Raw genomic sequence first — 144179 nt, forward strand, 5'->3', positions numbered from 1 at the left:
ACCTTGGGGATGGAGAGGGTGAGGACCCTAATCAGATAGACACCATGTTCAGACACAGAGGGTAAGGGATTCTGGATAAGCCAACCTAGCAGGATTGTTACTAAAATTGGGTGATGTGAAGGCGGACACAAAAGTCCAAAGGACAGGGTGCAGTTGGGAAGAGGGCTCCGAGAACCCTAAGTAGAATTTAGTCAAAGAGAGACACTCTGCCACCCTGGCCCTCTGGATCTGGGAGAGGAACAGTAATCTTCCTTTGCTGTTTCCTTCAAACAAGGCTGCACTTCTGAGACCAGGCCTTTCCTTAGGGGCTCTTGAACCATCTGAGACCGATTCTATCTTCTGCTGAGACCCTGACAGACACAAGCCTTGAGTCCGGTCCAGAGCTGTGTGCATCACCAAGTCCTTGCAGTACCCAACACAATTTACAGTTTTGTGTCTGATGTTACCCTTCAACAGAAATCTCCCAAAGATCTCCTAACAACAGACAGATCCCTCCTTCAAATTGGAGCCTGTGAAGGGTAGACAGACATTCCCCCTGATCTACAATGTGCTTGCAAACCTCTCAAATGAGTGGCTTGTGAATGGGAAGAATGTATCACTGTCAGTTCTGCTATAGACACAAGTCTGTCCCTCACATCAGAGAACCCCAGCTGTAGAGAACAAAGTCAGACAAAATCAGACCATGAAGACAGCTGGAAATGTGGTTCCCAGCCAGAGCGAAGGTTGTGTGCATTCTTCCTCTGATGCATGTTGATTGCCTTCAAAGACGGCTCCTCTGTTCCACACAGCGGTGCCCACACTTCCATTCTGAGCCTCTTTTTGTCGCTGAGAACAATGCAAGCACCTGATCTCACTACCAGGAGTGACCAATCTTTTCTTGCTGAAAGGGCCCAACAGGAGACTCAGGTTAGGTATATCAGAATTGGAGAAAATGTGAATTTAGATGCTTGCTGGTTTTCTCACACCCAAAAAGTAAAATAACATCTTTCTTCTATTAATCTCTTTTTTTATTGATTCCAGAGACCAACAGCAGTAGAACCAGAGTAAATACTTTGACTGTAGTTGTTTAAGAGCCACCTAATGGGGGTGCCTGAAGCCTGTATTTCATAGTCTGATGGCCTGGTGCTGAACCTTGAAGTATACATTCTGAAGAGGAGCTGACCAGGATCCAGTATATTTTCTTGTCTGTGTGGTCATCCCAACGTCCCTTCCATCCCCGTCACTCATGTTCCCTGGGTGGCCTGTCTTGTTTTGCTGTACTTTCTGTAACTCAAAGTCAGGCATCTCCTTCTCCTGGTGACAGCTGCAGTGGTTGCCGAACGAGACAGCACTCAGCCCCCAGCCTCCTGCAATACTGAGTGAGAACTGAGCCTGGAGAATTTATGCTGAGCATCTGAAAGACAAATCACCTTGCAAATAAAAACACGTAGAGCTGTACTGAGGTTACTTCATGTTCTAGGAGTCAAATATGCAAGGCTGAACGATGCATCTGCTAAAGGAAAAAACTGTTTGTTCAAAGGAAGGCTTAAGTGAATAAAAGCCTCATGTTCTCAAGTCTAAGCACCCTGCTGGCTGGATACTATCTATCTATCCATGTGCTGGAGTTTACCCTGCATTCATGTGTATATAATGTGTGTTCATACAGTCAGGAGATGAAAGCATACCAGCTAATGTTGACCATCCTCAAGGATAAGGTGATAGATCAGGGCTCAGCAAACCATGGTCCATGAACCAAATCCATCCCACCTCCTGTTTTTGATTTGATTTGATTTGATTTTTTTGTTTGTTTGTTTTGTTTCATTTTGTTTTGTGGTACATGGGCCTCTCACTGTTGTGGCCTCTCCCGTTGCGGAGCACAGGCTCTGGATGCGCAGGCTTAGCGGCCATGGCTCACAGGTCCAGCCGCTCCGTGGCATGTGGGATCTTCTCGGACCGGGGCACAAACCCGTGTCCCCTACATTAGCAGGCGGACTCTCAACCACTGTGCCACCAGGGAAGCCCTGATTTGATTTTTAAATATTTGGGGGGGGGGCTTGTATTATTAACCTATTTATTTACTTACTTACTTACTTATGGCCTCACCACGTGGCATGCAGGATCCTAGTTTCCCAACCAGGGATTGAGCCTGCATCCCCGCAGTGGAGGCAGAGAACCCTAACCACTGGACCAACTTGAAGTCCCCACCTCCTGTTTTTGTAAATAAAGTTTTATTGGAACACAGCTACTCGCCTGTGTTTATATATTGTCTATGCTGCTTACCCACTACAGCAGTGGTATCAAGTGGTTGTAACAGTCATATCTGAGCTTCAAGGAAGAAGGGGGTGTGCAATGGGGCCCAAGACTCTGCAGAGTTTCTAGGGCAGCTAGGGACATAGGAGGAGCAGCCAGGTGGTCCCACACAATGTTTAAGGGGGTGACCATCTCCATGCTAACTTCACAGACCATTAACAGAAAACACAATTAAGTTGGCAGGACATCCAAGTGCCATGAACATTTTAGAGCAAAGGGATTGCAGCACTGAGTAAAAGCTGTCGTTCTGAACATGACCACAGTGGTGTAGAAGGAGATTGGTGAGAAAGGACCTCAGCTTGGTGGGTAGATTTGATTACTTTCTCACACGTTATGTGCAAAATTCCTGTGAAACAGATTTCTCTAATATATGGTGAAGATATTGCTATACAAATGAGTTCCAGCTCCACTGATACCAGATGAATCCTTCCCAAAGACAACAACCAGAAGATCTGAGAAAATATTGTTGAAATGTATTTAAAGATGCCAGAAAACTAATACAGCAATAAAAATTTTACCGAACCAAGGTTTGAGAGAAAAATCAAACAGTGAGCATGGCATTTGGGACCATATTACCCTAGATGCTTTTCTTCAAGCTGAAATGAGCTGCAGAACTTGTAGAGATGGGCAGAGCCTTTGACAGATGCCCAGGGTAGGGACAGGAGCTAGAATTCAGGACATCCCCGGCATGGAGGGCAGCTCTGCTAAATACCTCAGCACTGAGTCGGGATGTCAAAGGAGGTAAACCTAGGAATAAGGGTGAACCAGAAGTAGATGGAACCTTGGAAACAAACTGCAGTCAAGCTCTGAACTATGCTCATCCCTGAGAGAGACAAGGTAATCTCAGCTTTCTAACTCCCCTGGTCTAGTTACCTTCCAGAAGTGGACAAACTCCCAGTGTAGGAAAAGAGGTCATTCAGCACCTCAAATTATCACTATGACTTTTCAAATACAACGCCTGCACCCAGTGAAAAATTACCATTTATAGGGAGTCAAGAAAACATTATTTAAAACAAAGAGAAACAGTCGACTCATAAAGGATTCAGACACAGGCTTTAAAATGTCTTAATATGTTTAAGGAAATAAAGGGTAGACAGAGAATTTTTGTAAAGAGCTGGAAAATATTTTGGTACAGAATTTTATAGAGAACCGGAAACTGTTTTTAAAAACCAACTGGGCATTCTAGAGCTGAAAAGCTACAATGACACCATGTTAATGTATTTAACACAAATTATAAAAAGCTGAAGATGAAATTAGTAAACTGAAAGGTAAGTCAGAAAGAATTGTCCAGACAATGTAATAAAAAAATAGAAAGAACATAAGAGATACAGGGATGTGGTGAAATAGTCTAAACTACCTATAATTGAAGTCCCAGAAACACAAGAAAAATATAAAGAGGCAGAAGAAATAATGTCAATATGGTAACTTTACCATGGTAATAATGGTAACTTTCCAAAACTAATGAAATACACAAAGCAATATATTCAGTAAGCTTTACAAATCCCAAACAGGATAAATGCAAAAACACTACACCTAGACCCAACATAGAAAAAATATTAAAAACAAAAGAGAAGGCAGGCAGAGAAAAAAGACACATTACTTTCAAAGTGTTATCATAAGCGTTAAAGCTGACTGTTTGCTAGAAGTGATGGAATCCTGGAGAAAATAAAATCATATCTTCAAATAACAAAAACAAGAATTTAAATTCACGTTAATCCTAGAAAAATGTGTCTCAAAAATGAAAGTGAAATGAAAACATCTTGAGACCAAAAAGGAGAGAATTTTCAACATGAGAACCACACTAATGGAAATGCTAAGGGCAGTTCTTCAAGTAGAAGACAAAAGACTCCAGATGAAAACTGAAAGAAGAAACAAGAGTGCAAACTTAAACGTGAATAAATCTGGGCAGAATCATCTGTACAAAATAATAATAATGTAGAATTCAAATCAAGGGCAATAGTAACACATGTGGTAGGAGGACGCTAGTAGAGTGAAGGCATCCTAAATTTCCTGGATTGGATGGAAATAAGTAAAAGGATTGATTTCTATTAGACTTTGTAAATCAAGGCTGCCTGTGGCATTCCCAAGGGTAATCACCGGTTTAAAAAGAGTACTCTCCTATGAAGCTAATATGGGTGGGGAATGTAATTGATTAATAAAAACTTAACTAGTCCAATAAAAAGGGCAATCTTGGGACTTTCCTGGTGGTCCAGTGGTTAAGAATCCAGCTTCCAATGCAGGGAATGCGGGTTGGATCCCTGGTTGGGGAACTAAAATCCCACATGCCGAGGGGCAACTAATGAGTGCTGCAATGAAAGATCCCGCATGCCACAGCTAAAACCAAACACAGCCAAATAAATAAATAAATATTTGTAAAAAGGAAAATAAGAAAGGCAATCTTAAGAAGAAAAACAAGAAAGAAAATCTTCTCTTCCAGACGTCAAGACTTACTATAAAGTTATAATTAAGACACACGGGTAGTGACAGAAGGTTAAACAAAATGTTTAAAAAATGGAATAACATCTTTGGAAAACCGTTTTGCATTGGCAGATAATAGAGTCACTTGTTGCATAACAAAGTGGCACTGAGAGCAAGGGAGACACGATGGGCTTTTCAATAAATGAGCCCATTGGATCAGCCATATGGAAAAGGTGAATTTTAATCCCTACTTCTCACAATACAATAAAATTAATTCCAGGTTGTTATAGATACACCTGTGAAATACAAAACAATAAAGATTCTGGAAAATAACATCAAAGAATATCTTCCTGACTGAGAAGTAGGAGAAGATAAAAATGAAAAGAGTGATAAAATGACATATGTTAAACTTAAGTGTATTCATCAAAGAGACATGACTAAGGAAGTAATATTATTGTATGAGCTTATTAGTGTATTATATTAGTTATGTTATTTACATCCTATCTAACTGCTGAAGACCTTACATCCAGCACCCCTAGAGAATAACAAGAAAAAGACAGACAATCCTATGGGGAAAAAAAAACAAAAAAAAAAAACAGGCAAGAGATTTAAACAGGCAATTTCACAAAAGAACATATCTAAATGGTTCATAAACACATGAAAATGCATCTGATATTATTAGTCATTTACAGAAATACATATTAAGACTACAATGGAACACCATGACACACCCTCCAAACTAGATGTGTCATGGATTGACAGTAACAAACAACCATGTTGCTTGGAAATGTTTGGCATCTTTTGAACAAATGCCTGCCCTACGTCTCAACCATCGTACTCTTTGGTTTGTACCCAAAGACATGTATGAGAATACTTGTGGCAGCCTTGTTCATAATAGTCCCAAACTGGAAGCAACTCTAATATCCATCAATAGCGAATGTATAAATAAATGTTAGAATACTAATACTGATGAAACATCACAAAGCAACAAAAATGAACAAACTACAGCCACATACGACAACACGGCTGAATCTCACAAATATAAGTTGAATGAAAAACAAACAATAACAAAATAATTATACTATTGTGTATGATCCCACGCAGATAAACTCAAAGCCAGGCAAAACTGATCTAAGCTGTTAAAGTCACATGGTGGTTAGTTGTGACTGGGAGGCAGCATGAATGGCACTTTTGTGTGCCTGGTGATGTCCTATGTCTTGACCTAGACATTAGTACACAGGGGTATTCAACTGGTAACAATTTGTTGGTTGTACATTTATGATTTGTACCTTTTATGGACATGTGCTATATTTTATTTAAAAAGAGAAAATGTGTGCTTTCAAATGTCAAACTTGAAAGCACAAGAACTTTAAAATTTGTTAGCTGACGTTGGAAATAAGTTCCTTGGGAGCCTCTAACTTACCCTTTTGACCAGATTTTGATATGTAATTCAAAATAGTTTCTGTTTACAGTACCAGTATTTGGTACTCTAAAAGACACAAAAGTTTATGGAATAAATAAATAAATGGAACTTTGAACATTTAACAACAAAAAAAAAGAATATAGCTATTCTTTGGGAGTAGAGGGCAGATCCACTCTGAAAAAACAAGTCCTTTATTAAATCATCCCCTAAGGACTGATACGGAGCAGGACCTTATGGGGCTCTTGGTCACAAAAGTCTTTCTGTGTCCCGCCATTTCTCGATTATAGGAAATGGTCTTCCTTTAGCCTCCTTGACCTTCCCTGAGGCATGGACATATATTCACTACCAAATGTAAGGTAGATAGCTAGTGGGAAGCAGCGCATAGCACAGGGAGATCAGCTCAGTGCTTTGTGACCACCTGGAGGGGTGGAATAGGGAGGGTGGGAGGGAGGGAGACGCAAGAGGCAAGAGATATGGGAACATATGTATATGTATAACTGATTCACTTTGTTATAAAGCAGAAACTAACACACCATTGTAAAGCAATTATACCCCAATAAAGATGTTATAAACAAACAAACAAACAAACAAACAGTTGCTAATCAGAGAAAGGAGGGGATGCAGAGACAAGGGAGGAACAGTCAAAAGAAACAATAATGTAGCCTTGGGGCAGGGTCCTGGTTCCCCCTCAAGGGATACACACAACAATATCTTTGAGCTGTTCTGCAAGTACTGAAACCTTACCAGGTGGGAGAAGTTAACTGTCTGCTGCCCACAAGCATGGAGACCCCAAACCGGTTGGAACCAGAAGGTTGATGATTCTGACTCCCAATTGCCTCACCACCAACCAATCAGAAAAATGTCCATGAACTGATCACGCTCTGTTTGAACCATGACTATAAAACTCCTCACTACCCCCTCCAGGTCAGGACACACAGTCTTGGGAGCATTAGCCCACTGTGCCCCCCTTTGCCTGGCAAATCAACAAAGCTATTCTTTTCTGCTTAACCCAGAACTCTGTCTCTGAGATTTAATTCAGTGTCAAGGTACAGAGGTCAGATTCGGCTTCAGAACCTTGTAGATTGCAGAGCAGGTGTGTCTTTTGGCCCAGAGACCAGAGCCTGGTAAGAGGATCCCAGGTCCCTCATAAAGTTGGACTCTTTCTCTTGACCTCTGCCACAGAAAGGTCATCTTGAACTATGATATGGATATATGTGAGACAAAAGTACATGGAATTTGAAATCAAAACACCTACAGTTTAGACTCAATGCAGCCATTAAACTAGGTCATTTTTGTGGCATTTTAGCAAAGAAGATCTAGAAGATAAAATATAGATTATCTTATTATTCTGTAAAGTAAGCATGAAACATTACAATTCCATGGCCTTTTTCATATAGATTTTAAATAAAATGTAGATGATTGTATAGTCATAACTCCCACTGGGGTTGGGAGTGAATGAACCACAGAAAACAAAGATCTGGTAAAGAATCAGGTGGGTCAAACTCTCCCTGGGAAGTTGCCTCAGACTAGGCATTTCTGAGATCTTGAGTGATTGAGGGGTCTTCAGAGAGAAAGCATAAGGAATCCCAGTACATCTTGTAGCTCCAGGCTTCTCAGAACAAGTATGTAAAGCTGGTTCTGCTGGTATCTTCTGGAGAGTCAGTACCTTGAGCTTGTGGTCTCTCTGTGGTCTGTCAGGAGAAGCTCTGTCCAGTTCAGGTAACATTAAAATCATCATCAGCAATGACTCCTACAACAGTCCACATCCTCACCATTAACTCTGAGAGAGCCCATCTAATCTTGGATGGCATAAAATACTATGATATTCCTGGCAAAGGCTGGTATATTAAGCCCTTTTCATCTGCTCGCACCCTCCTCTAAACATTTTTGTCTTCAATCTCAACCTCTACACCTCACAGGGTCATGTGATGGATGACACCCTGACTTCAATATCACACATGTGAGGATAGGTTCATGGGAAGACCCTTCTGAGAATCCATAGCATAGCTTTTCCAAAAGAATTACCCCAAACAAGAGAAGTAAGACTCCATTAAGGAGAGTTTCCAAGTTGACCAAATCAGACTAATAATAGGAACTACATCCCAGGGCTTTAGGCTTAAGTTAGATTAAATTAGAGGTAGGTGATTGAAATAGAGTGTCCTCTATAAATGATAGGTATCACCACTATTATCATTGTCCTCATCACCATCAACACCATCATCACCACCATCATCGTTATTGTCATCATCATCATCACCATCATCATCCCCATTATAGTCATCACCACCACCAACACCATCATCATCAATCCCACCATCATCATCACTATCATTGTCACTGCTGTCATCACCATCAACACCATCACCATCATCAACATCATTCTGGAGCTAGTAGACTGCTTCTGTCTTCTTTTTATCCCACCTCCCACACTCCTGAATGCTCCACTCCAGACCTGTGGATCTAAATGTACCTAACTGTGCCCATCACAAAGGCACTGGTAAAATGGTGTGTTCTCTCCCCCTGACCATATGAAAATGGCAGGGATACATGTCAACATCCAACTGAGCACTGCGTGAGCCAGATACACCACAGACAAGCCAGGATGCATGTCTGTGAGTTCAGTGGACACAGAGCAGGAGGACTCCAGTCCCAGGAGATGGTGTGACCAGATGGCTGAAAATAAAGATATTAAGAAACTGACTGCCTGTGATCTTGAAAGTGCAATGACTCGTGGCCTCAGGGAGCATTTTTGAGATGCTTTTGCCTTGCTGTTTTGAGTGAAGCTCATTGTGATGCTTGCCTGTTCCACTTATTTACAGTGAGATGAAACCCAGGTGACTTATTTGGCAGCAGGGAATGCTGCTGTTTTTAATCAAAGCAAAAAAAAGACAATCTCTTTATTGAAAAGATGTAACCTCAAGGCCTTTTACAGATGGCAGATGTGTGTACCTTAAACTTACATTCCTTTGAAAAAATAACTCTCTTGAAAAGCAATCTATATGTTCTTAATTTCACAATAAAACACTTTAATAGGTTGGTCTTTCTGAATCAGGAAAAATAAATAAAAAGCATAAGTCCACTGTGACTCAGAAACCATCACACAACATAAGCCCCTGGAAGGTGGCGATGCTGGAGTAGTACTGAGTTCAAGACCACCGAGTCTTAGGCTGCTAAGAGGCAAATTTGATTTTATAACATAAACATGAGAAGTCAAGACAATGAATAAAATGTAAGGACACAAAATGTTGCATAGAATAGCAGAGCCCAATGTGTCTGAGGAGGCTGTAAGTGTAGATTTACTTAATGTCTGAAAAGACTTCACACTCACGATTAAAGGAGAAGTTGCATGCCACCTGGCACTATCTTCCACACAGCAACAATGGAGAGTTGAAACAACTGGATAATGATGCTTAAAAAACAATCAGAAACACATCAACCTCTATGCTTGCCCAGGGAGAAACCTGAGAAGGCAAATATCCAGGGAATAACTCCTTCCCAGGCTAGAGCAGACAGGAGCAGCACGATTTTTCATACCAAGCAGTGGAGAGAGATGACTTATATGGTGATGTTGCTAAGGAAAAACATTTGAGTTCTTAAATTATTTGGGTCTCATGACTTTATAGAAGACAATGTATAGAAAACATACATTACCTCTGGATTTCTAATATGATTTTTTCAGCCAACTAGATGAGGGAAAAAAATCATCTTTCCAAGTTACTCTTTATTTTTTTAAAAACTGGTTTGTATGAGGGCAGACATAACTTTGCCCTCTCTTTAGTTGTTCTACTATTCTCAAATGACTTGTACCATAAAACCCATTAATAGCGTAAGGAAGTCTTCATTATAAAAATAATGAGTCAGTCAAGTGAGATGAACACAGCTGAGGGGCATTAGAGCTTGGGACCTGAGATTGAGAAGAAAAGTATTTACAAGGTCTGGACTGGCTAGGAAATTGTCTCCCCAAGACTCGAGTCTACCTTGAATCTCTTAATGTGACTTTATATGAAAAAAAGGGCCTCTGCAGATGTAATTAGTTAAGATGAAGTCATTGTGGATTAGGCTGGGTTCTGACCCAATGACTGTTGTCCCAATAAAAAGAAAATAGAGACACACCCGGACGAAGGCCATGTGACGACAGGGCCAGAGACTGGAGTGATCTGTCTGCAAGCCAAGGACTGCCATGGACCCATGGCAACCGCCACAAGAGGAAGAGGCAAAGAAGTGTCCTTCCCTGGAGTCTTCAGAGGGAGGGAGGGAGGCCCTGCTGACACCTTGATCTCAGACTTCCGGCTCCCACAGCTGTGAGGGAATAAATCTCTGTTGTTCTAAACCATCCAGTTTGTGGTGCTTTGTTGCAGCAGTCCTGGGAATCGAAGACCAGGTCCCTTAGTCTGGAGAATGGAGCCCACAGACCCAGAACCTTGCCAGGAATCCATAAATGCTGAGCATTTTAAACCAAGCAGGACCCTGTGGGGCTCCTGGGCACAAAAGTCTTTCTGTGTCCTCCCATTTCTTGATTACAGGAAATAAGCTTCATCCAGCCTCCATGACCTTCCTTGAGTTCCAAAGGGCAGGTCCAAACAATTGCTAATTAGAGAAGGGAGGGGATTCTGGGACAAGGGAGGAACAATCAAAAGAAACAATAGTACAGACTTGGGGTCCCAAGGCTGTGTGCTGGAGTTCAGGGGTCGGAATTGGCATCACACTCAAGTGTCCTCTGAAATTGTGAAGGGCAGAAATTCCTGAAGTAGATTAAACAGTGCTGGCCTCAGTTTACCCCACTAACTGACAGACACCGTTTCCTTCCGTGAGTTCTGTTCATCCTTTGAGTGGGATGTATTCATTTTAGTCTTGATCAGGCTTAGAGAAAACTCTCTTTTATCATCTAACCTGCATTTCAAAGGCCTGGGATGTCTTTCAATAGATAGTCAAAGGTTTTTAGCTGAGAATGTGGAATTTCTGCCTGGCGTTTCAGGTTGCCCCGGCCATCCCTCCCCTTCGCTGCATCCCCTCCCTCTCCTGGCCCTTCCTGCTCTGCCTGAGCTGCACCAAGGCTCCTCCCACTGTACGTAAGTCTTCCCTGTTCTGCGCCCCGCCCATTCTATCTTGTACGTGTCTCCTTTGCCTCTTCAGAGCGTGGTGTGCCAGTTCCCTAGGGCTGCAGTAACAGTGTCACAAACTCGGTGGCTTAATGAACAGAATTCTCTTCTCTCACAGCTCTGGAGGCCAGAAGTATGAAACCAAAGAGTCAGCAGGTCCCCAGAGGCTCCAGGGAAGAATGCGATTCCTCCCCCTAGCTTCTGGTGTTGCCGACCCGTGCCTGGCATTCCTTGGCATGCAGCTGCATCCTGGTGACCTCTTCCTGTCACCACATGGAGTCCTCCAGTGTGCCTCTCTGTCCCTGCCTCTCTCTCCTCATCAGGCAATGCATTAGGGCCGATCCTGTACCTAGTTCTGGACCTCGCTCTCTCTTTCACAGGTTCTGGGTCCCTGGCCTCCTCTCTTTCTGGTCCATCATTTATCTCTGCGTCTCCACCAGAGGGATCTCTCCAGACAGAGATCTACTCACTGCCTTCCTGCTCGGCCTCCACTGACTCAACAGACACGGCAGAAAGCCCGAGCCTCTGAACCTGGTTTGTACAGTTCTCCCAAACCTGGGCCCTTCCTGCTGGCCCTCTCCCCTGTCTTGCTCGACACCCAAAATTTATGTCAGCAAAGCAGGACAGCTTGGAGACCATGGCCCAGAGTGGCATGCTTCATTTGGGACATTTGCTTTTCTTTTTTTCTTCCCTTTGCGCTGGGGGTAGGACACTAGCATTCTTTTCTGCTTTCTTTCCTTGTTAATTGTCACCAGTCAAGACCAAGTTCAAGGCCAATCTGCAGGAAGGCCTCTCTCCCCTCCACCCCACCCCAAACCAGGCTGGCAGGGCAGCTGCCTCTGGGCCTCCAGAACCCAGCACACCCTGCACAGTCAGCTCTAAATATTTGCCCTTCTGTCTGTCTCCTCCCCTCATCTGTGGGCTCCTTGTCTTTCCTGGGAGGGCAAAAGACTCACAAGACACTGCATAGTTAGTTAGATATGAAAGTCTGCAGTTCAGAATATTGGTCGTGGCTGGAGATATAAATTGGGAACCAAGAGTGAATGTATATTTACCACCAATAGACACAAGTTTAGCTAGAGAGGGAAGAAGTCGAGGATAGAACCTGAGGCATACCAAGTCTTAGGGATCAGAAGAAAAAGTAAGTTCTGCAAAGTCCACTTCTTGGATTCAGGAGGAGAGCCAGCTGTGTGTTCCAGAAGCTGAGTGAAGGCAGCCTTGCGGAAGGAGGCTGTGGTCAGCTGGGAGCACCTGCAGCATGAGGGCCAGGTAAGAGGGATGCCCAGAATTAACCCCTGCATGTAGCCCTGGGGTCGTCACCTGTGACCTTGACCAGAGACCACTGGAGAGGTGGGGACAAAAGCCTGATTGAGTCATTTGAAGAGAAAACACTGGGGCAGCTCCTGGAGGGACCAGTGGACTAAAAGGAAGGTCGTTTCTTAACTGTTGGAAAGAATAGCACATTCACTTGCTGGTGGAAGGACCCAGCTGGGGAGACATTGATCATGAAGGAGAAAGGGGCTGAGACGAGATTGGATTTAGGGCATACGTTCATGCCGAACACAGGAGGGAGACAGAGACATGGGCACAGCTGGCAGAAGGCAGTTGAAGAGACAGCTGGAGCTTGGAGCAGTTCTTTTCTGATCATCCCTGTTTTCTCCATGAAACTAAAGAAACAAAGACATCAGTTAATGTCGAGGATGGAGGAAGAGGTGGTGTGTATTCAAGAGACAGGAGAAGGTATAAGTGGTGATCAGGGAGCATAGTATGAAGGCCAGGCAGCTTTCAGAGCCACTAGAGGTCAGTGCTCATGGGTTTAAGGGTAGAAGCGTTTGGGCAATTGTGTTTTTGTCCAAACTCAATCTTCTGCCCAGGTGAAGGGGGACTACGGTGTCACCAAGCGCATAAGATGCAGAAATAAAGGAGCAAGGCAGCTACTGTGTTAGTGACACCACCCTGTGAAGTGTAACTCCTTCTTTAAGAAAAGGAATTGAGTAACTTGCCCAAGATCACTGAGCTAGTGAGGCGGTGATTTGGGATTGAAATCCAGGTCTAGCTAACTTGAAAAACATTGATCTTTCCACCACCATATTCACTCAGTACTTAATACAGAATTTAACATTATACATACCTATGTCTTCTCTGAGTTTTCTGTGCCATTATGCCATTAATGCCACTTTGAATTGCACTGTTTTTATTATTCAGCATTAGTTCTTTGTTTTTCCAAGTGTTTTAAATTTAATTAAGGTATGTCCTAAACACAGGAAAATCAGAATTCAGACATGTATGGTTTGATGAATATCACAAAGTGATAATTACCAATGAGTTTCTTATATCTGTGAATTGACATCTTCCATTGTGTTTGGAAAATTCTCAGCCATTATCTCTTTCAGGATTGCCCCTGGTTCATTCTTGTTTTCTCACCAATTCTAGAAATGTCACTCAGTCTCTTCTTTCTTTGCCATGTTTTTCATCATTTATTCTTTCTATGATTCAATCTAGATGTTTTCTTTCAACTGTTCCTTAGTTCTTTGGTGAAATTCCTAACTTGGCTTTTAATTATTGAACGTATTAATCACAGTTATTTTAAAGTCCGTGTCTGATCATTCCAATATCTGCATCTTCTGTGGTTTGGTTCCTAGTTTTTTCTATTTGTCTTTGGTCTGTCCTTATTTGTTTTCACCCCTGTTGTTTTAATCTGCATTTAGAACTTTAGGCATGAGAAATTAGAGCTCCTGTGAGGCACTGGTTTGTGCTATCATTCTTCAGGGAAGGCTTATTCTCCCTTGAGACAGGCAGTGGGGGGGCGAGGGGGCTCTAGGCTTCATTCTTTGTGAGACTTCATCTATTTCTGTTTCACCCTTATTCTTAAGTGTGACCCTGCAGGATTCCCAGCTGAAGGCCTTCTCCTTTGTGTTGGGCTCTGAGATCCAATTTTTGCTGAAAGCTCTGCAGATACTCAGACTTTTAGCCGGTACACGGGCCTTGAGGGGAAAGTGACACCTCCCTCAGGGTTTCTTCAGTGCCTCTCCTTCCATCCGGCATCCTGGACCTCAAATTCTTGCTATCTCAGGAGCTCTGCAATGTCTATAAACAGATGGGCATTTTCTCATACAATGTGTTCAGTTTTTCCTGTTACTCTTGGTGGAAAATTTGGTCTGCATTATCTCATCTTCCAATACTAGAAATGCAAGTCTCTTCTTAACTGTTTAAAGCATTTCACATGGGTTCTTTTATATCCTCCATAGCCCATCAGCAGGGCAGATGCCTAGAAAGACACCTTTCACCGGGCAGTACCCACAGATATGAAGTCAAATGGTGCAGGGCATGCATTACATTCTTTAAAGTCATCTCCTCAACAAAGTTTTCTTTTTTTTTTTTTCTTTTCCTGCCTCCTTTGGTTTCAGGAAGGGCCTAAAGAGTTAATTTTTATGAAACTGGGAAATCTGTCTCAGGATTCATCATACTGTGTTCTTAGATATTGTCCACCTCTCATTAAAGCATCCCAGGTTATTTACTTATAAGTTTCAAGTAGTGGTTGGGGCAGAATAAGGTAATTGGAACATGTACAACCTAACCTTAAACTTAATAATGTGTTCTCAGAAAAACAAACAAACAAACAAACAAAACCTTTAAGAAAGCCAGATGACAGAGCAGGGAAATGTAATCAAGCGACTCAGTCTTCAGTGGAAAGAAATGGGAGATTTATTATGCATTTCCTCTTGAGATCCAGCCTGGAGAGTGAGGGTCAGTGATGCGTTTGAATGGAGGAGGTGCTCAGGGTTGACCAGTGCACAGCCCCATGCCTGGTCACTCTTAGGACCCCATCAAGCAGCTTGCTAGGGAGGGCAAAGAGGTGAAGGAGTGGGGTGGGGAGCCACCTCTGTAGGAATGAGCAGAGGTGTGCTCACGGACATGGAAAAGCTGCAAGCCCTGTGCCCAGTGAGTACTTCTGCTCACTCAGAAACCACACTCCCTAACACAAATTTATCTCAGGTGCCAAATTTAATCTGTCAGCACTGTGTTGAGAAAGATCCTGATGCTGAATCCAGGTCAATGACAAAGGGTCCTACTACAATGAATGGTACCAACCTGAGGCTTGGGGTGGGGAGAGCAGCAGTGCTGGTGTTGTGTATTTGCCACTTCTCTCATTGAAGTATGTGTACAATGACAATTATCCTATACGTTCATTATTTATTCACTTGTTCTTAAACAACCTCATGATGTAGGTAAGACAGGTATCATAAATCCCATTTTTCAGGTAAGAAAACAGCACTTTAGAATGTAACAAGATTTGACCACATAATCCACAGCTTCCTACTGAGCTTCTGTTCCTATTCAATTTTCCCATAGCTGCTAGGAAGACAGTCAGCACCCGGTGACCAGGGCATCAGGTAAAAACGTGGACGATGCAGTAATATTCATAGCGTTGCTCTCAGAGAACACAATAAATACTCCCTAAAGAACAGTAAACTATTCTGTCCATTCATGTTAAAAATTTTTAAAAACATAATTAAAAGATAAAAGTTATGAATGATCATGAATTTAGACTTTTTATATTGCAAATGGAATAAATAAGTATAGAACAACACGTATTTGAATTTATACACGGATTTTTTTTCAGTAAACACATTCTATAGCACTAAACAATCCGTGGTTGGTTGAACCTGCAGGTGCAGAACTGCATATGCAAAGGGCCAACTGCAAAGTTACACATGAATTTTCTATTGCACTGGGGGTCAATGCCCCTAACCCCTTCGTTGTTCAAAGGTCAACTGTAGTTGATGCCCCAAACGTATAAGGAAATACAAAAGGGGTTGAAAACTTTCACTGCTAATTTTTGTGCATACCTAAAAATAAGGCAGGAAAAGAGCCATTTAACTAAATTAAAAATATATATTTGGGCCACATGCTAAATGCATAAAACATACTAGAATATAATCTAGTATGGGTTAGATTAATGTATAAGTAACTATAATCCAAGACAGGATATGATAGTACTTGCCATTGGAGAGACACAAGAAAACAGAATGGGAGATCATTGAGTCAGGAGATTTGGATATAACCATTCAGCATGATTATTGAATGAATTAAAGTTTTATAACTATATAAAATTTACTGTCAAATTTAAGAAAGCAAAAAAGAGAGAGGGAGAGCAAGAGAGGAGTATTTCTTTCAACCTTATAGTTTGACCCTGATCCTATGTGTTCCTTTTCCTGGACTCCTCAGGTGGGTATGAACAAACCCAGTCTATAATGTACTCACATCTATTTCCTGGAAACTTTCTAGAATTGTATATAATGAGCATCTGATAATAAACCAATTTATCTCAGGACTCGTGGCATGGATTTTAATTTCTGCTTACAAATTTTCAAAGGTTAATAAAAGAGAAAATAGAGTTTCTACAAGTGAACACAGAAATCAAGAATTTGTTGTAATTCCTGCCACCTTTAAATAGAAATGTTTTTATACTATCCAACATGACTACCCCTCTTATTACTTAGCTCTCCTGGAAACAAGATCCGAAAGCCCCTCTGCATCAAGTGTTTTGGCTTCTCTGGAGGCTGAACAAGTCTGCTGTAGGCAGAGGGAGGGTCTTTAGTTGCATTATCAATTTCTAAAGTCTCTGACCATGGACACTCTTAGCAGTGACATCTCCTCCATCCACTTATGCCTTGGTGCTTAGGTCCTTGTGGGCAAAAGAAGAAAGGTCACCACTTCTTTGACACTCCTCCAGTTAAGGGGCTGAGTCTGTGTCCCCTCCCCTTAAGTGAGAGCAGGCTTGTGATTGCTTCAGTCAAGCAGAATGGTGGAAGTGACCCTGTGTCTTCTGAAGCAAGGTCATAAAATCTGTGCTGCCTCCACGTGGTCTCCTGAACCCAGCCCCATGCAGTGAGAAGCCCAAGCTGGTGGGGAGAGGCCACGTGTGGGTGCCCCACTCAACAGTCCCAGGTGAGCCTGGCCTTCAAGCCATCCCAGCCCAGGCAACAGATGTCTGAGTGAGGAAGCATACAGATTGTTCCAGTCCCCAGCCTCTGGTCTGCCCAGTCATTCAAGTCTTTCCAAATGAGACCTCGGACCTCCCTCCTGTGCTCTATAGAATTTCCTGACTGACAGGATTTGTGAACATAATAAAATGATTGCTGTCTTACCCCACGAAGCTTGGGGTCATTTTTTACGCAGAACTCAACCAGAAGGCCCACAATTACATATGCCCATGTCACTCAAACTTGTCCTGAGTCCCACCTCTCAATCTATTTCTATCCTGACCTCAAATTCTCTGCCAGGCCTTATGCAAATTTTCCATCTTAACACTCACCCAGCTTTACACTAATATTCTTCTCATTGTACAATAATATTTTGTTGTATTTACTTCCATTTTTAGAACTATTTTACTATCACGGGATGTTTCCATTCTTTTCCACTTGGAGTAATTAAGGATGATGCCATCATAAATATCTTTGTATGTGATTTTATGCTTGAGTTTCAGATTAGTTTTAAAGGGTACATTTTCAGAAGTTCAATTACCAGGTTAAAGAGGACTAATGACTTTAGGCTCTGGAGGCATATTGGCAAATTTATTTTCAGAGTTGTAACAATTTAGAGTGACACCAATAATCTATGAGCGCACCTGTGCCTCTGTGCCCTCTCCAGCTAAATTAAGTTTTATAATTCAGAAAAGTACTAATTTGAAGCATAAAATTCACAGTTTTGTTTATCTCACAAATGCATGTAGAGGTGGAATGACACGGGCAGCTAGAATCATAAGCACATTAAAGCATGAGATACAAAAACAGACGGGATATGATTTAGAAGAAGAGAGAGAAAGCAAAAGGAATGATTGTCAAGTCTAAGTGGGAGAGAGAGAGAAAGACAGAACAAAAAAGAGATGGAAGAAGGTAGCAGAAGGGACCCTCAGATCATGGCAAGGCCAGATACATAAAGAGAGAGAGAACCAAAAAGAGAGATTAATTCCAGGCAGCTGCATGGGTCACTGTATTGAGTAGGGCTCTGTGGCTCCATCAAAGCTCATGGCGGGGGTGGCGGCGTGGGGGGGGAGGGGTTTCCCCGGTGGCGCAGTGGTTACGAATCCGCCTGCCAGTGCAGGGAACACGGGGTCGAGCCCTGGTCCGGGAAGATCCCACATGCCGCGGAGCAATGAAACCTGTGCGCCACAACCACTGAGCCTGTGCTCTAGAGCCCGTGAACCACAACTACTGAGCCCGTGTGCTGCAACTACTGAAGCCTGTGCACCTAGAGCCTGTGCTCTGCAACAAAAGAAGCCACCGCAGTGAGTAGCCCCCACTCGCTGCAACTAGAGAAAGCTGCACACAGCAACAAAGAACCCAAGCAGCCAAAAATAAATAAATAAAATAAGTAATTTTATTAAAAAAAAAAAAAAGCTCATGAGGGGTTGTTCTCCATGGGGTTTTCCGGACAGCTGTGTCCGAGAATCAGACCAAGGTATTGGAGAGACCCAGTCATCAAGAGAATGAGAAAAAAAATAATCTTGATCAGTGGTGTCACTATGATAGAATGAATCCCTTGTTTATCATCCCAGAGTTTCCTCAGAGAGTAGCAGGACGATAGAGCACAAGCTTTAGATAAATAGCATTAGGGGAAAAAAAAATTACAAAAAAATATTTGGAATGGGAGTGAATTTGGCCAAACAGATTCAAATACCCTTACTGTTATTTTCCGAAACAACTAACAATTCATCTTCTCTCAGGTAAATGTAGCTCCTTGAACTAAGAAATGTATAAGAATATTCAAAACATCCTTTTCAAGACTGTGCTCCTTGGGCTTCCCTGGTGGTGCAGTGGTTGAGAGTCTGCCTGCTGATGTAGGGGACACGGGTTTGTGCCCCAGTCCGGGAAGATCCCACATGCCGCAGACCAAAGAGTGTGCTCCTTGAAATCCCACTGTTTAATGGTCAGCTCACTGTGCTGTTTCTTTTTTTTTTCACAGATACCAAGGGCTTACGATAAAAACATCTGGTCTGGGTGAGCTTGTTTTTGGAAGCAGCACATTATGTAAATAAATATCTGCTTAAAAATGCTTCCCACAATTGCAACTGATATTGTCAGCTCCCCAGTTTTCCAAGAGCAATATGAGATAAACCGCAATTAAGTCTTCTAAACAAGAAGAGAATGACAGATAAAATAATCATTTTGGTTTAAGCTCTGTTCTGGGCTGGCATCAAGGACCTTTGTAATTCAGGACACTGCAGGCTACTGGACTTGCAGAAAGAAACACCTCTTCCCCCAGACCACACTCAAGTGCTTAGCATATACATTTCACATATACCAGCAAATTCATATTTTATTTTCTGCTTAGCTGGGAAATAGGCAAACTAAACACTAGCTTATAGTATCAGCGATATTTACATGTCAGGTGTGACCACTTATATTGGTACACTGGCCTACGATATGCAAAGGTGATTTCCTTGTATTATCCCATGTCATTAGCACAACAATTCTGACAAAAAGCTATTAGTATCTCCATTTTTTTCAAAAACTGGTCCTAAATAAATCCAACTGCTTGCCCACATGTGGGGAGCTCAATGCTGAGGAGAGAAATTATACAACAGCCATTTGGTGCAATTTCAAACCAATGTACTCCTCCTGTACCTGGGCCCTCAGACCCGACCCCACCTGGGCCCTCAGACCCCACCACACCTGGACCTTCAGACCTCCAACCCGTGCCTACCTCACCTCCCACCTCGGCGAGGGATTCTGTGCTGTGCCCAAGGGCTCACCAGGTGCCCACCGCCCTCACGTACTGCTCCACTACAATTATCAGCGCCACCCCATGAATTCCACCACCTGCATTTCTTGAAGTGAACCTAACACAGGCCAGTGAAGAAAAAAAGGTTCTGTAGGGTCTCAGGGGGGCCCGAGGACAAACTTCAACTCCCCTCTTGTTTACATTGACATTACAAACTGAACAGAAAGGACTCTTTCTCATGTCCAGATGCTCTTTGAAGAGATTACTGGTGACTTCTAACCTGCTTACTTTCCATGTGGTCTTCCACGCCATTTGGGAAACAAGGATTTATTTTCTGGGCCTTTGAAGAGAAAAGAAAGCAATACAGTGGCTCTTCACACAGTTGGGACAGAACCTGCAGGGGTGCTTGTGGAGCAGGGACCCCAGGCCAGCCCCACGAGGGACCAGCAGTGGGTCCCATTCTCTGCAGCTCCGCAGATCTTCACAGGTGAGGACCAGAAATGCGATTGGGCAGGGAAGGGCCGGCAGGACACAGGACAGCGCGGCAGAGCAGGTCCAATCAGAGGGTCCTCATCTGGGAGCTGGCGGCCTTTGGTGATGTTCATGGTCAGGTTCCCGAGAAGCAGACCTGAGACAAGGAACAGAGTGTGTGTGATGAGGAGGAGGTGCAGGCGGGAAATGGTGTGAATTCGAGGCTGGACCAGGAGGAAAAGCCAAGCGGGATACAGCCCCAGCCTGACCCTGGAGGGGCCGCGGGGTGTGAGTTATGCCTCAGTGCAATTCCAGCCCGGAACAAGGATGCTGCGGTCACACTCCCACACCCGGGACTGGGTCACCAGCCACTCGGGTGGGGTGGCAGGACCTAAACTCTGGGCATTTCCTGTCTGTGCACGTGGAGGATGGATCAAGGTCAGTGCCTCAAGGAAGAGCTACAGCTCCAGTGGGGAGGTGGACGCAAAGGCAGGGAGGGATCTGAGGGGGTTTGGTAAAATACTGGCATCGTCCTCCACAGGTAATAACTATCTTATTGTTTAATGCTTACCACTGTGTTCCAGCCACTGTTGTTCAGCCCTGTATGTATGTGGATTCACTTAGAAGGATCTAACACTCCTCATTGTCCTGGTTTTGCCGATGGGCAATTTGTGCACAGAGGTTGATTCAGTGGCCCGAGGCCCGATTTCTTGATGGTCATATTCCTACAGGTGGCAGAGCCCTGCCCCGGGGGCCATATTATAGGCCAGTGTCTGCACTGCCCTTGTGTAAGAGCCCATTTCCTCCTCTGTAAGATGAAATAATAACTAGCTGGTAGGGTTATGAGAAGATCCTTCTTGATTATGACACGATGGTGAATTACCCTGACGAGGAGCAGGGAGAACCAGAAAGGGAACCAGCTGACCCAGACAGCCACAGACCTGGTCAGTTCCAAGTACAGTGAGCCTCTGGCGCCCATGATCACTTTGATACTGGAGGGAATGACCACACACGTTTAACTCCACTCTCATAGGACCTCAGTACAAGGGGACCTACCCCATCCTCTTTCATGGGTCGTAACCAACTAGCTCCTATGTTGCATTTAGTCATTTTTAAAAACTGGCAGTTTTGTTTTCTCACCTAATAAGAATTCCAGAGGCAGGTGGTTGCTGGACTTGGTTCAGTGGCTCAGTGATATCAGGAACACAGTGTCTGCTATTTTCTTGGCTTTCCTTGTGGTTACAAGATGGCTGTTGCAGTTCCAGCCATCACATCTAAATTCTAGGCAGAAAGAAGGATGAGCAGAATGGGAAAGGGAAAGTGGTAAGTGCCAGCTGAGCCTTCTGCCTTTTAAAGCTTTCCCAGAAAGCCCACCCAAGGGCATCTCATTTGTCAGAATAAAATCACACGGCTGAAACCAAGTTCCCCTAAAACTGAGTTCCTCTGCCGAGTTTAAGATTAACCTCTCTATCAAAAATTTTGTTCCCTTTCTTGTCCCAAACTTGTTCCCCTCAAGATTGAGGAGTATCAAAGTAAAGGGGGAACTAAAACCACACAGAAGCCCCTGTGTACCTGTCCTTTGTAGTAAAAGGCTTTAGTCTCTCAGGTCTCCCCTGAGTCTCAAAAGGCTGGCTCAAGAGTTAATGATCAGGAAATGTGAAGGTGTAGAAACAAAGAGTAGCTTTTGGGCCAGGAGACAGGTAACAATTTAGACTATAGACCAGCCACATCACAGAGTCACTGAACTCCCAGTTCCCTGAAATATAGAGATAAGGGCCTGACACATCTTCCTAAGTTGTTTTTACAGGGAGCAGACCCACCAGACGGAAACTGCTGCTGCAAGCACAGAGACCCCAGACCGGCTGAAATCAGAAGATTGGTGATGCTCAAAACTCAACTTTGATACCAACAAATCAGAGAACTGTGCACAAGCTGACCACACACCTGGCAGCCCCCTCCCTCACACTGCCTTTAAAAACCTCTCCCTGAAAGCCATCAGGGAGTTTGGGTCTTTTGAACATGAGCTGCCCATTCTCCTTGCCTGATGCCCTACAGTAATAGCTGCACTTTCCTTCACCACAAGCCAGTGTCAGTAGACTGGCTTTACTGTGTGGGCAAGTGGACCCAAGTCCAGGTTCAGTAACATGGCCACCCCATAGTCAAAGGAGGCTAGAAAATATACTTCCTTAATTGGGTTCATTGCTGCTCCAAAATGGGAATCCTATGGGTGTATCAGTTTCCTATTGCTACTGTAGAAAAAGTTAACACAAACTTGTTGGCTCAAAACAATATCCATTCATTCTCTTTCTGTTCTGGAGGTCAGAAATCTGCCGTGTCTTAATGGGCTACAGACAAGGTGCGGGCAGGGCTGCAATCCTCCTGGAAGTCTAGGGGAGAAAGTTTCCTTGCCTTTCCCAGCTCACAGAGGCTGCTTGCATTCCTGGGTCTGTGGCTTCCTTCTATCTTGAAAGCCAGCAAGACCCAGTCAAGTCTCTTCTGAGTTTTTATCTGTCTGGTTCTCCTTCTTCTGCCTCCCTTTTCCACTGTTAAGGACCCTGAGATTACTTTGGTTCCATCTTGATCATTTAGTATCATCTCCCATCTCAAGATCAGTAAGGAATCAAAAACATTAATTTCCCTCCACCATTTAAGGTAATGTACCCACAAGTTCCGGGAATTAAGATATGGACATCCTTTTTTGGGGGGAGTAATTTTTCTGCCTACCACAGTTGGAAGGGAAGAAAAAATATATATATATCAGGTGAGGGGCTACCAGCAGCATCTACCATTTTGGTGACTATACGCAATGCTGAAGTAAAAAGTTCAAGTAAATAATGCCTTTTTACTCAGTATGACAATCTCTAGGTCTATCCATGTTGCTGCAACTGGCAATATTTTGTTCTTTTCATGGCTGAGTAATACTCCATTGTATATGTGTACCACCTCTTCCTATCCATTCATCTGTTGAGGGACATTTAGGTTGCTTCCATGTCTTGGCTATTGTGAATAGTGTTTCAAAGATAAGTCAGACAAATATATGATATCGCTTATATGTGGAATCTAAAAAAAGGGTACAAATGAACTTATCTACAAAACAGAAATAGAGTCACAGATGTAGAAAATAAACTGACAGTTACCGGGGGGAAAGGAGGGAGGGGAGGGATAAATTGGGAGATTCGGACTGATATATACACACTACTATATATAAAATAGATAACTAATAAGGACCTACTGGGCAGCACAGGGAACTCTATGCAATACTCTGTAATGACCTATATGGGAAAAGAACCTAAAAAAGAGTGGACATATGTATATGTATAACTGAACCACTTTGCTGTACACCTGAAACTAACACAACATTGCATATCAGCTGTACCCCAATAAAAATTAAAAAAAAACAAACACACACGCTTTTTCCCACTTTCAACAAGATTATAATATCCAGGAATTTAAGAAACAACCCTGAAGTATCTGATTTTTAGAGTGTAATTAGGAAACTGCGGGTCAGGAAGGTTGAGCAGCCTGTGCTAGGCTGCTGAGCAGCACAGCTGGGATTTGAAATTGGGGGTCAGGGGTCAGGGGTCAGGGGCATGTTGGAAGCAGAGCCTGGTTCTCTTTCACCAGGAAGCCACATCATGTTTGTACACAAGGTGGAGAAATTTTCTGTAAGGGACCAGATATTGAGGCTTTACGGCTGTTTGGTCTCTATCACACGACTCAAGTCTGCTGACAGCCACAGAGAATAGTAAACAAACAGCCTGGTGGCTGAGTTCCAGCAAAACAAAAGCAGCAGGTGGACCCAGTTTGGCCCAAGGGTCTAGTTCACTGAGCCCTGGTCTAGGCAACGATATCTTTGATAGTTTGTTTTATGAAACCTCCTTGAACCCTGAGTTAGTGCTGAGTCATGGCTCCTGTGGAAACATGGAGCCAGGCTCCTGCACGTCTCTGGGCACACATTTTTGTGAACCGATCAATACAGAACCTGGTTTTATGTGTGTTTCTGTTTGAAGACACTTGTTTAATGTATAGTTGAGTTATTAACATTGAACTCATGCCAGCATCTCTGTAGCTCATGATTGAGTAAAGCTCATCTAACATGTATTTTCCCCAAAAGGCACATCACAGCCTTCTTGTCCTTAGGACCCTGGGCAGCATTTCAGCATGATGCTCGAGGGCAATTTTAAACAGTAAAGTCATCAACGAGAAGCACAAGAATGAGAAAACTGTGTCACTAAATAGACTGAAAAGGACGCTAGTTTACAGGGTGAGAGCCGAGACCAGGAGGCAGAGTCCCTTGGTTCCCCCTCAGCTGGGACCGTGTGTGTCAGGAACTCAAATTTCCCACTGCTCTGGGCACATCTGCCAATGACCATAAAAGCACCAAGAGTATTGATTTGGGGTTACAGATAAATGTTAGCAAGTAGGTGAATGCACAAATATGGAATCCGCAAATACTAAGGACCAGCTGTGCATGATGTTGGTAACCAGGTTACCTTCACAATGAGAGATGTCATATTTGACATGCTTGGTGACCGTAGGACGCTGACATCACCAATGAGAACGGACCCTGGCCAGGCCCCGCCCACAGCATCACTGGTGGGAATCTACAGTTCTGCAGGTCAGAGTATTATGACGCGGTGCTCAGAGGAATAGCATGTAAGTAGCCACATTATCCACAGAACTGGGAAACTAAAAGCCCTGCCCAGGCTGGAGCAGTGACCCATGTCCCACACGATGCCTGTGAAGCCTGGTGCTAGCACAGGGCCCGAGGTGGGGGTCGGGGGAACTTCATACATGTCAACCAGACAAGTGACCAAGCTTGGGCCCCCAAGGCCTGGTGTCCTGGATAATGACCCACGGTTCTAGTGTGATGTGGCCTTGGGCAGGCTACTTAGCCTTCCTGTGCCTCGGTTTCCTGACCTAAGAGTAGCCACCTCACGGGAGCTTTGGGAGAACCGGAGTTGTCGTCTCTTCTCATCCTGTAAAATCCCAATAAGATGAGCTACGTCTGCGCTTATGGATCTCTCTATCTTATTCCATTTCACATGCAGAAACCAAACCTGGAACATCGTGCCCAGTGATGGATCCCACATAGTAGAAGACAAACTAAAGAGATGCCGTTTGCGACGATACGGACGGACCCGGAAGATATTAAGTGAAATAAGCCTGACACAGGAAAACAAACACTATATGACGTCATCGATATTGAGAACCTCATAAAGTCAAAGCCATAGAAGCAGAGAGGAGAAAGGTGGTTGCTGAGGGCTGGAGGGGAGGGGGGAATGGGGAGACATTGACCAAAGGGTACAAAGTTCCAGTCATACGATGAATAAGTCCTAGAGATCCACTGTACAGCATAACGGCTACCGTTAGTGGTACTGTATTGCATACATAGACATTTGCCAGGAGGGTAGATCTTATGTTAAGTGTTCTTATCACACACACAAAAATATTAGGAAGTAGGAGGAGGAAGAGGAAGAGGAGGAGAAAGAGAAGGGGAAGAAAAGAGGAAACTTTGGGAGGTGATGGATGTCACCTATTACACTTAGGTGGTGATGATGGTTCCATGGGTGTCTATCTCCAAATTTATCAAGTCATGTCTGTTAAATATGTACAGCTGTTTCTATGTCAATCATACCTCAACAAAGTGCTTAAAGGTACTTTATCTCAACTGTCCAAAGCACAGATAGAGTAGAGGCTCTATTCTATCTCGCGTGGTTTCAAGCTTCAGAATTCTAGCTGGTTCTGTTGGACAAGGAGATGTAATGGTTGTGTGAGGTATAAACTACAGCAAAGTCAGAAAACAGATTAGAAGAGCTGTTTCTTACAGTGGAATTTGACCCCAAAACAAAATGGCATACAACCGTGCCGCATGGTTTGGGGTGAAATTCTCTCCCAAACAGGCAAAGTCCACGTGCCAGGCTCCAAGACAGTTGCTGAGAAGCTTGACGTTTGTCAAAATGAGACGTTCAGGGTTTTCTTGAGGACCTTTCAGAAAGTCCCCACCAAGTGCAAGGGGCCAACAGCTCAGTGACAGGCAGCAGGATGAGCCGGCCAGTTCTAAACCCCGCCAGCTGGGCCTTTGTGGCTTTCTGTGCGTCAGGTGGTAATGCTGTGACCTTTCCCAAATGTGTGGAAATAGAACTTTGATTAACATATTTGTACTCCTCGTAGAGACCTTTGTATATATACAGGGCAATCTGTTTGTTGGGTGAATACTTTGTACTTATTTATTTTTAATAAATTTATTTATTTGTTTGTTTTTTATTTTTGGCCGCGTTGGGTCTTTGTTGCTGCGCTCAGGCTTTCTCTAGTTGCAGTGAGCGGGGACTACTCTTCGTTGCAGTGTGCAGGTTTCTCATTGTCGTGGCTCCTCTTGTTGCAGAACAAGGGTGCACAGGGTTCAGTAGTTGCAGCATGCTAGCTCAGTAGTTGTGGCGCATGGGCTTAGTTGCTCCGCGCGGCATGTGGGATCTTCCCGGGCCAGGGCTCGAGCCCATGTTCCCTGCGTTGGTAGGTGGATTCTTAACCACTGCACCACCAGAGAAGCACACTTTGTACTTATTTGAAGACTATTCTGGATCCATTTCTGCCATATGTTGCAAAATATTGAAAAGTATCTCCCTGGGAACAGAGGCAGGTCAGGCCTGGGTCAAGAGTGGCTGGAGTCAGTCCTTCTGGACCTGGACAGACCAGAGAAGGGGAGGACACCAGTGGCTCTTATCAGAAGGGTGCCTGCAGGGCCCCGGGGTGGAAGGGCTGGGCTCCCCTTGCTCAGATCCTGTGACGTCTACACTGGGCAAGGCTCATGCAGAGTGCACGTTCCTCATATTGCCGTGAGGCTGAGCATGAAGGTCTGGTCCCACAGAGGGTAGAGCCCAGCCTCCTGAAGTTGGTTCAGGTGAGGCGTTCACTGTGGACCAAGCTCCTGTGCACCCATCGCATCCGTAGGATGCCTTCCTCAGAGCCTCTCTCTGCCCAGGACCCTCAGCCCTGGCTTTGCCTGAGCCACGAGGCATCTCCTGAGCCTCCTGGGGACCCCAGCTGCCTGCCCAGAGGAAGCCCTGCTCCAGCACCATCAGCGCTGGCCTGAGGCTGAGCGGCTCCCTGCCCTTGTCTCTGGTACTGGTACCACTTCTTGAACCTGTTAAAATGTCAAAGGCTTGGGACCTGGCTCCCGAGCAGCTGTCCCAGGAAAGTGCAGTCCCGTTAACTTGGGGAAAAATTTGGTCAACATGACCCAGGGCACAGGAGCACACACTCCCCCTTTTTCCTTCTGCCTGGGGGCTGCTTTGCCTAGAGCCATCCTGCACAGCAGAGCAGGTTCACCTGCTGAGCACCTACCTGGCTGTGGCTCTCCCTGGCACTGCTTCCCCGCTGCTGTGGACTGAATGTGACCCCCGCCCCCCAAATTCATATGTGAGATGGTATTTAGAGATGGAGTCTTTTGGAGGTAATTAGGTTTTCATGAGGTCATGTGGGTGGGGTCCTGTGATGGGATTAGTGTCCTTAAAAAAGGAGACACCAGAACTTACTTCCTCTCTCTCTCTCTCTCTCTCTCTCTCTCTGTCTGTCTCTGTCTCTGTCTCTGTCTCTGTCACATTAGGACACAGCGAGAAGACCACCATCTTCAAACCAGGAAGGACGTGGCCCTTGCCAAATCTGCAGACACCTTGATCTCCAGAACTGTGAGAAATAAAGGTCTGTTGTTTAAGCCCACCAGTCTGCATTTGTTATGGAGCAAATGAAAATGGCAGCCCTGGTGTCTCTTGCCCCAGTACAGCACCAGCATGTAATCCTTTCCCCAGGCTCTGCTTTCTGGGGAATGCAGGGTTGGTTTCAATTATTCAGTTTTTAAGACAGAGGTTAAGAGATCTATCTCATAGGCTTGTTATGAACATGAAATCAAACATATGGAAGGTAACATGTATTGTGCATTAACTGTAGTTGGATATTGTGCTAAGACTTTCACATTCACAATCTCTCAAACAACCTATAGGGGTCATCCTATTGTCACCTGTTTCCCAGATGTGGAGAGTGAAGGATTCGAAGAGGTATGGCCAAGGTCAAATTGTGGTGAGGTCAGGGGCTGCACAGAACTTTGTACCCACAGGTCTGGCACAGGGATGGCATCTCCTTACCCACCACCTGCATGATCTGTAATCTGTCCAGGAGGACAGGCCAACATGTGGAAGGGGTTCACAGACAAGAGTTTCCCTTTCCCTCCATCTGTCTTTACAATTATTATGGAACATTGGCTGTTTTTATTTCAAGATAGTTTTGTGACATGTGGTAATCCCCAAATGTGTGTTTCTAGCTGTGGGGAGAATCATTCCTGCAACATCCCTATAATCACTTGGACCGCATTGGGAATTGAGGTTCAGAAACAACAAAATGAATGGACTGTAGAACATACACCATTAAATTATTCTGCAAGATCCTTAAAATGAGTAAGCACCCATCCTGCTATTTATTCTTGGAAGCTGGTGGTTGTTTCTGAAACTACTTATAGCATCTTGATTTGTATTATATTATCAAAAAGTTATTCAATTTTATTATATTGGGTTCTTTTTGACTTAACAATTTTACAAGCAACTTTCTTATCCCATAAAAACAGATAAATTAAAAGTTGCTGTGGGGATTGAGTCGTACTTGAGTTTGGAGCCCCTCACCTTTGTTCTCCATAAGTTTCACTCACAGCAGGAGGGCCATGCACAGTGTCCTGTCCACCAACTGCTTCCCTTTCGACCTTAGAGGACATTATTATCGCTCATAGGAAGCCAGCCATGGTGGGCTACTTGCAGATAATTTGGAACCATTATTGGAGAAATTGATACTCTACGTGGTTCCTGGGCAGTTCTTAGGCACACGGCTGGTGCACACAATCCAACTGATGCTATAGGAGAGAAGCAGGTGATGGGCCTTCAGGCCAGAGCTGAGGGGCCAAGTGCAGGGCCTGGGGGGTGGGGGGCAGTGGAGGGGGGTGGGCAGGAGGCAGCCTCTTCAGGGCAGGGCAAGAGGAAAGCTGCAAAGAGGGCGAGCTTTGGCTGTGTTGGGAAGATTGGTCCTTGTCCAAGATACTGATGGGAAGGGAATCCCTGGATGTGAAATATGGGGAACAAAGCCAGGGGGACGGAGCACATCCAGCAGCGTGCTCAGTGCAGATGAGTCGGGGTAGGAGCGGGAGGGGACGAGACTGGTGAAACAATGGGTAAGTGACGGTAGTCTTCCCCTGGACCCCCCAGACAGTCAACCACAGCGACAAGTAAAACTGACCAGGTGATTGTAGAGGCAGTGAAGTAAACACACTAATGATGAGCGAGAAAGGACCCAAGGCTCCCTGTGCCTCAACTCTAAGGTGGGGGTGTCAGGCCCCACCCGGGTCCCGTCTGTCTGTGCCTTTGATGAGGAAGGAAGAAAGGAGAAGAGGCGGAGCGGGTAGAGGGGCAGGAGCACGGGTACCTCTGTCTGGTGGTCGGCGGTCGGTGTGGGGAAGCATCAGGGTCTACGGTGGAATAACGGAAGGTCCTGGTGAGGGCAGCTCCTACTGGCTTCCTCCGCAAGCCGCCGCCTTACACTCCTGCTCTGGAGCCTGTGGCCTATCCCAGTTTGGATGCAACTGTCTTTTGAACTGTGTGCGCATTACAACCCCACACCCTCTCATACCCTGAGGATCTCAGGCTGCAGCTGGGATTCATCGTGGGATCTTAGGGTCTGTATTGCGCACCACGTACTAGATGGAGGATGCCATGGCTTTCAGAGGCAAACGTGACCACAGAAAGGACCTTCTGGGGACACAGAAGCAAAGGGCTTAATATATCCTGAGGGGCAGGGTGGGGCGGGGCTGCCCCCTGCCTGCACTGTGTGGTTGTGTGGGTGTGGTCCAGGTGGGATGGACAAAGCCCCCTGTCCCCTTACCCCCTTCATTCTGGGTTTCCCTTCACACTCAAGCAGCTACTCCCACGATAACTATGAGATGTTGACCTTCACCCACCTGCTGAGTTCATGCTATAGTACTCAACAATGCAATGGCCCTCAGCAGAAAGAGGTACATTGTGATTAAAAAGCACAAAAACACCAGGAGAAAAGATTGTGGTTTAACAATTTTGCATCTGACCACTATTTTTCATGGGGGAAATAATGAACAGGTACATCAGGATGAATTATGTGGTGAGCAGTACAACACCCCATTCCAGGGATTCTGGATTCATAAATATGAATGCCCCTGTCCACAAACATGCCAGCTGGAAGACACCCTCATCAATCACTTCACGAATGCTTCCTTCCAAATAAATGACCTTTCACATTGGGCCACCTGCTTCCTCTGACTCAGGATGCTGGGCTGGGGCGGAGGGAAATACAGCTGGTGTGTTAGTCTGGGTTCTCCGGAGACACAGAGAATAGGACATATATGTCAGGGAATGTGGCTCAGTGTTTCTGGAGGACCGTGATATGATGAATGGATGGACAGATAGACAGATAAGTGTGATTATAGTCTCTCTATACATATCTCTGGATATATAGATATATGTAGAGATATCTATATAAATTATCTATATATTTACATATATCTATATATAATCTATACTTCTAGCTATAGATATATAGAGACAGAGAGAGGAATTTATTTTAAGGAATTGTCTCACATGATTCTGGGGGCCAGAAAGTCTGAAGACCATGGATCAGGCTGGGAGTTCAGGTAAGATTTGCCACGGCAGTCTCAAGTCTGAATTCCCCAGGGCTGCAGGCTGGAATGTAAGGCAGGGTTTCTGTGTTGCCATCTTGAGGCAGAATAGCTGCTTCTTTGGGAAACTTCGGTCTAGCTTCTTCTTTGGGAAACTTCAGTCTTTGCTCTTGGGGCTTCAACTGATTGGATGAGGCCCACCCACACTATTAAGGGTAATCTCCTTTATTTAAAGTCAATTAACTGTAGATGTTAATCACATCTAGAAAGTACCTTCACAGCAAGAGGTATACCGGTGTTTGACCAAAGAAACAGCACAGCCTAGCCAAGCTGACACCTAAAGTAACAACCCCAGCTGGTGTCTATTCCCTTCTTTCTGGAACTCCATCAGGATGAATAGTCATCTTTTCCCAGAGAGCAACCATGCTGCTGGGTCAGCTACCTCACTGTCCATGGACCAGAGAGATCCGTGGTGGTAGGAGATCACAGAGGGAGGAGCATGGTTTCTTTCTTTCCCTCTAGAAATTTCCTTGTGAAGGCAACTTCAGGTTTCAGGTCTGCTCTCTCAGACAGGGGGTGGCAAAATGATCCAAATTCACACAAGGAAGATAATTTTTGAATATAATTTACACACATTGACATGCTCAGATATCAAGTAGAGTATTCCATGAGGTTCTATGAATACTACGAAGGCACAGAGCACTTTCACCAGCACACATCTGCTGCCTCACCTTCCCAGTCCCTCCCTCCCACCCAGAAACCATGGGTCTCTTGCTTATTCTAGACATTTATACCTATTGAATTATACAGTATGTGCTTTTCTGTTTGGCTTATTCCAGTCATCCTATTATTCTGAGAATTACACCTGTTACATGCTTATCAGTCATCTATTCCTTTTTAAAAAATTTTCACTGAGTACTAATTAACTGTATGAACAAGCAGAGCTTATCCATTCTGTTGATCAACCGTCCAGGTTTGACGGTTATAAAAGTCTTATAAGAGGTTTTGCATGGACATACATACACATTTATTTTGCACACACACCAGGAGTGGAATTACTAGGTCATAGAAGTAGATTTAACACTTCGAGAAACTGAAACTTCGCCAAAATGGCTGTATGTTTCACAGTCCCGCCAACATGTGCAGGGTCTGGCTGCCCCAGAGCTGTTCCAGATTTACTGTTGTCAACCTTGTGCATTTTACACATTCTAATGGAGCATGTGGTAACACCTCATTGGGTTTTTAATGTACATTTTCTTGGTGATTAATGAAGTTGAACAGTTTATCATGTGCTTATTGACCACTTATATACCTTCTTTTGTGAAGTGCCTGTGTGTCTTTGCCTCTTAAAATTGGGCTGTCTCCTTGTTATTGAATTTCAGGAGTTCTTTATATATTCTGGATACAACTACTTTGTTTTATGAACATATTCTCACAGTCTGTGACTTGCTTTCTTATTTTATTGATAATGTTTTATGATGAAGAATTTTTGTGTATTTGATGAAGTCTAATTTATCATTTTTGATTTTATGATCACACCTTTTGTCTCACAAGAAATGTTTTCTTACCTCAAGGTCACAAATATATTCTTCTATGTTTTTTGTTTTGTTTTGTTTTGTTTTAGGCTTTACATTTAGCTCTGTAATTTGTCTCAAATAGGTTTTTGTTTGGAGTGAATTAGTGACTGATGTTGTTTTTTGGTTTTGTGTTTGTTCTGTCGGACCTCACACAAGTACATTTCAGACACTGATTTACAAGGTGTTAATATTAGCAACAATAAAATCTTTCCCCAATTTGGCTATTAACACAAGTTTTGACAAGTGGCTTTAATACACCTGGGAGCATTAGGTGACCTCACAAGAGCCAACTCCTCTTCTTGCATTTTTAAGCTTCTCTGCATGGGACCCCTCTGACTTACCAACCATATTTATTTATCACTGTCAGACTCCTGCTGTCAAAAGAGCACTTCTTTTCACTCCTCCTGTGTGTAGCATAGCATGTGTGACAGTCTCCAGATGGTATTACCTCCCTTGATTTTTTTCTCTCTCTACTTTTTTAAATTATGAAATTTACTATTCACAGATACATATGTACAATTCCAAGAATACACATTCACATTGATAAGGTCTTTTAAATTTATACAAATTTGTACATTTTTGGTGCTCTTCATTGCTTCCTACAGATTTGGGGTTGAATCTGATATAATTTTTATTTAGTCTGAAGAAATTATTTTGGTATTTCTTGTAGAGAAGTTCTAATGGGGAGAAATTCTCTTAACTTTCATCTCTAAAAATGGATTTATTTTGCCTCCAATTTTTTAAATTAATCTTTTCTTTTTGGGAAAATAGTAGATTCACATGCAATGGTAAGAAATAGAGATTTCATACATCCTTTACTCAGTTTCCTCCAATGATAATATCTTACAAAACTACAGTAAAATATTATAACCAAGATATCAGCACTAATGCAATCAAGATACAGACTATTCCATCACTATTAGGATCTCTCATGTGGCTCTTTTTAGTAACTTCTCTCTCCTCTCTGCCTCCATCAGTGACCCTTGGTAACCACTATTCTGTCTCCCCAGTTTATAATTTTGCCATTTCAAGAATGAAATTATTGGATGGAACAGTTTGAGATTGCTTTATCTTTATTTTTAAGGCTATTTTGGTAAGATATGGAATTCTAGGTTGACATTTGTTTGTGTATGAGTGGGATATGTGTGTGTGTGTGTGTTAGTGTGTGTGTGTCCTTTGTATTTTTCCAGATCAGTGTTTCCTGAGCTTTTTGGATTTGTGTGTTGATGTCTTCCATCAATTTTAGACCATTCTCAGCAAATATCTAATTAAATATTTCTTCTGTTCTCTTTTTTCCTTCTTGGGCTCCAGTTACAGATATGTTGGACCATTTGATATTGTCCCATAAATTAAGACACTCTTATCTATTCTGTTTTCTGTTTTTTTGTTTGTTTGTTTGTTTGCTTTCTTATTTTTGGTTTGCTTTTTTAACCTCAATTCACCTGTCCTCAAGTTCACTCATTATTTCCTCTGCTGAGTCATTCTGTTATTAAAACCAATCAAATATTTATTTCTGATACTCTCTCATTTCTAGAATTTCTACTTGATTCATTTTTGTAGTTTCTTTGTGTCTGCTGAAATTCACCATCTCCTTATCCATACTGCACACTTTTTCTAATAGATCATTTAGCATATTTCTAGTTATTTTAAAGATCCTGTCAAATAATTCCAACATCTCGGCCACCTACAGTTCTACTTCTATTATCTGTTTTCTTTCTTCATCATGAGATGTTAGAACAATAAAGTCTAAAGTAAATAATATTTCCCTTTAGAAAAGAGTTTTTTCTTGTGTCAGGTCACTGGTTTGGAGTGACGGAGTAAATTTGTTCTATAGTTAAACTGGGTCTGAGCTTTTGGGCAAGTTTAGTTTGTTTCAGTTCACTACTAGCTACAGATATTTTGAGAGTCAGCTCAGAATTTTCCCTTCTGCAATGCTCTAGGTGTGAATGCTACCAAGACTCCCCAAATTTATTCATGTTTTCCACCAGCTTTCCACACCATGATGTATCTCTCTCTGATTTACAACTCTACTGACAGCTTTGTACATTGTTGGAGAGTTCCCTTTACTTTCTGGTCCAGCCACAGGCTTTTGGAACTTGTGAAGTCTCTGTTCTGCCTGGAATGCCTTGGAGGGATTCCTTTCAGCTTTCCTGTCCCACCTGTAGCTATTATCAGTGGAAAATCTGAAGTGTTTTGGAGAGTGGAGGATTCTCTCAGGTCTCTTGCTTATGTCCAGACCTTGGCAGCTGAAAATCCAGGATGCCTTTGGCTGACTTATCTCAGTTCTCCTCTCCTTTTGTAGCTGCATCCTCAGCTCTCTGACCGGTTTAGAAAGACGGTGACTCTGTGGCTTATACATCTTGTCTGGGTTATTGAGAACAACAGTCTCTTGTCATTTTCTACCTTCTAACCAAAGAGACATCTTCCACATCTCTTACCTTCTGTTTTCTCTCATTTCATCTCTCTGAGTTGTTTTCTGGGTAATTTTATTCAGAGCAATCTTATACCAATATCTCATCATTTGTAACTAATCTGCTTTTATCCTGTCCTTTGGCTTTGTACTTGGAATGCACATGTGTACGTATTTGTATCTTTTTGTTTTTAGAAGTTCTATTTTATTCTTCATCAAATCTGCTGCCTCGTAAATTTTCATAATCTCTTTTTCTTTTGCCATACTTTTATATTGCCCTCTTATTTCTTTAAGCATATTAAAGACAATAATTTTATGTATTCTAAACCTGATAAATAAAATATATACAAACTCCATAAATCTGACTTCAAACAGAGTTTGTGGTTTCTGGAAATTCTCACTCGTTGAGTGTTTTTTTTTTTTTTTTCTCATCTGTTTAATAATTTTGTCGGCATGAGTATGAATTCATGCTCCTTGGAACTTTATCTGTGGGGAGTCTTCAAAAATGGGGTTTAAAAAGAACTTTTCTCTAATAAGGATACACATTTGCCTTTTCCAGGTGCTTTAGTACTACTGAATTGGAAGCACTGTCAACTAATTTGGAGGGATTGAGGCCACATTCCTGCCCAAGTTCCCATGAGTACAGGCCTTTGGATAGAAATTCTCATGTAAGATTGTGTGTGTGTGTGGGGGGGGGGTTCTTCCTGTTCCTCCCATAGCTAGGATGGTGGGGGGCGGGAGGGCGGGTTTCAATTCCTACCTTCTCCTGTGGATTTTTCCTTGGCTTGACCTGAAGCTTCCTGGGTTTATGGGGTGGGATTGTCAGTGATGTGACCACATTCTTCTGGGCCCAGGCCTTGTCTCCTTTGACCTTCCTCATGGCCCATAAACCTCAATCTCATTTACCATCTGAGACTGGTTTCCTCCCACCAGGTGCCATCCAGGCTGGTGCCCCAGTGATCCCAACCCCCATGGATTTCTTCCCTGTCCTTTATGACCTTCAGGAGATTCCCTTATTTTCTGCTGGCTCAAATGGGCATTATATTTTAAATATTTGATTCAACATTTTTAGTTGTGCTATTTGTCTGCAACTCTGCAGGATTCCCTCTTTATCTGCTATTTCGGCTCTGCTCTCCTGACAATGAATGGGTCTGTCTGCAGTTTCCAGGGGCCCTCAGGAGCCATATTTTGAAAGCACACTTCAGGATTTGGATAAGTGTGGGGAGATGTGTGTCCTTATCGGATAAGGTAGTTACACGCTCATCTGGATATCCACCATGCAGACCTTCCAAAAGGGAAAGCCTGCTCCTTCCTCAAGCCACTGGCCCATTCTGACTTTAAAAATATCACGTGAAAGTGATTCTCATATTAGTCTTTATTTTGGTAACTGTAAATGTTGACATGAATGTAGATATTGCTAAGTTGAAAAGTAAATGTATCGTTACTACAAACTTACTTTTACTGTTTTAAATCTCATACAAGCCCTTATGATTTAAAAAACAGTGCTTAACACTTATTTCTAATTTTAAGTTAATTGTTTGGCAGAAATATATACTTTTAAATAATGACTAGACATTGTCTGGTGTTAATTGCTCTCGCAGACTTCTGTGAGTAAAAGGTTGAAGAAGTCTGTGCAAGCTTAATAATTTAGAAGGGAAGTGCATAATCAAAGCTGTAATTACACAGAAATGTTGTGAGATAGTCTGGGGTAAAATCTATCTGATAAAGTAGAAGTAACTGTGAAGTCTTAAAATGTGCTGTTTTCCCTTTCTGCAGAGAAGAAACCTCACATGTGGATACACACAATGGGGCAGTGAGCCAGCGGCATGGATGTTGAAAACCAAGTGGGTTCTAGGCTAAAGCCAGAGACCTGGTTTGCATCCTACCTCTGCTGCTGCCAGCTCTGTCCCGCCAGGGCCCTGGCACCATGGATCGGGTGAGATGGGTCGTGGTGAAGTCACTGCAGAGACCTCTGCGGGGACGATGCCTGTGTCCTGGGCTGGGGAGCAGGGGAGGCTGATAGTGCTCTTGCTGCCGGTCAGCTAACAGTCCTGCTCTACCGGCCAGGGTACACCAGCATCTTTCTTCTTCCAGGAGATGCCAAGATGAGGCCGGAGATACATGGGCCCCAGGCTGAGCTGCTAGAGTTTGTCCCCTGGGGACAGATAACTGCAAGATGAACATAACAGCAGGAGGATAATAGGAGGAGCTGAGCCCTGCCCAGATAAAAGATAAAGACCACATATTCCTCATTCTCGAAGTCAAGGGGACCTTCCCGACCACACATGTGCAGAAAGACTCCTTGAAAGTCAAAAGGGAAGGGGCACCACCCCATAGTAGGTGATGTCAGCCTTCCCATAGGCCTTTGTGCTGGAATCCATCTTGGCTAAGAGAGCACACGCACACAGGGGAGGACCCTGAGATAAACCACATACAGACTCAGAACCAGGCAAAGCAAGATGATTGGCCAGAGTAAACCCAGAAGAAATGTCCCATAAACGTGATTCAAACTACCACGAGGGCACGACTCTCTGAGCCCACCCGTGTGAGTCTATTCACAGGTACTCTTTTCCTCCTAATAAACACTTCACTTGTTTCACTACTTTCCATCTCTTTGTGGAAATTCATTTCTACACAGCTGACGGGCCAGGGCCTTGTCACTGGCCACTGTCCCTAGTGGCCTAGTGGCTAGGATTCAGCGCTCTCACTGCTGCGGCCTAACTTCAATCTCTGGCTGGGGAACTGAAATCCTGCTTCAAGCTGCTGCAGGCCGAGGCCACCCAAGATCAAAGAGACAACGAAGTGGCCTTAAACCAAGTCTGACCTTTCTGCCACCTTTGTCACGTCTGCTCAGTCTAACATGGTGAAACACATGATCTGGGATGCAGGAAACATGCTTCATCCCTGGACACTGGAGACCTCACAGGATGCTAGAAGCAGCCTCAGGTTCCTACAGTTCTACTTAGTGCTCCTTGCAAGCCCACATCCACAGATGCTGAGGTCACCATGCCTGCCTGAGCCTATGGAGATGGCAGTGCCTGACTTTCAAGCAGGCCCCCAGGAAGTCAGAGATATAGTATTCCTCTGTTTTAAAAAATAGTAGTTTGTCTTGACAAACTACCAAGTAAACCTTTTAAAAAGTTAATCAAATAAAATTAGTGGCACATAATTGCTTCAATCGTTAACAAAGAATATTGTGATACCCATGTATGAACTTGAACATTTAAAGCAAATTCTCACTCCCCACCCCCCCAAAAAACCACCCAGATACAACAACAACAAGAAAACAATAAAGGCAAATGCAAGCTGTCAAAATAATATCATTCCAATGGCGTCAACTAAAAAACCATCAGGATCCTACTGGAATTACTGACTGAAACAGATGTCTCCAAGGCTGAATGTCTCCTGAGCTCAGATTCTCATTATCTGCATGGGCAGTTTTAGGGGCATTGTCTGTATTTTCTATAGAAAAAAGTTTTGAGCCCCGCAAAATTTCTTGGGTGACTCATAAAAATATCATTTACGGTATACCTGGCTTGTCTCTGCTACACTGAGACAAAAGACAAGCCCCAGGGCTGCAAAAGCCAAGTGAAGTCACAAAAGGATACAGACATTCCAGACTCAGCCTCCATCTGAGAATCCACGCCAGTAATCCCGGGTGAGTCGCACTGTGGTCAGGTTAAAAGGGAAGGGTGCAATTTCTCATTGCTTTCTCAAAACTTCTGTGCTGGAGGCCCCTTCCCAGGTCCCTCAGAAGCATTGCCACCACCAGCGGATGCAGCCTTTGCCTCCGTGGAAGTTTCCTCCTTACAAGACACCAAGAGCACATTTGGGTTCCTGTGAAATCTACCTTGATGTCCTTCTGTTTCTTTTATCTCCTAAACCCGTGTTTCTGTGTCTGGGCGGAGGAGGTCCTTGGGATGGGTGGAGGGTCCTGTGCTTACGACCAAGAGCCCCCTGTCGGGAAGGTCAGGCAGCTGTCCATCCCCAGCTTGGAGGGGAGCAAGGGAACCGATAAGATCAATGTGTTTTCCATTGAAAACACTTGCATGGGATTAAAGAGAAAAAAATAAAAATCAACTTGAGGAGCCAGCACAAGGGTTTTCTTCTTTTAAGATTTCTTTCTCCCTCTCCTTGCTCTCCACTTGGTCAGATTGTGGAATTTGAGTGGAAAGGAATGCCAGGGAAGGACAAAATGCAAAGCTCAACCTGTGAATTAAAACAAATTGTTCATGGTAACATTTCCTTTTTCTAAGGTGCATTAAAAATGGGAAGCACAGCTAAAGAAAGCCAGAAAAAAAGAACGTGAACTTACACTTTCTGAAATTGTATTTACATTACTTTAGTTTTTCCAATGCCAGTATTTCTATTTAGAAATTAAAGTTATGCATTGCAAAACTGCATCAAAATCCAGAAAACTCACTTCCCCATCACTAAACAAATAGGTTTATAAACAGAAAGACACATTAAAAATATTATTCCGGATGATTGCCAAGGTGATAGGAGATGAATTTCAGTCCCTTTAAAAATACAAATAGGAAAGGTCAAGAGTGAATGCTTTTAAAGTTCTATTTTCTGCTCCACTGCTGATTTAACAGACAGATTTTCAATATGCAAATAAGGGCTGGTCCTCAGTTACAGACATTCCGAGAGGTTAGACCCTGAGTTGCCCTTTTCCTCCTTCCCTGAATGCGGCTCTCCAGTTCAACTCAGGTTCCTTGAGTCTCAGGCAGGAAGAGCAGCTATAAACTGACCTGCAGGAGGCGCTACTCACATTTCATAAAGCACTTCTTCAGCACTTTAAGGCGGGATAGGGGTTGTGTTTGGTTTTCTTGGGCTCTTCCTCGGCCGATGACACGGCTTCAGAGCAGATATCATGAGTCCGGAGAATGGCTGTCACCACAACAGAACCCAAGTCTGCTTTTCTAGATGCTTCCACACTAACAAGTCTCCGGAGGAAGCAAGCACCCTACACTGGCAGGTTCTCCTCAATATCCCCAGGGTGATGGGAAAGCAGAAACTTGAGACAAGTCCTGCCAGCCTTTGGATCATTGATGGGAGCGTCCCAAAATGATGGCAGCTCAGGATCAGAGGCCCCTCGACCTTCCTCTGCCTGCAGGGATGTGGGCTGGCAGGGGGCTCCACTTAAGCAAAAAATAACCCTGCAAGCTAAATGCCTCTTTGTGAAAACTCTATCCTCTTTCTCTGGGAACTTATTTTTTTCCCCAAAGGTGAAGCAATGGTTGGAAAACATAGGGATACAGGCCAGGAGACCTTTCTCCTGAAGAAGGACACCGACACTAACCCCCAGTCTTCCTATGAAGGATGTTTCTGGAGTCACGTGTGGGTTGCCCAAGCACTTGCAAATGAGACTGTTGTCTTCTTTTTTTTTTTTTTTTTTAACATCTTTATTGGGGTATAATTGCTTTACAATGGTGTGTTAGTTTCTGCTTTATAACAAAGTGAATCAGTTATACATATACATATGTTCCCATATCTCTTCCCTCTTGCATCTCCCTCCCTCCCACCCTCCCTATCCCACCCCTCCAGGCTGTCACAAAGCACCAAGCCAATATCCCTGTGCCATGCGGCTGCTTCCAACTAGCTATCTACCTTACTATGTTTGTTAGTGTGTATATGTCCATGACTCTCTCTCGCCCTGTCACAGCTCACCCTTCCCCCTCCCCATAACCTCAAGTCCGTTCTCTAGGAGGTCTGCGTCTTTATTCCTGCCTTACCCCTAGGTTCTTCATGACATTTTTTTTTTCTTAAATTCCATATATATGTGTTAGCATACGGTATTTGTCTTTTTCTTTCTGACTTACTTCACTCTGTATGACAGACTCTAGGTCTATCCACCTCATTACAAATAGCTCAATTTCGTTTCTTTTTATGGCTGAGTAATATTCCATTGTATATATGTGCCACATCTTCTTTATCCATTTATCCGATGATGGGCACTTAGGTTGTTTCCATCTCCTGGCTATTGTAAATAGAGCTGCAATGAACATTTTGGTACATGACTCTTTTTGAATTTCGGTTTTCTCAGGGTATATGCCCAGTAGTGGGATTGCTGGGTCATATGGTAGTTCTATTTGTAGCTTTTTAAGGAACCTCCATACTGTTCTCCATAGTGGCTGAACCAATTCACATTCCCACCAGCAGTGCAAGAGGGTTCCCTTTTCTCCACACCCTCTCCAGCATTTATTGTTTCTAGATTTTTTGATGATGGCCATTCTGACTGGTGTGAGATGATATCTCATTGTAGTTTTGATTTGCATTTCTCTAATGATTAATGATGTTGAGCATTCTTTCATGTGTTTGTTGGCAGTCTGTATATCTTCTTTGGAGAAATGTCTATTTAGGTCTTCTGCCCATTTTTGGATTGGGTTGTTTGTTTTTTTGTTATTGAGCTTCATGAGCTGCTTGTAAATTTTGGAGATTAATCCTTTGTCAGTTGCTTCATTTGCAAATATTTTCTCCCATTCTGAGGGTTGTCTTTTGGTCTTGTTTATGGTTTCCTTTGCTGTGCAAAAGCTTTGAGGTTTCATTAGGTCCCATTTGTTTATTTTTGTTTTTATTTCCATTACTCTAGGAGGTGGGTCAGAAAGGATCTTGCTGTGATTTATGTCATAGAGTGTTCTGCCTATGTTTTCCTCTAAGAGTTTGATAGTTTCTGGCCTTATATTTAGGTCTTTAATCCATTTTGAGCTTATTTTTGTGTATGGTGTTAGGGAGTGATCTAATCTCATACTTTTACATGTACCTGTCCAGTTTCCCAGCACCACTTATTGAAGAGGCTGTCCTTTCTCCACTGTACATTCCTGCCACCTTTATCAAAGATAAGGTGTCCATATGTGCATGGGTTTATCTCTGGGCTTTCTATCCTGTTCCATTGATCTATCTTTCTGTTTTTGTGCCAGTACCATACCGTCTTGATAACTGTAGCTTTGTAGTATAGTCTGAAGTCAGGGAGCCTGATTCCTCCAGTTCCTTTTTTTGTTCTCAAGATTGCTTTGGCTATTCGGGGTCTTTTGTGTTTCCATACAAATTGTGAAATTTTTTGTTCTAGTTCTGTGAAAAATGCCAGTGGTAGTTTGATAGGGATTTCATTGAATCTATAGATTGCTTTGGGTAGTAGAGTCATTTTCACAATGTTGATTCTTCCAATCCAAGAACATGGTATATCTCTCCATCTATTTGTATCATCTTTAATTTCTTTCATCAGTGTCTTATAATTTTCTGCATACAGGTCTTTTGTCTCCTTAGGTAGGTTTATTCCTAGATATTTTATTTGTTTTGTTGCAGTGGTAAATGGGAGTGTTTTCTTGATTTCCCTTTCAGATTTTTCATCATTAGTATATAGGAATGCCAGAGATTTCTGTGCATTAATTTTGTATCCTGCCACTTTACCAAATTCATTGATTAGCTCTAGTAGTTTTCTGGTAGCATCTTTAGGATTCTCTATGTATAGGATCATGTCATCTGCAAACAGTGACAGCTTTACTTCTTCTTTTCCGATTTGGATTCCTTTTATTTCCTTTTCTTCTCTGATTGCTGTGGCTAAAACTTCCAAAACTATGTTGAATAAGAGTGGTGAGAGTGGGCAACCTTGTCTTGTTCCTGATCTTAGTGGAAATGCTTTCAGTTTTTCACCATTGAGGATGATGTTTGCTGTGGGCTTGTCATATATGGCCTTTATTATGTTGAGGAAAGTTCCCTCTATGCCTACTTTCTGCAGCGTTTTTATCATAAATGGGTGTTGAATTTTGTCAAAAGCTTTCTCTGCATCTATTGAGATGATCATATGGTTTTTCTGCTTCAATTTGTTAATATGGTTTATCACATTGATAGATTTGCGTATATTGAAGAATCCTTGCATTCCTGGAATAAACCCCACTTGATCATGGTGTATGATCCTTTTAATGTGCTGTTGGATTTTGTTTGCTAGTATTTTGTTGAGGATTTTTGCATCTATGTTCATCAGTGATATTGGCCTGTAGTTTTCTTTCTTTGTGACATCCTTGTCTGGTTTTGGTATCAAGGTGATGGTGGCCTCGTAGAAGGAGTTTGGGAGTGTTCCTCCCTCTGCTATATTTTGGAAGAGTTTGAGAAGGATAGGTGTTAGCTCTTCTCTAAATGTTTGATAGAATTCGCCTGTGAAGCCATCTGGTCCTGGGCTTTTCTTTGTTGGAAGATTTTTAATCACAGTTTCAATTTCAGTGCTTGTGATTGGTCTGTTCATATTTTCTATTTCTTCTGGATTCAGTCTTGGCAGGTTGTGCATTTCTAAGAATTTGTCCATTTCTTCCAGATTGTCCATTTTATTGGCATAGAGTTGCTTGTAGTAATCTCTCATGATCTCTTTTATTTCTGCAGTGTCAGTTGTTACCTCTCCTTTTTCATTTCTAATTCTATTGACTTGAGTCTTCTCCCTTTTTTTCTTGATGAGTCTGGCTAGTGGTTTATCTATTTTGTTTATCTTCTCAAAGAACCAGCTTTTAGTTTTATTGATCTTTGCTATTGTTTCCTTCATTTATTTCTCATCTGATTTTTATGATTTCTTTCCTTCTGCTAGCTTTGGGGTTTTTTTGTTCTTCTTTCTCTAATTGCTTGAGGTGCAAGGTTAGGTTGTTTATTCTAGATGTTTCCTGCTTCTTAAGGTGGGCTTGTATTGCTATAAACTTCCCCCTTAGAACTGCTTTTGCTGCATCCCACAAGTTTTGGGTCGTTTTGTCTCCATTGTCATTTGTTTCTAGGTATTTTTTGATTTCTTCTTTGATTTCTTCAGTGATCACTTCATTATTAAGTAGTGTATTGTTTAGCCTCCATGTGTTTGTATTTTTTACAGATCTTTTCCTGTAATTGATATCTAGTCTCATGGCATTGTGGTCAGAAAAGATACTTGATACAATTTCAATTTTTTTAAATTTACCAAGGCTTGATTTGTGACCCAAGATATGATCTATCCTGGAGAATGTTCCATGAGCACTTGAGAAAAATGTGTATTCTGTTGTTTTTGGATGGAGTGTCCTATAAATATCAATTAAGTCCATCTTGTTTGATGTATCATTTAAAGCTTGTGTTTCCTTATTTATTTTCATTTTGGATGATCTGTCCATGGGTGAAAGTGGAGTGTTTAAGTCCCCTACTATGAATGTGTTACTGTCAATTTCCCCTTTTATGGCTGTTAGTATTTGCCTTATGTATTGAGGTGCTCCTATGTTGGGTGCATAAATATTTACAATTGTTATATCTTCTTCTTGGATCGATCCCTTGATCATTATGTAGTGTCCTTCTTTGTCTCTTTTAATAGTCCTTATTTTAAAGTCTATTTTGTCTGATATGAGAATTGCTACTCCAGCTTTCTTTTGGTTTCCATTTGCATGGAATATCTTTTTCCATCCCCTTACTTTCAGTCTGTATGTGTCTCTAGGTCTGAAGTGGGTCTCTTGTAGACAGCATATATATGGGTCTTGTTTTTGTATCCATTCAGCTAATCTGTGTCTTTTGGTGGGAGCATTTAGTCCATTTACATTTAAGGTAATTATCGATATGTATGTTCCTATTCCCATTTTCTAAATTGTTTTGGGTTCGTTATTATAGGTCTTTTCCTTCTCTTGTGTTTCTTGCCTAGAGAAGATCCTTTAGCATTTGTTGTAAAGCTGGTTTGGTGGTGCTGAACTCTCTCAGCTTTTGCTTGTCTGTAAAGGTTTTAATTTCTCCATCAAATCTGAATGAGATCCTTGCTGGGTAGAGTAGTCTTGGCTGCAGGTTTTTCTCCTTCATCACTTTCAGTATGTCCTGCCACTCCCTTCTGGCTTGTAGGGTTTCTGCTGAGAGATCAGCTGTTAACCTTATGGGGATTCCCTTATGTGTTATTTGTTGTTTTTCCCTTGCTGCTTTTAATATGCTTTCTTTGTATTTAATTTTTGACAGTTTGATTAATATGTGTCTTAGCGTATTTCTCCTTGTATTTATCCTGTATGGGACTCTCTGTGCTTCCTGGACTTGATTAACTATTTCCTTTCCCATATTAGGGAAGTTTTCAACTATAATCTCTTCAAATATCTTTTCAGTCCCTTTCTTTTTCTCTTCTTCTTCTGGAACCCCTATACTTCGAATGTTGGTGCGTTTAATGTTGTCCCAGAGGTCTCTGAGACTGTCCTCAGTTCTTTTCATTCTTTTTTCTTTATTCTGCTCTGCAGTAGTTATTTCCACTATTTTATCTTCCAGGTCACTTATCCGTTCTTCTGCCTCAGTTATTCTGCTATTGATCCCATCTAGAGTACTTTTAATTTCATTTATTGTGTTGTTCATCATTGCTTGTTTCATCTTTAGTTCTTCTAGGTCCTTGTTAACTGATTCTTGCATTTTGTCCATTCTGTTGTCCATTCTATCTCCAAGATTTCGGATCATCCTTACTATCATTATTCTGAATTCTTTTTCAGGTAAGCTGCCTATTTCCTCTTCATTTGTTAGGTCTGGTGCATTTTTATCTTGCTCCTTTATCTGCTGTGTGTTTTTCTGTCTTCTCATTTTGCTTATCTTACTGTGTTTGGGGTCTCCTTTTTGCAGGCTGCAGGTTCGTAGTTCCTGCTGTTTTTGATGTCTGTCCCCAATGGCTAAGGTTGGTTCAGTGGGTTGTGTAGGTTTCCTGGTGGAGGGGACTAGTGCCTGTGTTGTGGTGGATGAGGCTGGATCTTGTCTCTCTAGTGGGCAGGTTCACATCTGGTGGTGTGTTTGGGGTGTCTGTGGCCTTATTATGATTTTAGGCAGCCTCTCTGCTAATGGGTGGGGTTGTGTTCCTGTCTTGCTAGTTGTTTGGCATAGGTTGTCCAGCACTGTGGCTTGCTGGTCGTTGAGTGAAGCTGGGTGCTGGTGTTAAGATGGAGGTCTCTGGGAGATTTTCACCATTTGATATTATGTGGAGCTGGGAGGTCTCTTGTGGACCAGTGTCCTGAAGTTGGCTCTCCTACCTCAGAGGCAGAGCCCTGACTCCTGGCTGGAGCACCAAGAGCTTTTCATCCACACGGCTCAGAATAAAAGGGAGAAAAAGTAGAGGGAATTAGTAGAAGTATGAGGAAAGAAAGAAGGAAAGGAGGGAAGGAAGGAAGGAAGAGAGAAAGAAAGAAGCAAAGAAGGAAAGAAGGAGAGAAAGGAGGGAGGGAGGGAGGAAGGAAGGAAGGAGGGAAAGAAGGAAAAAAGACAGAAAGAAAGAAGATACAGTAAAAATAAAATAAAGTATAATAAAATTATTGAATTAAAAAATTCTTATTTAGAGAAAAAAAAAAGGGACAGATAGAACCTTAGGACAAATGTTGGAAGCAAAGCTATACAGACAAAATCCTACACAGAAGCATACACATACACCCTCACTAAAAGAGGTAAAGGGGGAAAAATCATAAATCTTGCTGTCAGAGACCACCTCCTCAATTTGGGATGATTCGTTGTCTAAAGGAGGGAAGGAAGGAAGGAAAGAAAGAAAGAAAGAACGAAGGTAAAGTATAATAACGTTATTAAAATTAAAATTGATTATTAAGAAAAAAATTTAAAAAAAAAACCATGGACGGATAGAACCCTAGGACAAATGGTGGAAGCAAGACTATACAGACAAGATCTCACACAGAAGCATACACATACACATTCACAAAAAGAGGAATAGGGAAAAAACTCATAGATCTTGCTCCCAAAGTCCACCTCCTTAATTTGGGATGATTGGTTGTCTATTCAGGTATTCCACAGATGCAGGGTACATCAAGTTGATTGTGGAGCTTTAATCCTCTGCTTCTGAGGCTGCTGGGAGAGATTTCCCTTTCTCTTCTTTGTTCTCACAGCTCCCAGGGTCTCAGCTTTGGATTTGGCCCTGCCACTGCGTGTAGGTCGCTGGAGGGCGTCTGTTTTTTGCTCAGACAGGGCGGGGTTAAAAGAGCCGCTGATTCGGGGGCTCTGGCGCACTCAGGCCGGCGGGGAGGGAGGGGCACGGAGTGCCGGGCGGGCCTGCGGCGGCAAAGGCCGGCGTGACTTTGCACCAGTCTGAGGCCCGCTGTGCGTTCTCCCAGGGAAGTTGTCCCTGGATCCCGGGAACCTGGCAGTGGCGGGCTGCACAGGCTCCGCGGAAGAGGGGTGTGGAGAGTGCCCTGTGCTCGCACACAGGCCCCTCGGTGGCGGCAGCAGCAGCCTTATCGTCTCCCGCCCGTCTCTGGGGTCCGCGCTTTCAGCCGCGGCTCGCGCCCGTCTCTGGGGTTCGCGCTTTTAGCCGCGGCTCGCGCCCGTCTCTGGAGCTCCTTTAAGCAGCGTTCTTAAACCCCTCTCCTCACGCACCAGGAAACAAAGAGGGAAGAAAAAGTCTCTTGCCTCTTCGGCAGGTGCAGACTTTTCCCCGGACTCCCTCCCAGCTAGCCGTGGTGCACTAACCCCTTCAGGCTATGTTCAAGCCGCCAACCCCAGTCCTCTCCCTGCGCTCCGGCCTCAGCTCGCAGCCCCGCCCGCCCCGGCGGGTGAGCAGACAAGCCTCTCGGGCTGGTGAGTGCCGGTCGGCACCGATCCTCTGTGCAGGAATCTCCCTGCTTTGCCCTCCGCACCCCTGTGGCTGTGCACTCCTCCGCGGCTCCGAAGCTCCCCCCTCCGCCCCCCGCAGTCTCCGCCCGCGAAGGGGCTTCCTAGTGTGTGGAAACTTTTCCTCCTTCACAGCTCCCTCCCACTGGTGCAGGTGCCGTCCCTATTCTTTTGTCTCTGTTTTTTCTTTTTTTTTTCTTTTGCCCTACCCAGGTACGTGGGGAGTTTCTTGCCTTTTGGGAGGTCTGAGGTCTTCTGCCAGCGTTCAGTAGGTGTTCTGTAGGAGTTGTTCCACGTGTAGATGTATTTCTGGTGTAACTGTGGGGAGGAAGGTGATCTCCGCGTCTTACTCTTCCGCCATCTTCAAGGTCCCCCTGACTGTTGTCTTCTGTGAAAAAGTCCTGATTACCCGCTGGTGGCTGACGGGCAGCCTATGTGGGGCTTTGCCCAGCGAACGTGGGGCACGTTCCCTGCTGCTGAGAGGCTCGTTGGGCAAGGTGCCCTGGGCAGGGCAGAGGACCTGGCACTCGGGTTTAGGGCCTTATCTTGTCAGTTGCCTCCCACCCCCAGGGCCCTCCTGAGTCCATGTGACCAAGGTGCCTTCAATACAGCAGGAGCAGAGCAGTAAAGGACAGACAGCATCTCAGGGTCCCTGGTGACACGAGGGTACCTTATCATGAACGCACTGATTGCCCTAAACCCCAATCCCTGAAACATCACAAGGTGTTTTTTTCTTCAAGAACTGTCACAAAACTTTAAATGTGACCGTTACTTAAAAATCTGTATGGTTATCTCCTTTCAGGTTTTGCTGCGTTTTTATTAAGGACAGTTTTAAGAATCTAACTGATGCTGCTGGCTTGGACTTTGTTCATGAAACAAACACCCACGGAGTTAGGAGCTGAGGTGTTCAGGCTGCCTGGGGTGACAGCTGGGTGGAGACCCGACAGCACTGCCTGACAACCCTTCCCCCGGAGCTGCAGGCTCAGGAAAGGCAATGGAGAGCAGAGCCGAGCAGAGGGCACGCGGGGTTCTCCTCCCGCTGGGGGACAAGAGGACAGCAGCCCCGAAGCTCTCCCTTCCCCATGCCTTCCACCCTTGGGGACAACTTCCCGAGTGGAAATGCACTCAGGAGACAAGGCAAGCGCCTGAGTTTGTTGTTAACCTCGGGGGCCATCAGAAGGAGCACAGCAGGGGCTTCCCTGGTAGCACAGTGGTTGAGAATCCGCCTGCCAGTGCAGGGGACACGGGTTTGAGCCCTGGCCCGGGGAGATGCCACATGCCGCGGAGCAACTAAGCCCATGAGCCACAGCTACTGAGCCTGAGCTCTAGAGCCTGCGAGCCACAACTACTGAGTCTGAGCTCTAGAGCCCGTGAGCCACAGCTACTGAGCCTGCGAGCCACAACTACTGAAGCCCGCGCACCTAGAGCCCATGCTCCGCAACAAGAGAAGCCACTGCAATGAGAAGCCTGCACTCCACAACGAAGAGTAGCCCCTGCTCCCCACAACTAGAGAAAGCCCGCACGCAGCAACGAAGACCCAGTCAAAAATATATTGATTAAAAAAAAAAAAAAAGGGGGCAGAGCAGGTGTGGCCTGTGACGTTCCTGCCCCTCCAGCCAGAGCTGGGCCCGGGGTCTCTGGAAGGAAGCCCAGAGCCTGGTCACAGAGCTGTCTGGGGAAGCAGGGCCTGCGGGACGGCGCAGAGGGGGACGGACATTCCAGTGTGTGGACTGTTTTAATGTTTAATTTACTACATGCATACAAAACTAGCATGAAAACATTAAATAAAATAAACATACTGGATTACAATTTAAGCTATTAAAGTGGATACTTAATAGTACAAATTTACATATAAAAACATGGCAATCAAGAGGGGGCCTTCTGTGAATGCAAAGGGCGGGGTGGGGTTGAGGTTCACTTCTTTTGCCCCCATTCTCCTCCTCTTTTGAGTTTTGTCAGTTGAACACTCACAGTTTAGGGTGAGATTATCTCAGAGCAGCAATCAATGGCTATTTGTTAGGAAAAAAATAATATTCTTAAAGATGACATAAAAATGAAAAAGAAAAAATGGTGGGGACTAGATTCAGTTCCAGATGGTGGAAGGAAGTTAACATGCTCACCTTCTCTTCTTCCTAAATCTCCACTGAAATCGACCAGGAGGGGGACAATGGGGGAGGCTGCCTGCAGAGCGGACATCTGACCTGAAGGCAGTGCAGCTGGGAGAGCAGAGGTGGCAGGCGCCCAGGGCAGGGCAGGCTCCCCGGCTGCAGGGAGCACGCCTCTCCCTAGAGGCTGGTACACACCCGACAACCCAGTTTGGCACCCAGTGGGTCCAGGGGGAGGCCGTGCCCTTTGAGAACCACTGGTCTGGGGATCAGCCCGCCAGGCATCCCCTCTCCGTGTCACCCAGGGCACAGCCCCGGACAGGTGCAAGGCAGCATCACCTTTCCCAGCAGGACAGCAGAGGCCCCTGAGGCAGGAAGCCCTGATCCTAAAGCCCTTCACAAACGCCCAAAGTCCCTCGTAAAAGCAAGCAGCTGCTTCCATTTTTATAAAACTGAATCAACCATCTCTCACCACCACTCTTCACTCACAATTCTTTGTCTGCATCGTTAGAACTGTTCAGCTGTGCTGAGCAAACTGATTGCAATACAGTGACGGCTCTTTAATTCATAAAAATAATCCGAGCATACGAAGACAGAAATGTCACACTATAAAAGTAGGTCTTCCTTAAAATTCTCTGTAGAAGCAAGAAAAGGAACCTCGTGTTTGTTTCACAATCACAACAAGCACACTGAATTTCTCTGAGAAAGTGTCAGGCAAATTAAGGAAAAAAGACAGGGAAGTGTTTAGGTTAATGGCTCTGTCTTACTTTCCAAAGTCCCCTAAATTCCTAGAACACTCTTCAGGGAGACCTCTGTGGCATCATTGGCCCTGGTCAGGCAGGTTGATTAGACTCCCATTCATGATTCTCTGTACTATGGTTCTAGGAATGCTATTTGTAAAGAACTGAGCAGGTTCCAGGTGGGCAGGTGACTTAATCAGGCCCGTGTCACAGAACCTCTCACCCACTATCACTATCACCCACCTGCCACTTGTTTATTCATTTATTTATTTTTGGTCAAAGCATTTTGTTTTAGGATCGTTAGAAAATATCCAGGAAAGGATCTGACCAAACTGGAAAAGTATTTGCTTCTATTTTGGGGGGGCAGGGTATTATTGTGCTCTTGAATTCCATCAGCTTTACAAGTCACCCTTTCCACACATCTTCTCCCACTTACTTCTGGAGATAAGGGGCCTGGGCAGAAAAACTAACGCTGTTTGAAGCCCAGGGCATGAATGGAGAGCTGTCCTCCTGAGTGCCGACTGCAGACAGGAGGGCCTTTGCGTCCTGGATCTTGTTGCTCACGGTGGGACCACAGCGCCCTCTCACGGCGCCACGCTGCTCATTCCACTCCAGGCACAAACCCCTTCAGGTCTCCATCAATACCATAAATTTGTGAGTTACGCCGTCACATCCTCTCTTATAAAAACAAAGTAAGCAATGTGACCAAGTATTCTCAGGGGGGTGGGGTGGGGGATTACAGCCTGAAGTGTCACCTCCAGGCTGATTTGTGCTCGGAAGGAAAAGCTGGGGCCGCCCTAGGAGGTGCATGGGGACAAGATGACCGTTAAGGTCACTAGCCACGCTGCTCTACGCCCTCCGCACTGCCCGCTCCTCGGGCCCCCGAGTCATGTGAGCGGCTGCAGGAACAGAGGGCCAGGCCCGGGCCAGGCTGCCTGCCGCATGCGGGACCCAGCCAGGTTGCCAGGACCCCTGTGCCTCCTGGGTGCACAGACTGACGCCAGCCTAAAGCCCCACCCAACTACAGGTTCAAATGTTTACCTACCTATGTGCGTGCATGCGTGTGTGTGTGTGTTTGTTTTTTGTTTTTTTGTGTGTGTGGTACGCAGGCCTCTCACTGTTGTGGCCTCTCCCGTTGCAGAGCACAGGCTCCGGACGCGGAGGCTCAGCGGCCATGGCTTACGGGCCCAGCCGCTCCGCGGCACGTGGGATCATCCCGGACCGGGGCACAAACCCGTGTCCCCTGCATCGGCAGGCAGACTCTCAACCACTGCGCCACCAGGGAAGCCCGTGTGTGTGTGTTTTTGATAAAACTGTACAACCATGTTCTGCCCGGGGACCAAAAACTAAATTTAACCACAGCTTAAAATTCTTTCACCCTCTGAGAGTGACGCAGCACAACAGGCAAGCTCAGGCCTGTGTATTGAATTCAGGACTGGATGCTGACATGTAAGCTCCATGCATCCTCGTGGGCAAGGAACGGCAGCCAGCAGCCAATGTCAGGTGCCACCTACCCTCCACCAATTAAGAACACCTCAAACTGCTGAGGTTAAAAAACGTTTTGAATCCTGTGACAAATCTATTCACTAGGCAAATATACCCCCCAAACTGCATCTGCAGACCTGCTCTCTCTCCCCTACCCCCTTTCACTCCGCAACCCTCCCCGAGCCCATCGTTTGTGGGAAACGCTGACCAGTCTCACCGCCACCCACAGGAAGCAGAATCCAACCACTGGCCACCCCCTTGCTCACCGACGTCGCAGCCTCAAGCAGCTCAGGGGCTAGCTGCCTGCCTTCCTGCCTCCCTGACTCGGGCAGCACGAGCCGAGGTGCTTGGCCACCACCTCCTGCCCTACCTGGCGTTTCTCCCTCCACCCTCCCCCACGCATCTTCAAATTACCCGACCTGCCAAGTGAGGGAGGCTATCTTCCTCCCCAGGTGACCATGCGCTTTAAATAACCTGCAAACTCAATCAGCTTCCTAGCCTGTGTCCCCACCTTGCCCAAACTCGACTTCCGCCTGTAAAGGATCCCTGCCACCTCCACTTGGATGTCTCACGTCCCAGACACAGCGCCTAGGACGTGTGAATCCTACCACCAATCCCGGAGCTCCTGTCCCCAAGCCCAGGTGCCGTGGGAACCCTGATTCCTATCTCCCCATCACCCCCAGTTCACGAACTCAGCATTGATCCCACCTCCATGACCCGTGTGGCATCCATCCACCCCGATGGTCTGCACGGCCACCAGCATCAACCCCCAGCCTCCTAACACGTCTGCTTCCCGCCCCGCCCTTCTCCTGCCCTGCGTCACAGCACAGCACCGTGAACCGTGACACCTGCTCCAATCTCCCCAGGAGCGTGACCGAGCCCAGGGCTGCCCAGGTCCCAGTGACTGGCAGTTACCTGTGTCACTGAACAAAGGACGCTCGCCCACTTACACAGTATGTTCTGGCCATACCGGCCTCCTGCCCACACACGGCAGGCTCTTCCCCTCTCAGAGCCGGCGCACCTGTCTGGGAGGGACGCATTCCACGGTCCCCTCCTTTCAAGGTGGGCTCCCTTCTCTCGGGTCCTAGCTCACGTGTCGTTACTTCCTTGGAGGGACCCTCCTTGACTAACAGAGAGGAGTCTCCCTGCTATTCTTCTGCAGATCTCTACATCTCCCTCACCGCACTTAAACCCCAAATTTGGACTGTTGATTTATTGGGGTGACTGTGTAGGGTTCTACCAACAGTTCACAGGCCTTTGAGAACCTGGCCGTGACTTTCTTCACCAGCTCCTCCCAGCAAGGCCCTGGCACAGAGCACAGGCCCAAGAGACAGAGGTAGAAAGGGAACACACCAACAAAAAGCATCCAAAGGGCAAGGCAGAGTTGTTTACAAATCTCAGTTTGTTGTAATTACTTAAAAAACAGGAGGAAGAAGTAACAAAATACTTGTCAAATGTGATTTTTAAAGGGTAGCAACTGTAGCTAAACAAAGACATCCAACCAGCACTTATCTGGTATCTGCTCTCACTAAGAGCACCTGGGAGAGCACCCAAACCCGATTACATCCGGGCAATCCACCACGCCTCCGTCCAGGAGGGAGGTCCTTCTGGCAGGCCGCTCTCCTCTGTCTTTGGTTGGCACTGACTATTTGGTTCATCGTTGGTTGGAGCAGAAGTAAGGCCAAGTGTCACTTTTTACTGATCAGGACAATCGTATGCATGGCTTACTTTTATTTTTTATTATAAAAAACACATACAAGAGTTTTAAGAAATGATGAATATAAGACAAATCAGGACCACGGTGAGTTATTAAACCCATTTTCTATGTACAAATACTAAAATTCCGAAAGTGGAATATCATCAAATGTGAGACACATTATAGGCTGTCCATATATACACGGCACATGCAGAGACCTGCCCGCACTTGGCTGCGTCTGTATGTACACAGCGAGGTACAAACACCCGCGGTGACCTCTATCCTCAGCTCTCCTTTTCCTGATACATAGTTAAATATTTGCAAGGAACTTTAGAGATCTGAAGAAATGCATTAAAGGAAGTTCTAAAGGCTCTCCCTGTTTATTTACTCTGGCCAGCTACACTCTATACCTTGAGAGGAGCTCTGTAGCCCAACTCCAGCTAAGACAGTGGAAGAGTCTTCGAGGAGCACTGTTTTAGCCTCCTCATCTTTTCCTAGTCAGTCATTTGGGCGCAAAGTCCAAAATTGGCTCAGGAACCAAATCAATGTTTTTACATTAAATTCATTACAAAATGCCACTCAATTTTTAAAAGCGACTAAAAGGACACTTTCTGCAGCAAAAAAAGGGCTAAGTTCAAGTTTTTGTTGTTTGACCAAGACACAACAAATTACAATCCATGTCATGTGATCACAGCAGCCATAAGTGAAATGTGTGCGGTTTAGGGAAAGCAGCCACTGCTTCCTTCTCCGCCCCCAGCACTTGTATCTCCCTGACGTCTCTCTGGAACCTCGGTTTGCACCCTGGAAGCTGACTGATCTATCTCCACTCGAGCAACGGGAAGGCACTTCTCCGGGCACAGCACGGGGCAGTCAGCCACACTCCTCCGTACACAGAGCGCTGACCTCCTCTAGGGAGCTAAGCACTGCGGAGGGGACGCGGTGAGAGGTCTCTGTGCGCCAGGCTTCCAGGATCTTGGAGATCTCCGCTGGGTTGCTGGGACTCAAGTCACACAGAGCGTACACGGCTGCCAGCTGGATACCCCATGGTATGTCTGAAAAGAATTTCCACATCAGTCATCACACAAGAAAATCTTCGTTATGCAAAATGTTAATGATCTAATAAAATACTATTCAACAAATACTTTCTTCCAGCAATGAAAAGTAAATATTAAAAAAAAAAAAAACACAATGAAAAAATTCATTTAAATCCCTTCTGCAAATGGAAAACAAAAACAAAGCAAACACTGCACAGCTCTCTACAGGTTCCTGGCGCTGCCTGTACCCAGAGGACGACGAGCCGGAGTAGGGGCACAGGACCTGAGGCGCCTGCCCTCTCATGATCAGTGCTAAGCTTTCCAAAGTGGTCCTGGAAGGATCACACCCTCATGTTTAAGTTTTAGTAAAATGTGGATCCCAAAGCATTTGTCAAATAAATGACTCCATTATACCCCTGGAAGTGTTTATAAGTGGACTTTGGAAATGAAAAACATGATGAAATGAGAGCAAGTGAAAAACTAATTTTTAGTATATAGTATAGCATATACTATACTCTTACACACTAGATTATAGTATATGACTATTGATCATGGCATTTAATTGTAGACTATGGCTAGGTTAGAGATTATGGTTATTAGAGTTCTCATTCAGTATAAGTTTATTTAGGAGTTATTTAATTCAAATTTAATTTAGTTCAATTTTAGTTAAATTCACTTCAATCATTTAGTTAAAAAATTTAGGAGTTATTTCATTAAAACTTATTATTAACTATATACTGTTAGTGATGCAATGCCCAATAGGGAAAACTACTACTATTTAAAAATAAATATCACAAAACCCACACATTCAAATGTTAATGCTGTTGATGTAGACAGTACTACAGCAGCTTTAAAATTACATTCCCTGGGCTTCCCCGGTGGTGCAGTGGTTAACAATCCACCTGCTGATGCAGGGGACACGGGTTCGAGCCCTGGTCTGGGAAGATCCCACATGCTGCAGAGCCACTAAGCCCGTGAGCCACAACTACTGAGCCTGTGCTCTAGAGCCCGCGAGTCACAACTACTGAGCCCCCGAGACACAGCTACTGAAGCCCGCGCACCTAGAGCCCGTGCGCCGCAACAAGAGAAGCCACCGCAATGAGAAGCCCGCGCACCACAAAGAAGAGTAGCCCACGCACCACAAGGAAGAGTAGCCCCCGCTCGCCACAACTAGAGAAAGGCCGCACACAGCAATGAAGACCCAACGCAGCCAAAAAAAAAAAAATTTTTAATTTAAAAAATATGTTCCCCTTATCTACATGGTAATTAGAGAAGCATAGAGAAGGGCACATAAGTAAAGACTTAAAGTCAAACAGTAAGAGTTTTACACAGGGATTTAAAAATAAATTATAAGAGCATGTGCACTGTGTAGGCTCTGGACTCGGGCAGCCTGGCTGTGACCTGGTGGAGCTAACCAGTGCCAGGCCTCCAGCAAAGTATGCTTCTTGCAGGGCGTTAACTTCCTGTGCATAGAACAAAGTCAACGTTCAAGCCCTGGAGGGCCAGCCCCAGAAGGTCACCTTGGGGACCCCATGCTGCTCTGTGGGACAGGGCCTAACCCAGAGCAAGCCCAGTGCAAGGCCCTCTCGCTCCTCCCAGCAGGAGGACCACACTGTTGCCAGGAAATGTCCACCCGGCATCTGTGGCGAGACAACCCGTCGGCCACTCCCTGGCTACTCTCTGATGACAACACACAGTCTAGACAGTAAGAGTACATTTTCAGGGCCGTTACCTCAGCAGCTATTCTAAAATCAAAGAAGACAAAAGTTCTCATTAGCTCAACCTGCCATGCCTCACCCTGAAAGCAGAAGACAACCTACACGTTAAGATCATCTCGGATGTAAATTTCAGATGTCACCGTGTGTTTCCGATGGAAATTGTATAACTGCATTACTCCTTTTTTTTGTTTTAATTTTTTTTTAATTGGAGTAAAATCGCTTTACAATGTTGTGTTAGTTTCTGCTGTACAATGAAGTGAGTCAGCTCTATGTATACATGTATCCCCTCCCTCCTGGACCTCCCTCCCACCCCCTCATTACACCCGTCTAGGTCATCACAGAGCACCAAGCTGAGCTTCCTATGCTTTACAGCATGTTCCCACTAGCTATTTTATACATGGTAGTACATATATGTCTTTCCTAATCTCCCAATTTGTCCCACCCTCTCCTTCCCCCCATGTCCACATGTCTGTTCTCTACGTCTGCGTCTCTATTCCTGCCCTGCAAATAGGTTCATCTGTACCATTCTTCTGGATTCCGCATATATGCATTAATATATGACATTTGTTTTTCTCCTTCTGACTTACTTCACTCTGTATGACAGACTCTAGGTCCATCTACATCTCTACAAACGACCCATTTTCATTCGTTTTTATGGCTAATATTCCATTGTATACATATACATGTACCACATCATCTTTATCCATTCGTCTGTCGTTGGACATTTACGATGTTCCATGTCCTGGCTATTGTAAATAGTGCTGCAGTGAACACTGGAGTGCATGTGTCTTTTTGAATTATGGTTTTCTCTGGGTATATGCCCAATAGTGGGATTGCTGGGTTGTATGGTAGTTCTAGTTTTAGTTTTTTAAGGAACCTCCATACTGTTCTCCATAGTGGCTGTATCAATTTACATTCCCACCAAAGAGTGCAAAAGGGCTCCCTTTTCTCCACACCCTCTCCAGCATTTACTGTTTGTAGATTTTTTGATGATGGCCACTCTGATCAGTGTGAGGTGATACCTCATTGTAGTTTTGATTTGCATTTCTCAAATAATTAGTGATGTTGAGCATCCTTTCATGTGCCCCTTGGTCATCTGTATGTCCTCCTTGGAGAGATGTCTATTTAGGTCTTCTGCCCATTTTTGGATTGGGTTGTTTGTGTTTTTGATATTGAGCTGCATGAGCTGTTTGTATATTTTGGAAATTAATCTTTTGTCTGTTGCTTCATTTGCAAATATTTTCTCCCATTCTGAGGGCTGTCTTTTTGTCTTGTTTATGGTTTCCTTTGCTGTGTAAAAGTTTTTAAGTTTCACTAGGTCCCATTTATTTGGTTTTGTTTTTATTTTCATTACTCCAGGAGGTGGGTCAAAAAAGATCTTGCTGTGGTTTATGTTTATGTCAAAGAGTGTTTTTCCTATATTTTCCTCTAACAGTTTTATAGTGTCTGGTCTTACATTTAGAACAAAAAAATTTACAATTTGCATGGGAACACAAAAGACCGTGAAAGCTAAAGCAATCTTGAGAAAAAAATGGAGCTGGAGGAATCAGGCTCCCCGACTTCAGACTCTGCAACCAAAGCTACAGTAATCAAGACAATATGGTACTGGCACAAAAACAGAAATATAGATCAATGGAACAGAACAGAAAGCCCAGAGATAAATCCACACACATATGGTCACCTAATTTCTGAAAAAGGATGCATTACTCCTTGATTGCATAACATTCAAATAAAAATGAGACTCATCACTTCAAAGGGTTACTTTTGAGTTTTAATCTCTTCCCACAAAGGAATAAGAATATAAAATTACATGCTCTGAGGTATACAAATGAAAAGGAAACCACTGCTATGAAGACTGGCTCACAAAAAGCCTCCAGTTTCCAAGTTCTCTGGGGATGCTAAGTACTCAGTGATACCCAGGCCACACTGGGGTCGCTGCTTCACACGTGTGACCGCACTTGGTCATCACGACACAACTTCAGCCAGGCCTCTGCAGGCAGCTGAGGCTGAGTCACTGGTCGGAGGTCACAGGACAGCATGAAGATAGTACGGACAGTTTCTGAGACAGAACGTCAGCACCAGGACAATAAGAGAGTTTCCTCTTCCTTAGGGATGCGCTGCCCAACAGGGCGAGCCGCTACCACTGAAACAACAGGAAACCCACACACGTTCAAATGCCAGTGCTGAGAACGCAGGCAGAGTGTGGCTTCGTGATCAAACTCCTCACCCCCAAGCACTGAGAGATGCACAGAGCATGGCACGTAGTAAGAACTCAAAACAGATTTAATAAGAGGAATGCAAATGATTTAAAAATAATGATAATAAACAAAAGTTTTACCTTCATCCTGGGCATGCTGTATAAACATACCAATAACTGCACTAATGTTTTTCACAGCTGATGGAAACCCTTCCTTCAAACCCAACTGGCCTAAACGACCTAGGGGGGAAAAGAAAAACAAAACAAAATGTCAACAATCTGTGGTTAAATGTTAACTTTTCGTAAGAATTTAAAACTTACGTTTTCTTTCGTTTAGCATGTACATTAAGCTTCAGGATCCTGAACTGAAGTTGGACGGGTACCTATTCTTAAATGAAAACAAATTAAACAGTAAAGCGTCAGGACTCAATACAGCACCATCCGTCCCGCGGTGGGGGGCTGTTCTGACTGAATGATTCGTCATCTCTTCTGTTACTCACACATACAGATGATACACAGATACACAATGTGTTGCTTTCCCAGTTATCATGTAATAAATGGAATTTAGCAGAATGAATGGTTTTAGCAGGCTCAGTGTGAAATGACTAACTTCTGTGGGTTAACGGACTAAATATAAGACACAGTTTGCTGTTACAACGTAGTTGGCTAACACAACCTCCGTCCTCACGTAGAGCAGCCGCTCCCAAGTGTGCTCTACTAAACCCCCGGGGTCCTCAAGGTCAAAACTTTGCTTTCCCAACGACACTAAGAAGTGATGTGCTTTCCTTCCAGTGCTGAGATGTGGCCTGACAGTGCAAAGGCAGTGGCGATCAAACTAGTGGACCCTCAGCACCAGTCAGGGCAGTGACATGGGGGTCACTCTCCATGGCCAGGAGCTCACAGTCGGAAAAGCTAACTCATTCAGAATGTCCTTCATGAAACGGTAACAATGATTCTTATGAAATCCAGACCCTAAGCACACGGCTCTGCGATCTTCCACGGATGGGACAGGAAGGGCACGTGAAGCACACCCCTGGCACCTCGGCAGCCCGACTCTCTCCAGGAAAAGCACCTGTGCAGCTGCTTCAGCTGGGAGGGGAACTGGGTGCTTTCTCCACCCACTTTTCACTCAAAGAACCACTGACAAACTATGGCTATTTAGACCGAGACAGACATTTTCTCAAAAATGAGAAAAGTGAACCTGTCACTGCAAGGAAATCATTGCTGTCAATGATAAAATTTGAGCTCTTAAGCAAAATTAGAATTTTGGAAAAACTTCCATCACCTACCCTAAGCTTGACAGCTTCAAATACTTCAGATTTCTCTGATGAGATCAGTGATGATATTAATGTCTGTTTTCCTGATATTGTTGACATTTGGAAGATCTGTACAGATCAGTATTTTCCAAGTGAGCAGTACATGTTACAAAATCATGAATGGGCAAAAGATCCCTTCAACAAGTCAGGTGGACCAAGGGACTCTGGTGCAACAGAGAAGCGAAGTTCACTGATGAGGTTTCAGATTTCACACTGCAACTAACCTTTAAGAAATCATCACTTGTTGAGTTGCACTGCAGTGTCAAAGAAGAATATCCACAATTACTTGAACGGGCTATTAAAACACTCCTTTAATCAACTACACATCTGTATGAGACTGGACTTTCTCCAAATACTTCAACCAAAACAACAAACAGCCAGAGACTGAATGCAGAGCAGCTATGGGAAACCAGCCCTTCTATGAATCTACACAGTGAAGAGGTTTGCAGCAAGATAATGTTCCATTCTGCTCACTCTTATTTTTGTTTGTTTTGGAAATAGTTATTTTTCATTAAAAATATCACTTATATTAACATTAGTTTATTACTATTAATCTTAAGTGAATAGTAACATTTTTTTAAACTCCTAGTTTTAATTTCTAGTACAATAATTGACACATAAAACCTGGAGTGACAAAACCTCTTTGGGGGTCTCACTAGGGGACTAAACAGGACAACACTCCTCACCTAGTCCCCACCCATCTGGACCCTCCTTTATTCCAATGGTCCTGTGGAAACCAGCTTGTTTCAAAGCGGAAGCCTCTGCACCTCCCTCACAGCCAGGCCTCATGTCCTTTTGCCCCGGCTGTTACAGAGGAGGATTCTGAGACATACCTTGGATGCCATCTTACCCAAGTCCTCTTCCTGTGCTCTTATGACAACATTATCCTGCATGCTCACTGTTCTGTGTCCATGTTCTCTCAATAGTACAAACAGCCCACAGGCTTAGATGTGACCCAGTCCATCAGCCTCATCTCTTGTGTTGAATATGGAGAAACTGAGGCACGGGACACTAAAGGGACTTTATTACTTTGTATCCCCTATAGGAACTAGCTTAGCGCTAGTTACACGCACCCTAAGTGCTGTGATAGACAGCAGACATTCAGTAAGTTCCTACTGATCCATGACTCCCCGGTTAATTCCTAATCCAGGAGGAAACTGTAAACATATGGATAATCCCTTAGGAAGTCTTTCACAGGTTGAAAAGTAATGTACTTCAGAGATCAGAAATTTCAAGGTACTGAGCACTCTTAGATATCTCCTTGCAATCAGATCAAAGTTCTAATAACTGCATGTCACCAGACCTGTCCTCTGAGACAATCTATCGGGAGCATTCAATGCATGACTATTAGCAGAGAAAGGGACAGTGTGCGTGCCTAGCACAGCTATGGATCATTTGGCCATGGGATATGCATGTGTTTCCAGATAATACACGACTGCATTATAATGGCTCCCTTTCTTTTAATTAAAAATGCTTAATGAAGTGTGTTTTATAAAGCTTTATTTAAGTTAATGGAGCAAATCAGAGATAAAATAAGAGGAAATCATGAGTCTGAGGTATATGGTTTGGGGAAAAAAGGTTTACATATATGATGACTTGACAAAGATGATGGACAAATTTGCTAAATAGACGGGAAGAAAAGTCCCTCTACAGAAGGAAGGTGAGTGAGTCCAGGGCTGTTCAGCCAACATATTAAAATTCAAGTAAGAAATGTGGAGTCAATCTCAGTGTCAAAGACAACACACTCCCCACTCACGGAAGCCTGAAGAGGAGAGCTTGCCGGCCTTAGGGTAGGTGAGACCCAGTCTACAGGGCAGGGATCAGAGAAAGATAGTTACCCAGGGTTTTCAGTCAAGATTTCAGATGCAGGTATGTTAAGGAAAGGATGAGCTAAGACAAGTGCAAAGAAAACCTGGAAGGCAAGGTGAGACACTGGACAGAAATCAACCAAGTACTGGCTACCGCAGCCTGACATGCAAAAAGCCGACATGAGAAACAGCGCTCCCAGCCTCTAGGCTCCCCTGGCACCAGAGGGGCCACTTAGGATTCAAAGCTCGCTGGGGGCAAGATGGGGTATTCTATACCGTTATACTCCGCTGCGTCTAGTGGCATGCAGACTTCCGTCCCCACTCTGCTCCCTTCCCACCCAGGCACCTCAGACAGGGGCTCACCGCCCCCCTACCTCCTGCCCCCCCCAAGAGGCCCCGACCCCGCCAGGACACGAGCCGCCTGGAGTAGGCGCTCCCCGTCCTCCACGTCCCCAGGGGTCCAGAGCGATCCAAATGTTCCACAAAACGCTCTTTAATCCATTATTGTTAAGGTAGGTTAGAGAAACCCCATTTAATAATCACATGTAACCATTTCATTTGCTAACGGCGGTGTTCATACCCCAATCCAACATTAGATAACACTGAACCATTTTGCCAGACAGCCTGTTTTTATTTCCCATGGGGTAAAAATCCAATTAGGATTTACAAATCTGGAGTTAAGAATACAGACAATTCCTTTATTTTATGAATGCCTACTGTGTGACTTCATTTATTATTAAGAAATCACAGTCAACCAAGTTAATTATTTGCTAAATTCTTTAGTAAATGTCAGCTTCAGAAACTGCAAGAAGCTTCTCCAGCAGAGTTTCTTCTTAGAAACGGTTCAAACTCCAACTCAGACGGGTGTGCGGGAAGGAAAGCACACACCCACCCCTAACGCTGCCTCTCAGGATTCCGCCCTGCTTCCACCCTCCCCCTCGGCCCACCCCTGCTCGCCAGGACCCCAGCCCCTGCTTTGCTCGGAGGAGGGTGGTGGTGGGGGGAGCCTTCAGCGCCAACAGACTCCCAGCAAAGCTCAGCCCCGGTTCTCCGGGAACAGCCCAGTGGCCCCTCTCGCCCTCCCCACACCAGGCTTTTCACTCACTCACTCACACGAGCTCGTCCTGCCCTGGTCCACCCGCGGACCTCAGCAGGGTTTGCCAGTCCTGAGTCTGCTCTCATTTTTGACATTACACTTCCTTTCTAATTAGCCATCCTCTCAACTAAATTTATTTACTTATATAATTTTATTATGCAGTATTGTTAACTATATATTAATTATACATTATTCCTATGACACACATCATTGTATTATACCACTCCTAATTATGTAAATATACATATATTACTCTAAATAATATATATTATCAAATGTTATAAATTATTTTCCCAAAAGCTATATTTTAAAGACTTAAAGAATAAATTAGTCTGAGTTTGACTAAAACTACCAGTCAGGTTTTCTCCCTACAATTATACATCCTTGTTTTTAGACAAACTATGACCATATTCTTCTTAATTCACAAGTGAGTTACTTTTTAAGGTACATATTCAAAAGTATTTCTATAAACTTGTGAGGGTTTGTCTGGAGCCTGAGAATTTGTAATTTTAAAAAAGCTTTTCAGGCAGTCTGGACAATCAACCAAAGCTGATAAGAGCTAACTGAGGAGGAGAATGACATGTGAGGCCGACCCTCCATCACAGATGCTTCTCAGAGCAGGATGGGGTCAACCACCAGAAACACATCCTCCCACTCTCACTTTCCATCCTGTTACAATCAATAAATACACAAAGAAACAACCACTGCAATGATAACAGCAAAAATCACACCATATTTTATAAGTGTGACTTCAAAAGTATATTCTTCAGCAAATTTCACAGATTCTTCATCTAGGTCAACATGTAAGCATTTACAGACCTAACACCTTTCCTAATTTCTTAAATTCTCAAAAAGCATTCTCAATTTGGAATGAATTAGTTCAAAGTATGAACACATTCTTTCTTGAATCCATAAGAGAAGCTGCTACCCAAACCAGAATTTCCAGACACACACATGCCACCAGCTGACGGCTGAAAATGAGGTCACTGGCCCTTCTGTGTCCTTGCTGCTCCCACTTGGGACAGACAATGGTCCTCAGAGCACTGGACCTGAGGCATTCAGGGAAGTCCCCCACTGAGCAGTTTAGTCATCTCCACTTCCACATTTTCATGCTTTCATGTTCTGTATCTTAACTCCAAGTGTATGTTAGGTTATTTCCAGTGAAAACTGTTAGATGTCCACCTTGAAACCAGGTTTTTGTCAAGACCCAGTTTATATATTTATTTACTACAATGTTCCTATGTTTGCATGTAAAATGTGCACAGTGCAGGAATGCAGATACAGCTAACAAAATTAGTCAGGGATATTATATTTCTTACTGTGGTCTATTTATAAGACTGACTTACGTGATTTAAAAATTCTCAAACCTATTTCAAATGGTTTTATCTTGGAGTTTTAATTAATTAAACACCAAAGATACTTAAAAGTCATGATAACTATCTCCAAGGATCTAAAGGGCCCTGACACAGAAATAGGCTGAACCTTGTTTTGTCAGCCCCCAAGCAATCAATACATGGCAGACAGAGGAGTCACTTCAAAGTAAAGAGAGCCTTCTGATAATGAACAGACCTCATCACTGATAATGATGCCTGGACTAGAGAGCAGTTTGTCAGAGATGGGGCAAAAGAAGAAAAAATAAGTAAAAATAAAAAATAAAGATTTATGGGTGAAAGGGAGGGAGGGACAGAACTAAATGGCCACTGAGGTCCTCTTTAGATGTGAGATTAAAAAGAATCTATATTTCACTTAAAAGATTTTTAAACAATCATTTTAATTTCTGTTTATTCAGCTTACAATTTACAGAAACAAAATAAAACTAGTTTCCAATTATAGAAGTACATAGTTATCCTTATTGAGTGAGTATGAAAAAAAAAACTGGGGTGCAAGCAGGGATTAGGTATCTACTTATTTTATAAATCAAATTAACTGTAATTTATAGCAATGTATCCAGCAATGTATCCTGGAGTGTGTATATGCAAGTGTGTGCATGTGTGTATATTAAAATTAATATCTGAGAATCAAGAGTTCAATTATAAATAAAATGTACTAACATGAAAAATCTTAAATCTGAAAAAGGTGAATAAAATGTTAATTTACAAAGGAAGAGTATGAGTAATGAAAATTAATTTAGTGCAAAAGTACCTACTCTCGTGGCCGTAAAGTCAGTTATTATAGTGCAGTTTCAGTCAAAATATATTATTACACACTTATTCTCTCACCAAGATATCATCAATAACAAGAACAAATTTAATACAACAGACAACTCACCAATGAGCCTCAGTATTGATGCTATGATAATATCAGGAGTGTATGCAATGTTTGCATGTCCTTTTCTGTATTTTATCCACTTATCCATTACAGGCCACAGCTCCTTACTACAAAATAACAACAACAAATATATACATGTATGTATGCATATGAAAGTATGCTCACCCACCATTGTTCAAATATTAAGAAGAAATTATCTTAAAAATGGTCCATAGGAGACAGTTAGTGAAGAGGAGGAACTTGTAAAGATGTAGCATTTTTGGCTAACATGAGAACAGACACTGAAAGCTCACATACTTTCCAACTATTCAGGATCTCTGTGCTTACAGTGGCTTTAAAAAGGCTGCAAACACCCATGCTTGCATCTTTATTCTATTTAACCCTTTTCACAAGGCTTTAGTGTAGAGATGCTGAACAATGTCCCCAAGTCACATAACTGGAAGCAGCAGAGTCTGGATTCTCACGTGGACCATCCAGATGGAAGTTGGCACCTGCGTTCTAGAAGCCTAGTTTCCCGAGGTGGAGCAAGGACAAACAGCCTATATTTTGTAAAAAGAACTAAACCAGAGGAAATGAACCACACTTTACATGGATTAAAGAAACTAGATCTACTGACTGAAAACAGTGGCAATTCCTCTTTGCTCTCTCTTTTCAAAAACGTATTAACTTCTTACATAGTATTTATAATATCAGCAAAGTTAAATACAGACAAATGAAAGGAAAATGTACATTAAAAAACACATTCTCAGATAACTATCACTCTTTTAATTTGGGGCTTTTCCTCCCACAGACTTCTATGCTTGCATGTATGTGAAAAACACAGTCAAAGTGACTGCAGTGCTTAGGAATCAGGGTCTGGAATCGGCCAGGCAGAGATCCTGATATCCAACACTGTCCATACCGCCAGCGGGGGACCGTGGACAAAGCACCTGTGACTGGCACCATCCCTGGTTGTTTCATCTGTCACTAGGGATAGAAGGGCCCCTGCCCCCTGGGCTTCCAGAAGATGAGGCCCAGGGTAGCCACTCACACATCATTACCCAGACAGCACTGAACAGACTGTCCTGGCACTTTCTTAGTAACAGACTGAAAAACACTTTCGCGTCAGTATATAAAAATCCATGTATAGCTATTTATTCTAACATGGCTGTATCTCATTATATAGACATTCCATAATTCTATTACCTATTATTTGACATTCAGATGTATAATCTTTCCCGAGTGTTAAGAAGGGAAAACAAGAGAACAGATTTCCACAGAATATATTCCTCAAATGTCTCAAAGATACAGACTATTAATCCTTTGGTGAATGCTTTTCAATGTGATAAACCCCTTTAAACCAGCCTTTCTCAGTCAGGGTTGTAAGAAAATTAAGGGTTGTAATTAACTGCAGAGCAGTTATTTGACTACTTTCTCCATTCTCCAAACATGCTGCATAGATAGATGAACAGAGAAAAGTTAATTCATTACATAAAATGGACGCATGAGCGTTAACAGGCTCAGTTCTCTCCTGAAATCCCAGTGAGAAGAGCTGCTGACCCAGAATTTTGAATATTTCTGTTCCTGTGGGTTTTTCCATAGTATCTGTACATTAAGATAATGACCATTACATTTCAATCTACACATATTCGCTGAGTACCTCTCTTGTGTGGGCACGGCTCTCTCTACATACATACCGGGGGAGGCCAGGGAAACCAAAGTCCCCCCTGCATGAGATTCATTTTCCTTTAGTAATAAGAGGATACAGTGAAAAGTAGTGAAAGGTACCATAAAAAAATAAAGCGAGGGGATGTGGCAGTGACACTGACATTTAAGAGTAGTTTTATTAACTCTTACCCAAATCAAAATGTGCTTTGTAAATGTTTCAGCTGCCTTAAACAGCAAAAATGATTCAAACCACAATTCAGCAATCATTGAACAGACTACCTGACAATTCAAATAACCCAACTTAAGTTAGCAGAATAGCCCTGTACCTTATAATGTTGTCATGTGTCCAAACCCACTTCTGATGGCAGCAGAGCAGATCAATGGCACATATGTACTCCCAGGTGTTATCACTTAGGTCTTCGCCAAATCTTTCACTGGACTGAAATTCTGTTTTTGGACATAACTGTATGGTCAAAAGCAGCTTAGAAACCATGAAGCCAACATCTGCAGGAGCATTCTAGTAAACAAGGTTAAAAAAAAGAAAATTCAGAGTTTCAAATATAACATATCTCATGTGGGTGATCTCAAAGAGTACTAACAAGCATCAGTTGAATAATCATTTAATTTTAAAGGACACCTTTTGAAAGTTATTTTGAATAAAGAACTATGTTTATCTTGTCATAACAACTGTCCTAAAATGATTATACAATGGTGGTCAACAGGCCAGATAAAAAAGCTCCAGGCAGAATGCAGAATCTAGTCAGGTAGGAAAGACACTGCAATCCAGATAGGAATGCAAATTTTCATTAACTGAAATCAGAGAATTAAAATTTTATTAAAAAACAATTTTTAATCTTTAAAAAATTCTTCAATAAATTCATTCTGTCATCTTTCTGACCCTAGATATCAGTCTGCTTTTTCCAGAAATTCATAAAATTGAATCAGATTGTACTAGACTCTTCTGTCTGGCTTCTTTTACACCTATGCATGCTTTTTTTGATATTTTTTTCCACGTTCTTGCACGTATAGGTAGCTTGAACACCCCTTTTTACTGCCGAGTAGGAATCCATTGTATGGATATACCACAGTTTGTCCATTCACCTATTGACAGAAATCTGGGTTACTTCCAGCTTTAGGCTGTAATTAATAATGCTGCTTTGGACATTCATGTACAAGCCTTTTTGTGGACATAAATTTGACTTTCCTTGGGTACATACCCAGCAGTGGATTTATAATTTTTTTCTTTTTTTATTGGGTTTTGTTATTAAAAATGAACAAGGGGCTTTCAATCTTCGCTTACACCTGAAAAAGACTGGAATTAGTTGGTTCTTTAAAGATTAGATAAAATTCAGATGAAATCTATCCACGCTTCTTGTATACTAAATTTTTAATCACCTTTTCAACCTTTTAAAATGGAAAACAACTGGTGTATTCCAGTGTTTTACCCCTAAAGCCAATTCTGACCATTTTTATGTTGCTAAGGAACCATTCTCGGTTTCTGAACCTGTTATGAAGCTGCAGGCGGCAGTCTTCTCATTCTTCATCCTCCATCTCCACTCACACTGCCTCTCTCATTCTGAAATCTTGAACATTTTTGCTTTTCTCTTTTTACATTAATCTGAACTGAGTTACCTGTTTTATTAGTATTTTTTAAAGGCAATTTTTTTTTCTCTACTTCATTACTATTACACCTCTTAAACTATATTTTTCTTCTGGATTCCTTCTCAAATTTTTAATTTTTAAGATGATTATCAGGGAACTTTACTTATTACTTGTTTAATAATGAAGACATTTAAACTATTTCAATGAGTGTAAGTTTTCCAAAAATGAGAGGTCTTCGGTATGAAGGGTTTTCCTTTCACACCAAATACTTCGATTTTACTTCTGAGTTTCTATTTGTTCACAGATTGTCCAGGACTGTGTATCTCAATCTCCAGGGAACTTTTATAGAATCTTTTAATTCTTTGTCTAATTTTACTGAGTCATTGCCAGAGAATTGAGTGTAGACTCTTTACTTTTTAAAAATTAAGGTCAAATGCATGACTGTTTTTTGCAAATCACAGACATATGAAAAACTACAGTCTTCATTCAAGTTTACTTTTTATATTGTTGAATTCTACTAACTCTTTACTTATTTTTGTGCTTCACATCTATTGAATTCTGTAGGACAGAATTTGGAAGTCTTGGACTATAATGGTATCCGCCCCCCAAGTGTTCCTCTTTTTTTTTTTTTTTAATAGCTTTGACTTTATATTTTTATTTGATATGATACAGGCTAAACACACTTATTAAAATTCTACCTTCTTCATTAATCATGTTTTATCATCCAAACATATCTGGCTTCATCCTGAACAGGCCAAAGGAGAAGGCTCCAGTGCACAAGCAGGAGGACCAAGCAGGGACAGAAGTGGACCTGCAGGTAACCGCGGAGGGCGGAAATGTGTGTATGGATGCACTTCTCACTGCTAAGGGACTGGAATCTGATGGTACCTCACACCAATACACTCTGGTTTGTCTAGGTGGATTGATGAAGAGATGATTAGAGACTTGATTTTTTAAATTCCCTAACTTTTTATCTACCAATAGCCCTTTCCTTTTCTTTTTATAAGAAAATAAAAGTCTAATGAAGAGTCACATCAAAAAGTACTAAAAAGGAAAGCAAAATGACATATAAAAGTCGACTACATGCATAAGCCAGAATTTTTTTAAAAGAGGACAGTAATACAGTCATTAAAAAGGGCAGAACAAAGTGAAAGTTAACCCCTCACTGACTTCAATACCTCCTCTTAAAGATTACCACTATCAATTCAGCATCCAGCGATTCTCATTAGAGAAAATCTATGAAGAAAAGAACACCAATCTAGATACTATATTAACATATCAGTCACGAAGGAAAATAAGATAACGAAAGAAAACATGGAACACAATATTTAGAACAAACACAAATTCCATCAACTGGAAAGAAAAACAGAATATTAGATTCAGAAAAAATCGTAACAGGAAGGAATTGAGATACCAATTTTTTCACTTAAGTACCTACTGTAGAAGCAAATGATGTGCAACTCTTCTGAGCCCTCACATATATATGTGCATGTACAGATTTCATCGCCATAAATTAGTACACAAAAGAAACTTTGTTCAATTAACACAGCACACAGGTCTACAACTTCTCCCAAAGTGTCTCATGCATACTTAATGAACAAAATGCATAAGCTTAGACTAAAATGATATTTTAAAGGATCTAATATGAAGAATAATATCTCTGAAATGCTCACGAACTAATACAAAACCAAATAATAACATTTATGTAAGACCTACAAGTACAGTATTACATAAAAAGAAACCTCACCTTCTCCCAATTGAGGAAAGCTCGCAAACAGTTCAAAACTTCTCCTTTAGCGCGTTGCCTGGCTACCAACTGCATTGCCTTATTAATCACCGATTGAGAGATAAATATATCATGCCACATGTTTGCAATGAACAAAGTCAATTTTTCAGACTCTGGAAAATCTATGAGAAAGGAAACAAGATAATAAACCTTTACGTCTGATTAAGTGAATAAATGACAAACTAAGAAGATATTTGAATAATTTCCCCTTGTGCACAGCAGGGCCACCTAAAGCTAAAGGGAGGAAGCCTGATGAGGCCCCAGCCTCAGTTATTTCAACTCTGCTTCTCCATCTCTCCCGCCCATCCCTCCCCCTCCCCCGCCCCCCCCCAGCCAACCTTTCTTTCTCTTTGGCAAACTTTCTTTAATCGAATTTGAAACACAGTGCATGAGTATACACCACTGTAGAAAAGAGCAATAAACTCCAAAACAAGAAGAGAAGGCAAACCTCCTCTCGCAGGTTCCAGACCCTGCGCCCAGAACCCTCCCATTTGGTGCGTGTCCTTTCAGGCCATGTTTTATGCATTTACAAGACAGAATTCACTTGAAGAACACCTAAGGCTTTTGATATGAAGGAATTTTTTTTATAAATTATGACTGATAATCCTTTTCTTATGAATACCTTCTCCAACGCCATGGCTTGTCTTTTCTGTTGTCTAATCAAGTTAATCGAGGCACAGCTTACATACAATAAAATACACTCTGTAAGCAGACAGTTTGAAGGATTCTGACAAATGAACACACCCATGTAACCCCCACTACAACCCACAGATAGAACATTTCCATCATCCCAAATTCCCATGGTCTGACCCTTTCAGTGAATCACTTTGTCCCAAATACAGACAAGCGTGATCTGCTTACTGTCACTTTGCACATGTGCCTTTTCTCAAATATTTATGAAGAGATTTGTAAAGCATGCACCCTTTTCTGTCTGGCATCCCCCTCTCAGCAAAACCCACGTTGCTGCGCGCATCACTAGCCCTTTCCTCGTTTGTCTGAGTAGTATTCCAATTGCTTGATATACCACACTGGTTTTTCATTCAACTCCTGATGGACCTCTGTTTCCAACCATGGGCTATTATGAATTAAGATGCTCTGAATACCTGTGAAGCGTATATGGATATGTGGATATGTCTCTATTTCTGTTGAGTAAGTACCCGAGAGTGACATATCTGTGTCATATGATAAACTGTTTAATTTTATAAGAAACTGTCGGAGTGTTCCGCAACTGGTTTTATCAGTCAACACGAAGATTCGGATCTTGTTTGGCATGACGCCACATCTTTTTCATTTTCTCTGTTCTATTTTATCTAACACTGCAGGGTGTATAGAGAGAGGGTAACTCAAAGCATAAACTCACTGCGCTATTTTGATCTGTTACTTTGGAAACCTTGTGCTTATCTGATTATACTTCCTCCTGTCCCAGGACTCCACATGCTGTTCCCTCTGCCTGGAATTCTCTCCCTCACTTTTATCTTCACATCTAAGTTCAAAAGGCACTCCGATGAGGAAAGCTTCCTCGACCCCTGAGACTCTCTCAAACCCACCTTCCACAGCACAAGTCATTCATTCAACAGATACTTAACGAGAGCATACAAGACATTCTCCTGGGGTGAGGATGTAGTAGGAACAAGACAAACAAAATCCCTGTCCTTAGAGTACACGACCTAACAGAGGAAAGAGACAGCAAACAAAAAGGTAACAGTGTAACCATAGCAAAACAGAGGGAAAAGCTTCCCCGCAGAGAACCTGTTACAAAGACCCAGAGGTGAGAGCGGGCTGGGTGTGTTTGAGGAAGAACCAGAAATCCCACGTGGGCTCTGCAGAGTCCCTGTTGCCCTGCTTCCTGCTGCCCTTCACTGACAAAACCTGACGTGTGCGCCCCACTGGAAGGCTCCATCTATACCTGGGTTTGGTCACCGTCAAAGCCTTAATACTTATGTGCACCCCATAACTATTTGTTAAATAAGTCAGTGACTGAAAAAATAAATGAAGTGGGCAACAAACACAGCAGCCTCACTCACAACTCTACAAGTGACAGATTCAATTATCCTGATTTATAAGCCCCATAAACATTATGGTAATAAAAGATTATCAATCTTTGCAATCCAGATAAGACTCTCTGATGTAGCATTAAATTCCATTTGTATGTCACTTTGCTATATTAAAATGTTTCCACTGATGATCTGATATGAAGGAGTCCTATTTGCTCCATTAATAGACTTAAGAAATAGTAGTAAAAGGAAAAGAGAATCAAAGGACAGCCCTCCTTTCCATTTCTCCCTGAAACTCTTCTTTCCATGAGCTTACGAATCCATCTTAGCGTTTCTGCCCTTTCCAGCTAGTAACAGAGCAGAGCGGTTTGTCACTCTAAAATGATTCCATTATCTTGTGTCAACTATATCTGACTCTAAAGTAGATGCACAAGGAATAAAACCGACACACACTAATGAGAGATACACTTTTCTACACAAGTGGAAATGTATATGCTGACCTAAGTAAGCTTAAGTCACACAAATTCTCCCACTGAAAACCAGGTATGGCTGGGTCTATAGCTAAGGCTCTTCATGCCTTCTGGTAAATGCACAAGATAACATGATTTTAAAAGATACACAGCAATACCTTAGCTGAAAATACAGATGCATATATAAGCAGATAAAAAAGCAACAACCCGTTTTCAATACAAGAATGTTGCCATCTAAACATACCTTCCTTAAGCAGACTGTAGCAAAACAAGCGAGCTCTTTCCAAGTCTCCCAGTTGCCGACAAATACCCACATACACTCTGCAGAGGGCGTGGATGTAATTGTGCTCCACAGACATCTTCTGAATTTTCAGTTCTGAGAGAATAGAGTGAAGCAAGCACTCTGCTAAAGGCTGAATTGGAAAAAAAAAAACAAAAAACGAAAAGGCAATGTACGCTGATACTTATCTTCAGCCTACTAAAGACCAGCTAAAAGTTACAAAATTAAGTACCTTTTGGAAAGTTGGAAAGATAAAACGTGCCCTGTCTCAGAAAGTAGAGGACAACACCCACCGTGGTAACTTGCTTTAGCAGGGAAAGCCGTGAGGCTCGGGGAGGAGAGAGCCCATGCCTGTCGGTGTCCGGGGGTCAGCGGGGCTGTAGGGGCCACGGGGCGAGTCCCAGGACACCTGGATGCCTACTGTCACTACCACCACTCCTACAAATGACCACTTTTTGTTTTTTACTGAAATAATCTGTGTGTATGTATTAAATCCACTCATATTCTACTCCCATTCTTGTTTTCTGAACTCCAATGTACTCTACACATTTATCCTGTTTAGATCTTAAAATACTGGGTAATGTTTTCCTCACCCAGGAAAAGGAGCATTAAATAATTTGATACATTCAGTCATTTGAAAATAAACATCTTTCCAAAGTTACCTGTACTGCTCTTTGTGCTTTCTGAAATGCAACCTAAGAAAAATAAATATTTATACCATTGTGATTCCAAGGATGTACAGATAACCGATAAAGCATAATCCATGGGACACTGGAAATCATCCACCCAGTATCAACATAAATATGTAGAAAACAAAAACCAGGGAAAGTCCTAATAAACCATGTAGGTAAATCTGCATAATCCTCCCCCAGCCCCCTTCCTGAAACTAAGCGTCTGTTCCTGTTTGATTTCTGACCTACACCAAGGGAAGTGGGAGGAACCCACACACTACCTTTCTGACTCTCAAAATTCTCAAGTGTGTATATAATATCATTCACAGAAAAGAAAGTCTCTATTACATAGCAATTTGATGCTTTGAAGCAAATCATTCTGAGCTTTTAAGCATGCCAGAATCAATGGGAAATATGCAATTTAAGTCCTGACAGGCTTTTTTTTTTTTTCCCCTTTAAAATTTTAACTTATTTGGTGAATACAAATTATCAAATCTCCAACATCTTATCACTTCTCAAATGTATAAAATGCTGGCTAGAAATAAAGTACAGGTCCTAATGTTTACACAGGTGACTGCCCACCTCTGAGAATAAACTTCTGTTCAGGGCCACCTCCCCTTTCGCTGACAGGAGACGGCCTCTGTCTGAGGACATGCGATTCCTAACGCTCCCAGAGCAAAGGAGCCACATACCTTTTTTGTTGTGCTAAATTCATAAACAACTTCTTTCTCTTGATCTCTCATCACAGGCTTTTTGGAGATGTTTCCCACATACACATGACTGCGAATGACAGGTAACAGGTCAAAGGAGGACTCTGCGATCTTCTTCAGAGCCTCCGCTACAGCTCTGTCATAGGACTCCACGGCTTCCTTGGGGCTCAGGGGTGACTGTGAGACTGTACTGACGGCCAGAAGACGACGCCCCTCCTCCTCTGTCCTCACAGCTGCAGCCTGGGAGGGGTTCCTTTGGGGGCTCCTGCTGACACCCTCTGAGGGGGGCTCTGGCTCCGGGGACCCGCTGTCCAGGCGCAACCTCTTAGCACTCCTCGGTGTGCCCGCTGACAGTGCCCTTTTCCCACCTGAACACTGCGGAGGCTCCGGATCTCTCGACTTATCCTGCGTACAGTCACCACCAGAGCTGCCCCCTGCTTTCACAAAGGCGGTTGAGCTTGAAGTGATGGCTTTGAAGCCCCTGATGGCGCTGGCGGGCCCCGGTAGGTTCTTGGAGTCGGCCGGCGGGCCTCGCGTAAGCTGAATGTTCCCTTTGAGGATGCTGAGGGTGCGGGCCCTGGCGGACAGCTCTGGGTACATGGTGTCCAGGATCTTCACGGAATTCTCCTGGGGCGCTGCCACTGCCGGATGGGCAGAGGCGAACGGGGGCAGGCGGCCGGGCACGGGGACGGCGTGCTTTGGGGTCGCAGCACAAAACTGCAAAGGAGATGACAAGACCCTGTCATTGGCCGGGGCGGTGGACGGGGATGCATGTGGAGGAGAGGAGTGCCCCGGCTCCTCCAGCAAGGGGGACACCATAGGCGACACCGGGATCTCACACGGCGGAGAGATCGGGCCGTGGGGAGAGACGGGTGAGCAGGGGCTGGAACTTGACGTCAGTGGAGAGGCTGGCTGTGAAGTCCTCGGAGGCGTGGCTATCAGAGGAGCCAGCAACGGGGGCAGGGGGGGTCCCACCTCCTGCCGGATCTTACTTAGCGTGTCCGCACAGCAGTCCGCAGGAGTGGACGTGTCGGCGCTGGCTAGGATGGTCTGTGTCTGACTTCTCTGAGTTTTTCCGTTCCCTTTTTCTCCAGAAAATGACGGAGAAACTTCATTCTGAGTAGTCTCCATTCTGCTCGACGCTAACATCTTCACTGGTTTGTTTGTCTGATCTCTGTTTGAAATCTTTGATCGATTCTTATTTTTGCTCAGCGGCTCTAGTTTCGAATTATAGTACGTGTGATCAGAAGGAACCGTCTGAGTCTCAAAGTTCTGATCATAAATCTCAGAGCTAATCCTCACACTGGGCTTAACGGGTCTATTCCGCAAACGACTTTTATCAAAGTTAGTACTCTGACCGCTGCTTGAAATATCGCCCTGGGTTCCGGCCACACTACTGCCACACTGGGGCTCCTGAGAAGGAGGGCCGGGGCGACCGGTCTCTGGGGACTTCTCCACGGAAGGAAGTGGAATGAAACCAGCTGCCAGCCCTTCTGGATCCGGGGAAACAGGGGCATCTTCAGGGGCGTCACACAGGATAACCTGGTCCACTTCTGGCATGAGAGCTACCCCATTGATGATGGTCCAGTTGTCCCCTTTCTCAATGACTAGATTCTGATCCTTATTTATCAGCACGTTTATAACCTCGGAAGTCACTGTAGAGATCTGACACTGAAACGCCACTTCCCCCGGCCCCACTCCCGGGGCAGCGCACAGGGGCAAGGGCTCCGGGGGTTCTGACGAGGCCTCTTCCTTACCATCCACTGGCCTGATCGCATCCAAGTTACCCGCAGATCTGCTCTGCGTGTTTTCATGGCCAGGTCCACCACTAGTGGGAGAACTGCCCCGAGTGTCCGAGCCGGCTGTCGGCAGGGGTGAAGAGGAGCCGGCTGTTTCCAGAGGCAGAACTTGCTCTTTCTCATGCTCCGCTGTGACGCTGTCAGGTGCATTTAAGAGCTGTAACTCACCAACATCCTTCCCACCAGCGTCCTCCCGGTCGGGCTGCAGCTCCTGGTGGATCCTGGTGAGCACCTCAGGCAGCATCTCCAGGGAGTGCTGAGCAAGCCGCCGCCTCATGTCCCTTAAAAGACAGTCGTCTTCCTCCGAGGAGCCGACGCACTCCTCAGAGGTTTCTAGTGTTTCCTCTTCACACAGTTGCTTTCTGTACTTTTCTCCTGACGGTTCACTTTGCTTTAATTCCTTGTTCATCCCTTTATTTAGGGCTCCTTTGTTAGAACATTCTGAAACAGAGTCCCCTGAACTATAATCTCTTAACTGACAACTTTCAAGAAACATCACGACCTCGGACGTGGAAAGTCCGTCTGTCTCGGAGAGCGCACTGAGGCTACAGTCCCGCAGAGCCGAGGTCAGGCACCCCACCTCGACGGAAGGTCTGGTCTCGGCCGCACCGGCGCTGGCAGCCCCCACGCCTCGTCCGGAGGCCCCACCAGCACTCTGCTGGCCGCCCTCCAGCCCGGCTTCGGGATCGTTCTCTCCCTCACTGCAGCTTGGTGCGTCACCCTCTTCTACCTCAGTGTCACCTCCGCCTGCCTCGCGGATGCCCGTGTAACAGTACAGGGCACCAGTGAGGCTGCTCTGCGGGACAACACGTTTCTCCTCATCTTTGCTGCCAAACGCTGGTGAAAAAGCAGTCTCTGTGGTGTCTAGAGCTTCAGGAGAAGCACCCCCGGGAGTGTGAGACGGCAGCTGCGGATGCTCCTTTGGGCCGTGCTGGACAACAGACGGGTCCATTGTAACGGCCAGAGCCTCCCCAGAGGCTCTGACTGTGTCTCCAACAGGAAAACCTTTTGACAGCGTCACCTCCGTGGCTGGAAGTTTATCCACATCCAGCCTGGACGTGTCCACATTTGTGGCAGGAAGACACGGGCTCTGCTTCTGCACCTCTTCCTGCACTGTGGCTTCCGTCACAACGTCTTGGTTTGGGACCAGGATGTTGTCAGAAGAGAAAGATAATGTACTATCTGTGGGATAATGGGAACTTTCTACTGGTAAAGAACCCCCTGGAGAATCAAAGTCTGATTTTCTCCAGGAGGAGGAAACTCCCAGGGCAGCGTTCTCTGTAGCAGCTGCCTCCCTGCTTCTCGGTGCTGTGGGCGCTCTCTCCCCACATCTTGCTCCAGATGGTGTCCGACCAGCCCCATTATCAACGTCTGTCACTAAGGGGGACTCCCTCCTAGACAGTCTCGAGGGTTCCCATCGTGCGCCCTGCACGGTTTCAGGCCGTGCCTGCTTGGTGATAACTGACACCTGGTTAGGCAACAAGGACGCAGGCGCCCTGAATCCTGCAGGACTGTTATCCTCTCCAGCACGTTCAGGCTTGGGTGCTGATCCTCTGCTTTCTGAGGACGCCGCCGCCTCTTGTTCACGTTCAGGTTGAGGTCCCAGCCTTTCTTCACCACTTCGCTGTAACAGATCACTGTGGTGCCACAAAGTGCTTTCACCAAAGCCAAAGCCACTCCTGATCAAGCCAGACTGAGGCCCTGCCGACGATGTGAAACCTGACTGACTCGGCGTGAGCTCGACCCTCGGACCTTGCCTTTCACCTGGCCCGCCTCTGGCGGCTCCCGAGAATCCTGACTGCAGGAGTGAGCAGATATCGTTCATGCCCTTCACAAGGGTCGTACACCCCACCTCGCTGCCCCTCTGACCATTAGAATCAGATGCCCCCGACACTGGGCTCAGAGCATGTAAGCTGTTCTCCAGATGGCCTTCTCCTATGGGACACTCCGGGGGCTCAGAATGTACATCTAGCGTGGTGAACATGGCAGCTTGTGATTTCTGCTCCAAACGATCCAGTTCGGGAGGGCCTACTTCAGTAGGAACAGATGTTTCAGCGTCATCCTCCAACCCAGAGGGAGTCCGGGGGTGACCGCAGAGAGATGAGGCCACGGGGGAAGACAACTCCTCTCCCAGACCGAGCACCGCGGCAACCAGCGCGGCCCCTGCTGCTCCTGGGGCAGAAGGGTCTCCCGAAATGAACCCTCGCATTGCTTCTCTTTCCTTCTCCAATTCTCCAGACAGTCCCTGAAAATGACCAGAAGTGGACAGACGACCTGATGCTGAACTGACTCCATCAGTCAGTGTCCACTTGGTCACCTCTAATTTAGGTGATCCTATCACTCTGGACACTAGGGTTTTTCCTTCAGGTGCGCTGGGCTCATTCGATGGCCACGGGCCCAGGGGAGGATGACACAAGTCTGACGTCCCAAGAGCCGTGCCCTCCTCTACAGCCAGGCCGCTCGAGAGCTGCTCAACACGCCCGCTGCCCGTGGGTTCAGGACGTGTCTTCTCCGTCTGCACTGACCCATCCATCTCCCAAGCCTCTCTCTGTCTTCCTGCCTCATCCAAAATGCCTCTTTCTCCCCTGCTCACGAACTCAGATGACACCGTCCAGTGTTTCTCATGAGCGGAGGGGAACGTGGCTGCAGGTTCTCTCAGGTTTGCTGTAAATGTCCCAAACCCAACCGCTGTCACCTCACTGACTTCCAATGTATTTAGAGCTTGGGTGGCTTCGTGTGGTTGGAGCTTTTCCTCCCATGTTCCAGTTCCTTTACTTTTTCCAGATGAGCTAAAACAATCCAGCAATTCTGGTGTATCATCTTCTGAAACAGGCTCAGAATTCCTATGTCGGGCTGAATCATGATCACTGGAATCTGTACACTCTCCAAAGTAGATTTCCTTAAATATAAATGAATTACATTAATTAGTTAGTAAAACACTACTTCAGTCAACTAAACGCAACTACCAACTAATTGCATTAAAAAAAAGTGTGTGCTTCCTGAAGAATCTGAGGAAAGGGTAGTCCACTCTCTGGACTCTATCAACGGATGAGTAGGTCTCAATGAGCACAGCACTGCTTCTTCTTTCCTTAAAGAAGCCGCCTCTCCCCAGCGTTTCCTGCACTCACACTGCTTCTCCCCAAACGGAGAAGCTTCCCAGTTCTATTCCACATGCAGCCTAGGGTTAGGTCTGTTCTCCTAACTTCGAAGCAGGCCTCCTCTCAACTCTGACGTCCCCATTTTCTGGCCCAAAAGGCTTCCGCCTCTAGCTGCCCAGCCCTGCCTGCCTTCCCCGGCGAGCCGCAGGCTCTGGCCCAGGGCAGCTCGCCCCAGCGCCAGCCCGGCCATCGCTCTGGGTGTCACCCTGCAGACCCCTCTTGCCACACCTCATGCCTGTGCTGCACCCCGACACCTCTGCCTCTTCCACAGCCCCTGACTCCAGGTCTGCTCTGGAAGCCTCCCTCCCTGTCTTGAGTGGTAGAGACCACACGGCCCCCAGGAGAGCCGGTTCAGCCACCCGTGCCCCCTGGTCTGCGAGGCCCAGGGACTGACGAAGAGTCACCACCGCTGACATGAACTTGCTCCCACTGGAGAAACCCTTTCCTCCCTTGGATGGATGCTAGGGCACCATCACCCCCTGGTCTTCCTCTGCTGTCCTGACCTCTTCTCCTCTTCTGTTTGGCCGCGTCGGCACTGACAGCTCTCCAGGACTGTCAGGACCCGACCCTCTCCTACACGTGCATTCCGGCTGGATGACAGCACGCAGCCCCGGGCCTCTGCTGGCCCCCAGGCTGAGGCACCCCGGCACCTGCGTCCACCCAGCCTGGCTCTGAGCACCAAGCCCATGGAAGGGGGTACAACTCGCACACGCCGCACCTGGAAATCCTGCGCACACCTAGCACCTAACATTTGTATGTTACCTCCCCGCCCAAAGAGGTTCTTCTTCTCTGTTGCTTCCAACATCCTCAACCCCCCACTCGCCTAACAACCATACCGCAGATCTCACGAGACGTGCTGCTCGCTCAACCTCGAGACCTTTTCCAAACCAGTTGACTCAAATGCTACTGTTCAGGTGTCAAGAACTGAGGAAACTGCTGATTAAATGACTTCCCGACTACAGTCCTGCCTCCTTCCCGACTCTCCCCTCTCCCTCCCCATTCATACTGTGACTAAACGAAAACCTTCAAGTGGAACTCAACTATTAGCTCCACTTCTTTGGATCCATCGAGGATTTCCCTTTGCCTTCAGGATACAATGGAAAGTCCTTAGGACACACATGGACCTGGAGACCTGGTCTGGGTGAATGCCCCCAGCGTGAGGTTCGCCCTGAGTCCAACACCTCTGTGTAAACAGTTCCTCCAGCTGACACAACGCACCCCTCCACGCGCTCGGCCAGGACACCTGCTCGCTGGAGACGCTCCCGCCCGGCCTCCGCCCGGCCTCCTTCCAGCATGAGCTCCGTGTCCAGCTCCCTCCAGCAGCATGCTTCCCAGCAGCGCGGACTCCACCACGGCCGTTATGGGGGCAACCACCACACAAGACCCCACCAGGGGTGACCACAGCCCATGTCACCTCAGCTTTCCAGTGTCTAGCACCAGGTCCAGAACGTAACAGACATGCATTATGGTTTCTCGAATGAAGGATGTGACTCAAGGAGTCATTTATCTGTTCCTTAAGCCAAAAAGCATACAAATCTGCTTTGTCAAGACTAACTTCCTAAAAAATTACAATAAACCATTCTGCAAACACACAAAAAGATGATGAATTCATTGCATGAAGGTGGGGAATTCAGCAACCTAATTGACCTGCATGCTCTATACATGGACTTCCCATTTCTGAAAGACTCCATGTCTATAAACACTTGTTTAATTCACTCATTCCATATCTGTTATGTGTCAGGCACTAAAGATAAGAGTAAGCAATTAAGACACCGGAGACTTACAGTACACTGTAGATTAAAACAATAAAAATGCACCCCTAGTACAAAATGAAAAAAGCCGTATGTGCACGTGAACCCGAGGGCACTGGCCCGCCTTGTTAAATCCTCACTTTCCTCCCTGACAGCTGGTCTGAGATCCCGTAGCAGGATGGACAACATGGCCACCAAGTAATGCAAATACAAAGTGTCAACTTACAGGTGAGAGTGAGGACGGAAATGCACCCAGGTGTGGGGACGACAGCAGAGGGGGTGAGGGCACCGGGGACAGAAGAGGAGGGGGCAGCTTGAAGAAGTCGACGGCAGCCTGAAGATCTTCATCAAAAGAATGATCATGATCAGAAAAGTCAGCACGGTCATCCTCATTCCTCTGCGTTACAGCCTCAGGATTCCGGTCCTCTTTAAAGACACCATTGTCACGGCAAGCTGCTCCACCCGGCCTCTCTCTCCCCGCGTCTTCACACGCAGAGAAGTCGCCCTCTATCTCCATGGACAGCTCTGCCAGGCACGTCTGCACAGCTGAGGTCCTGAGAGGGCTACCCCCTGCTGGAGGGGGCACACCATCCTCCCTGGACTCTAAGTATCTGGGGTTTTCTTTGGCAGGTTTTTCTGTGGGGAAAAAAATATACATAAAGAAAACTTAAAAAGAAAATCCTTATTTTAACAGTTCAAAATGCTTGCATTAAATCCAAGTAGAAACATTTTTAAAAGGCAACCAATCCCTTCCTAAAGAATAACCTATAAGACTTGAACATATTCCACAGAAGTATGCTTCCCTCACAACAAGCGAACGAGAAGACAGGCAGGTGGATGGTGAGATGCCCGTGTCCCATTAGCAGCAGGGTGTCCGTGCCAAGGCGCCCATCCACCGCCATGGTAACGGGGCTTGACGATGCCCTCATTCTCTTGGGAAATCAGCAGGACTGGGGAGAAACAGCTTCTGCATACAAGGTGATAGGAAACACTATTTTCCCTGTCTAAAATCAACCTATATTAGACTACTCCATGACCATATTTGTACAATTCTCTAACTAAGGAACCTGACTAGGTCACATAAATACTTTGCATTATAACGCAACAAGAAAACTACTATAAAACGTTAGTTCTCTTTGGATTTGGATTTTGGTATACTGCAGTAATGGTAATTGTTAGTAAAAACATTGTGTCCTAGGAAATAACTAGAAATAACCATTTGTCATATTTGAAAGCTGTAAAAATATATTTTGCAGAAGGTCTCAGGGCTCCTTGGAGCAGTGTTTGATAACAGGGCTGGGGAGGGGAAAATACAAGCAGAGCCTTAAACAGCTTGCAGTACCAGAAGTAAAGAAGTACTCAAAACAGGATGGGACATGCCTAAAAGACCCAGAAGCCAAACTAAAGATGGTCCCAATAACCAAATCTGGAGCAATTTGAATAAGATAATGAAAGTACTGTATTATAACATACAGAATAAAAAAAAAAATATCTGTGAGACTACACTGACAGAAATAGTGAATAAACAAGTAAGTGGTGAAAAGCAACAGCTCTTCCTTACTGAAGAATTCCAATTAATACACGTAGGAGGAATGAGGGAAATACAAAAAACACTATTAGAGTGGTAATCGTAGCAGACAAGATCCATCAATAGATGCTAAAATCAGTGGGCTGCAGTTGGAGAGAAACAGAATATTTGCAGTGTCAAAGCATCTCCCTCAAGATAATCAATGAATAAGGAAGCAACAGAAACTACATGCAGGAACCTGGCCGACACCACCTTAAACAAGCAATCAAGGTTAACATCCCCAGTGACAACGCAGACCCACACACACCCTCCCCTGGCACACTACTGGGGAACTCTTGCCAAAAATACACAGCCTCGCTCTCATACAAGAAAACATCCCACAAACCAAAAGATTTGTATTCTCCAAAAGGGTCAGAGATGTGAGACAAAGAAAGAGCAGTAACTGTCAGACTGGGGGCAATTAAAGGAAGAATGACTGCTAAACGCAACATGGGGTCCTGGGATGGGAGGCGACAAAAGTGGGAAACTCGGTCTTCTGCGTACACCTGCCATATACACCTCCCACCATGTGTCTTCCAGTTTCCATGAATACTCCCTGACGAAAGGTGCTATTACAAAATAAAAAGCCAGATGTATTCACTGAGACTAGGAGTCACCCTGGAGGGAATGGAGTTCTGTATGAATCCAAGTACCCATCCTACTTTATTTCACTCTTTCAATGTGAGATTCAGGAGATATTAAAAAGTGAAGGCATATAATGCCCAAAGTAAGCATTTCTACTGCATGTATGAAATGTACTTCTGGAAGCTTCTCTCTCACCTGGGACACATCTGCTGCCTTCACCAGGTAGTCTGTGTGTTGTGTTTATACAGAGCCAGAGTTCCTTCAGAAGTAGTTTTACTTTTCCTGTGAAAGAGAATAAAGTATTAAAGTCATGTCATTTGGCTCATTCTACACGAGGCCAAAACACAGTCCTGTAAAACCGGGATTTACTAGGGAATTAGAAAACCGGACAACTTAAAACATCTTCCCCAGATTCAATCATTGCACACAATTCAGTTAGCTACTGATAAAAAGGTCTACTGATGGGCTGAATACAAGCTCAGGTTTTTTTTGGAAGGTGGGGTGCAAACAGGGGTAGGACTCAAAAAACCAAATCTACTTGTTAAAGGCCTTTATCACCGTTATGAATGCACAGTATAAATAAATCTTTGGTCTATGTATTTTCTACAGAGAGTGATAAGAGACTGGGGTCGGCGGGGGGAAGCATAGATACAATGACCGATGGAAGAGATTAGGGCTCCAGGTAGTCTACAAAGAACAAAGGACAGTATCCCCTCAGTTCCATGAGGCTATCAGAAAAGCCATCCGAGTTCACCATGCTGTCATTAACTTAGGGGCTTCATGGATCTTGGAAAAAATTTTAATGGCCTTAAGGCGAAATGGGAGGAGACAAAAATGGGTGTGTATAAACATGAATAGGGAGAGAGAATCACACATGAGCAGACACACAGAAAGCAGCATATGCTTCTATAAGGAAAGTGAAAACTTTGGAATTTTCATAAATATTTTTCAAACGGGTTTGATTTCCTAAAATGGTTAAGAATCACTGGTCCAAGTTGAAAGGCAAAGGGCAACTACAACAAAGACAGGCCTAATGAAAGTCATATAACATTAAGAATATTATACTATGGTTTTAAAGTCAACTTAACGTTAAGAACACAAATTCCCAAAAATGTTCCAAAGCAAAACATATTCATAAAAATATAAACATGAACAGTTTGTGTCAAATATGCATAAAAAGACAACCCACACTAGTTAAAATTTAACTGAAAATAGCATTAAGTATTAGGTAATTTCAGTCCACCCCTAAGTTCTGTTATAGTTCATTGGAAGTTCTTAAACTGAATCATTTATTGAAAACACTGAAATCTCTAATCCAGTTCTAGAGAGGCTAAAAAGACCAACCTTTTAAACCAACATTTCTACAAGGAGTCACAAATTTTGGAAGAGGTCAGCCCTATTTAAGTTGGCCAACTACATCGCTCTAAAAAATGAAGTCCATAGTAAGAGGACCAGGACAAATGGGGCACAACAACAGAGAAGTCTGAAAAGTTGGACATTTCCAACCTCTCCTGAGACAAATCAGCCACTGTCACTGTGTGAGGTACATCCATTTTTGAGTTTCAAAATTCTATGATCAAGTAGTTTATCTACATTGTGATTTAACCTACCCAAAAGCCTGCTTCCAAATACTGTAATCCCCTTTGCTTAAATGACCTGACCAGGATCCCTGCTTATTACGTATACCCAAAGCAGCAAACAAGGAACCTTAAAAAAAAGAAAAAAAGTTACTTTTCTATGCTTATGGAGGCTATTAACCAGAGTTAGGCCTATTTCAACTGAGCACTCATTCATTACTTCCAGTTTGACATAAAAGAGCTATCCATTCCCAGCAAAGCAGAAAATAATTTTCATTGTGGCATCATTAGTTGTGAAAACCTCTTTCAGCTGAACTGCACACCTTCCCCTTATCCTTTAAAATGCCTCCTTTATCAAAATCCAGGCAACTCTGAGTACAGTATTTCTGGACTTTCCTACTCCACTGATTTGTCAGTTTCCACGTGAATAGCACGCTTCTTTAAACACGACAGTTTTATAAGTATGTTTTAATATCTGTACAGGCATGAATGTGGCTCAGAATTTTCCTTTTCAAAAATTAAATTATTATTCCGAACAGCTATTCTTTCCGATAAGCCTTCACCATCTGGTTTTAGAGTGTATATTTATAAATACACATGGGGAAAATGCACATCTTTATGCCTTAAGTCTTTCAATCCAGGAACACAGCATTTACACATGTGTTCAGATGGTTTAGTTTTCCTTCACCGAGGCAGGCATGCTGCTTTCAGGTCTTTCCCTGGACATCTCAGGTCGGCTGCCACCTGAGATCTGGTCGTTCTTATTCCACCCGTTTTGATAGGCTAATGATGGCCCATTGTGCGTGTCCACTGTATATACCCGCACCTTCCCCAGCTCCTACACTTCTGTTTTCCTTTTTCCACATAGATAGTCACATCATTTAAAATGCGGACAATCTGACTCTTCCTGATTAGCACTCACAGCTCCTACTCTTTGTGTCTGCCTGGCTGCACGGCTTAGGGTCTCCAGCACACACAGAAGGGATGGAACGAAAAGCAGGCTTGCCTTGTTTCTGACAGTAATGATTATGCTCTTAGGGTTTCACCTTTCTCAAGTTCAAAATGTTTTTTTCTATTCTTACCTCACCAATTTTCTTTTTTAAATGAGGAATGGGTACTGAATTGAGATGATCCTATCATTTTCCTCTTAACCAGTTGTTGTGGTATTCCTGAGATAAATCCTTAAGTCATAGCTTGTCCATATTCTAAATTACTAATAGATGTGAGTTCTTAAGATTTTATTTAGTACTTTTGTAGCTTTATTACTAAGTAACAGATTTCTGAGTCTTCAAGATATGTATGCATGTTATTCTTAATTGATCTTGGTAAAGGGTTATGCTAGTCTAAGAGAATGAAACGGGAAGCATTCTACATTTTTTAAGTTCTAAAACCAAACAATAATAAAGACATCAGTTTTTCACTTCCGGCTTGCTCACCTGCAAGCCACCTAGATCTTCCATGGTGTTGGATATTTAACTATTTTTAAAATTTTCTTCTGGGTTATTTTTCTGTTCAGGATTGCAACAACTAGTCCATGTCAATTTGAGTATGTTTTCCTACAAAATGGTCCATTTTATGAACATGATAAAATCTGAATATAAATTTGTAAATTAAAAATAATTCTCCAAATGTATTTTTAAAGCTTTCTCAGTCCTGGTGCGAGTCGGGTTTTGTTTCTTCCTTTCTTGATCAGATATGCCAAAGAGCTGTCACTTTCATGAGCATTGCAAAGATCCAGTTATTAGTTTTTATGGTCCCAAATCAAATGCCTTGTTTCCTATTTCATAAATTTATGTTTCCCTCTTCATCAATTCCTTCCTTCTATTTTCCTTAGGTTTCTGCTGTATTTTCCTACCTTCTTAGTCATTCATTTTCTGTAATCCTTGCTTCATTTTCTGTAATTCTTGCTTTCTAACAATCGCTTAAGACCACAAACCACTCACTGAATGCTATATTGACTATATCTCAAAGATTTTAATAAATACTGCCCTGCTTTTGTTTATTTCCAAAACAGATTAGTATTTCAGTTTTTATTTTTTCTGTTATCCAAGAGGGGTTTGTATTTATTATGTGTGTTCAGTTATCAGTTTTTCCGGGCGGAGGTAGCAGAGATTTTTATTAATATCCTATGAAATATCAGTATCTTCATATCTCCTATTAGATCGTAGCTTTTCGTTGTCTAGTAAATAGTCAGCTTTTATATATGTTTGAAAAAGTATTTTAAAGAATTCAACATTTGTGGTTTAAGAGTTATATGTAAATCATCCATCCTGCAATTATGATTCCAATTTATCTCCTATTTAAATTCTTGCTTTTACTCTGTATTTCTGAGAAACACACTGAAGCCTCCCATGAAAACAGATTTGGTTATTCCCCCTAGAATATCCAAGCATTTTACTTGACATAGTTTTATGCTCGAAGGTCATAAGAGCAGTATCTTCTTGATGAATTGTACCTTTAATCAATCTAAATATTTCCTTTTAATCCATGTAAATTCATTTCTAGGTGTGAATTATTTCTTTGTCTTGTATTACTGCTTTCAAGTTAGCATCTGCTTAGCATTTCTTTATCCATCCTCCTATATTCAATCTTTCTGCTTCATTTGATTTTAAATGTATTTCCTTTGAACAAATCAGAGATGGAGATCATACATGAAAATCATGCTCTACAGCTGGGAGGCTTTTCTAATATAAATATTGTATCAGTGTCCTGCTCTGGGAAGTTTCTTTCTATAGAATTTCTTGATCACATTTTCTCCTTACAGCTCTGTTCTCCCCTCTGAGAAGTCCTAGATGACTACTACAACACCTGGCTCTATGCTCCAGAGTCTTAGGTTTTCCCTAATACCTTTTATTTCCTTATCTTTTTACACCACATTCTCACAGATGTCCACAATTAAATCTCTTGGTTCATTATAGCAATCTTCTATTTGTCCACTCAACAATCCAGTCTTTCGAGTGGGTTTATTTCTACAACGTATTTTTAATATTTGAGAACCCCAACTCAGATTTCACATCAGCAGCCTACGGATAGGTTCTTAGATGTTCTCTAAGGACTCTATTTCAATTGTTATCATTTTCTTCTTGTTCATGATTTAACACCGTTTCCTCAGGGACTAGTTTCTCTTGAGCTCGGTGCCTTTCTTCCCTGTCACTGCTTTTTCTCAGTGACGTCTCTCACAGCCAGAGTACATTTCTACGGCCTCCATTTTTAGTCCTATTCCTCTGGCAATCAATGCAGGTCCTCATCTCATGAACCCACAGGACCCTGTCTTCAGAAGGAGGAAGCAGAGTGAATACGGTTGTGAGGACTTACATGGCATATATACAAATATCTCATTTTCTGGGAACAGGAGGGGCTATCCTTCAAAGCAGCCATAAGTAACCCAATTTTCTGACATCCACACCCACTCTGGGTCTTCCCATGTCCTAACAAACACTTCAGAGAACTGAACTTTGGGCCACAGCCTGTGGACCATTGCCAGGAACAGTCTCGAAGCTAGAAGGCCACAGGCTTCTCACCCCTTCGCTGGCCACCTGGCGACTGCCAACGCACTGCCCCTTCTCCCGTGCCCGCTCCTCTGATGTAGGGAAGCACACACTTCTGTGGTGAAAACCTGCTTTTTGAGGGCTGCTGCTTTTCTCTGTAATTTGGGGTTTCATCACCAACTGACACCAACTGCTTTACACCTTCCTCATTAATTTCTAGCACGTTTTAACTATCCTTTTCTTTTTTTCTTAATCTTCTGCCATTTTCATTGGAATTTGAAAGGAAGGCAGACCAACAAAACCCCCAGGCAGTCTTCTCAAAAGTGAAGCCGACCCAGTGCTCTTTCTGCCTAATTTGTAAGGTTTTTCAGAAGTCAGGTATGAACAAAGAAAAGTGTTAAAGATTTACTTAAGAATTAGGTATTAAACCCATTAAGGTCCACAGCTAAATAATCAGCAGATTCCTAAAGACTTCATTTATTTACTTGTTTGGAAAAAATAAACAGTATCCCTTCCCTTACAGTGAGGATAGATTAAAAAAAAAAAAATTGAGAAAGCAACTAGTTCTTTGAAGTTAGAGAATGTATGGCTAGAGAGCAACTATGGAAGGGGGTGAGGGATGTGTTTTAAATAGTGAGGCCTGAGAACAGCAGAATCCTAAAAGAAAGGTTAAAGTCCACACCTGACTGTTAGCTGGGAAAGCCCAGTGCTGCCGAGTCCGGCTTCTCTCAGCAGCACCTATTACTCGAAGTCCCACTTTCCACACCTCAGAAGAGTAGGAAGAAAGGTCAAAAGCACATGGAATTATGCATCAGTGATAGTGATAAACAGACTCAGGGCCCGGGCAACTGCAAAGTATCAACTGTTAGTCTTAAGCCTTGATCTATGGATTTAAAAAAAAAAAATTAAAGGAAGGAAAAAAAGGTAAAGGAGACTTCTGAAGAGACACTACATACTTGCACAAAACAGTGTAAGTGGTTTTAATAATTTCCATTTGGAGAAAACATGAGTGACATGAAAATACCATTATTTACTTATTTGCCTTTTTAAATGTATCTCTACCAAAACAGTACAAGATAGGCAGAGAAGAAATTCATAATCTCTTTTTTACAACTAGGAATGAAAACACAAAGAAGGGAAGTCAATGGCCAAGGGTCAAACAGTAAGTAGAAAAACTGACATGAAACTCCAGCATCCCCACTTCTCATGTTACACCTCCTCATCCATGAGGTAGCAGGCTCAGTGCTGCAACGTGCCGGGGACGCTGGGGACGTCCCTGTCCTGTGAGCACCACTGCACTCCTCTGTGTAACTTCCGGCCTTCCGTAAACCCTTCTGTCTTCCAACAATACACTGCAGGGCTTTGACTCCACAGTTTCCCTGCCTGACTTTAACCATTTTTATATATTTGGCACCTATGAAATCTAATACATTAACTTGATAAATTATAATCTAATGAGGAAACTATACTCATTTATTGAAAAGTGTGGAAAGTATAGCTCTCCCAGTTTTCTTTCCCAAGGAATACTGCTTTTCGACTCTTTCATTCACTATATTATTTTATCAGACAGCAAGGTGGTAACATACACAGATCTAATGAAGACAGGAAATAGGAGATGGCTTCTTCTAACAAAAAACATGTGCAAGCCCAGGAATTCCCACAATTATAGGTAAGAGTAACAAGCAACCTCCCAAACCACTAAAAGAAAGGCAAAGAGATTGAAACTAAATTTGCAGAATACTTACTTTTATCGATGCTTCCATAAGAATCACTTGAAATTTGTGTTCCAATATGTCTCAACTCTAAAATGTGGGGAAAAAACAGTTAGAAAAGAATACTGTGTGTCAAAATAGAATTCTTAAGTAAGCATTAACTGAATACTCACCCTTTTCATTTTTCTGTTTAGAAAATTCATCAAGCTTTTCCTGTGAAAACAAAACACGAGCAGTGTTTGCAGTGGATAAAGGAGTGCTAGTTCTAGACGGGATGTAAGAGGGGGCGACCCAGGGGCACTGCTGACTGCCCTCAGCTGGGGGCCTCACGTGTGACTCCTCATGACGAGGACCCACGGGGCTTACAGAGGACCCAAGGAGTCCCGGAGGGAAGATCTGAACATGTGTGGGCACTGCTGTTATCTATTACCTGTGTCTTCCTAAATTCCTTTTCAAGTATTTTCTTTTCATTCCTTAGTTGCTTGAAGTCCTGAGTTTGCTTGACAGCAGCCTCTTTATTTAAAGAGTGCAGTGAAGTAAGAGAGAAAAGTAATTTACCACATTTATAATTGCCATTAATGAAGTTCTCAAAATAAACTACTGAGAGCTTTCCTCATTTCTTAAAATTTGAAACAAATTCTGTAAAAAGTTACTGTTCTTTCAGTATTCTATCAGAATCAGGGATAAATGCAGGAACACTTTTGTTTAAACTATTATCTACAAAACTGAAGAATTGGCATATAGGCCCTAAGACTCCTTTCCAATCCTGAAACAAGCCAACCCCGACCCTTTAGTCAGGCAACAAGCCAACGTACAAGATCTTTAGAGGGAGAGGCTGTGGTCCCCTTGTTCTTCAACAATCAGGAACATTCAAGTTTTAGAGATTTAGAACTGTGATTTTATCAAGCAATAGTTAAGACCATTTTCTTCATTTGGGGGAAGGGACAATCTTCTCAATGTTTACTATATTTTTACTCCTTCCTGCCTGGAGTTCCCTTGCATCAAGCCAACTCATTCTAAGTCCCTATATCTTTACATAGATCTACTTTTAAGGTATTTTTATAGCTCTCCTGTGGATCTAGAGCAAATTCTTAACTCGAGTTTTTGGTTCTGAATGGTTCAAATATACTATTAAGAACCTGAGCAGTATTGACTTTATCTGAATATGTTCATATACAATTGCTATGAAAAGTAAAATCCTATAAACACCACAGTAACAATCCTCTCCTGATTCCTCTAACAAACTTGAGTATTTCTTTACCTGATTATTAGCCCTGTCACTTACTGGAAAAATATTTTTGTCACATGGGAAATACACTTTCGCTTCAAAGGAAGTTTGCTGTAAAAGCTTCATATAGTCTCACAGGCATTTTAGATCCCTTTAAAATTTTTCCTTAAATAGACATTATCTCCACACAGTAGCAACAGAAGGTAGTACTGCGAAAGAACACAGTGATGTTGTACTTACTGCCACACTCAATGTTTGTGCAACCACCAAATCAGAGGAAAACTTGTTAGCAAAACATTTAGAACTAAGTCTGAAAAACTGGGCTCAATTCAGGCAAGTTAATGACTGGAAATATATTCAGCAACTTCTATTCAAATTCTCACTTCACACTCGAAATGAAAATAAACTGTTCTTCGACAGACTTGCGGTTGCCAATGGGGGCTGGGGGAGGGATGGAGTGGGAGTTTGGGGTTAACAGATGCAAACTATCATATACAGACTGGATACCAACAAAGTGCTACTGTCTAGCACAGGGAAACCATTCAATATCCTGTAGTAAACCATAATGGAAAAGAATATTAAAAAAAAGAATGTTTATATATGTATAACTGAATCACTCTGTACAGCAGAAATTAACTCAACATTGTAAATCAACTATACTTCAATTAAAAAAAAAAAAAACCCATTCTCTGAAGCAGAGGACTACGGGAGTGATGACAGGGCAAAGAGCAGGTCCGTGAGCCCCACAGCTACGAGGGCAGCCCCAGCCCACACTGGAGAGAAAGGAGGAGGGGATCAGGGATGGGCTGGCAGGTCACACTTGTCTCTACTTGATGTTATTTCCACGTCACAACCACCCAATAAGGAGGAGAAAACAGAAGAAAAAATCTCGGATTCAATTCCTAAAAGGGCTCTTAGCTGCCACAGGAGGGCTGAGCAGACTCTCGTGTGGCCCTCTGCCTGCTCAGTGTAGACAGAAGGCCCTGAGCAAACGTGGGGTGCCGGGGGCAGGGGGGTGGTGGGCAGGGACACAGTGGAAATTCCCAGTGTAGGGAATCTCACAGAAATCTCTCCATCATGAGTGTGTCACAACCATCCAAATACATCAAGTTTCTCAGTACTAAAAGTAGTATCCTTTTCTACTAACCATTTATTTCGTTAGTAAAAAATGAGAGGGCCCCATGAGATTCAACTTTCAAAATTTAAGTCCGTTTCTTGATCGCTGCTTTTTACAGTAAAAGTACGGGCTGTTATTATTTTGAGTGAACACTTCAAGGATATGCCACATTCCATTTCCATGTCTATCCAGTAACTGAGAGAAGTACAGTATTCAACCTTCTTCCTAACGGTACCCTTAATACACTCATCCAGGGATGCACCATCAAAAACAGGACTCAACTACTTGACCAAGTACTACAGCCTTGTACAGTTACCAATCATTCACACAAAGACAATGACTTCCATTAGCTGGACGACAAGAGTGCTAATTACCTTCCAGCTTCTTCACCTTGGCTTCTAGTTTCTTCTTCCTGATAATTGTATAAATTAAAATGGTTAAAAAAAAGTAACTTCACAATTTGTGATATACATGATTTTTTAAATTATTGAGATTTACATAATAAAGAAAATGTTAGTCACAACAAATATAACACATCAATCATTAAAAATACCAGCAACTGTTTTGAAGGTAAACTTCAGAAAGAACAGTATGCTATTTAGTGTGTAATATATGTAAGATGGATTTTTAAAACTCTGCATTTTTGCGGCATATCGTGCCTGTGTGGCTCATCTCTGAGCCAAGCTGATGCGTCCAGGTGGCATCCTGGCCTCAGTCCAGCACCTGACTAGGTGCGGTTGCTTTCAGGAGCACAGGCAGGCAAGGGCCATACCACCATCTTACAGGAGGCAGTGGCCAGAAAACTGCACTTGTTTTAGGATAGACTTCTGAGGCAGAGAAGGTAGGAAACCCTCTGAGAAAGTCTCTGAATTACTGTGACATCGCATCTACATTAAACTACTGTATGTGTAGCTCACGAGTTTTGTAAACAATGTGAATATAGTATTAAACTTCAAAACAATCAACTGACTTCCCTGGAAGAGCCCCTTTCATTAATGGAACACAGACACCCATTCCATATGATATCTATTAAAGGAATGGTACAAAGAAGTGAGACGATAATCATGTCTTCTCTATGAAAACAAAATACAGACACACAAGCATGTATGCATATAGACATAAAAACTTTTATGGAGTTCTTTGTGCAGGCCTTTAACATAAGATGGCTTATTTACTCCTATTAATCCTTCAACATAGGTATAATTTCCATTTTACAGATATGGAAACCAAGGTTGTGAGACTAGTTCAAGATCACCCAGTTAATTATGGTCAACATACCCAAAGACAGAGAAAAGAGAAACACTACTGATTTAAGCATTAAACATTTTCAAAGTTGAAAACACTATTTCCACAGTTAATTTCAGAAATACTTACTGAGCATCAGTTTTCAAGCATTCTTCTTTCACACGAGCATATTCCTGATGAGTATCCTGATACAACTTCAGAGAACTCTAAAAAGGAAATAAATGTGTGTGTGTGTGTGTGTGTGTGTGTGTGTGTGTGTATATATGTATGTGTATATATATATATATATATATACACACACATATATGTATATCTCAACAATTTGAAAGTCACTGACCACCAGTGACAAGGATTTTGACCCCGATAAGCTAAATTATTATCACTTAATAGTATGAAATTAACCAAATGAATACATATGATTAGGCAGGAAACCAAAGTACAATTCATTGAACATTTTAACAGATATAACCAGATTCTAAACAGAGGTAATATGATAAAACAGTCTAATCAAACAGAGCTATAAAACTTAAAATATACTAATTTTAAAATAACCCCAAATCTTCATAATATAGAATAGCTAATATTTTTGTTGCAGCCAATTAAAATTCAACAAAACCTAAAGAAATTTTAGAGGTAATAAATATAAGCTATTATTACTACTATGCAAAAATATAAAATAAAACATTATACTTAATGATAATTGGGGAAAATATGTTAACACCAATCAATATGTATACCCTATGGACACTATGGAATGGGAAAGAAACATACTGAGCCTGATAACACAGTACAATATAATGTGTATAGCTCTTCGGTCGCCAAAGCTCTGAGAGACGGGCTTTATGACCCCTTTTTACAGATGAGGGGTCTGAGGATCCAGACACTGAGTAATTCTTTGAACGTCACAGTGAAAGAGCGACTATTTAGGTTTATTATTCAGCTGTGATTCCAGTGTTCATGTTTCCTCTCAGGTATGGCTGATGAGATTACTTTGTAGTCAGAGGTAGACAAAATTCAACATCTTGATTGTTTCTGTTTAATTTTCACCGCATAGTTAAATATATAATAATTTCTATAGAAATAGGAAAATCGACCACTGTTTGAGTATGTAAACCTCAGAGAGGTGCATGGCATCCTAAAATGAAACAATCTGAAGACTGGGAGGCACAAATACTATCAGACCGAGGAGCCAGCAATCATTCTGGCTTGGCTACGACTTGCCTAATGCTAACCACCTAACTTCACTGGCTTCAGAGTTTATTTTAATTTGTAAAAGCCATGAATTCTCTTCTAAGGCTCCAATAAAACAAAATTTATATTAAAAGTAAGTTTATAGCATCTAAAATAGTTTTACTTAGTGCAACTGGGTTTTGAAATGGAAAACATAATTTCTGTAATTTAAGTTTGAACTTTTGCAGGTTACTTTACACTTACAGCAAGAAAAATGGAAAAGGCAAGCAATGCAGGGCACATAAAGTCATAAAAATTCATAGCTAAAAAGGTTCCTCTACTGAACCTCTCAAAAAGCATAAGCAACTAATACAGCATTACATTAATTACTAATAATTACTGTAAGGACCAAGCCATCAATCTACTAATTCAATGTTCTCTAAGTATAGCAATACACTTAGAGTCTTGACTATCATGTATGTCCTTTGTTAAGGCATAAAATGTCCCCTTATCCCAATTATAGTAAATAAGTAGATCTTAATTTACTGACGACAACCTTCTGTAGGAAAATTACTTTAGGTACCTTTTTCTCTTCTAACTCTGCTTTTAAAGATCCCAGTTCTTCCTGACACTTCTGCAGAGGAGAAATTTTTTGAAGCATCTGTTCCACTTGGTGATGCAGAGTAATATTCTCTCTAAAAATGGACAATGCATTAACGTTATTATGCAAAAGTATCTACAGTGAATTATTAAATGTATCTACTGGTTTCAATTTTATTTCTACCTAAAAACAAAGAATCTCTCTTTTTAAATGCATTCTATTTGTACCAAAATGATTATGTATCACTTTTTATTTCTGACATGAGTCTATTTCTAATAAAAGTACATCCAAAACCATATGAGAAGCAAGCGCAATAGGCTCTCAATCTGCTGGAGAATACAAGAACACTTGGATGATCTGCCAGGTGATCTGGCTCTTCAATCCTGAGTTCATCACCACTGATTTCAATTCAATGATAGGCAACTGTGTGGTCATTTTATAACCATATTTTGCCTTCTTCTAATTGACAAATGTAATCAGAGTATAAAACATTACTAAATTCTAAGTAAGACTACTTTAAATTGATCAAAATATACAGGATAAACAACCACTTTAAATTATCCAATTCACAGAGACAACAATAACTGATAGCAATAAACTTCATCTCAGTGGCCACGAGATCTGTAAAATTTACTGAAAAATCAAACACTGGGCTGTAATTTAAGACCTCGGTAAGAAATTCAATTGGACAATTTAATGGTAAGGAAAATGTGAATCTTCTTCTATTATAAGCATCAAAGAAACAGTCTACATAATGGGTCAATTCTATGTGGCACTTTGTTGAATCTGTGTAAACATCTAGTCCGATCAGCGCCTACCCCAAATAGACTAGGAAAACGGCAGCTAGCTTACCTTCTTGCAAACTGCAGCTGTAAAACTTGTTAAAGAAAACTGTGACAATTTTATCTACTGACGATAAAACAATTGCATCTTGTCTGAAGATAAAACTCACCTTAAAACTCCAATAATCTGTGTTCAGTATACATACAGGCAAAATCATAATTCTTAAAAAACAACAAAGTTCCATCTACAACATATGATAAAGCTTTTTACTGAGTTACTCCTATTAATCATAACATGTGCCATAAGTCAAAATATGTACTTCTATAAATTAAAAAAGATTCTTGATTAACTATACGATTAATATTAAATTCCAAGAATAAAGACAATGCAATAAGCAACTAACGAAAACTACCTTGAATCCTGTATGTATCAGAATACCCAAACATCCTGTCCTTCTTTTCTCAGAGTCCAGAGCTCAACTCCAGCAAATAAGAGTTACATACTTACTAAAACCACGTATATATGTGTGTATATATATATTTAATGAATATAAATATTGAATGAATTAAATATATATATATATATATATGTGTGTATTTAACGAGCAATGAGAAAAGAAATACAGGGAGAACATAAAATCTGGAAAACCTTTCACTTTTTCAGTCTGCGCAATTTGGTAACCTCATTTCCCATCATGCTGCCAGTAAAATGTTCTAAGACAGCAAAAAGTCATTCCTTTAAGTTTTACCACCTGTCAAATCCTACTCTCATATCACAATATAGAAATGTCTGTTGGTCACAACACATCTGTACCCTCCTCTATTAGAATGTAAACTTCTGAAGATTAAGGAGTTTCACCCTAAATTACTGCAGTCTTTGCAAGAAAGAAAAATTCAAAAAATATCTGATGAAATAAAATATACTCTTGCCCTGTACAAAGAGGAACTAATAAACAACAAAACAGTCAGAATTACACAAAAGAGTAAAGAATCGAGTCACACAAGAAGCCATATTAAACCTACAACGTTGGCACCTCAGGTTGTACAGCAAACAACTGCATACTTGAGGTACAATGAATACATATTGTGAGCAGAAGTCAGATGTGTTTAAAAAAAAAAAATCTATATTTACCTATAGTTGAGGCTGAAGCAGATTAGCACACTGCAGAAGGGAAATTCAAGAATAATCAAAAAGTTTTATCAATTTTTAATAAATTACTCTAACAATTTTGATTTTTTTAATTTTATAAATTTTAGAAAAGTAAATCAATAATTTCCCTGCTAGCTTACATTTGTAATTACCTCAAAAAGTTCATACCATTTTCTCCAAAAAGGATACAATGAACACATATTTTCCTAATACTGGAATTAACTGCCTATTTCCCTATTTAGCTAATTATAAGTGTTTATAATAACTGTTTCTGTACAGCTTTCAAAATCAAAGATATTACTCTTGCAATAACATACATTTATAGTTAAACAGACTGATAATTTCAATAAAGCACAAGAGGAGATTTTCAAAGACCTATTTTTTTGAATGTAAAACTTGAGATACTAAAAATAAATCGAAATGCTGTGCCTTGATTTTATTCCTCTAATCACACAAATTAGATACAATGGTACCAACACAAACAAATAACTGGTGATTACATATAAGTTTAGGAATGCCAGAAATAATATTGAAACAGGCCTCAGGTTACTGCCAGAGTTGAATAGCAGTTATTTGCTCCAATACTGAAGTTAAGGCTGCGGGTCACATGTATGTGTGTTTACTGTCACAGGAGACACTTAATTCAGGTAAGTATCACCAAAAGATGTGGGAGGAATGATTGTGCACACTACTTCCGCCCTGCCAAGAAAATACAGAGGCCTGCAGGTGCTCTAAACGGCTACTGGACAAAACGGTGACACAGAGACCAAGGACTGTCCTGGGGATACAAACTTACACTATGATTTGGGATATATTCATTAATTCTCTACAAGTCACAAAACTAATTAACAAAAGTTAATTTTCCTACATTGTGAATATTCCTACAGTGCACTCCTTATAGAAATCCCAAAATAGTCTCATAGCATCGTATTCAGCTTCACATTATTCCTAAACCTAAAGAGCACAGGTCATGTCCTCAGTATAAATGAAAAAGACCTACTCTTTAAAAAGATTACGAAACCTTAAGAAAATCAAAACCAATGACAAAAACAAAACACATTCTATAACAAGGAGGCCAGCAGCCTTGACCATTAAATGTGTGTTATGAGTAGAAGACAGCTGCTCAACTGCGCTTGTCAGGGGCACTTCCTACTTGGAGCCTGTAAGCACCGCTTTCCAAAGAGTAAGTATGAAATGTCTCACATTCCTTTACATTCTTAAAAATTCCAACGAAAAAGCCAGTAAAAGGATATCATCACATTTCTTCTGATATTCTGTCAACAAATTACTGTAACAAAGAAAAGAGTTATGTTACTTTTTCAATCTAGAAAACACACTATGTTAAAATCACGTTTCCAAATGTACAAGGCACCTTTCTTCCTAGGTTTCCTGCAACAAATTTATGTTTAATTAATTAAACATATGCACACACATATACATATCACCTTAAATTCCTTAAAAGCACTGCAATGATACATGAGTTTTTAAGTTAAAATTCCTATGATCTAAATAATATCTTTGCCTACAAATTCTTGTAACTTTCACAGGATTAAAAAAACAATGACACCAGGAAATTTACTACAAAGAAATCTGATGTCCAGTCCTAAAGCTAAGAAGGCTTTAAAGACAGAAAACAGCTTTAAAAAAAATTTCCAGTTTAGCAAAAATCATGTTCTAACCGCTGAGCCTTGCTGTAAAGGTCTGAGCACTGGTAACTCCCCAGCGGGCCAGTGGTTAGGACTCTGCGCTCTGGCTGCCGAGGGCCTGGGGCAGGCCCTGAGGAGTTCCATTATAACCCACACCACACAGGCACCAGGTGAGCAATCCCAGTTCCACTCTCAGCCCGAGGGGGTCTAACACCACCACCATCTGCTCCAGCTTGTATGTCAGGTTCACGAAGTTCGGCCAAACAGAGGAAAACATACTCACTCTGTATTAATAATTTTTTGCTTCAGGGTAATTAATGCTTCAACATATTCATTTAAATTCTGAAAGAAAAAAAGCTACAGTTAGCTATTTGCTTTTATAATATAAACTACTTTATTATTTTTTCTGTAACATTATAAAATATAAACATACTGTTCACTATATTATATAAACATGGAAATATGTAAATCTATTATTTATGTTGAGTATAAACCCACAGAGATTCTATGTGACCTTGAGCCCATGCTGCATTTCTCTGAATCTCTTTCTTTACCTGAATGATGTCACTCTAACAGCAAGGCAGTTGTACTGATGCTCTATGTGTGCTTTTTCACTGCGAGAACTCAATAAATATTCATTACTTTAGTTCACTGATTACTACTGACCATCAGTCTACACTTCACATTATTTCCGAAAGGACTTAATCCAAAAATACACGTAAATTATTAAAAACAGCATAAAAATAACATGGGAAAAGCACACAGGAATATTAAAATGGGGTCAAGATTAAGTGAAACTTCTTTTTATAAGGATCTATGTTACACTTTAGGGACAAACTGCAAATGTGGCTCTAAATTACTGCTATCAACTTGACAGAAAAAAAACATTAGTTATACTGTTCAAAATGTTCCTAAAATTTAAAACTGAACAGATTTTCTTTTCTTTAAGTGACTTTTTCCTTTAATGTCTCCTTTTTTCACTGATAAACTTCAGAAATAAGAACTTATTTTTCATTAATTATCTCCAAAACATCTTTTTCTATCTAGGTAATCTAATTTTCAGAATTACAGAACTATTTTCCTTCATGCTAATATATGCATTTTCTTTGCCGTCATACATGTAACATATTTACTAAAATAAAAAAATCTACACATTAAAATATATAAAGTAAAAAGTATATGTTATCTCATAATCACAACACCTGTCAAAAATCACTGTTACTTTTTGTATATATTCTTTCAGAACTATCACTATATATTTAAAATACGTCTGGATGTACTCAATTCACCAATTCTCCACTGAAAGCCAGTTAGGTCCTTTTCAGTCTTTACTAACAACAGGCAATGTATTTCCTTGCCCAGTTCTCTGGGAGACACTTCTAGTTTCCCCTAGGATAAAGTCCAAATAGGTTCCCTGCATTAGTGATAGCTGGGAGCTTTGATAATCTCAGAGACATATTTTTCATTTATATTTCTTTATGCGTGATACTGAGAAATCTTCCTTATCTCCTCATCATTTTTCTTTTAGTAAGAAAAACGGCCCCTTATATCATTTGCTCATTGGTGTGGTTGCACTTTTCTTATGAGCTGCAATATATGAGGAACAGTAACATCTGGTCCAAAAGTTACAAATATATACACGTGTATGTTTCTCAATTGATCATTAAAATACAACTATATATGAATACAGTAGTTTCAAATATTCACTTAGTTGAATTTGTCATTTTTCTTAAATTTTGGTTTCCTAATATATTTAGAAGGCTCTACCCCACTTAAGATGCTAAATCATAAGGAGTCTTCCACATGTTTTTCTAGTACTTTTATGCCCTTTCTTCCTATTTCTATCTTTATTCTAGAATTGATTCTTGGGTACAGTAGAGACTCTGAACATTATAAATCAAAGGGCAATGAATGGACTATTCAATAACTTTAGTGTATTTGGCTTTCCACATTCAAAAAAAATCTTTCATTATGTAAAAAATAAATTCTACACAGCAGATTTCTAGGCAGAGAGGGTAAATAATGCATCTGCTTTTACTCCCTCCCTAAAACCAGCTAAAACTGAAGTCAAGGGGTTTCTTTTCCCAAAAGGCCAAACCCACAAGGATGAGAAGCGGATAAAAGACAAAGGAACACAGGAAAGCTGACTTGAGAATACAGATTTAGCAGACCCAGGAGAGGTGGGCAGGGCGAGGGTGGGGGGTAAACCACTCAATTCTCAGTTTACACTACAAAACTTCAACAAGCACGGAGGGGCTAGGGTCCTCAGGAAGGTTGGACGGGGGGGCGCTAAGAAGATAACTAGTTGCAAGCTTCCTGGTAAGCATGAACCCTCAAATCCCCACTCTGCTCTGCTACCAGGAAACTGCCCCACCCCCAGCCAGCAGGAGGAGGTCTGCTTTTTGAAGAAGTCTCTGCCTAGAACACTGTGAACACTTGGGGCAGGTGGAATGCACCAAAAACAGAGGTACCAGGTACATCTAAGCACACTGCGCTGATACTGACCGCCTGCTTCTCCCCATTAAGCTCCCAGACAGTGGCAGCCAATCCTTTTGCCCTCCAGGCAGGAGACTAGAAGCCCTTTCTCTGAGGAAATCTAACCAGCCTGGAGACAAGATCTAAAGTAGCAACATGAGATATTCTTCAGTCAAGAAGTGGCCCACCCAGACCTACTGCAATGAAGCTCAGGGTCCAAAAACCCACAACACTCAGCATTGCCAGCCACCGCTCTATTAGCTACCACTCTTAATATGAACAATCAATCAAAGATTTCCAAACATCAGACAGGAACCTGTAATATGAAAGAGAGACCAAAACAAAATGAACCAAAGCAACTTGCAGTAGACAAAAACTGAGAAACCTTTAAAGGTACTAATTAACATGACCTGAGATAAATGATGTTATTTTCATAAAACAAGAACAAGCAGCTATTTTTAAAAGGAATACTCAGAGTTCTTAGAAGTTTTTCAAAAAGTTTTTAAAATTTAAAAACAAACACCCACTAGGATGGCTGAAATCAAAATGACAGACAATAACAAGTGCTGGTGAGGATTCAGAGCAACTGGAGCCCTCATAGCATTGCTGGTGGAACAGGAAATGTGCAGCTGCTGTGGAAATAATTTGACACTCCTCAAAATGCTAAACAGTTAATTAGATGATTTAGCAATTCCATTCCTAGGTATATGCCCAGGAGAACTGAAAACATGCCCATACCACATTTGTACACTCTTATTTAAAGGAGCATTTATTCACACTAGCCAAAAAGTGGAAATGCAACTGATAAATGGATGAACCATCACCTGATGAATGAATAAATAAAATGTGGTACAACCATGCAATGTGAATATCTGACAATGAACTGGAATGAGTGGCACATGCTACAATGTGGATGAACCTTGAAAACCTGCTCAGTGAAAGAAGCCAGTCACAAAAGGCTATAGGCCGCATGATTCCATCCATATGAACTGTCCATAACAAGCAAATGCAGAGAGACAGAAAGTAGCCTAGCGATAGCCAGGGACTTGCAGGCTGGGGAAGGGGGATGTCTGCTGATGCTTAAGAGGTTTCTTGGCAGGGGCACGGGGCAGGGTAAACATGTTTTACAAGTGGCGACCAGGTTGTGTAACTGTGAATATGCTAAAAACCACCTAACTGTACATATTAAAAGGATGAACTTTATGGTATGTGAATGACACTTCAATAAAACTGTTATAACTAAATTAAAAACAGGGAAGCAAAATAAAAGACTCAGAAGATTTGATGATAAAGCTGAAAAAATGTCCTCCAAAATTTAAACACAAACAAAACACAGATGTAGGAAAGAATGAAGAAAAAATAAAAATCAGACTGTCAGTGCAAGAAGTCTCACATGCCCAACAAGAGTTCCAGTAAGAGAAGAATGGAAAAATGGAGAGATCATTGAAGAAATACTGATATTCAAGAAGAAAAAAACCAAGAACTGAAGCCAGAAGTTTCTAAATTGAAAGGGCCCAGCACATCAATACAAACTGGATATAAACCATGAAACATAAGCACAAAATTTCAGAGCATCAGACAAAACAAAGATCCTATGAGAATCATGACAGAAAAAAATCAAAATGAAACAAGTCATGTACAAAGAACCTGGAATCAGAATGGCTTTAGACTTCAACTATCATCTAGAGACCTAGAAAGCAAGCCTTCAAAATTTTGAGGGAAAATGAATTCCAAGGTAAAATTCTGCACAAGCTATCAGCCAGTCATGATGGCAAAACAGACATTCTCAAACCTGGAGTCTCCACAAACTCACTTCCCAGACACCCTTGCTCAGGAAGGTGCCAAAGGATGTGGACACACTCCACCCAAATCCTGGAGTAAACTGAGAAAGGACGAGGCGGACGCAGAACAGAGGTAAAGAGAATCCAGAAAGACAGCTGCACACCAGACTGGAGCAGCTCTAAAGGCCCAGAAGGGGATTTTTTTCCCTTAAGAACAAAACGACAGAATTATCTGGTGGAATGAAGGCATTAAGATGATATTTCTACCTCACTGGCAGAGAACTGCAAGCGCCACGTAGCGTCATCACGCATTTAAATGGATTTTTTTTTTTTTTTTTTTTTTTTTTGCGGTACGCGGGCCTCTCACTGTTGTGGCCTCTCCCGTTGCGGAGCACAAGCTCCGGACGCGCAGGCTCAGAGGCCACGGCTCACGGGCCCAGCCGCTCCGCGGCCTGTGGGATCTTCCCGGACCGGGGCACGAACCCGGTCCGTGAAGGCGGACTCTCAACCACTGCGCCACCAGGGAAGCCCTAAATGGATTCTTTTTTAAACAACCTCCTTCTTTTCCCATTCTCTTTCGAGTTCTCTGCTAGTCAATCTCATCTTCCCAGGCTTGCTTCCAGATGCCATTCTGTAATGTCAAGAACTGTGCCAGAGACATTCCAGAAACCTCAGGCTCTAGAGGTAAGACACAGCTGGATTCAAATTCCTGTTCCACCACTTCCTGGAAGGGTGCCTTGGGCAAACTGACTTAACTTACCCCTGCCTCAGTACTATTTCCAATGTTATAGATAAGGAGACTGAAACTGGTTTGGGTGTGTGTTTCGGGGGTAGGGGGTTACGTAACTGGCTTGCTATCAGGGTTAAATAGAATGAGCCATATAAAGTGTTTAACAGTCTCTGACGCATAGTGAACACTCATTAGCATTTTCAAGATGAAAACACTGAATTAAGGAAATAGGCATTAATCGGGGAAACAAGAAAACACACAGGTAAGGAAAAATCATCCTAAGTTACTCCATAGTTTGGCTCTGAAAAACAAATGGTCATAATGATGTCAACTCCAAATAGTGACCTAAGGGAAATTCACAGCTACACTGAGAGGACTTTTTTTTGGGGGGCGGGGGGCAGGAGGGAATGCTCAGGGGTGCTGGGGTACAGGGCAGAAAGACAGCTCAATCCTCACCTTCCGAAGTCAGAAATCAAACAATATGCCTAAAACTGAAAAACAAGCAGCAGCAATATACATCTATTATTTAACCAGATGAAACACACAGAGTGCAAACAAAAGTGGTATCTCTAGGGAACGGGGACAGGCTGGCTGGGGGCTAACAAATTCTGTACATCTAGCTGTCTCTCTAAACTATGCTCATGTATAATTCTCATTTTAAAGACTTAAAAAACATAGCATTACACAGGAAAATAAAACACAAACTGAGTGAGGACAACGTCTTAGTTTCCTACAGCACTCCAGTCCCTAACTGTTTTCCTATGGCCTGGCTGAGTGGCAGCTTGAATCTGGTCTGTTACTGCAGTGTCCTAATAAAACATTCTTTGGTTTTTCTCCAATCTGATTCAAAGGTCACTTAGGCTGATTGCAATCAAGGTCTCTAATGGATCTCAGAACTGTGAATGCTGAATGGGCTGTGTCTAGGTGGAAGGCAGTAGGGCCCTTCTGACTCACGGTCACTTATGAGTACACACACCATGTGCCCTCCCTACTGCTGTCCAGCCTCTAGGGAAGGACGCAGGGTCCAGGGTGCTGTTCTTCCTCTCCAGGCAAGGGGAAGGTGGCCTGGCGTCTTTGATTACAGCTTCTCTCCCTGCAGTCTTGTCCTCTCCTCCTGGAACTTCTATTATAACATCTACTGGAAAGCTTTATTTATCTTTTCTGCTGTCCTAACTCCCACCTTCTGTTTTTCTCTGCCTTCGGGCCAAGCTCCTCAAGCTCTATCACGCTCACCCGCTCACATGTTCCCTAACACAGCTCCCAGAGCAGCCCTCGCCCCGCCCCCCATGCCACTGAGATGCGCTCCCCATACCCCCGCCCCCTGCCGTAGCACACTGTGCATTTCAGCCATACAACAGCCTCCTGAACGTCACCGTGAGCACGGAGCACTGAGGAAAAGAGAGGCAGTGCACTCTGTGCTTCCCGTCTCCCCTCCCCTTCTCGGGGAAGCGGGATCAACATGGTGGCTAAGCGCACAGGGTGAGGAGAGGGGGCCTTGGCACGGAGCACGCAGTGGGCCTGGGGGCTGAGAAGTGGACAGAGGAGACGGCAGTATAGTTAGGAAAGCGGTTTTACTAAACCACTAAGTACAATACATAGACACAGAGCGAACAAGGAAATACACAGATGATAATGGAATAACTAAATTGCCTGAGTCGACCTCAAATTATACTAACATTTGGAGATGGGAGATTCTTAGCTGTGGGGCTGCCCTTTGCACGGACAGGCCTGCCAGCTTCCCTAGCTTCTACTCACGATGTGTCCAGAGCACTGCCTCATCCCCAAGGGGTGGTGCAGACAAGAGTTCACAGGGCGGCCTGAGACTGGTGTCCTTAGAAAGGCCTGCTCGAGACGTGGGCCCTTCGCTGGCGTCTGGGAACTTGGATTTCTGGAGGGTTCCCACCATTCCCCAAACTGACAGGAGTGGCCCCCTGTACCTCAACTGTGCAGTGTGGCCGATGCTGAAACCTGCTTTCCTTCTGGGAGTCTGGAGTTTTGGTACATGCTAGACAGGGGGTGCCCACGTGACCAGCCCCTAGCAGTCTTTGGGCTCTGAGTCTCTAATGAGAGTCCCTGGTAGACGATACGTCACACGTGTCACAACACACTGCTAGAAGAATTCATGAGTCAAGTCACTCACCTGGTTTCCTCTGCACGTCACCCCACTCGCCTGCCCTTTGTATCCTTTCACTACAATATACCACACCCTGGAGCAGTCCCCCTCGGGAATCACTGAATCTGGTGTGGTCTTGGGACCGCTAATACGGTGTAACCACCAAAAATGTCTCCAGACCTGGCCAAATGTTCCGCAGAGGATACAAGGCTGTACTCAAACTTCTCTGAACGTGAAAGACAGAGAAAGACTAAAGGAAAAAGGCTGAAGAGACGTGACAATGACATACAACACATCTTCCTTATAGGACCTTGAACCAGAAAGGGAAAAGCTACACCTGGGCCTAACCATAAGCACAATCGGATGGGTCTATGGGCTGCAGGGAAGTGCTGCACCGAGGCTTACATCCTGACTGGAGAGCTGTGGCTCATTCTGCTGACAAGTGCTCAGGTCTCGAGGAAACACTCTGTGGAGTGCGCAGGGGAGGGAAAGTGTGCGTGTGTGCACACCATGATGGAGTGAATGCAACCATCTTGACAACCTGTGAGTGGGGTGAAGAGAATACCAGGGTTCTTTGCACTATTCTGGCAACTTTCCTATGAGTTCTCAATTATTTCAGAATAAATTCTTTTTTAAAACCACACTAATCTCCTTGATTGCTCTACTGTGGGCGATCTGCTAAATGGTCAGCTTGAATCCTCTCTGATAAGCCACACTTCCTCCTCCTGTTTGCTAACTTCTTATCAACTGCTCTTACTTAAAACTGAGAGTCTAGGTCGAGCTCCGTCAGAGCTGAGTGTGTCTCTGAACGGTTAGACAGGACCCCGGTGATGCCCTCTGGCACAGTGGTAACAGCCCACCCCTTTTCACCTGCGCGCACCCACCAGGACGAGCTGAGAGGCAGGCTCCAGCCTCGCTGGCCTCGTTTTCCTCTCCTCGCCTTTTGCTTTGTGCTTACTCTATCACAGACTCCATTCTCCCCTCCTAGTCTTTGACATGATGCGCCCTCTGTCCATACTCTCCCTCCATCTCTTGCCTCTTATTTAGTAAGAAACCACCTTCAGGCCTAGACTCCCTTCTGCTGCAAAGCCTTCATCCATCCGTCCTTGATGCTCCCAGGGTACCTACCCTGAACATCCCCTAAAATAGTACAGTTGACCCCTGACCAACATGTATCTGACCTATGCAGGTCCACTTTTCCTCAAATTTTTTTCAATAACTATACGTACTTATTACACTACAGTTATATGGTGGTTGCTTTTTCACTCATCCGTAACTTCAGCCACAACACAAGCTCCATGCCTCTTCTGTTCATGGTTGTATTCCAACACATGCCACGGCATCACAGACACAGTGACGCTCAAAAAATGTTCACTAAATGAATGAATTACAATTTTGTAAGCATTCTTTATAACCACTTACAAATCATTATGTCTAGGGACAAGTATGTTTCAAGTTCCAAATGATGAAGTTCAAACCACTGGTGATTATCAAATAGGAGTTCAACAAAAGTTTATATAAATAATTCGCTCAAACCTGCTCCAAGGACAACCAAACACCATTTGTTCTGACTGTATTCTAGTTACATGAGCTAAACAGTGTAACTATGTGCTTCAAACTCCCACCTGGATTCCCAAGAGAGTTAAACTGTTTCACTCTGCAATGACTGAAACTAGTAAAATAAAAGGGCCTCTCCTTCACCAGAATTAAAGGGACTTATGCCAGCTTGACTTAAAACCACTCAAGACTTGTTTAATTGCACATAATATCACCAGAGTAAGGATCTACCTTGGTTTAGGATTCCCAAAGCTCGGCAACCCATATGCACACTGGGCTACAGATCAGTGATAAACCATTATAACCAATAAGGATGAGCAAACAGATACGGTGATGTGAGAGACTAGAAAAAGAGAAACTAGTGGGTATCTCCGCACCCACTAAAGAAAAAAAGGGCAAGGAACTCCCTGGCAGTCCAGTGGTTAAGACTCTGCACTGTCACTGCTGAGGGCTCGGGTTCAATCCCTGGTCAGGGAACTAAGATCCCGCAAGCTGTGGGCACGGCCAAAAAAAAAAAGAGAAAGAGGGCAGGGAGGAGTGAGACAGGAAGGAAGACTTGCAGCGCACCCCAGCACTGTTCCACTGGGGACAGAGACAGCCAGCCTCCCACAGAGGTTCAGAATGAAGCCACTGATGCCAGGGCTCCTGCAGGCAAGACGCTTGTAATGTGCTCATATATGTCCTGCAAGATCCACAAGTCTCAGCGTGTTAGAGCTATACAGCAGGATGCCTCCTCTATGTACAGAACCTCTTCCGTTTCTCCCTGGTACAATTTTAGTTGAAATACAGAACTTGCTGTGACACTATGTAACCCTGCAGAAACTTCTTTTCTACCGGTGACCGATCATGGACCTTCTACCTGGCAAATGCCATCGCCTGTTCTCAGCCCTCCATCTTTCTCATCCTGATTTCCGTATGCTTCCTGTTTAACTCTGTTTCTCCTTGCTTCACCATTCCATGCTCACCTTAGTCATGAGCCCGCTGGTTTTCTTTTAAGAGACAGAACACACTTCTCCATTCTCTCTCCCTCTCCAAATAAAATTCTTACAATGAACTCAGTGCCCATCTGACCTGGCTGCTTCACTATTTCCCTGGAAGTATATCACAGTACCTTGGAAGCACCTCGCACTACAAACAAATGTGAAAACAGCTGAAAATCCACTATGCTGACGTCATTCCAAAGCTTCGCTCCTACATTTCCAACGTCTCTCCCATCTTGGTGTCTGCGTTTTCCTACCTCTACCACAGTTCTCAGAGTCACTCAGGATTTAAATCTCTGGACCTTCTGTTTTCCTGACTCGAGATCTGTCCACTCTTTGCAGTTTCTCACACTCAGAACCTTCTTCTTCTCTATTCCCAATCCCAAGACCCTTCAGTTAAGCCACCCTCTTATTACCACTAGCATGCATTAGTGAAATCATTTACCTCCTCAATCCAGCATGCACACTGCCACCGGTTATTTTTACTACAAACACTGCTCTTGTGTAGTAACCATACAAAACCCTTCACTCTTCATGGTGCAAACTGAATTAAGCACAAAACTTTAAGGTGGTTACCATTCAAGGTCCTCCATAATCTGCCAGGAACCTACTTTTCCAGCCTTACTTTGCAATATTAAAGACTTGTTCCATGGACTCCACTCACAACTAACCATTCTCTTCCCCTAAAAATGCATTCCAGGCAACAGAAAACCCAAATGCAATGGAGTACTGCAATCTAGGAGAGAGGTCTGCAAACTAAGGTCCTTGGCCTGTTTTTGCAAATCAGGGTTCCATGGAACATAATCACACCCATTCCTTCAGTGTTATCTGTGGTCATCTTTACACTATGCAGGCAGAGCTGAGTATCTGTGAACGAGACCACAACACCTAAATATTTACGATGCTGCCCCTTACAGAAAGGCCTGCAGACCCCAGGACTTAGGGACTTCACAGGACAACTGGTACTGCTGTTTTGAGAACCAGTAGCAGGAATGTGGCATGGGAGGAAGGAAGGCGGCGACAGGAGGCTACTGCAAAAACCCCCGGGGCCAGAGATTACAGCAGTTCACACAAGAGTGGAAACGGTGGGGACGGTGAGAAATGGGTGGCTAACAAAGAAGCCAACAGAATCAGTTGATGGACTGGATGCAGGTTATTAGGGAAAAGTGAGGAACCAAGGATGACATCTAGTTTCTGGCCTAAGCTACCAGAAGGATACAGTTGCTACTTTGAACCAAGATGGGGACTACTACGGGTAGACCAGGTTTTTGAAGGAAAATCAGATCCACAACTGGACAAGATAATTTACACCAGTCGTTCTGCTGCACAAAAGCCTCTCAGGACTCACTATCCTTTCAGAGTAAGAGCCCAAATCCTTACAATGGTCTCTAAGGGCTCCCACAGTCAAGCTCTCTTCTCTCTGACTTCATTAAACTCCCTGATTGCTACAGGTCGTTTGTGTTCCCCACAAAATTCATATGCTAAAACACAATGCCCAATATGCTAGCCATTTGGAGATTGGTCCTTTGCTAGGGGAACAGGACGTAAGGGCAAAGCCTCCATGGATGGAATTAGTATACTTATAAATGAGACCCCAGAGAGCTCTGAGCTCTCTCCCCGCTTCTGCCATGTGAGGACACAGCAAGAAGGCATGAACCAGGCATCTTGCTCTCACCAGATACCAAAGCTGCCAGTCCCTTGATCTTGGATTTCCCAGCCACCATAACTGTAAGAAATAAATTCCTGTCGCTGACAAGCCACGCACGTTATGGGACTTCATTAGAGCAGCCCCAAGCAGACAAGACACCAACATGCACTCCACCATGCCCACAGCGCCTCCCTGCTCTCCCCGGGCACACCAGTCAAGCTCCTGCGTCAGGCCACCACACCTGACGTTTCTATTGTCTGAGATGCTTTTCTTCAAAGACATCAACAGAACTTATTCTCACCACCTCTGCTTAAATACAACCTCTGTGCGGACGCCCTATTTAAATTCCACTAGCCCCTGGCCCCTTCCTCACTCTTTTGTTCTCCCCCCTTCTCTGCTCACTTTATCTCCAGCACATTTATTACCTTCTCACATAACTTGTTTAATCTGTCTCCTCCCCCCACCTCCTAGAATGGAAGCTCCAAGAGATGGAGAATATTCGCTTTCCCCCCCACTGTGTAACTGCACTGCCTAAAACACAACAGGTGATCAATAAATATTTGCTGAGTAAATAAACCGGCCCAAAGAATAAATATAACTCGTGAAAGAGTCAAGAGAACTTCACTCACGTTCCTGGGTTTTGAGGGGAAAAAACAAAAGCACGTTCTAAATGCCTACGTGTGGCAGCTCAGCTCAGACAATTATTTTACTAGTAGCTGCCCCTCTGTTTCAGAGTGCCAGCACATGACTCTCTTTTCTCCCTCCCCTGCTCTCAGCCCTTAAATGTTTGGGATCAGTTCACAGATGATGCAGTTTAAAATAAAAACAAAACAAAACAAAACCCTAAGCTTATCTAGCCTACATTCCTTTCTGGTTTCATCAGTGCTCTCCCCTCTGCGCTACACTCACACCAAGCAGACTTCGTTCTGCTCCTCAAAGACACCTTGCTCCGTTTCACGTCAATAATCGCTCGCCCGTTAAGCCCTCTACCTAGAAAACTTCTCTCACACCTCTGCCAGTCTGCTTCTTCTCATCATTCAGGTGTCCGAATGCCACCACTTCAAAATCACCCTGCCTGCTGCCACCCCAGCCAAGAGACAAAACCACCACTCCAACTCCTCCTTTATTTTCCTAACACTTAAAACCTTCTAAAGGCCTATTTGCACACATGTATCTTATTTATGACAGCAGATCTTACCTCCTTTGTTCACCACTATGTCCGTGGTGCCTAAAATACTAAGTAAAATAGGTGATAATTTAGTTACATGTCAATACTGTGGTGGACAGTTCCGCTTTACCATTAAAGACACTGATAGCCAGAAGAGAGACTCCTGATATCAGACAGCTGGGAGAGGCTACTGGAAACGACTACTTGGGACTATTTCCACGACTCCGTGAGACCTGGGGCCACACACTAGCAGCTCTTCTGTCACGGTAGCGCACAGACCACGCTACAGTTAGGAACCTCCAGTATCGTCATGCCTTTAATCGATGAACGACCTCTCGGCCAATCCGCAGGCCGCATAAGAACCTGCCCCCAGGCAAGAAACATTTTAAGGACGGACCAGCACAATAAAAAAAGCTTATCCTGGGAAAGGTGGCTTTGCTTGTCATTTTGACCATCCCTCATCTACCTACAAGTCAGCCCTGGGGAGCCCTGAGACTGCATAAAGGCAGCAGGGGGCCCTCCAGAACTCGCTCCCCAACCACTGCATCCCAGTAAATGAATCCTGGATCCTAAACCTAAATAACGCAAAGGAAGCCGTTTCCAAAGCAACTAAAGGAAAGGGCGGCAGGGGAGAGGGGGGCTTCCGCCCGGGAGTGGGAGCAGCGCGCAGAAGCTTAACGCGCGCGGCCCGAACCCAGCCGGAGCCCTGAACGGCCGGCCCAGCCCCTCCGCACCCTCGGCCCGGGGGAAACGCCGTACCTGCTGCAGGGAAGCGCAGCCCTGACAGCGTGAGAGGTCCGCCGCCGTCCCGGGCGCCGCCGAGTGGGTCTCGCCCGGCATCATGGTGCCGCCGCCGGGCCCGCTGAGCCCGCGCGCCTCAGGGACCCGCGACCTCGGCCCTGTCCTGCCTCTGCTGACGCCGCCGGGGCCGCCGCCTGCCAGGCCGCTTCCCGCCGGGTCCGGGCGGGTCCATCCGTGCACAGAGGTCCCCGTGGAGCTGACAAACCACTCTCCGAGCCAGAGCTGCCTCGGGCACTAGAAAGAAACGATACCCGGCGCGGCCCCCGAACGCGACGCAGTCCGGCCAGGACCCCGCCCCGCCCTGGCTCGCTCCGCCCCTCGCCGCGGCGCGGGGCTGCCTGAGGCGCTGCCTGAGCAAAATAGGGAGAGGAGCCGCGCCGATGCGGCTGAGAAGACGGGTGCGCAGGAAACGTCGAGGAGAGAAGAGACATCGGAGGGGCCCTTCATCCACAGTGTAGCGTTTACTCTTTCATTGCCGGCTTGCTGTGTGGCACACTTCACATAGACACCTAAAACCTTCAACGAGGGGGAGGTGACCTGAGAATGACGTCATTCCAGGCGCCTCATGGTCTTGAAGGACCCCGCACCCGGACGGGTCAGTGCGCGATTCTTAAGTGGAGGAATGGGCGCTGTCCGAGTCCGGCCGGGTCCAGGAGGAGACGGCAGGACTACAGCTCCCAACGCCCCGCGCGGCGGGCGGACACCGAATGGTTCCTCCGGCCGCGCCCGGTGCGCGTTGGCGCCTCGCCTTGTTTGTCGTCGCCGCTGACCAGTCCTTTCTCCGGGAACGTCTTTCTTCCCGACAGCGCCTGCTGTGTCCACTTGCCGTCCGACCCGGCGCTCCTCGGCCGCATTCCAGACCCATCCCCGCCGCGTCCCTGAAGCCTCGGCGCCCACCCACTAGGTGCCAAGCACAGCGCCTGGCCGAATCCTCGGCGGCTCTGCCACCAATTGCTAGCTACTACCAAGTCTTATTTTTTAAATCTCTTGGAAAGGGAAAAAAGAAAAATCCTCACCTGACTGCAGTTCCTGGATACATTCAGGTCCCCATCTTCTTGTTTGAACCGAAGTTTTACCCATCTGTATGCCAATACCCACCGCCACCAGAATCTCTTTGATAATCACAGCTTGCTGTCATCGGTACCTTGCTCGGAAGCCTCCCGTGGCTTCCCGACGTCTGGTTAGAAAGTCCAACTTCTTAGCATTCAGTACAAGCTTTGTATGTGTTAAGGAGACGTCCAGACCTTACCCGCTCCTTCCTAAATGTACAGGATGGAAATTGCAACTGAAAACACCCCTTCCAAGAAAGCATTCTGGATTCCTCTCCAAATATCGCACCCCTGCCCTTGCTTACACGCTCTGTGGCTGACGGTTGCTGTGAGGTGGAGGGGCAAGGTATCCAGCAGATCCCTAGATTACCTGTCGTGGGCACTTAAGACACACCTGTACTCAAGAGGTGCTGTGGGATGCGAAGAAAGCAAGAGTAGGGTTAAAAGTGAAAGGAGAAGTAAGCAGATGGACAGCGGGGAAGCAGGTGTACCTTGGAAGAGAAAGGGGAAAGGAGGCCCTTGCGGTCCTGGTGACTTTCCATTTCTGGTTTCCGATCCCAGACAACTGGTCTTAAGAGTAACTTCCTTTTTATTTAAGGTTTCCCAAATGAGTGTTTTTTCCAGAGTCTCTTCGTGGAGGAGACACCAGCTTACCCTCCGGCGTTATCTCCCTCTGCACTGCACCCACGCACACAGCGCACCTCCCCTTGCTGGAACTGGGAACCCTCACTACTACCTTCCTGCCTTTGGGCCCCTGCCCTTGTCTTCCCCCAGCTTGACGGTCTGTCGTCCTCCTGTTCCGGGCCCCACGTTTTACCTCCACAACTGCAAGTAATACCTAGGTCCCTTTTTATCCCTTAGCACTGAGCAATTTTTTTTTTTATAACACCACATTTTGACTTGTACTGTGGTGCTTTTTATGTCTTAGAGGTGTTTTTTCCTTTTAAACTCTGCGAAGTGCTGTACACTGTAGGTGCTCCATGGATGTCAGTGAGTCAAATTTGCTGCAGCTAACTGCAGGTGAAAGAGAAGAAGCACTTGCATTCAAAAGTGGAAGTGCATTTGTTTCAACTTCTGCCTTTCTCATAAGATATTTAAAGAAAAGAAAAAGAAAAGTCTGGTTTGTGTAATTGTAGGGTGGGCAAACTTTCCATAAAGGGCCACATAGTAAAATATTTTAGGCTTTTGGGGCCATAAATATGCAGGTCTCTACTTCATATCTGTCATTCGTTTTGTTTTTGAAAAACTTTCTAAAGGTGTAAAAATCATTCTTACCTGGCGGGCTGTACAGAAACAAGTGTCACTGTAGTTCATGATGGTAACTGATGTTGGCCACTAGCTAAGGAATGCTGAAAAGAACATTTTTCCTCTTTCCCACATGATGGGCCACACCTGTTTTGTCATTGTGATGGAAACAAGCAAGCAAACGTCTACACTGCAGAAAGTGGTGAGCAATGGCTTTGGAACCAAACGCCTAGCCTTAAAGTCTAGCAAGGGACCTATTTGAGCTGGTATTTCCTTACAGAGGATTAGCTGTAATTTAAGTGTAAAATGACAAGGATAGGGCCAAGTCCATAGGATCTTCTATACAGAGGGTAGGTATTAGCAATTCATTGATGGTGTTACCCACTTTGGAAAATAGAGAAATAATATCCACAGCCTACTCATTAAAAAAAAAAAATTGGTTTTGTTTGGTGTTTTAGCTTTTTTTTTGGTCAAAATTCCAAGGAAAGCTGTGTTTTTCTGTCAGACTGTCCTAAGACCTGGAGGGATGTCTAGATTCTGACTCTGATTTGGTGGATCCCTTGCCTGTAGAGTCCAGTTAGTTATTTAGAGGAGAAATAACTATAAAAGTCTCAGTTCTTGCCCTACACCCTCATCATCATCTCCCAGATACTTGGTAACTTCTCACAATTAAAGCTTTAGAGTATAACATAATTAAAAGGTTAATTAAATTGATTATTTAATTTATTAACATATGATTCCACTGAAATGGCTAGTAGATATTGTCTAGAAGTCAAGGCTTTCATCACAGGAACTCAAAATGGAAAGTTGTTTGTTGTTTGAATGTTCTTGTATTTTGCTTTATGAAGAGCTACTCTTTCATCTGTTGCATTTACCCATAAGAAAAATAAACTATGTTTCTTCTTTCTTTTAAAACCCTGAAAGATGTCTTATGGAGTAGCTGCAACTCTAGCACTCTACAACTCAGTGGTATTATCTGATGGAGTTATATTAGTTTCCACATCTGTGATGTAATGCTAACATAAGCCCACAAGATGTCTGTCTTTCCCTGTCTGTGGTTTAGGCCCAAATGGAATTTCCAGCCATATTTATTTATGATATAGACCCTTCTCACGGGAGTAGAAATGCCGTCTCCTGGGGCATCCTGTGTGGAGGTATTTTGTAGGAGCCACCTTGCCGTCTGCCCAGTCGTGTCCACTGTGTTTGGTTCTAGCGTGCCTTTGCCTTGGTGTTTCTTACTACCCTAGGCAATGGTGGGGTTTTGATCCTCCCCCAGGGATCGGGAGCAGGCCCTGTGACTTTGCTTACAGCCCAACTCTTAAGTTCGGGGGCGGGGGGGGGGGGCGGTAAGCATGTTACTTCTTCCTGGAAGATCGAGTTCACTCAGAAACCAGAAGAACCCATTTTTGTTTGAAAACAAGCATAATTTGGAATAGAATGCAAAACTGATACGATTGTTAACGCTGAAGCACAATTTTAAAAGGCTTTCCTGGTTGCTAGAGCCCTCTCCAGGGGAGTGTGGGGTATTTTGTGAACATCTGGCAGCTGTAGCTCCTTGTCACGTGAGACAGTTCCTGTGGTCTCAGGGATTTGCTTCCTAAAAGTTTCTACACTACAGCCCCAGTAACTGGCGCCTTACAGCCCCAGGATCATCTATACAGTTTGTGAGGCCAAGTGTAAGACGAAAATGCCAGAATCCTTGTTCAAAACTTCTGAATCTTAAGATGAAACAGCGAAGCACCAAACAAGCACAGAGCCCTTGGGAGTGTGAATCACTCTTTGACAAAACAAGTAGAACACTGAGGAAGTGGCCCCGCCAGCCACCTTCTTTCTAACCAGACCTGCTCCCAGCGCTGCTCACCCTGCGTGGTACCACCCCCTCCCAAACCAGAGGTACAGGGCTGTGTCATCACTACTTTCAGATTCAGCCTGCCACATGGTGGCATCTAACGCCCCACTCCCTGTCCTCAGAAACACCAGCATCTGGCCAATCCAAAGGTATCACTGATTGACTTCTCACTTCACCAAACTCTTATCCTGGGTCTCCCCTCTCTCCTTTCTGTCCATCTGTCTAGGCCCTTGATGAATCTGGTTACACATGACCTCACCCTCCCGTGCTGTATATCAGGGGTCCCCAACCCCCGGGCCACGGACAGCTGGGCCGCACAGCAGGAGGCAACCAGTGGGCGAGCGAGCAAAGCTTCATCTGCCGCTCCCCATCACTCTCCATCACTCCCCGTCGCACCCCATCGCTCCTCAATGATCCCTATCGATCCTCAACGTTCTCCATTCCTCCCCCTCACTCCACCTCGCTCCCCATAGCTCCCCATCGCTCCCCCTCGTTCCACCTCGCTCCCAACCGCTCCCCCTCGCTCTCCATCGCGCCCCATTGCTCCCAATCGTTCCCCATCTCTCCCCCTTGCTCCCCCTCGGTCCCCATCGCTCCCCGTCGCTCCCCATCGCTCCCCATACCTCTCGCTCACTCCCCATCGCTCGCCCTCTCTCCCCAACGCTCTCCATCGCTCCCCACCGCTCCTCATCGCTCCCCGTCGCTCCCCGTCTCTCCCCCTCGCTCCCCTCCCTCCCCATCGCTCCCCGTCAATCCCCATCTCTCCCCGTCACTCCACGTCGCTCCACCTCGCTCCCCGTCACTCCCCCTAGGTCCCCATCGACCCCCCTCGCTCCCCACCGCTCCCCATCACTCCCCATCATTCCCCATCGCTCCCCCTCGCTCCCCATCGTGGCCCATCCCTCCCCATCAATGCCCCTCACTCCCAACCACTCCCCATCACTCCCCATCTCTCCCCATCGCTCCCCTTCCCTCCCGCTCGCTCCTCATCGCTCACTCTCACTCCCCATCGCTCTCCATCGCTCCCCATCACTCCCCCTCGCTCTCCCAAGCTCCACCTCTCTCCTCCTCGCTCCCCCTCGCTAGCCCCTCACTCCCCATCGCTCCCCCTTGCTCCCCATCGACCCATATCTCTCCCGATAGTTCCCGATTGCTCCCCATCGTTCCCCATCGAACCCCCTCGCTCCCCAAGGCTTCCCACCACTCCCCATCGCTCCCACCTCGCTCTCCATCCCTCCTCCTCGCTCCCCATGGCTCCTGTTCGCTCCCCATCACTCCCCATCGCTCCCCATTGCTCCCTATTTCTCCCCATCGATCCCCATCTCTCCGCATCGCTCCCTAACGTTCCCGACCGCTCCCCCTCACTCCCCATCACTCCCCATCACTCCCCATCACTCCTCATCGCTCCATATCTCTCCCCATCGCTCCCCATCGCTCCCCATCGACCCCCTTCGCTCCCCACCGCTCCCCATCGCTCCCCGTCGCTCCCCCTCGCTCCCTATCACTCCCCACCTATGCCCCTCTCTCCACCTCGCTCCCGATCGCTCCCGATCAATCCCCATCTCTACCCATCACTCCCCACCACTCCCCATCTCTCCCCATCACTACTCATCACTCCCCATCCCTCCCCCTCGCTCCCCATCGCTCTCCATCACTCCCCATCGCTCCCCACCGCTCCCCATCGCTCCTCATCACTCCCTGTCGATCCCCATTTCTCCTCATGGCTCTCCATCGCTCCCCATCACTGCCCGTTGCTCCACATAGCTCCCCATGTCTCCCCACCGCTCCCCCTCGCTCCCCGTTGCTCCCTCTCACTCCCCCTCACTCCCCATCTCTCCCCATTGCTTCCCATCACTCCTCATCTCTCCCAATTAGTGCCCCTCGCTTCCCGTCACTACCCCTCCCTTCCCCTTGTTCCCCATCTCTCCCAATTGGTCCCCATCTCTCCGCATCTCTCACTCTCCCTGGCTCCCCATCGCTCCCCATCACTCCCATCACTCCCCATCTCTTCCCATTGCTCCCCATCGCTCCCCATACCTCCTCATCTCTAACCATTACTCCCCATAGCTCCCCTCGCTCCCCATCACTCCCCATCGTTCCCCATCTCTCCCTGTCTCTCCCCCTCGCTCCCCATCTCTCCCCATCCCTCCACATTGCTCCCCATTGGTCCTTCTCACTCCCCACTGCTCCCAAGCACTCCCCATCTCTCCCCATCACTCCCAATTGCTCCGCATCTCTCCCCGTCTCTCCCCTTCACTCCCCATCGCTCCCCAGTGCTCGCCATCTCTCCCTATCACTCCCCATCGCTCCCCATCACCTCCCATCTATCCCAATCGCTCCCTGTCGCTCCCCATCTCTCCCCCTCTCTCCCCCTCTCTCCCCATCTCTCTCCATTGCTCCCCATCGCTCCCCATCTCATCCCATCGCTCCCCCTCACTCTCCCTCGTTCTCCCTCTGTCCCCATCTCTCCCCATCACTCCCCATCACTCCCCATCTCTCCCTATCGCTCCCCATCTCTCCCCATCTCTCTGCAACTCTCCCCATCTCTCCCCATCACTCCCCATCGCTCCCCATCTCTCCCTATCTCTCCCCACCTCTCCCCATCTCTCTGCATCTTTCCGCATCACTCCCCATCTCTCCTCACCGCTCCCCGTCACTCCCCATCTCTCCCCATCTCTCCCCATCACTCTCCATCGCTCCCCATCTCTACCCATGTCTTCCCATCGCACCCCGCCGCTCCCCATCACTCTCCATCTCTCTCCATCTCTCCCCATCACTCCGCGTCGCTTCCCGTCACTCCCCCTCGCTCCACATCAATCCCCATCACTCCCCATTGCTTCCCATCACTCCCCATCTCTACCCATTGCTCCCCGTCGCTCCCCGTTGCTCCCCTCGCTCCCCAATGGTCCCCATCACTCCACCTAGCTCCATATCGCTCCCCATTGCTCTCCATCGACCCCCCTCGCTCCTCACCGCTCACCACCGCTCACCATCGCTCCCCCTTGCTCCCCATCACTCCCCAACTCTCCCCATCAACCCACTCGATCCCTACCACTCCCCACCGCTCCCCATCTCTCCTCGTTGCTCCCCGTCGCTCCTCCAAGCTAGCCCTCGCTCCCCATCACTCCCCATCACTCCCCCTCGCTACCCATCTCTCCCCATCTCTCTCCCTTGCTCCCCATCACCCACGGTCGCTCCACGTCACTCCCCATTTCTCCCAATCGCTCCCTGTCGCTCCCCATCTCTCCCCCTCTCTCCCCCTCTCTCCCCATCTCTCTCCATAGCTCCCCATCGCTCCCCATCTCTCCCTGTCTCTCCCTGTTGCTACCTGGCACTCCCCCTCGCTCCCCATCTCTCCTCATCACTTCCCATCGAACGCCTTCGCTCCCCACCACTCTCCTCCGCTCACCATCGCTCCCCCTCGCTCCCCATCTCTCCCTGTCGCTCCCCGGAACTCCCCCTTGCTCCCCATCACTCCTCATCACTCCCCACCACTCCTCCTCACTCCCCATCGCTCCCCATCGCTCCTCATCGAACCCCCTCGCTCCCCACCGCTCTCCTCCGCTCCCCTTCGCTCCCTCTTGCTCCACCTCTCTCCCCATCTCTCCCCTTCACTCCCCCTTGCTCCCCATCTGTCCCCATCTCTTCCCAATGCTCCCTATCGCTCCACATCTCTCCCCATCTCTCCCCGTCACTCCCCGCCTCTCCCCATCACTCCCCATCACTCCCATGTCTCCCCATTGCTCCCCCTCGCTCTTTTCTCCCCCTCACTCCCCCTTGCTCCCTCTCGCTCCCCCTCACTCCCCATCGATCACCCTTGCTCCCCATCGCTCCCCATCTTTCGTGTCACCGCCTGAATCATCCCCCACCCCACCCCAGGCCCATCTGTGGAAAAATTCTCTTCCTCGAAACCAGTCACTGGTGCCAAAAAGGTTGGGGACCGCTGCTGTATATCACTCCTCTCTCCTATGTTTGTTGTCATAAGACTCCAGGGAGCCCTAGGATAACTGCAGTGTGACCCCAGGAAAATTCTGAGGCATTCCTAAAGACAAAATATTTTCTAACTGTTGAATAAAAAAACTATTCACAACACTTGACAAAGAACAGTTAGGAAGCCTTACATAACACCATCATGATAGCTGTAGGGACCACTGCAATGGGATTTCGATGTAGCAGTTTGGGCTCAACTCCAAATACCACCAGGAAGAGTGGGAATTTATAGCCATGGAGCAGGATGGGGGGGGCAGTGGAAGGAGCATTTCTAAAAGGAAACATCAGGCATGAGAGGGTGAAGGGCAGGAGTTCTGGCTAAACCATGCTAACAGGATTCTTGCTGAGGGCAGGCCGGGTGATCAGGCCTCCTGTGGGGTCGGTGGAGGATGAGGAACAGTGTTAGAAATCTTGGGAGATCCGATATCCAGAGTGGAAGATTCTGGTTCAAGTGACTTAGCAAGACCCTTGCTAAAATTGCACAAAGCATAGATGAACCCAGAATCCCGGAAGTCAGGCCCGCATTGAGAAGACAGTTCAGAGGAGTCCTGTCGAGGGACCGGCAGCTCAGGCAGCAGCCGCTGGCCTGTGGCTCTGCTCCCCCAGCCCCACTGGACCTCCTCCAGTTATCACATAAAGCAAAGATTTCTCTCCCAGGAGAGGCTTGAGGACCTCTTTCGTTCTCAGAGCCACAGCTCAGCCGGAGTCTGGGTGAAGGCCTGCCGAGGGGTCTGTGCTCTTAGAAAACCCGCCAGGGCATTTCCAAATCAGAATAATCTTCGCTGCTGCCGCCTCAAGGCCGAGAGTGGGTCCCAGCCCAGGGTGACAGCAAGGCTGGATTCCGCAGGTGAGAGGGGGTGGAGAGGTGCCACCAGAGGCCACCCATGGATGTCTTCTGATCCCAGATCCGTTCAGGCAGATTGGAAGGAAGGGTCTTTAACAGGCGTTGTCCAAGGATGGCGGTGCTCCTTTTGAGACAGGCTTACTTTTTCCACTTCATGGGAATCAAAGCTGCTGAGGAGACGGAGCATCAGGAGGGCGGGGGGAAGCTGTCCTGCCTGTTGGACACCCTGCCTGGGTCCTCCCACCCAAACCCCTCGCCAGCCCTTGCACACCTGCACTGCTAGCTCAGTCCTCACCCAGGGAGTCCTGCTGCCACCTCGGTAGATCCAGCAGGTACTTAAAACCCTCTGCCCACCTCTAGCCATGATATTCTCTGGGATGCAAGTCTTCTTTTTTCTACTATTTTTTGGAGACAGTGACTGTTCTGCTTCCTTTTAGTCCCTTCCCTTGGGCATTGCCTTCTCTCCCGTCCCACTCACCCTCTTCAGAGTCTGTGCCCTGAGCTGAGGTTTGGTTCCCACAGTCTCTGCTGGTTTATCCTGTATCCTTGAGCTCTCAGAAGACCACCTCTGGAAATGATCTGTTTCTACGATGCCTCTGATACCCGTAATTCCCATGCTCTTAGCATCCCTTCTTGTCATCATTGAAAGGGAACCATCTTTGCTAATTTAACAGGAACATCTCCTAAACTGACTTTTCTTTTTTCTTTTTTTTGGCTGCGTTGGACCTTTGTTGCTGCGCGCAGGCTTTCTCTAGTTGCAGTGAGGGAGGCTACTCTTTGTTGCGGTGTGCAGGCTTCTCATTGTGGTGGCTTCTCTTGTTGGGGAGCATGGGCTCTAGGCGCACGGGCTTTAGTAGTTGTGGCTCATGGGCTTCAGTAGTTGTGGCTCACGGGCTCTAGAGCGCAGGCTCAGTAGTTGTGGTGCATGAGCTTAGCTGCTCCGCGGCCTGTGGGATCTTCCCGAACCAGGGCTTGAACCCGTACCCCCTTCATTGGCAGGCAGATTCTTAACCATTGCACCACCAGGGAAGTCCCCTAAAATGACATTTGTGTTGAACGGCACTTTGCCATCATCTTTTCATGGTTATTAAATATGAGGTCTGGTGAACCCCATTCACGGTTTGACACAAAACTGCCCATTGGTGTCCTCAGCCCCCTCCCAGGAAATGTTTTCATGCACCTGTGAGCTTGGCTGTAGGTGAGAGTCCCATCTGGAGTCTGCTAGAAGGACTTGAAGGTAGTGGCTGCTCAGAAGGTGGGTCTCTGTGGGGTGCCGGTCATCACATCCACACTGCGAATTCTCACGCCTCATCAGTGTTTCCCATCCTCGTGCTGCTGCTCTCTGGGACTGGATAATTTTGGATAACTGTGGAGCCTTCCTGCGCATATTAGGATATTAAACAGCACCCCTCCAGGCTGCACACCAGATGCTAGTAACCAACCCCTCACCACCCCCAGCCCCAGTGTGAAAATCAAAACTCTCTTTAGACCTTGCTCAGTGTCCCAGGGGATGGGGGGATGGTGTTTGAGAACCACTGCTCTACATCATGGTAGTTGCATCTTTAATTTTCTTGGTGGCTGGAAGGGAAAATAGGGAGGTGAGGGAGAGATTTTTTGAAGACGGGGGATGCACATCTCAGCATGGAGTCCTCATCTTGCACAACTTTCAGCGTCATTTGTCGCAGCTGTCCGTCACCCTTTCCTCCTTCATCTGGGTCTTCAGCGGGGTCCTGGTACCCTCTCTCTGAGTGTGCTCCTGCTAAGTCTCTCTTACTGGGCCCACTGGCTCACCTCGCAGGGTGTCAGTGCAGGTGGCCCCACTGCTGTCCTCCTCCTCTCCTCCCTCCAGGTTCACTACCTGTACAGCGGCCTTCAGCCACCTGGCTTTAAGTACCGTCTGACTCCGTCCAGCCTGGGCCTCTGGCCTGAGCTCTAGAAGAGCATGTCACCTGCCTGTGTGCTCTCTCCCCACATCCTGACTGTCTCCACCTGGGTTAACTGCCATGTGTGCTCCCGCTTGCAGGCGCAAAGCTGAGGAGGACCCTTCCCTCCTCTCCTCTGTCAGCCCACGTCCAACTCGCAGGCAGCTGGGCAGCCTGCAGTCAAAGCATGTGAAGCTCCCAGGCTCCCATAACACCTACCACCCTCCCCCACGTCTGTGCCCATAACACTCATCCTAATGATGCTTTCACACAGAAGTCGTATCAGATTCTTCTTGGACCAGGAAAGAGCAAAGTCACAGCTGTCCTTGGAAGTTCTGCTGCCTCTGTGTTCTCAAGCCCTCTCTCTCTCCCCTACTCACCCCGACCCGGCTCCTGGCCTTCAGGCTGCATCATGGCGGCAGACACCTCTGACCCCAAGGCCTTCGCAAGGCTCTTCCTTCACCCCCAACATCTGTTGGCCTCCCTCCCCTGCCTCGTTCATGTCTCTGCTCCAGGACCACTTGACCAGAGGGCCTGCCTGACAAGTCTGTCCAGAGCAGCCTTGTTGTCCATCCTCCTTCCTCTTCTTCTGAGCTCTCATCACCACCCAGCATCCTCTGTCTGTTTGTTGATGGCTTCCCTCCGCTAGAATGGGTGCTTCAAGGAGGAGAAACACTTTTTGTCATTCTGTGTCCCCAGTACCTAGACCGCACCTCACACGTGACAGTTATTCAACAGATCTCATTGTGGAAAGAATCGATGAGTGAATTAATAAATGAATATCTGGATAAAAAATATAGTTTAGTGAGGTTAGCAATCAAGAGCTCCACAGTCGTGCACCTTGATACTCACCCAAATTAGCTGAAAACATGTCTCCACAAAAACCTGCACACAGACGTTTATAACAGCTTTGTTCATAATTGCCAAAACCTGAAAGCAATTCAGATGATCTTCAGTGGGTGAATGGATAAAAAAACGGGTACATCCAGTCAATGGAACACTATTTAGCACTAAAAAGAAATGAGCTCTCAAGCCATGAAAGACATGGAGGAACCTTAATTGCACATCACTAAGTGGAAGAAGCCAATGTAAAAAGCTACATCCTGTATGATGCCAACTCTATGACTTTCTGGAAAAGGCAAAACTGTGACGACAGTAAAAAGATTGTGGTTGCCAGAGATTGGGGGGAGGGAGAGGTGAGTAGGTGAAGCACAGAGGATTTTTACAGCAGTGAAAACATTACTCTGGGGACTTCCCTGGTGGCGCAGTGGTTAAGACTCCACGCTCCCAATGCAGGGGGCCTGAGTTCAATCCCTGGTCAGGGAACTAGATCCCACATGCATGCTGCAACTAAGAGTTCACATACCACAACTAAGGAGCCCGCCTGCAGCAACTAAGATCTGGCACAGCCAAATTAATTAATTAATTATTAAAAAAAAAAAAGAGGGCTTCCCTGGTGTTGCAGTGGTTGAGAGTCTGCCTGTCGATGCAGGGGACACGGTTTTGTGCCCTGGTCCAGGAAGATCCCACATGCAATGGAGCGCCTGGGCCCATGAGCCATGGCCGCTGAGCCTGCGCGTCTGGAGCCTGTGCTCCGCCAACGGGAGAAGCCACGATAGTGAGAGGCCTGCATACCGCAAAATAAATAAATAAATAAATAAAAATTAAAAAAAGAAAAAGAAAATATTACTCTGTGTGATATGCTAATGATGGATAGATGTCCAAACCCATAGAATGTTCAACACCAAGAGTGACCACTACCGTAAACTATGGACTTTGGGTGATTATGATGTGTCAGTGTAGCTTCATCATTTGTAACAAATGTACCATGTGGGAGGGGCTATTGATAACGGGGGCCAGCTGTGTGTGGGGGAGACAGGGACTATATATGTACTTACCACTCTATTTTGCTGAGAACCTAAAACTCTTCTAAAAATTAAATTCTAATTTAAAAAAAGAACACAAAGTTGTAGGCAGTGGGAATAACAATAAAAAGTCTCCAAGTCAGGAGGAAATTTGTTAAAGCATCATAAATCAGCTCCGGGACTCGAGGGTGTAGTGAGCAAGGGACCAGTGGTGTTAATTAACTGAGGTGAGGAGGGGGACATGGACCAGATCCTACAGGGTCCTGTAAGCCAGGCTAGAAATGCTTTCGATTTTAAGTGCAATGGGCAGTCATTAAATGTTTTAAGAAATGGAATGGCCTGATCTGATTTCCATTAAAAACTTCTCATTCTGGCTGTCATATGGAAATAGACTAGGAGACCAGATGTCTTACCTGAGTTGGGTAAAAGCATCAGCTTTGGGCAGGAAATCAAGGATGTGTTTCTCCAAAGATGCGTATAACTTAAAAAGAGTTGTTTATGGATTTCACAAGGAAAGATCACACGATAGAATTATCTGGGCCCCTGAATGACAAAAAGGTTTTGAAAAATAATGTTTTGAGTTTCTTACTGGCTTTAAGAAGCCATGATTCTCAAAACTTCTTTGTTTCTGAAATTGGAGATCCAGACTGCCAGTTGGGATGGTTTTATTCTAAAATCATGAGAATATAGCACATTCTGTAAATTATCCTGGCAGGAAAGGATTGCCAAGGAGGAAAAAAAAACAAAATGGCTTTCATTTAGAATAAATGTCTAGCGATTGTTTGAATTTTAGATAAAATGATACCAAACATCTTTGGCCATAAATTTTCTTTTGGCCTCATTCTCCAGCCCTGACATAAAGAAAAATGCTGCTAAAATTTAACAATACATTCCAGATATGTGGTGTGGAGACAATCATTCAACATATTCTAAAGTGAAAAATATATATCTTAGCTTAATGGTCTTCATTAAAAAAAATAGGAAAGTATGAACCCCAAATGCCTCTTGGATATATCATATTGAATTCACTATTATATTTTGAATTCCTGTTAAAAAAATAACTTTTCTATCAAGTAAAGAACCTTACAGCTTCTGAGGAAAATAAATTAAATATCTGCTTAAGCATAGGTTGAAATTTCCTTGAAAATTCAGAAGTAGGATCTGAGAAGTGCTGTTGTGAAAACAGATCACATCCCATTTTTAACTCTGGAAGCAGGAGTTGCAGGCTGTCAAGTCCATCTTGGTTCTCGAGAACTAGGACATCCAGTTTATGTGGAAGGAAAGAGGAAAGGGGAAAGGATAATGATGCTTCCTTTTTCTTTGCAAAAGTATAAACAATCATGGGAATTTCAAGTAGACAAAGTGATTCAACATTCTGCTAAAGCTGGGTAGCCATATCACTTAGAAATGATTCAGTTGTAAGAAACAGGAAATTTAACCTCATCTGAGTTTTAAAAGAGTGTTTTGATTCATGTTAACTAGTCTCATCCAGGGGTCAGCAAATCTGACCTTTTAACTCTGTTTCAGGGATCAGACAGGCCCTCCCTGCCCAGCCACATGGTAGGATGGGTCCTCTGGGTTCTCATCCAGTAGGAGAGAAGTACCTGCTCCTACAAACAAAATCCTGGCTAACTTACATCAGTTGCTCATACCCAAACCAGCCTCTGGGCTGGGAGAAGCTTAGGTCTGGATCACGTGTCCTGCTGGACAGCCAAGAGCACAGGCAGCCTCCCACCCCATGACATACGGGCGGGGCCAGATACGAAAACGGAGTCAGGCACTTCTACTCGAGGCAGAAGACTGGATGCTGGGCATTCCTCTAGCACAAGTGGCGATTCCAGGGGACTCTGTGACTGCACTGCCTGCTGTCATTTCCAGTGGCTCCCTTTATTCCTATGGTGACCAATAGTAGCAATGACCTCAGGAAGAGGAAACCAGATTTGGGCCGGTGATTATGACAGCAGATTTTTTTCATTTGTTCATTCACTGGACATATTTTATGGGCCACCACCCTCCTCCGTGGCAGACCCTGTGCACTGTGCTGGGATGAGGAGATGCAAGCTCATAATACCTCACCCCCAGGAGCTCACTTCTGGATCAAGTAACTGAGAGTTAGGAGGTAAGAGTGCCTGTCATTGAAACCATGCAAGAAAAAGAAGGAAGTCCTGGAAAAACTTAATGGTCAAATAACATTGGGAAATTGAGTTACACCTGGATATTTATTTAAAGAGCTTTATGGGAGTTCCCTGATGGCCTAATGGTTAGCATCCCAGGTTTTCACTGCCGTGGCCCAGGTTTAATCCCTGGTTTGGAAACTTAGATCCTACAAGCCGTGTAGCAAATAAAAGAAAAAAAAAAAAAAAACCCAAACCAAATAATAATAATAATAAACAAAAATAAATAAATAAAGAGCTTTCTATCAATATCACGTAAAAATCAAGGGCTTGGCCCTATACAATCAATTATCTTAAAAGGATGAGCAAAAATGCTTGCTCAGCACTTCTTTAGTAAACTGCTTAACAATGATTAGTTGTTGAGATTAAGTAGCTATAAACCAGGACACCAAAACTTAAATCATGGCAATTAAATCAAATTATAGACAAAATATAGATTGTAGAAAAGAAAACAACAAACTTCTCCAGTGGTACTGAATTTTCAAACCTTTATCTTTGAAAGAAAAAAGTATACATACAGTAAACAAATTCAAAGCAAGGAAATGGATTGTGTAAAATTAAAGTAGATACTATGCTGTTGTTTAAACATGACTTCATGTGGTAGAGAGAGGTGATTGGCAACCACATCCCTTTACCGTCTCTCTGGCGTGTCTTTTTCAGATTTAAGGTCTAGAAAGAAAACATGACTGTGCTCATATGTCTTTGCAGTTAGACTGATGGATGTGAACTAGCTTCTGCCAATTAGATGCACTCACAAGTATTTCGGAAGAACTAAGCAAGGGGGAGGTCATGTTTCTGCTGCTGTGACCGTGTGAGGTTTGTTTTTGATTTTTTTTGCAGCAGTATTCCAGGATGCCGTCACTAGTTTCTTCGGTGTTGAGAGCCCTTTGCAGCAGTGATGGCTGGAGCTGCTTTGCACAGCTAGGAAAAGAGGTCCCTGGAAACACCAGGTTGACACTGACTCCATGACCATGGGCCTTCCCCACTTGGCCCAGGTAGACATTCCTGATCCATTTTGGCCTGCAGAGCACTGGGCCATTCCTGCAGGCACAGCCTGGGGCCACTTTTCCAACTCAGTGTCCAACGATTCTATGGTTACTTTGTTTTAAATCCCTTTATACTTAAAGTGGTTGGAGTGTTTTTTATTTCTTGCAATTTCATTCTTAACTCATATGGAATTTGGCAACAAAAGTAATTGTAGGCAACAGACCCTCAAGGACTGAGACTGTGAGATGATCTATCTGTCTTGATGGAATTCGAGGGCAGTAAGGATTCAATCACCATGAGAAAATGAGAAACTGGGCATTTATGGCACAGAATAGGAGAAGCTGTAACCGAGCAGGACCCTAAGGGGCCTTCCCAGGACGGGCCTTCCCCCATATCCTCTGCTTTAGCTCCTCTCTGAAGTACCCAGATAATAGTATTTGAGGCAGATTTCCTGAGTTGTTTTGCAGATGTGAAAAATGCCCACCAAATGGAAGATGTTAGCAACTTGATGACCTTGAGCACATAGCCCCAGGCCTCCTGGAGCCTAAGGACTGATAACGTGAACCCCTGTGACACCACCCTGTTCCCTCACCATCAGCCCATCAGAGAATTGTGCACGAGCGGATCATCTACCCTGAGACCCCCTCACCTTCAACTGGCTTTTAAAAAGACTTCGCCGAAACCCTTCGGGGAGCTTGAGGCTTTTTAGGGCATAAGATACCTCACCTCCTTGCAAAACCTTGCAATAAACCTTTCTCTGCTCCAAACTCCAGCGTTTCAGTTTGTTTGGCCTCACTGTGCATCGGGCGCACGAACTCGTGTTCACAAAGCTGCCTAAATTGTCACCTGAAGTTTTCAGGAATAAAGAGCCTGTTAAAGCAAGACACTGGTGGGCGAGTGGCTGCTACAACCTCATGGCGAGAATGAGAAACATAAGGAGGGATGGTGGGCTGGCAGCTTGTGGCTAAACTGAAGATTTCAAAGAAAGTGTCAAGCCCAAGGGTTTACACTCTGCTTAAGGCACAGTCACACAAGGAGCTCCTAAGTCTGACATGTGTTGCTCCTCTCTAGTAGCTGCCGAAGTGGCCAAAATTATCATAGGACCCGATCACGCACATCGCTGAGTTGCAATGTCAGCTGAATTCAAAGACCGTCCAGGCCTCTTTTGAAATACAGGGGACTGTTTGGTTGAGCTGGAACAGGAGAATTGTAGTGGGGAGATTCCCTTGCTAATGGAACTTCCTCCTTCTTTGTCTGATGAGGTCAGTCTTATCTACATCTGACAGAGTTTCCTTGAAAGGAATGCTAGTTCTCTCCTAGCCGGTTCCTACCTCCCCCATCGCCCCTAGACCTGTAATTAGAATCAGATCCCCACATGCCTTAGAAGCAAAGTATAGAATCTGACTCAGGAAGAGAAGACATACTCATCAAAATAATTATAATTTGTTTATACAGTCAGCCCTCTGTATCCATGGGTTTCACATGCACAGATTCAACCAACTGTGAATCAAAAATATTTGAAAAAAAACAAAATCCCAGAAAGTTCCAAAAAGCAAAACTTGAATTTGCCACTCACTGGCAGCTACGTACATAGCATTTACATTGTATTTACATAGAATTCACATTGTATTTACAACCATTTACATAGTATTTGCATTGTATTAGATTTTAATCTAGAGATGATTTAAAGTATGCTGGAAGATGTCTGTAGGTTATACAGCAAATACTACACCATTTTACATAAGAGACTTGAGCATCCACGGATTTTGGTATCCTTAGAGGGGGCCTGGAGCCAATCCCCCTTGGATACCTAGGAAGGACTATATTTAATTACATGAGAAGAAGCCTGGGTAATACGTTTTGGAATGGATTAGAAACACACTAAATAAACTAGAGTAAAAGGAATATAACTTTAGTTTGGGCAAACTGTATCAGATATTCTAGACTCTTAACCTTTGACCTGCATCAGTATTTTCATTCTCTATAACAATGGACTCATAGGGAATTTTACCACTCTACAGGGCACCATACTGGTTCAATTTATTGATGGCATCACGCTTATTGAACTTCGTGAGCCAGAAATATCCTATCATGTGTAAGAGCAGGCAAGATAAAACTATGAAAAGTTTCATAGGCCACCACAACCAGTGAATTTTTTGCAGGTCCAGATATATCCCAACATGGGAGAGGACAGTTTATTGGTCTTTGAGACCCTACCACTGAGAAAGAATTTCAAGGCTTCGTCAGACGTCAGACTTCTTCTTTTTTTTTTTTTTTTTTGAGGCAGAATGCACCACATTTGTGTGTGCAGCCCTGACCCATTTATTGAGTAACCTGAAAGACAACCAACTTTAGAGGAAATCAAAGCAAGAGAAGGCAAGGTGCTCTGACACCTGGCTTCCCAGCAGATGCAGAGGGACTGACCAGATGTGTCATGGAACCTACTGCAGGCCCTGCTAGGGGAACTGGTGAAGCCCTTACACTTTTGGCACAAAAAGTAATGCCTTTCATGGAAATAAGTATAACTTTTATTATTATTATTTTTTTGCTAAAATGGCTCTCCTCTACTGAGCCCTGGAAGAGATTGCCTAACCAAGGGACATTGTGTATCCTTATGAGCTAACTGACTGGGTCACGAAGTGTGGCTTCCATAATAACACCTGGTCAAAGGGAAGTGACATAGGTGAGCCTGAGCATCAGCAGGTCTTGAAGGTCAATTAAAATCGCTTAAAGAAGAGGCTCCCCCTCTTGGCGTCCCCACTAACACTTCACTGCTCCTTTTCTAACGGGCTTCACGGAAAGGTCCTATGCCCAGCTGGCAAAGGAGGGAAACATTAAGCCTAGTTCACGGAGGGTCCTGCATGGTATGCTGGTAACAGGCCAGGATAGATTTCTGCAGAATTACAGCTCTTCTTGGGTTTGTCCTTGTAGCTGAGTAGTGAAAGAAGTTTCTCCCCAAGGCAGAAATCGAGCAGTTCATGTAATGTCTCATTTTTATTGGAAGGAGTTATGGCCGGAGGTGCAGACCTTAACTGATCCATGAGAAGTTGACGGAGTTTGGTTGCTTAGGGACTTGTAAGGAATAAGGTTGGAGGGTTGGTGAGAAGGGGTCTGGAGCAAAGGCACAGACACAGAGTATAAGGGAATTTATTTCCTACAGGTGCTCTCCAAAGGGCACCAATCTCAGAGACATTTGCAGCAACCAGGTGGACCAGATGGTCTACCTGTGACAGTCAGTCAGCCTTTCCCCACATCACCTTGGTTCTCCACGAGCAATATGGCCATGGTGAAGATGAAGGTGGGACAATAGCACTGCTTTCCCTCACAAAGCTGATCTGTCAGCCTGCCATGGGCTCAGCCTGCCAAGAGCTAACAGTACCAAGGGTCAGATACGGTGTCATTCCATGGGGAGTGAGAAAATATTGTCTGCCATAACAGTAAACAGAGGATGTTACAGCCATCAGTGATTGCAGCCACCCCATATGGCTGAGGGAACTCACGATGGAAACAAGGAATGCCAGCCGGCCATCTAGCCATCATCACACTGCAGCCACCCCAGCGGTGCAGCTTGAGGAAACTCAGGATGAGAAAGCACAGGATACTGGCCCCAGATAGCTGAGGTGCATAACAAAGGAATGATTTCAGTGAGCCCAGACTCTTGCATCTTCTCATACATAGAAAAGCGCTAAATTCCTTAACTTGAGATATCTGGTTTTATTTAATTAACAATAATCTTTTGATGTTCCAACTACCTGCCCCTTGTTGCAAAACTTCTGTAGATCCTAGCTCCCCTCTCACCTCCTTGCAGCAGTCTCTCAGAGTTGAGATTCTGTCTCCCAGGCTTGAAGTCCTATGAATGTCCACTGAATAAAACATAACTCTCAACTTTTAGGTTGTTCATTTCTTTTTACAGTCGACAGGTGTCAGACGAACACCCAGAGGAAGGTAATTACGTCGGACCCTTGCATTTTGACAGGGACCGTGATTTGTCCTCTCTGGAATAGATACTTTGGGTATGAAAAGCTTCTGCCTATACTACCATTGAAGGAGTGCCATTTACTATCATGGTGGCACATCTACCCTTGCTTCTGACCAAAGTACACATTTTATGGAAAGAGTGGTGTGGCAAAGACATACACCTCTGGATTCTGCAGTCTTTCTTTCTTCTGCAACATCCAGAGGCAGCTGGAGTTTCAAAATATTGGAATGATCTATTGGGTACCCAGGCAAGACATCCATCAGGAGACATCACGTGAGGGTGGGTGATGTCCTATAGAATGCAGTAGATGCTTTGAAATGGTGACCAATATTTGGTGCTATTTTCCCAGTGGCTGAAATACCTGGACCCCAGACCCTTGGAAGTAAGGTTGGCTCCTTTTGTTATTACCCCTAGTGACCATTACACAAAATTTACTCCACGTCCTCAACTTTGAGGTTTACTTGTTTAAAGGCTTTAGTTCCCAGGTAAGAGATGCTGAAACCCAGGTTATCCTCAGGGACAGCTCTTAGAACTTCCCAACCAGTGGCAAAGGCTAATGGAAGATTCAATCATCCAACAGAGACAGGACCCTAAAGGGCTCAAGTCTGCTAAGAATAAATGTTCAATTTACCAGGTAAATAGCCAAAGTATTTTCTGAGTGGAGAAAAGGAAGTAATATGTAAGTAATTACATAAATATAAATAATGTCTATGGCTTTGTGACCACTTGTGGGAGTGAGGACGTAACTACAAAGGTTTCTTTCCTATTCTGTAAAGATAGCTTAGCCAAGTTCCTTTTTCCATTCTTTACTTTTCTCTTTTTATTTTACACATGGTTTGTTGGCCATGGTTAACTTCTTAATTTAGTGTTTAGGTTGCAGAAGGTGATATTGTGGCTTCAGAGGAAATGATCCAATGATGGACACACTGATGGACAAGACTTGGGATCGCTCCCCTTTTGTGGAGAAGGTGGAGTTACTTTTTATTTGTATGAAGAATAAACCTATTATGTTGGACAGGAGCTTGGTTGCCCTTCTAGCGGTTTGGAAGATTCAGTGTGGGGTGTTCCTGTGGCACATTTGGAGTGGCAGCTCTCAACGTCCATTCCAAACTCTTTATGTATCTTCTCAGAGGGCCAAGGTTGAGATGGTGTTTCTCTTATTCCTTTCCAGTTTTGGTCTGGATGGGAATTAACTTCTGAGAAGCAGATACCCTCCCAGGACAGTTGCCAGACAGAAGGGCAGCAGTGCTTACCTTGCTGCCACCTTGGCCATTTCAGCTGATTCGTAGAACAAAGATGTCGGGCTCCTGTAACCGTGCTCCACTGTCTAGGCCCTCACTTCCTGCACCTCCAGGGACAGTTTTCTGGTACCTGGAACACAGCGAAGGCTGTGTGTTCCTGAAGCCACCGGTTCCACCATGATTCTCCACCTTCCTCTTTATAGAGGAAGTACAGCCAGAAAGGACTTCCGGAATTATTCCCTGAGCCCAGTGGGTGTACAGACCCCTCCTCCTTTTGACCCTGCTGGAAGCACACAATCCCTTGCACTAAATCCCTTTTTGTTTAAAATACCTAGTGATTCCTGCGTCTGGCTTGTTAGCACGCATATTGGCTTTGGAGGCAGGAATGCAAACTACACCTGAACTCTTGATCCCTAAGCTAGTTCCTCTGCCCATCTCCCTTGTTTCCCTCAAAGACCCCTCAGTCTCCCCACCGGCTTGCAGTTCACTTGCTTCCACCCTACTCCCTCTTCTTCTCCCCATCCTTACTCTCTCCCGCTTGGCTCAGGCTGGCTCCATCACTGCCCGTTTACACCCAGACTGCTGCTGACCCACGCAGCCTCAGACATCTCCTTCCACTTGTCTTTAATAGCGTCGACACATTTGTTCTCTTAAATCAAATCAGTTTTTAAAAAAACAAGTTATTCTCTTTCCCTAAAATCTCTGTCACTAAGGTTACCTACAAGAAAAAGCCCAGATGCCATAGAATGGGGTTAATATCCTCCTGCCTCACCTCTCCCTCCACGTTTCCTGCACCTCTGAAGCTCTATTACCAATTAGTACATTTAATCCACCCTGGGTCTCCCAGTCACTCCTTGGGTCACCTCACCTTGTGCCCGCATTCCAAGCATCTCCCTCATGGAGAGAACTGCCTGCCCATAACTTCATCCACCCAAATGTTGCCACCTTTAATATCCTGCCCAAGCCCACATTTTCCATAACAAACCCCTAATTTATCTAGCTCGGGATAATTGCTTTGTCCTATGAACTCCTACAGGATTTAGAATACAACCTAGCTATGCACTAAATCCCTCACTGCTTTGTGTTGCTGTTATTTAAGCCTGAGCCTCTGCTTAGAAACTTGTGTTATTGCCACCGTCCACAATGCATATCACAAATCCATTCATAAAGCAAGCTTTACTCCATAATCATGCAACTGAAACGAACACTTGAGAATAATGGATGGGGAAGTATAACTCCTACCATCAACCTTGGAGGGTGGTGTTAAATACTTTACGTTCTAATAGCAACACGGGCATGCATTTCTTGTGTGCTTAGAACATTTTTTTCATGTGTGTTTTAAGTTTTCTGTCCCCAGAATGGGGGTATGTATATTGACTCACTTAACAGGAATCCTGTGAAGTGCAGTGTAATGTGTAAAGCACCTTGTTTCTCATTGATAAATAGCAACAAGAAGAGGACGGTGTCATTTCCTTTATGAAGTATGTTTAAGTCATAGATCTGAAATTTGAGAAAAATAAAAGGAATCCAATAAATTTTAAACTTGACAAATATGATCGATTGTCTTTGAACCAAATGGTACTAATTTGCCAAAGAAAAAGGCAAAAAAAAAAAAAACCTTGCTCTTGCCAGAGTATATGTTTTTAATTCCCTTATCCAAAAAGTCCCTCTTATTCTTTTTTAAGGGGAATTCTTTTTCGCACTAGGTTTGATGAAACTCCCATTTGTTAAAGGAGTAGGATGCATTATTTCTTCATCTAAAGTCTCCCCTGAAAAGTGAGGGTCCGTGTTAGAAATCAGCACGTTTGTTCCACTTTTGTTTATTGATCACAGGTGGACTGAGCGTCTGCTCCAGGCTGGGCCCTGCTCTGGGTGTGGAGATGGCCGAGGGACACTACCTGGCCAGGTGAGCACCTCCTGTGCTGTGATGCTCTGCCCCGAGGACTATGCTAGAGGAGCAGAGAGGTACAGTGTGTGGGGTGGCAGGAGTTTTACTAGATATTCAGGGACCTTCACAGAGGAGATGAGCTTGGAATTCTGAGCTGCACATTAAGAAAGGATTTTGCCAAGAACAGAGCCATTAGGGTCAGAACATTCCCAGGGGAGGAAGTAGCTTTGGCAAAGTCACTGGGCATAAAAGTACTGGCTTACCGAGGGCAGGTGAGTAATGGCATGTGGCCAGAAGGAAGGCTGTGTAGGGCAAAGTGAGGGAAGACTGAAAAAGAGGTGGGTTGTGTGTGGTCTTTAAGCTCCAGAAAAGGAGTTTGGGCCCCAAGGACACTGCATTTTGTGGAAAGTCAGAGAAGAGAAGGGTTTTGTCTAACAAGCTGGACCTCCAAGGAAGACAAGTTTCTCGGATGGATTTCTTCTCTTTTCTGAAGGACAGACATAAAAATACACACAGTACTATGGATGACTGATGTTAAGCCATATAGGTATAGGTGTGCACATTAGTCGTATGTATTGTGCAAACCCTGCTGAGTCAACGGCAAATGCAGCAGCAGCTTCCTACAAATGCCAGGGGGCAGTGTGGGATCATGCAAAGACATCCAGCCTTAGGACACAGCACTCACTGTGAAGCCTTGGCTGGACACTTGATCTCTGAGAGGGTCTTTATTCTCACATCTGTAAGATGGGGCAATGAGACTTTCCTTTGTTGAGTTAGTTGCATGTATAATATCTGAGCGACCAGTAGGTGCTTAGTAAGAGGCAGATGTTACAATATGGAGACAACTCGTGTTCATAAATTCAGTGCTTGTTAACTTTCTTCTCCGTTGCCACAGGTGACCTCTCATTGGAAGCAGGTCTATGTGGTTAACACCATGTTGTTTTATTTGAATTTAAAAGAAAAGGCTCACACTTTGCCTGCATCCAGAATTCACCCCGGTGTGGGACACTGACCCACCCACTCCTCGGAGCAGAAGCACATCCCATGTGGTTGGTTAGGGCATCCAGCTGTGTGCTGGTCACTTGCAACACATGCGGCTGTCACTTAAGGCATTCTTCCTCTTTCCCATCTCCATGTCCACATTTTCTGTCATTTGAACACACCCTTGGAAGTCATCCGGGGCGTGGGTTTTGGAAATCATGCAGAGAGAATGTTCCTCTCTGACAGCTGCCTCTTTGCAAATTACCCAGGGCATGGCGTCCTGCCCTCACCATTGGTTTGACTGTCTCAGTTCCTATGGGTGCCTTCTGGGTTTTCTATCAAGTGGGGACCTCCTCTAAGCACGCTCTGCCTGAATCTGATTCCTTTAGGAATTTTTGGTGGGCTGAGTGTTGAGAACCTAAAAATCTACCCACATAACTGACTGTCTACATTAACATCGGTTTACCATTCCACCGTCTAAATCAACCTGACTTCACCTTTCCAGATAACTCTTGCCCAGGAGGATAAAACTTGCAAATAACTTTATTGCTAATTTCAGGAGCTTCCTCAATATTAATTTAAATGAACATTAAGCTACTCGATTTGCAATGGATAATGGTGGGTGATTATATGCCCTCAAGACATGCTGAGTCTGCCTCTCCTAAACTATTATATCATGAACTTTAAGCAATCCTAATCCCACCCCACTCCACTTTGAAAGACCAGCCTTAAACCAGACACCAGAAATCTCATAAATATCCCAACTTTGCCCCACCCCCTCCAAGACAAATCTAAGATAATCAAGGTAGTGCTTGCCTGTACCTCAGTGAGCAACAAACTCAGCTTTGGTCTGTCATCAGCCTGCACGGGTGGGACTTTCAGGGAACCGACATTCAGCAGCATGGATGTCTCAATGCCCAGGTCCTTCCTGTCACCTCACTGCTCTGTGTCCTGTGTTGAAGATGTGTGTCTCTGAGGACCATCAGGGACCACATGCAGGGTGGTTGCACTGTCATCCTGGCCAAGCACCCAGGCTCTTGGTATCATTTTGGTGTGGTGGGCTGAGTAATGGTTCCTGAATTTATCCACATCCCATCCCTGTTACTTTGTATGGCAAAAGGGACTTTGCAGATGTGTTTAGGTTAAGGATCTTGGGGTGAGAAGATTTTTCTTGATTATCCAGGAGGGCTCTAAATGTAGTCTCAGGTATTCTTATCAGAGGGAGGTTTGTTAGAGAGAGGAATACACACATGATGAATTCAGCTAGGCTTGTTGAAGTCAGCTTTGAAGGCAGTGTACTTCTTCTGCCCCACACACGAATGAGGATCATAGGATGTTCGCTAAATAGGGATCTTAGCCTTGGTTGCCCATCAGTATGAAGACAATGGCCATTTGCAAGGTTATACTGGTCAATCCCAATGGTTCAGCTCAAATTTTCTGTGCTTTATATAACTTCAGTGTAACACCAGTTTTCTCAAATGTATCTCAAACGTGATAATGGTTATAAATAATAGCTGAGGATGCATGGAATCATGGGCTTTTATTGCTATATTTTTTCTGTCAAGATGTTCTCTTTCTTTATAAAGTTATTTGCCAAATCTTTTATAATGAGACATTTCTATATAATCTGAGTTTTGATCATATACCTTTGCCTTAGTTTTGGAAAATTCTGATAAATTTTCTGAAGATCTAAATTATTCCTGGCTAGGGACATGGAAGCAACCTAAGTGTCCATCAACAGATGAATGGATAAAGAAGATGTGGCACATATATACAATGGAATATTACTCAGCCATAAAAATAAATGAAACTGAGTTATTTGTAGTGAGGTGGATGGACCTAGAGACTGTCATACAGAGTGAAGTAAGTCAGAAAGAGAAAAAGAAATACCTATGCTAACACATATATATGGAATCTTAAAAAAAAATGGTTCTGAAGAACCTAAGGGCAGGACAGGAATAAAGACACAGATGTAGAGAATGGACTTGAGGACATGGGGAAGGGGAAGGGTAAGCTGGGATGAAGTGAGAGAGTGGCATGGACATATATATACTACCAAATGTAAAATAGATAGTGGGAAGGGGCTGCATAGCACAGGGAGATCAGCTCGGTGCTTTGTGTCCACCTAGAGGGGTGGGATAGGGAGGGTGGGATGGAGATGCAAGAGGGAGGGGATATGGGGATATATGTATACGTATAGCTGATTCACTTTGTTGTACAGCAGAAACTAACACACCATAGTAAAGCAATTATACTCCAATAAAGGTGTTAAAAAATTATTCCTGGCTAGAGTACTTTGTCCTAATTACTTAAAATATTTAATTTTAAGTAATTAAATATATTTAATTATATTTAATTATATTAATATTTAATCTCCAAATCAGGTTTCCAGAATTCTGTTTTCACATGGTGCTGTAGAAAGACCCATCTCCTTTCCCCTCAATAAGAGAGCAGCTTCCCATCACTGTAGGAACAACCAGCATTTTAAAATCTTTACTGAACACGTGGTTTGGGGTCATCATTGGTAACATCTTCCCTTAACACTAAAGGCAGCCCTGACCTGGTTGGCTACCCACCTGGAAAGATGCTCCTCTGTGAAGGGGCACAGCCCTCATCTTTCCAGGTGTGGCAGGCTCCTGCCCTGTGTACTTTTTTTTCTTCTGACAATGAGTAATTCTGAGCCTCCTCCAAACACTGCATGCAACAGAGACACAGAACAATGATCGGGCCAGGCTTGGCACAGCAAGCAGCCAGAACTGGAAACCTCATGAGTCACCAGTCACTGGCATACAGGGCAGTGGAGGAAAGGAGTGGGGATAGTTTGAGCAGCTGGATCGGGGTGGTTGACCAACGTTTGGACAGCTGAGAGGTGGCACAGACCTGGCAGCGGGGAGGATGAGTGTCCACTGCAGCCCAGAAGCACAGGATATGGGGCAGGCTGGTCTCAGGGAATCCTTGGAATGTGTGAACACCCCAAAGCAGTCACAGAGGGCCCTCTTGCCTGAAGATTTAGGTACAGTTTGTTGTCACCATTTCAGAGAATTTAGTTGGGAAATGATGGGTGGAACCAAGGTTAAGAACCCACCCACTGTTTCTGTTTAATATAGCATGTTCCTAAATTACCAGAATGTTTGGGCAAGTGATGGCCATGATAAAATCCTCTTCCCTTCCTCCTTTTATGGCCAAACCTTGCCAAAATACACACTACAATTTCCTGTGTTATACTATACAGTAATTGTTATATCCACATAAAATGCACAGTATATACACTATATAAATATAGTATATTGACTGATTCTTTGCTATATGAAGACTTTGAAGTTCATTAGCTTCGCTTTTTTAGCCCATTAGTACATTCCTAACATCAGTGATGACAGTAAACGCTGACAGGTAGATGAGTTAACTGGCTACGAGTTGCTCTGAATTTTATTTTTATTTTATGAACTCTCTGATGGATATTATAAACCTCTTATGGAGGTTATTTTGTTCATGTGTTCTCAAAGGAGAGGAAGCTGCCTGTATTAGTCATCTATTGCTGGCCAGCAACTCACCTCAAACAGCACATATCAGTGGTCCCATGCTCTCTGCAGGTCAGAAGTCCAGGCGCAGCCTGGCTGGGTCCTTTCCTCGGGGCTCACCAGGCTGCAATCCAGTGTCAGGTAGAGCATTGGTCTCATCAGAGGCTCAAGTGGGGAAAGATCTGCTTCCAAGTTCTTTAGGTTATTGGCATAATCTAGTTCCTTGAGGTTGTAGGGCTGAGGTCTCCCCCTTGTTGCCAACTGTCAGTGGGGGACCACTCTCAGCACCTATAGGCTGCCCTGTGCTTCCCTGCCACATGGCCCTCTTGCAGGTGGTCCCAAGAGATGGCAGCTCACTTCTTCGAAGTCAGCAAGGGAGATTCTCTCTTCCTCTAGCCTGCCAAGGCAGACTCTTACATGATATATAACCATAGACATGACAACCCATCACCTTTGCCATATTCTGTCATTCAAATGTAAGTCACAAAGCCCACTCACACTCAAGAGGATGAGATTACATAGGACATAAATCACTGGGTTGGAGTCAACTTAGGGTGTGTCCACTACATCACCTAAGTGTATATTAAACATTTGTATGCATTCTTCTATTTCCTAAGCATTCAAAATTTTCAAAAGGAATACATATAGAGATTATCATACTAAGTGAAGTAAGTCAGACAAAGACAAATAACACATGGTATCTCTCATATGTGGAATCTAATTTTTAAAAAATGATACAATTAAACCTATTTACAAAACAGAAACAAACTTACAGATATTGAAAACATACTTGTGGTTACCAAAGGGGAAACATTAGGGGGGGCACATAAATCAGGAGCTTGGGATGAACAGACACACACTACTATATATAAGATAGATAAGCAACAAGGACCTACTGTGTAGCACAGGGACCTGTACTCAATATTCTGTGATAACCTGTATGAGAAAGGAATCTAAAAAAGAATGAATATAAGTATATGTATAACTGAATCACTTTGTTGTACACCTGTGATGAACACAACATTGTAAATCAACTATACTTTGACAAAATATATATAAAAATAAAAATAATAAAAAAATGAGTAATTTAATGATTATTTAAAAAAAGGAAAATCTAGGTTAAATAAATAAATACAAAAAATAAAATAAAGTACGTCCTAATATCAGTAGTTCTACCGTGAAGAGATGATCACTTATAACATTTAAATGTATGTGTTGGACCCAGTGTTTTGCATCATCCCAGCTTCTTTAGTCATGATTTACTTTGATGGTATTTGACTGCTCCACATGACAGATGACTCTTCAGAAACGTGGTCTGGGACTGACCACATTCCTGTGGGGCACAGAGAGCAGCCTTCCTTCCTCACTGGAGAGAGAGAAGCTCCTGGAGCTCCTTCCCCACCTAACAGTGGAGGTCACTGGAGCCCCATGTGGCCTGTGATGTGACACTCTTGAATTCTTGATTGTCACACTGTCTGGATTGAGGGAGGGCTACTGGCATCAGTAGGTGGAACCTAAGGAGCTGTGACACATCCTACGACACACAGGACAGACCCTCACACACCGATTGTCCAGCCTCAAGCATCAATAGCGCCCAGGCTGAGGACCCCTGGGCTCATCCTCACAGCATAGTGAAGCTGAGGGTACTGTGGGGATTTTGTTTATTCACAAAGCTGTTCCTTTCTTTCTCAATCACACCGCACAGCTCAACCCAATAGAAATAAGGAGCAAGAGTCACCTGGTTTCAAAGCATCTACAGAATTCAACACTCCTTAAATCACATGACAATCTTGAGTAGATATTCACATGCACTCACAGATCAGGCAGAAATATTACTCCCAGAATAAAGCACTGGAGAGTGGGATATGTATTGGGCTTTAAGGAAAAAGGGGAAAATTATGTTATCAAGTGAAGGATTGGAACCAACCAAAAATTAGAAAACGTAGGACACGGCCAGCCTCCTTCCCAGGGGAGCAGCAGGGCTGGCTGACCCTCTGGATTTCCACGGTTACACATCCCTGATTGAGAATGTTTTGTAGGAAGAAATTTGGGGGGGGAATTTTGGGGCCCAGAACTTGGAAAGAGGTTTACTTAAACTCCTCCCTGGAGTCTGTGATCATTTGAAAGTAACAGAAGAAAGTTGTCAGGCCAAGAGAACGATTTCAACAGGCACATCAGTGGTCATTGTGGAGACCATTCATTGCAAAATCGCAGGGAGAGATACATGATGGAGAATCCAGAGGAGCAGAGTACTGCAAAACTCCTGGAGACCGCTGGGTAACGCGCTCACTTCACAGACGAGGAACCTGGAGTCATAGGCAGAGCCAGGGCTGGAGGCCAGGTTTGGGATGGACAGTCCTGCGTGTCCCTATCTCTTTGGGTTTGCTGCTCTCAGGCTGACTCAGTGAGTGGAGGAATAGGGCTGGCCTAAGGGAAAGCGGCAGGACCTGTGTCCACCCCATCTGCATCCCTTTCCTGGGCTGTTCAGAGGTCCATCCTTCTTAGGAGTAGTCCTGTAGCTCAGCACCAAAGCTGTCTGTTCCTCAGCTGAGTGACAGGCAGGCCACCCGATTTAATCAATAGCTTCCTAGGCAGGGTATATGTTCATAAGGGGTCTATGTGCTATCTCTCCAGGCACAGGCATTATAACAGCTTTTTTTTTTTAACATCTTTATTGGAGTATAATTGCTTTACAATGGTGTGTTAGTTTCTGCTTTATAACAAAGTGAATCAGTTATACATATACGTATGTCACCATATCTCTTCCCTCTTGCATCTCCCTCCCTCCCACCCTCCCTATCTCACCCCTCTAGGTGATATCCTAGAGACCGTGCTGATCTCCCTGTGCTATGCGGCTGTTTCCCACTAGCTATCTATTTTACATTTGATAGTGTGTATATGTCCATGCCACTCTCTCACTTTGTCTCAGCTTACCCTTCTCCCTCCCCGTATCCTCAAGTCCACCCTCTAGTAGGTCTGCATCTTTATTCCCATCTTGCCCCGAGGTTCTTCTGACCATTTGTTTTTTCTTTTATCTTTTTTGTTTTTTCTTTTTTGATTCCATATGTATGTGTTTGCATACGGTATTTGTTTTTCTCTTTCTGACTTACTTCACTCTGTATGACAGTCTCTAGGTCTATCCACCTCACTACAGATAACTCAGTTTTGTTCCTTTTTATGACTGAGTAATATTCCATTGTATATATGTGCCACATTATAACAGCTTTAACTGTGTCTTCACTTAGAGACAGGACTCCTTAGTGAAGGAACCTCAGGCATCATCACACTACAAAGGAAGTAAATTGATATATAAATCAATTGACAAAAGATACAGAAGAATAAATATGATAATATGTATATATATAATATATATTTCACTCATATGCTCCTTTCTATAGTCACATATAATTAGTCTCTCCATGGGAAACATGAGGTATAATATTCTATAAATGTTTTTTATTATGTTTTTTACAGCCATATGACAATTTCAAGTATAAATTTATAATCATTTTTTTCACTTAGCAATGAGTTCTAAACATAAATATGAATCTAGACCTACAATACCATAGTTTTTTCTTATGCTTGCAAAACATTGCACTTTAACTGATTCAACCTAATCTCTGCAGTTGTACATTTTGGTCAGGGTTTCTTGGCCTTGGCACTTTTGGCATTTTGGGCTGGGTCATCTTCTGTGGTGGGTGTGTCCTGGGCATGGCAGAATGTTGAGTAGCCTTTCTGGCCTCTGCCCACTAGATGCCAGTAGCAGCCCCTTTCAGCTATGACAATTAAAACTGTCTTCAGACACGGCCAAGCATCTCTTGGAGGCAGAATCCCCCTGGGTTGAGAAGTGATGTATGTTGTGTTTTTTTGTTTTTTTTTTCTTTTGGCTCTCATTAAACAAAGTTGCCCAAACTTCCTTATAGCTGTCTTCCCACATCTATCCAATTATATCCAGAGGGTAAATTCCTTGATGCTAAATTACTGTTGCAGAGAAGAAACATCCATTTGAGAACTTTAATATCCTTTTGCCAAATTTCTGTCAAAGTATAATTTTTTTTTAATTTATTTTATTTTATTTTACTTTTGGCTGTGTTGGGTCTTCGTTGCTGTGCGCGGGCTTTTCTCTGGTTGCGGTGAGCGGGGGCTACTCTTCGTTGTGGTGCTCAGGCTTCTCACTGCGGTGGTTTCTCTTGTTGTGGAGCACGGGCTCTAGGTGTGTGGGCTTCAGTAGTTGTGGCATGCAGGCTCAGTAGTTGTGGCTCACAGGGTCTAGAGTGCAGGCTCAGTAGTTGTGGCACACGGGCTTAGTTGCCCCGCGGCATGTGGGATCTTCCCGGACCAGGGATCAAACCCGTGTCCGCTGCATCGGCAGGCAGATTCTTAACCACTGCACCACCAGGGAAGCCCCAAAGTATCATTTTTAAAAAGTTAAAAACAAGGACTTCCCTGGTGGTATCCCTGTGAATACCAGCTTCCTAAGCTCTGCAACCCAGGAAACGCTATTTCCCTGATACTATGCTTTTTCAAGCAAAATTGTGA

General features: G+C 44.2%; 1 protein-coding gene and 1 long non-coding RNA gene across 7 annotated transcripts; one reads left to right on the forward strand and one right to left on the reverse strand.

The window, feature by feature from the left end:
- Nucleotides 1-25029: 25029 nt before the first annotated feature.
- Nucleotides 25030-28139, forward strand: LOC125963815 (uncharacterized). Its single transcript, XR_007476229.1, has 3 exons — nt 25030-25083; nt 25479-25678; nt 28034-28139. It is a non-coding gene; the product is annotated as an uncharacterized LOC125963815 (long non-coding RNA).
- Nucleotides 28140-53702: 25563 nt separating this feature from the next.
- Nucleotides 53703-112399, reverse strand: ICE1 (interactor of little elongation complex ELL subunit 1). Of its 6 annotated transcripts, none has more exons than XR_007476226.1 (20): nt 112067-112399; nt 99139-99197; nt 98469-98497; nt 96130-96154; nt 95260-95371; nt 93636-93712; nt 92636-92673; nt 90347-90429; nt 90090-90129; nt 89950-90006; nt 83335-83421; nt 81214-81623; nt 74262-78977; nt 72863-73031; nt 70116-70276; nt 67093-67283; nt 65120-65226; nt 60781-60922; nt 58773-60171; nt 54686-54734 (listed from the first exon to the last, which is right to left on the reverse strand). XR_007476226.1 is itself a non-coding variant. In XM_049707289.1 (19 exons), the coding sequence occupies exons 1-19, from the start codon at nt 112148-112150 to the stop codon at nt 54553-54555; spliced, it is 6726 nt and encodes a 2241-aa protein (XP_049563246.1). In that variant the 5' UTR covers nt 112151-112397; the 3' UTR covers nt 53703-54552. The 6 variants fall into 6 exon arrangements, 3 of the variants coding, with proteins under 3 accessions (XP_049563246.1, XP_049563248.1, XP_049563247.1); XR_007476225.1 differs by having other exon boundaries at nt 58773-60201; XM_049707289.1 differs by lacking the exon at nt 60781-60922 and having other exon boundaries at nt 53703-54734; nt 58773-58871; nt 112067-112397.
- Nucleotides 112400-144179: the final 31780 nt, after the last annotated feature.

The sequence above is a fragment of the Orcinus orca genome, chromosome 3 (assembly GCF_937001465.1).
Source record: "Orcinus orca chromosome 3, mOrcOrc1.1, whole genome shotgun sequence".
Classification (NCBI taxonomy): Eukaryota; Metazoa; Chordata; class Mammalia; order Artiodactyla; family Delphinidae; genus Orcinus; species Orcinus orca.

What these genes read in the sequence shown, in the direction of transcription:
- ICE1 (XM_049707289.1), bottom strand. Translation starts at nt 112,150, where the DNA reads ATGATGCCGGGCGAGACCCACTCGGCGGCGCCCGGGACGGCGGCGGAC. An exon ending in TAAACAGAAAAATGAAAAGG is followed by an intron (nt 90,007 to 90,089) that starts GTGAGTATTCAG and finishes CCCACATTTTAG; the next exon opens with AGTTGAGACATATTGGAACA. An exon ending in CTACAGTCTGCTTAAGGAAG is followed by an intron (nt 70,277 to 72,862) that starts GTATGTTTAGAT and finishes CCTTTCTCATAG; the next exon opens with ATTTTCCAGAGTCTGAAAAA.